General features: G+C 43.7%; 4 protein-coding genes and 2 long non-coding RNA genes across 12 annotated transcripts; 4 read left to right on the top strand and 2 right to left on the bottom strand.

Moving 5' to 3' along the window:
• Positions 1–1,367: 1,367 nt before the first annotated feature.
• On the top strand, positions 1,368–2,812 carry arl4cb (ADP-ribosylation factor-like 4Cb). Its single transcript, XM_028990979.1, has one exon. It carries the CDS (start codon positions 1,584–1,586, stop codon positions 2,160–2,162), a length of 579 nt encoding a protein of 192 aa, XP_028846812.1. The 5' UTR covers positions 1,368–1,583; the 3' UTR covers positions 2,163–2,812.
• Positions 2,813–12,594: 9,782 nt separating this feature from the next.
• Positions 12,595–13,125, top strand: LOC114796388 (uncharacterized). Its single transcript, XR_003750712.1, has 3 exons — positions 12,595–12,680; positions 12,854–12,889; positions 13,066–13,125. It is a non-coding gene; the product is annotated as an uncharacterized LOC114796388 (long non-coding RNA).
• Positions 13,126–31,325: 18,200 nt separating this feature from the next.
• Positions 31,326–66,199, top strand: arhgap15 (Rho GTPase activating protein 15). The gene is made up of 14 exons (XM_028991816.1): positions 31,326–31,526; positions 33,635–33,773; positions 35,645–35,710; positions 35,896–35,957; positions 36,386–36,470; positions 36,903–36,992; positions 47,506–47,604; positions 47,674–47,788; positions 49,397–49,519; positions 50,082–50,180; positions 51,266–51,343; positions 53,914–54,048; positions 61,202–61,307; positions 65,654–66,199. The coding sequence occupies exons 1-14, from the start codon at positions 31,513–31,515 to the stop codon at positions 65,829–65,831; spliced, it is 1,389 nt and encodes a 462-aa protein (XP_028847649.1). The 5' UTR covers positions 31,326–31,512; the 3' UTR covers positions 65,832–66,199.
• Positions 66,200–72,523: 6,324 nt separating this feature from the next.
• On the bottom strand, positions 72,524–100,086 carry gtdc1 (glycosyltransferase-like domain containing 1). 5 transcript variants are annotated; one of them, XM_028991805.1, is made up of 13 exons: positions 100,067–100,086; positions 97,796–98,033; positions 97,336–97,387; positions 95,157–95,375; positions 90,864–91,031; positions 90,156–90,329; positions 84,538–84,657; positions 84,171–84,326; positions 79,167–79,276; positions 78,243–78,387; positions 75,154–75,224; positions 74,899–74,990; positions 72,524–73,287 (listed from the first exon to the last, which is right to left on the bottom strand). In XM_028991805.1, the coding sequence occupies exons 4-13, from the start codon at positions 95,333–95,335 to the stop codon at positions 73,147–73,149; spliced, it is 1,356 nt and encodes a 451-aa protein (XP_028847638.1). In that variant the 5' UTR covers positions 95,336–95,375; positions 97,336–97,387; positions 97,796–98,033; positions 100,067–100,086; the 3' UTR covers positions 72,524–73,146. The 5 variants fall into 5 exon arrangements, with proteins under 5 accessions (XP_028847638.1, XP_028847642.1, XP_028847641.1 ...); XM_028991809.1 differs by lacking the exons at positions 97,336–97,387; positions 97,796–98,033 and having other exon boundaries at positions 95,157–95,370; positions 100,067–100,080; XM_028991808.1 differs by lacking the exons at positions 97,336–97,387; positions 97,796–98,033 and having other exon boundaries at positions 100,067–100,078.
• A 514-nt stretch (positions 100,087–100,600) lies between these two features.
• On the bottom strand, positions 100,601–134,717 carry zeb2a (zinc finger E-box binding homeobox 2a). 3 transcript variants are annotated; one of them, XM_028990453.1, is made up of 10 exons: positions 134,567–134,717; positions 133,664–133,806; positions 111,632–111,844; positions 109,644–109,712; positions 108,528–108,740; positions 108,130–108,344; positions 106,962–107,070; positions 104,677–106,526; positions 103,888–104,068; positions 100,601–102,625 (listed from the first exon to the last, which is right to left on the bottom strand). In XM_028990453.1, the coding sequence occupies exons 2-10, from the start codon at positions 133,734–133,736 to the stop codon at positions 102,069–102,071; spliced, it is 3,480 nt and encodes a 1,159-aa protein (XP_028846286.1). In that variant the 5' UTR covers positions 133,737–133,806; positions 134,567–134,717; the 3' UTR covers positions 100,601–102,068. The 3 variants fall into 3 exon arrangements, with proteins under 3 accessions (XP_028846286.1, XP_028846288.1, XP_028846287.1); XM_028990455.1 differs by having other exon boundaries at positions 103,966–104,068; XM_028990454.1 differs by lacking the exon at positions 134,567–134,717 and having other exon boundaries at positions 133,664–133,927.
• Positions 112,003–115,281, top strand: LOC114796450 (uncharacterized). Its single transcript, XR_003750733.1, has 3 exons — positions 112,003–112,777; positions 113,772–113,918; positions 114,259–115,281. It is a non-coding gene; the product is annotated as an uncharacterized LOC114796450 (long non-coding RNA).
• Positions 134,718–144,179: the final 9,462 nt, after the last annotated feature.

Raw genomic sequence — 144,179 nt, 5'->3', positions numbered from 1 at the left:
TGAGGTGCCACTGAGCAAAGCACCGTCCCCACACACTGCTCCCCGGGCGCCTGTCATGGCTGCCCACTGGTGATGGGTTAAATGCAGAGGACAAATTTCACTGTGTGCACCGTGTGCTGTGCTGCTGTGTATCACATGTGACAATCACTTCACTTTCATCTTGTAAAGATCCTGTACTTGCTCCAGTAATTGTCTGAATGTCTTTGTCTTTTAATAATTTGTTGTTGGCACTATAAAGAAGGTAAGAGATGCAGAAATTCCAGAAATATTTTAGCATATAGGAAAGGTAAAAAATTGAAAAAAAAAACTTGTTGTTCAGTTTACTCTTTGAACCTTGACTCAGTAATTTACCATGGGGATGTTTTTCAGAATATGCACAGAAAAATGAAAACTCATCCAATTCACTAAAAGAAAGATATTATGATCCTCACATGACTTTTTGTCTCTGTTATATGTTTTGTACATCTTGCAGCAGATATATATAATATAATATTTAACACATGACTTGTTTGTTGTCTGTTGTCCTAAGGAATCATTATTTTCATGTTCTTTTTAAAAAAGCAAGACTTTGAAACAACATCACAATATCAGCAATATAATTCAGACTTTTTTTGTGAATAATAAGAAGAATGCTGTAGAAGTAGCATTTGTAAAGTGCAGAAATGTGTAATTGTAATGGCCGTTGCAGGAGGTGCTCTTGTTCTCAACGTGAGTCCAGGTTGTTGCTGACAACTGTGACAACTGTTGGATAAAACGGGGACTGAAACCACATTTTCAATAAAGTGTGAAAGGGAGGCAAGACAGCAGCATAAAAGGCCAGGAAGAAACCGATAAATAATGCATGACGGGGACACACCCCACACCCCACACAGACAGGTCGGGTTGTGTATTCCAGGTCCAGGTCTTATTAACAACAGAGAAAATAAAGACTGTGGGAAGCACGTCATTGGATTATGATAAATTGCTGATTTGGTCACAGACACGTGATGTTTATTACGCTGCAGCCGTATTACACTGTTTCCTCAATTTTACGTCACATTTAAAAAGTACCGACAGATGGCGCCATTGTCCCATAAAGCGATTTTATTTAAAACCTCGTATCCTGTGCGTACGTATGCAGTTGTGAGTTACGGGTAGAAGTGTTGTATTAAACAGTTAAAAGTGTAATGAGGTAGAAACGACTGGAGTTGTTAACCGCGAGATGCTCCTCTGGCGGCGATCAAGGCTGCCGTTCTAAAGCCACGCCCGTTCGTTTGCGTATACACGTACGGGCGGGGCTTGCGCAACGCTTCCGTTACCTGGCCACGCCCACGTGCTTGCGTAGCCCCGTGTGGGCGGGGCCCGGCGCCCCCTGCTGCTCTGCAGTCTTGTGCCGCCAGACAGGACGCAGCTGCGGCGGGTGGAGCAGCGCTCGGTTCCGTCCTCCGCCCAACGCCAGCACCGCGCCTCCAACAACGGAATTCGGACCTTATTTATTATTATTCTGCTCAGAAAATGTGAGCCGCGATCTTTTATTTGTATTATTTCTTTTTTTTCCGCCGTCCTTCAGCCGACAGCCAGCGCGTAACCCCCACCTGCTGAAAATGGGGAACAGCTTCTCCAACATCTCCGCCTTCCAGTCGCTGCACATAGTGATGCTGGGCCTGGACTCGGCCGGCAAGACCACCGTGCTGTACCGCCTCAAATTCAACGAGTTCGTCAACACCGTGCCCACCATCGGCTTCAACACCGAGAAGATCCGGCTGAGCAACGGCGCGGCCAAAGGCATCAGCTGCCATTTCTGGGACGTGGGCGGCCAGGAGAAGCTGCGGCCGCTCTGGAAGTCCTACAGCCGCTGCACGGACGGCATCATCTACGTGGTGGACTCGGTGGACGTGGACCGGCTGGAGGAGGCCAAGACGGAGCTGCACAAGGTGACCAAGTTCGCGGAGAACCAGGGCACGCCGCTGCTGGTCATCGCGAACAAGCAGGACCTGCCCAGGTCCCTGCCGGTGGCGGACATCGAGAAGCAGCTGGCCCTGCACGAGCTGACGCCCGCCACCACCTACCACGTCCAGCCCGCCTGCGCCATCATCGGCGAGGGCCTGCACGAGGGCATGGACAAGCTGTACGAGATGATCCTCAAGCGGCGGAGGTCCCTCAAGCAGAAGAAGAAGCGGTGACGACCAAGCCTTCTCACCTCTTCATATTCGAGCGTCTGAGATACGGGCCATCGGAAAGCACCGGATTTGTTGTACAGATTGCCAATGGTCCTTATCTTGGAAATACAGCAAAAAAAAATCCAAAATCAGGGAAGTGCTGTAACATCTTCTCAACTGTTCCCCTGCATCGGTGGCTCTGTTTTTTTTTTTTTGGATTACATCTAAAGATCTACAGGTGGTCTGGTGGACCAGTTGAGAAACTTGAATGGACACATTTTTAAGCGGGCTGGCCTGTTATTTGCTGCTTTAATGAACCTGACTTGGTTTGTGAAAGGACACGTCTTCTGATAGTTCTGTCCCGGGAGCGGGTCAGCCATGTCCACGTGACCTGGCCGGTTGGAGGCTGTAGCCTATAAATTGCAGTTTTGCCTCAGTACCTGATCGGGGTCCGGTGCGGGTCACACTCGGACCCCAAGAAACACTGACGAACACGATGCACGGTGGACACTTGACTCTCCATTTGCCTGCAGTGTAGTCCATCACCTAGCACTTTTCATTTCGTACCAAAATCCTAGAGCTCATCACTGTATAGTACAACGGAGTCCGTTTATGAATGACAAGCAAATGATGATTACTGGAGTATTTTATTATTAAAATGATTCAAACGATTACTTCACTTGCCTTTCATCAAATTCTTGTGACCTGAGACAATTACAGCTTCCTCTTTTGCTACTGGATGCTTCTTTTAAACAGCTGGTTACACAATGAATGCACTTTTTCCCTGAATCAGAATTGCATTTATTGGTCAAGTATGTGTGTAAACAAGAAATTTGATTCCGGTCGATAAAAAACTACAATGTACAACATGGTCTGATATCTTCTATACAGAAAAATACCAAATTTACAGAAATTATACAACAAGTTTACCGAAAGTGCAGCTGCAATGTGTGTGGCAGTTCAGCTGTTTTATTAGGGAGACGGATCGTCTGTGTGGGAGGGATCTGTGGTGACTTTCCCTGCCCTTTTCCAGGTTCAGGTCCGGGATGGAGGGGTACCATCGGGACATCCGTACAGTTCGTTCCTGTGAAATTGAAGTGATTGTGATCACCCTTGGTGAGCAGTGGGCAGCCATGACAGGCGCCCGGGGAGCAGCGTGTGGGGGCGGTGCTTTGCTCAGTGGCAGCTTGGCGGTTCGAGATTCGAACCCACAACCTTCTGATTACGGGGCCGCTTCCTTAACCACTCGGCCACCGCTGCCCCACTAGTTGCGGCTCCATACCAGACCGTGACGGAGGAGCACCGGACGGACTCTGCAGTGTAGAACTGGATCAACAGGACTTCTTCAGTTGTCTCAGGAAGGACATTCTCTGTACTCTACAGAAGGTTAGGGCAGTGGTGGCCTAGCGGTTAAGAAAGTGGCCCCGTAATCAGAAGGTTGCCAGTTCGAATCCTGATCTGCCAAGGTGCCACTGAGCAAAGCACCGTCCCCACATACTGCTCCCCTGGCGCCTGTCATGGTGCCCACTGCTGGGTTAAAAGCAGAGGACACATTTCATTGTGTCACCGTGAGCTGTGTTGCAATGTATCACAATGACAATCACTTCACTTTCACTCTGCTGGGTTTTTTTTTGAGGATGTTGGTCTCCTACTTCAGGTCCTGGGAGATGATGGTATCCAGGAACTTGAAGGTCTCCACAGAAGACACTGATCTGTCTGATATAGTGAGGGGAGCGGTGTTGAAGGACGTTTCTTGAAGTCCACTTTCATTTACATTTATAGCATTTATCAGACGCCCTTATCCAGAGCGTCTTACAATCAGTAGTTACAGGGACAGTCCCCCCTGGATACACTCAGGGTTAAGTGTCTTGCTAAGGGACACAATGGTAGGTCTCCTGGTTCGTAGCGAGTGTGTTACACACTAGGCTCCATCTCTACAGTCTGGAGCGGGTTTAGCTCCAGGTTGTTCTGACAGCACCAGCCGCTCAACTTCCTGTCAGAACCTTCACCAGTGTCACCAGTGTCTTCCTCTAGCGTAGTAGGCGATGGAACCTTTAACGTCACATAAAAGAAATGAACTGTTCAGGAAGATGAAAGTACAACGAAGCCAGATGAAACCTGTACATGTTGCAAAATGTGTGGAGCTGCAGTGTGACCCTAAGAAAGAGGTTGTGCCCCTTATGTCTTCCCATATCTATGGATGTGATATTTACTCAGACAGGTTACATTATTGCCTGTGGCATCAATACTAAACAGTGACTATTGTTTATACTGTTTCACCGTATATTCTGGTATATACTGCATATACTGGGTCAGTATATTACCAACTATCTTATCCGGAGGCAAAAAAATTAACGAAATTCGGATGCTGCTGTAAGGAAACTGAAATTGTGTAGATTTTCCCTCATGAACTGCAGATTTTGGAACTTGCATCTACACAAGATGGGCTTGAATTTGGAACTGAACTAGTACATTTCTCACATGAAGGATTTAATATTTCCCAGTAAAAAAAATACAACCGGCTGTACCATGACATGCACCAGAGTGTGTAGGTGATATTTTATCAACTTCCCAAAAGTACCAAGGCTGCATGGGGGGGAATTCAGCATATTCCTTTATTTTGTTTTACAGCTGTATAATTCAGAAGAGATAATAGGAATGAGGAGTTAAAATTGGCTTTTAATTCGATTGTCTTTTCATTTGAATACACAAAGTGCTTTACTTCTCATCCCTTGTGTGTAGTTTCGGTCGGAGGGTTTCAGTTCATTGAAATGTCTTTTCACCCTTCAGAAAGGCTCCAGTTTCTCCGAGACTCAGATAGTGCTCGGTAGATTGTCCTGAGACAGAGAGCTTATTCTTTTCGGACCGCGGTGACAGCGTTGCCTAGGCCCTTCAGACCAGCCTCATGTTTCCAGCAAACAGCAGTTCATCGGACTCGATCCGTTTAGGATCTCCGGCTAGGCCCGACTTGTTTTTCGCTGCAGACGTTTAACGAAGAAACCAAATGCTATTCATGGCGACAGTTGCCAGGGAGACAAAGCGAAACCGCCACCGCAACAAAACATCTGTTAATGCAGGAATTCTAATTTAATGAGCAGAGTATAAATGTGCCATCCTTGAATCTGATACCGCTGCCTAGGAGGAACGATCTTTTTGAGAAAATAGATTGTCCCGCATTCTGTCTCGTGAAACATTAAACCTGTATGAAGATTGAATTCTAAAGCTGGTCTCAGTCTTCGGTGTCTGACTAAAAGATTCGGTTTAGCCCCTCTTACACATCTTGCTGCCTGTCGGAGATCTAGTTTTTTCAGTCGTTTTTCAGTCCTGACAGGTTCTTCATACTTCTGCAATATTCATATCCTTCTAATCATGAAGGTCCCCAGGTCAGAGGCCTTTTCATTCCCAAATTAATTTAATTTAGATTTAATGAGGGTGCTACGCAGTAGTCGAGGGGGGATGGTGCATTTTATCGTTTATCAGACATAGTACTCATGGTGGGAGATCAACTGTGTTTTATTGTCGTTTAAGCTAATACATAATTAATATATTCTACTGCCCTAAAACAGCATGCATGGTGTGGATGTTACACTTTTCTTGCAAATACCAGTGTATTGTCTCTGCTGCAGTAGACTATCTGATTCCTCCTCAATATGATGTTAATGTTGGTGGCATTTACTTACCTACCTGCCCTGAATGTCACTCGTAACGTCATCGTGATCTTGACTACAAACACCATTAGCTGTGTTGTTAATGCCACAGACTACACCTCTTGTAGAACAATGGTAGGCTTAAAGAGTGTGACCTGATATTTCTGGCTCTTGAATTACCTGAAATGGTACTTTTTGCCTTCTTAAATCCGAATTCCCTCATATCAAGATGTCCATGCTGTTTTGCCATGATGTTAAAATCATATCACATCATTGCCACCCAGGCACAGCCCTCCCAAATTTGGAGCCCTAGTCAAGATTTTAGGTGACGCCCTCAGAACGCCTCTTTTAATGCCACAATTCCTGTTGCAGGTATTGTTTTTCTTTTTTCTTCCCTTTCAGTCAATGAAGACCTAAAACACTTCATAGTATTTCAACAGTTTCATGTTCATGCCAGGCTTTGGGCCTCAGAGGTTTTTCTATTCCTGGACGTCCTAACCAGTTTCCACTCAGCTGGGGGTGTCAGACCTTGGCAAAATGTGCGTTTTTAAATTGAATGTGCCTTTCTTGACCTTCTAATCTCCCAGTTATTTATTCTTTAAATTTTCAATGAAATCACTGGACTTTCCCATAGTTTTTACATAGAAACTGCCAACTGTATCATTTACTAAATTCAATTGATCAGTCTTTATTTGTTAAGTGCTTTAAACAATGTACATTGGCACAAACATCTGATATGAGTGCTGTGCCAAAGGCAATGGTGGCAAAGAAAAAATGAGCTCAGTAAATAAAGGAAGACACCTTGAGAGAAACCAAAGTGGAAGCCATCCTCCTCTGGTCAACACTGGGTCACTCTGGATGGGGAAGTGTGAAATACATGTGTCATGCTGCAGAGAGCCCAGGGTGGCAGTTCACCGTGGTAGCACATGGAGAGCTGGTTAGGTGGATTTTAGAAAATTTTAATTCAAACTTTGAATTTAACTGTAAAAGCCCCAAATTGCCATGACATTGATGTCCATAATGAGTATATGTGAAGTTCTGAGGACAGCTGTAAACTCTGTCCTAATACTGTACTATGAACTGATGCAGTTGTTGTGCTGTCTTACAAAAGAGCAACATGTTTGGTCCCACAGGTCTGTTTGGTTAAGCTCTAGGTTTGCATACCGAGTCAGTGATGTCACAGGCACTGTCATGTGTTGCGAAAGTGTTTGGTCACTCTCAGTCCCATGCATGCATCAGGAGAGGGAGTGTGTTAACAGTTAATCATGTGCTCCTCGAGCAAACACAACTGAGCGGGCTTTAAACCCTAAAGATCAAGGGTTGAAACGAAAACACGAGAAAAAACGTTTGACAAGAATAAAAAAAAAGTTGCTGTATATTTTACACTAGCTCCATTAAGTTGATCAGTTGACAACAAAGTCTAACAATGGCATTGGGTCAGCATTCTATTCCAAAGAAACCTTTGCACACTGTTCTTTAGTTACTCCTGTCTGCATTGTGTCCCAGCAGGGCAAAATATCACACTCACTTCCTATTCATGTTCTCTTTAGGACACTGCGTTCCCAACATATTCAGTTACTGAACCCTTTACACGCCCTTCACAGCAGTTAGTCATGAGGTCAGCCACACATACAAGAAGTCTCATGATTTAACCAATCACAGTGTAGACATCCTTCAATATTTCTAAACATTTTTCTGAGCATGTGTTCATATGTATATCTGCATATGGATTGGTTACAGCAGATACCACACAGTTCCATTTCCAAAATGGTGCATGCTTCGCAGAGAACATACACATGTTATACCACCATTTTTCAAGCTGTGGAACCCGTCGATAGGGAGAATCAATTGTACATCAAAGCAATTAAACATGCTCAGAGATATGATCATTCCAAATGTGAGAATCATTCTAATTTTGAGATGATGAAGTATATTTTTTGGAAGTTTTGAAATGTCACCTTTTTAAAAATTGGTAATAAACAGGTACTGTTCATGAACAGGAAGCCTGGAGCCGGAGTTGATATGTTATTTCAGGTTATGTCTCTCTGGGGGCGGACGTCAGTCTAGCAGCCAGCTCAGCACCAGACTTGCTATTTGGATGAGTTGACTGGGAGGGTGTAGCAATGAGAAGGGTAAAAAACACAGGACTTATGGCTGGAGGCAGAAGGGAACGTGCTTCCATTTCTTCTGAAAGGGGGATGGGTGGCTCGAGAAGTGGAGAGGACGGGGGGGAGGACAGAATTTTAGCAGGAGAGGCTTGAAGGAGATTGGGAAGGCACCACAAATCCTCCAGTGTTCCCTCCAGGCGATCACGTGAAGGTATGGCTGCTGCGGCGTTTCGGAAAACACATCAACGTGAGCTCAGACGTCATCCTTTTTGGGGGGAAATCATTAGCGGGGCCATCGGTATGCGGCTTCAGGTGTTTTAGCACCTCATCGCCAACTGAAAAGGCGGAATAGAGCGAGTCCCTCTGCAGGCGCTGCAGACATTTGTCAAAATTAGCATGTGGTGGGAGTCCACATGCCCATGGTCACACAAACAGGGTGGGGGGCTGGGGTGCAGCTAAGCAAACACCCATTTATCAAAGAGTAGTGACAACGGCCTTCCGACAACTCATTTGTCCGTGACCCTTTCAGTCTCGCTGGTGTCCCACACCAGACCACTCCCCTTTTTTTTTCTCCCAGCATGCCTGGCAGCACACACAGATGCAGTGGAAAGCGCTTTTTTTATGTGCTGGAGCCGACCATGCCTTCACATGACCTGTTCTATAGTTCTATAAGTCTAAAGCAAACTCTCAGCTGTTTCCACACACGCGGGATATTCATTAGAAGAATGAAAGGTTGAAAAGTGGTTGAGAAGGCCCTCCTCTGTAACTAATGCCTGTGGGCTCAGGACATTCTGGAATATTCTATGCATTTTTTTCATATTTGCCTTATTAATCCACCAGAAGCAAGCGTCTGGTGAATATAATGACATTTAAAAAAATTACATTTCACTTTCCTTTGCCTGCCAAGCAATGTGAAGATGAATTATGCATTTAATCAGATGACAAAGGGGTTCTGTCAAAGAAAGAAAAAATAAACAGGCTTTCAGCATGGAGGGCATTGGGAATCCATCATCGACTCTGCGGAGCAAACCACAGGTCACTATGCCTGCCACCACACAGACAGGAAACTGAGCAAAAGAGAATGGGAGTGATGCCTCTGTAATGTTTCTTTAATGTCTTATCACGGCTCTATTAACTTTCATTCCCCCAAACCCAGGCCTAATCTTCTTATCAGGTCATTGTATAATGTCAGTGTTGCTTCTGCCCTGCTCTTATACAAAATGTGTGCTGTTTTTAGACAACCGACAAGGGGAAGCTTTTTGAATGTCCTACTTAATTGCTACTTTTGGCAGAAAACTCATACAGAGAAATAAGTGGGAGAAAGAAAAAGTTTTATATTGGCGCATGTTAATCAAGCCGTAACCTTCAGAGTAAGTCTGAACCACTACATTAAGTGACGTAGGTGGACATTGATTGGTTGAATGCATGCAAGAGGCATCATAATGCATAATGCAGAAATATAAAGACTCATTTTAGAAAAAGGAATTAAGATCCCAAGATCCCAAGGTCTGTGATGCAACTGTGAGCTGGGTAGTAGGGTGGTAGTAGTCTAGTGGGTAACACACTCGCCTATGAACCAGAAGACTCAGGTTCAAATCCCACTTACTACCATTGTGTCCCTGAGCAAGACACTTAACCCTAAGTTGCTCCAGGGGGACTGTCCCTGTAACTACTGATATTAAGTCGCTCTGGATAAGGGCGTCTGCTAAATGCTCTAAATGTAAATGTAAACGTGAGCTAAATAAATGGTTGTGCCCAATAGGCATATTTGTTAACAATCTGCAGAAATTGAGAAAGTTGAACGTTGAAAATGATGTATACAGAATGTTCTGCACGACATCTGTGTTCAGTAGCATCATGAGCTTTGCTCTGGCCTGGTCTCAGACAGCTTTGCTGTTAATTCACCTCTAGCCGCTATATGTTGAATAGGCTGTCCTCATCTGTGAACACAGGCCTGCCTGTCACGTGTCTCTCTGTTTAGCTCCATGCAGTCACCCTGGTGGCCTTTGAGGCTTTCTATTCAGCAGAAGACATAATTAACGAGAAACAAACCCATTTTATGCTGCTACAATAAAAACCCTAAATCATTAGTCATCAGTGTTAACATGAGCGCAGTCAAGTAAAAAAAAAGAACTTTCTAAAGCTGCTTTGAAATAGCATGAGTTTAGGGAAATAAAATACACTGTGCTGGCTTTGCTTCGCTCATGTTGTGTGGCTGATGAAGAGAACACCAATTTTGCTTCCAGTTCTCACTGCCTGGGCTGGGATCCTCCATTCAGATGGAAATTGAGCAGACCTTTTGTTGCCTTTATCCAGTTTCTCTTCTACCTCCCCCTTCACTCTTGCAGCCTACTTATTTCCTTTATGAAATCAGCAGATCTTTTCAAAAATAGATTCTTAGATTCTGTAGTCAAATCTTTTACAGTAAACAAGAAATGTCCACTCTCCATTTTCAGTCACATTTATCAGGTACTCTTCTTAATTCTCATTTTTCACTTCTAAACAAGGTTCAGAGACAGTTTTGCTTACATGCTTACATATAACCCAATATTGTCTCTTTAATTTATCCCGTTTATTTTCACCAGAACAGCCAGTGTTCAGTCAATGTCAATACAAGTTATTATCCTGAAAGTGTCCCTTATTTCAGGACAATGACAACGTTTCTTTACAGTAAACAGAGCCATTTTTATTAGTTCATTAAAGGCTCACTTCAGGGTGAAATGGGCCACTCTTTCTGAAGCAGTTTAGAAACTATATTCAGAAACTGCATCTCAAATGAAATAAAAACAGCCTTGAGGGGTATTCTGCTAGGGGCAGTGGTGACCTAGCGGGTAAGGAAATGTCCCTGTAATCGATTCCTGAACCTACAAGGTGCCACTGAGCAAAGCATCGTCCCCACACACCTGGGTTGGGTTAAATACAGAAGACATATGTTGTTGTGTCATTGTGTGCTGTGCTTGATGTGCTTAACAATGACAATCACTTCACTTTCACTTGAACAAAAGGAACCTAAGATCAGAATTTATAGCATTTGTCAACCAGAAAACTACTTTCTCAGCCTTTACTTAACCAGATTCTACAGATCCATATTGTGGTGAAAAGGCAAAGTAACATTTTCATTTATGGCATGTATCAGATGTCCTTATCCAGAGAGGCTTAGAATCAGTAGTTACAGAGACAGTTTCCCTGGGGACACTTGGGGTTAAGTGTCTTGCTCAGGGACACAATGGTAGTGGGGTTTGAACCTGGGTCTTATGGATCGTAGGTGAGTGTGTTACCCACAAGTCTACTACCAATTGGGGGAATGTGGGGATATTTTCCTCGCAATTAAAGATGTGGCCATATTTGTGTGAAATGAGGGGGCTAAGTATGTAGTGAGTATGACCAGCATTTTTTCAAAATTAAATTGCAAAGCATTTGGATGTCATACATGTCACATCATGGACTACAAGCTTAAATGACCTGGAAGACTGGACCTAAAATGTCCAAATTGTTAAAAGGAGAAGAGAACACACAAATTCCCAACTAGTTTGGGAAGCACAGAGTTTTATGATTTTTTTACATCAAATAATTTAAATGAACATGAAGCAATCATGAACTGGATATTTAAAGTGAAGTGATTGTCACATGTGATACACAGCAGCACAGCACACGGTGCACACAGTGAAATTTGTCCTCTGCATTTAACCAATCACCCTGAGTGAGCAGTGGGCAGCCATGACAGGCGCCCGGGGAGCAGTGTGTGGGGACGGTGCTTTGCTCAGTAGCAACTCAGTGGCACCTTGGCAGGACGGGATTTGAACCAGCAATCTTATGATTACAGGCACATTACAGGCATATTACATGCCATGGCACAAATAACTGTCTATCAGGGTTGAAACAGTTTTATATAAGATTTTCCATTTTGTGTGAAGATTTCTTAATTCTTCTGATATGTAGAGGGAACTCAGCCACTGGGGCCGTGTATGACAGTGACGAGTGGCGGTCCCAAGCCCGGGTAATGGAGGAAGGCGTAAAACCTTTGCCAAATCAATAATGGGGACAACCAGAGTAGCTGATCCACTGTGACGGGAGCAGACATGGGGAGACGACGACTCAGATATCATTGATTTTATTGAGTGAATAAATGGAGAAATATGACACGAATGAAAGTCGGTTTGTTCGATGATTCAGCCTTGTTGAATTGCGACCTGTTCCACTCACCTCTGATCTGTAGTGCCGGTAGTAGGGGCTTCTTAACCACCCCCAACCTGACAGCAAGACATTCCAGCACCGACTGGGGAAGCCCAGGTGTTTCTCAGATGAGCTGAACGTCCTAGGGTGCCATACAACAGGGCTCCAAACATAAAAGTATCTGACTTTTTTTACTGTTTGGTTTCATTTCAAGTGAGAGAGAATTTGAAATGCCAACATGCAAAAGTCTGCAAATGTTAAATCAACATAAAGTAATAAATTAAATCAAATGAATAAGTATGCACAGTATATTCAGTATATATGATATCCCTGATAATGATGCAAATGACACAAAGGTGTTGATGAACGTGTAGCTGTTAGAGAGTCCATGAATGAAATCATGCAAGTTCTGCGCGGATGACAATCCACATTCTGTAATGTGCTAACTTTAACCCTGCTAAATGCCACGCCTTCTTGTTCTGCTGGTGAAGGAGGAAGACAGCAGTACATTCCCACTAGGTCAGAGATCATCTGCTCACTGATCACCAGGCAGAAGGGCCAGATGAGCTATGGGACTGATAGTCTCAGACAGAGTGCACTTAGCTGTGGGGGAGGTGGGTGTTTGAGGTCAGAGGTCAGAGGTTAGAGCTCTTCATGGCCATGCATGACTGAGAAAACAAACAGGATTTTTGGCTAAACAGTTTGTTCAGGCCTGTGTATTAAAGGCCTGTATCTTTTCTGTATCTTAATCATGTGACACGACTCTTTGTACTGTTTCTTTTTCCAGAGAAGTTCATGTTCAATAATTGAGATCTAATCAAAGGTAAGTAATTTAATGAAGTTCTCTTTCTGTTTCTTCTGTGTGGTGCCAAATTTTGGATCTAAAAATGATGAATTCAGGTTTAAAGTCTGGGCAGTTAAGGCAAAATAAGTTTATTAATTCTTGAATTAAGGAATTTGTTTTACAATAACCTAATGCACAGAATCTCATATCCTCAGTATCACATCGTATTTTCTGCAACAATAACTACTGGGTACATTTACACAAAGTGAACGGACCACATGACACAGGAAGAAGGTAAATAGAATGTGGTGAGTTTTGTGGTGTCGTGTGGTGCTATGAGTAAAATTAAGTTACCCTAACACAACTGATTTAATTACAGTGAATATATTCCTGCAGCACTCATTTTCATGCTGACAGCCACTACTGTCTTGGATTAGGTTCTTAGGTTGGGGCTGATCTGATGTCCGAATTCTGATTTTAGGGAGGATTCCAGTTTAAATTGTCTACATGGAGGTCAGAACACTGAAACATTCTTCATGTCTCATCAAACAGTTGTAAAATTTTAAAAGAAACCACAACTGCAACTTGTCATTAAACATAATTTAAGTGGACTGGGAAATCGAAATTTCAATTCCTTATAGGTTTTTAAGAGACACAACATATATTTCTTATCATTTGGTTTGTGAAAGTTGTAAGTTTAGCTAAAGTTTTCAACATTTATTTATTATTCTTTTTTTCACAGTATACATAAAGGCCATTTGTGCTCTGTCTGTTTAAAAATAGCTGGAGCTTGGGTGACCTGCTTTGGTGACTCTATTTAAAGGAAGCCATGGAAGGGCTGTGAACAACCATGGGGGACTTTGTTTGTACTCACCCCATTTCTTTCTTTTTTTGAGAGGGGATAGGACGTTGGCATGGCAACCTGCCTAACTGGTCACAGTCCAGCTGTCTGTGGGTGTTGGGCATACACAGAGTTTTATCGGAAAGGATTGGATTACCAGTGAATGGGCTCCAGTGCCCCACTCTCTGTCCTGCCGTCCGATCAAAGCTACCATGTTCACAAACCACACAAAACTTGGGTTAATGAGGGAAGCAAACTATCAACCTCAACCACATAAATCCTTCACAGCTTTGATTTAAATGTAATTAGCAGTTAACTTAAGAATCACATTATGAACATTTTAAACCGTCATAAATTCAAATATGAGAAATTATGTGTTCGGACAGAAAAAATATAAATGTGCTAATTCTGGTATTTCCTAATAATAATATTAAAAACATATTAAAGTATGACTTGTAGTAATTAATGGACTGCATGGACTCAGATTTAAACTACCACATGTATTGTAATTATATGTGTTAGCATTGGATATATTAAATCAACGATAATGCTAATTCCTTCTTCTATTCTTCTATTGTATTATGGTTTGAGCACTGGAGACAGTTGCATCTGTCATTTTCATTCTGTGTCTGTGCTGTCTGATGAGTTTGTTTGTGTGGTCATGTGACTGCATGGCTACGTCTGATTGGTGAAATGGTGTCATGTGATTATTGTTAATACATTTGAATGGTGAAACAGTTATGTGTTACATCTACGGAGAGCATCTGCCTGGCAAAAATAAAGCATATTAATGGTTTTAAGCGTTGCCCAATATAGCAAAGTAAGAGTAGAGTTTCTTATTTCACAGATGTACTCAAGTAAAAGTAAAAAGTATGACATTGTAAATCTACATTTTTACAATACATAAGTAATTTTTTTACAATACGTTTTTCAATAAGTAAATGTAAAGGAGTAAATATACACCTCTAAATACTCTGGTTGTAAGACTTAGATAGTGAGAAGTTCAAACATCACTTCCTACCATTTTGTCCCTGAGTAAAACACTAAACTTTCTCCAATGTTGCTCCAGGCAAGATGCAGCATATTACCATATAGCTTTGAAAGTGGTTTCCCAAGTTGTTGTAGTTTCTCCTTTGGTTTTAAAACTGGGCAAATATAGCTAAAGCCATTGATTGAGGTTTTTTTAATCAATATAAATGCTTGGGTCAGTTCCGCAATTACTAGACACTTCCACATCTTCCACATGAAATTTTAAGAGTGAGAGTTTTTAAAATGGCTTTTGGGTCAAGGACCCATATTTTATAATATGTATAATAACCGCAGGGAAAACCTCCTTATGTTTAACAACATTATCCCTTCCAGGGAATTAAAGGAGGAGCACTGAAAAACCGAAGGCGTGATGGCCACAGTCTCCTTTTGAGATTGCTTACAATTGCTCACAACTTCTTCATGGTGGAATTGTTTAAGAAGGGCATGACGTAACAGATGAGCTGGAACAGAGGTGTTTCTGGAAAACAGTGATTCATTGCATTGCTGTATTTCAGGAAATGTCTTTTATCTCCTTTTAATCCTTGCATTTGTCACAAGCATCTGCTAATGCTGACTCAGTGTAAACTACAACGATCTTTTCTACACTGTACAGCATGGACATGGTTACGTGGATTTACGAGTGTTAATATTATGCAGTATGTTTTCCAGCTGGAAAATATTCTTGCATTTAAACATCTCTTGCAAGAGAGAACCCACAGTCAATTAAACAATTAGATCTCTTCCTGTAAGTACATAATTAATTATAATTAATCAAAATGTAATTTATTACCATTTACATTTGCATTTACAGCATTTGGTAGATGCTCTTATCCATAGCAACTCGTTAAGATGTCTGCCATTGTAATCCCTCATTTGAATCAGGGACTCAATCATTATCTTAATAACTCAGCTCCTTATTATTTACTTCATTAGTTTACTTGTTATTTTATATGTTTTAAATAAATAGCCATATTTTATCAAAGTATTTCCTAAAAGGAAAGTTTTTTAGCTTACTTTTGAAGATGTTTAGTGACTCAGCTGTTGGAACAGCTAGTGGAAACAGAGAATAGTCTAGATGAATGTTTTCCTAGTACCTTGAGAGATGTTGGTACCAGTGGAGAAATGCTGGAGAGATTGGAGAGATTGAGGTGCAGAGAGAGGATTGACGAGAGATTAAGAGGATGCTGACCTTTCCTTGACTTTGTAAGCATGCATCAGTATTTTGAAGCCAGTGGAGGGAAAGCAGCAGGGGAGTTGAAACAAGATGTGCTGCAGCGTTCTGAATCAGCTGGAGAGGTTGAATAGCCCTAAGAGGAAGACCAGCCAGGAGTGAGTTTCTGCATTGTCTAGCATTCTGTTGACAGAAACTGCAAGATGGGAAAGATATGGTGCTCAGCTAGAGAAACTTCAGTTCATTGCAGAGGTAGTGGTTTGCGACCTGTAGAGAACCCCCTGTCCCAATTTCCTTAGCAGCTCACCATCTGTTCAAATATTTCATCTGTCATTCTTTGCTGGTCTAGATACACTGAAGAAGGATGTACCTCATCAGCCCAGAATATGTGGATCAGAATAGCTCTGGTCCCAAAGGTTTTTGACAATAATGTTCCAACACTGTCCCATAAAAGCAGTGCTGTTAGGCTGAATCAAATGACAGTACACCAATTTTAACAAGAGCAGTCAAGAGTGTGGTTTGTTCCAGCTGGATTGTCCTGTTTATTATGGTGTACTCTGTTTAATCCTTCAAATGTTACACGTTTCTTTTCTCTCTGTACTGTCTAATATGTATGTAGCTGAAATGACAGTAAAGCTCTTGAACTTGAACAATTTCATGCCATAATGAAACATTGCAGCACAGCACAGGGTGCACACAACAAAATGTGTCCTCTGATTTTAACTCATCACCCTTAGTGAGCACTGGGCAGCCATGAAAGATGCCCAGGGAGCAGTGTGTGGGGATGGTGCTTTGATCAAGGAGACCTCATTTGCACCTTCACGGTTCGGGATTTGATACGGCAACTTTCTGATTACGGGTCCACTTCCTTACCCACCAGGCTACCGCTGCCCCTGCTCCTACATTGACTAAGTATATGCTTGGCAAATACAACCAACCGCTTTTCATGGCACTTGTAGAGGAAAAGGGTTGCTTCAGGTACAGGATCCCATGTGGAGTGGGGGAGAGACTGGAAGACACCGAAACTGCTGCATGGTCCACTATAGTACCCAGCGAGGAAGGGCTGTGGGAAACCTTCCTATCTGAACAATGCAATCATTGTTGCATGTCTTTTCTGAAAGCCACTCCCACCCAGGCTGAATAGGCAGTAAACCCCATGCTTTTATGTAGCTTGACCAAAGGTTCAGCGGTTGTCCAGAGAGGTTCACCAGCTGGAGAATATAAACTCTGTCAAAGTTCAAACACCTCCTCCTACTGAAACCATAAAGTTCATTTAACCCTCCATAACAGAGAGTTCATAATGTAATCAAATGTGGACTGAAATCCTGAAGGGCTGAGAAAACACAGAAAATTTGATCATTTAAAATGAAGTACTACCAGAGTCCAATTTTTGACTTTTTGAACTTTTGCTTGACCATTTTTGTTCCCACCTTTTTAGCTGTTCACATTAACAGTTAATCAGTTACAAGTCTTTTCATTCCCTACACCATAAACCATTACTATTCAGCTACGACTAATACTACTATAGTGAAAAACATCTTGTTATGTGCTGATAGGTCAGTCTCCTGTAACCAGCATGTGTGCCACCATGGCTGGACCTTTGACCTCTCTGCCCTCATGATCGATAGGTGGCCTCTTAAACATATTAACATGGTGCTGGTAGCATCATTCTTTAGGGTTTCTTTCTTATGCATGGACAATGTGTGGAATTGTTCACACAGTTGTTTAGAGGTTTTTGCCTAATGTCCAAATGCGTATCAATGAAATCAAACTCAAGTGTTAAACATATATTAGAAGACGCTGAAACAATCTCATGGTTTTTATTGTACACTACAATCAAACATTAACAAATTATGTTAAATATGACAAACTTAATGAACACAGCATTTCATTGTATTTATCAGCCATTTCCAGCTAACATAGTTCTTCACAATATGAACGATGGCTGGGCGAGTGTTTTTTTAGACCAAACAATTCTTCTTCTTCAGAGTCAAGACAGAAATGTCTGCAACTATCTTTACCTATCCCCCGAGGTAGTGGCCACAGGGGTGTTTAGGGTGGAGGGGCGACAGTGCGGGGAGTTTGTGGAGTGCAAGAAGTCATTTTAAAGGTGTTGAACTGCAATCCAGAACTACAGCTGTGAATGTGTTTTTCAGGCAGTACACACTGGCATGCTGCAGCTTGCTTTGGCAGCCACGTGTGTGGGAGGGAACAGATGTGTGACGCTACTGAACCAATCCTTGTCTTACAAGTAACTGTCAACCTCATTCCATCGGTTTGCTTCAGTACAACAGACTATGATTGATTTAACCAGAAGTGGCATAATGTAGCAGTTGAAGAATATCTGAAGCAAAGTATGGTAATTACATTCTTTGAAGGCACCTCTATCCTAATGGGTAACAATCTGGCCTATTGATCAGATTTGTATTCCACGTACCATACTAATCCAATCCAGAGTTGGTCCCAAGGGCACTGAACCTGTACTGAGTGGAAGTTGACCTCTTGTTTGCAAAATGAAGTCATTTGATGTTCCCTATTCATGGTTATACTGTTTGCTTTTCCGTGCCAACATGCGGCCCAGAGGGAACAATCAGTCATGAATAAATTTCCACATTTACTGTCATCATAATGTTTGCTTGTTAGCATTTTGCTTTAAATTAGTAGCATGATTTAATGGTCAAGAATGTTTTCATGAATGTGGATTCTTTCCCTCCACGTAGCCTGGTATGATCCACAAAATACATATTTCACTATATGTGCAAAATAATCCTTGTTATCGATAACCGCTACCAACACAGACTGAAAAGTGCAGTGTAATCAACACCATTCACACAGAAACACACAGATACACAGAGCATGAGAGTTGTTGCTCCTTCATACCTTTAAACTAGATATTAAGAATTTATTAGGACGTCTTTGGTTTTGGTAATCAGATATTGTAGTTAATTTACCAGTTTGGGGATGTAAAGACTGGAGCACACTGTGGCATTAGTACTTCAGTCTGACAAATTTAGCAGTTATGATCCATAAATATGCTTTGATTCAGATCTACACTTTGAACGGTACATAGCAGTGTTCATTACTTATAGCATGGCTGGAATATTCTCTCTGTCATGGTCTCAGTGGTCTCTGGAATGCTGCCCTCTTGATGTGCCTGTACCTGGTGTTAAAGGTTTTAGCTAATAAAAGGCTTCTTAGAGCTACTGTGTCATTGTCTCTTTCCTCCCCATCACCAGACCATCCACTACGTTGGTGTCAGAAGTGGAATGGGGAGTCTTCAAAGAGGAGACACACAGGCTTGAGGGCTCCTCAAAAAAAGCGTATTCCGTTTCAGGCGGGTGGCGGATACGTCTGGTCTGCGAAGAGCCTTTGGAGGGGCAGCGGAGTGGCAGGGAAGGCTGGCTGTCGATCAAACAGGGGCTCTGTGGCAGCAACGAGGACAAGAAGGAACGGCGAATGGGTTTGGAAGCGGTCAGGCGGGCCACTAGCCCTAGGGAAGAGGTCACTCTCCTGAAGACGTCGCTGACCGCCTAGGCAGGAAAGTTGTGTTCCTGCTTGACTGGTGAGACAGACGGCCCACTACACGACCTGCAGCGAGGATGCCAGGGTAGTTTGTCGTCTCCAGCGAGTCTTCAGGTTGGCTGCCACCTCTTCCATTGGCAGCCAGACACAGCCTAAGCCAGCCCCCTGCCTTCATGAATTCCTCCTGCCCCAGAAGGTGACGGCTGCCAACGAGATGTAAATTCAAATGTAAATGAGGCTCTGGCAGCGCGGGTTGGGAGCGAAAAGAGAAGGTGGCGGCTTCCGACGTCCTGGGCTGGAGAGCCTCTGGGTGCCAGTGTGGATGCAGCGATGGTTCGTGCAGAAAGTATGCCAGAAAAGAATGGTAAACGGAGCAATGTTATACATCCTACTATATCCATCTCAATCCCATAACCTGAACCCAGGAGAGTAGACCGGAGATAACCCTGGACCCTTGGTGGTCTGGAGAGATTTTGAAAAGAAGGATGCCTTTCTCTGTATCCTCCAACCTTAAGAGGTTTATAAAAGAATAATACAGGAACCCAAATTCAAGCAAAGCAGTGAGTGCAACAGCACTTAGGCAATGGTGGCCTAGTGGTTAAGGAAGCGGCCCCATAATCAGAAGGTTGCCGGTGCGAATCCCGAACCACCAAGGTGCCACTGAAGGCAAAGCACCGTCCCCACACACTGCTCCCTTTGCAGAGGACACATTTCCTTGTGTGCACCATATTATGTGTATTACAATGATAATCACTTCATTTTCACTTCAGTTTTTCAAATACACAAGGGAGATGACAGCAGGAAAAGGGATCAGGCTTGCTTGTAATTTGCTGAGGGAGACGAGTTGAAGAAAGAGTTGAGTCAAGCATGTGGAACATGCTTCTAAGATTGAGTGCCGAGCATTAAATGACAAGACTGGGTACACACAAGCACATAATGACCCAACCCGGACATGGCAACATGAGGCGTAATTTATACACGTACATCAGGTGCACACAATCAGGAATTATGATGACATAGACACCACATAACTGAAGGCATCTGAACCCCAGCCAAATCTGCTTGTCTCAGGGATAATAAGTTTCTTTGACTCCATGGTAGCCTTCGTAGGTCATCGAGGTCTTGCCTCCCAAATCCGCTGGTAGTCCTTATCTCTTTGAACCATAGGCCCAAAATTTGTCAGTCATAGTTTAAAACCCCAATTAAAAGGAAAATTCTATACAGGTCTGAAAACAAGAAGGCATTGCTTTCACACAGCCTCTCAATCCCTCTCAATACATCACATAATATGAAATAGCATAGCATCACCTTCCATTCTCCTGCATTTCCCTCAGGTCTCCAAGCTGATAATACCACATCCATCAAGGTCCTGCCACTGGAATCCGCCAGTACTTCTCACCACAGGTATCGCCGGGAACATGCGGGCAGCACAATAGACCCCATGGTTCCTCGACCCCATGGTACCCTTCATAGGCCATCGAACAAGAAGAGTCCAGGACAGGAGGTTGACAATCACTGTATAATGTGTTAATAGCATGCGCATAGCTTTACATTTTTGCAGTATCTGAGAACAAAAAATGCTTCTGCATATTTTTTTATTAATAGTCTTTGCACACTTACAGAATTTTTTTGCACATTGTAATTTAGCAGTGAATTCATTTTCTGTGTAATCTGACAGACAGTCATAACCCTAGTCCAGAGCACAAGTGTATGGTCTCAGAATGCAGGGTATGGTCTTACCCATTACTCCATATTCCTGGGTTAAGCCCTTTCCTTAAAATAATAGCCTTTTTCCTTCAAACATTTTTTGTCATGTTTCTCAAAAGTTTATTGTGCTTTTAATGATTTATATTGTGCCCAAATTAAAATAGAAAATGTATTAAAGAAAAAACACCTGGGATTGATCTCAAGACTATTGGACACGTCATTGTAAAAAAAAGAAGGTGATCCTTCTAAAGAAACTCAAGTGTTTTTTCCACTATATGGTTTAAGTCGAGAGATGTTTCTCTCTGAACATCACACAGGGTTTACTGTCCCATAACAAATACCCAATGGGGTCAATGAATTCATCCCCAAGTCTGATCCCTGTCAGGGCCGAATATGAACTGATGAAAGGATTTAACTGGATTAAATGCATTTCAGCATAATAACATGCAAAATATTATAACTTCCCAAGCATGCAAAAGCCATGAAGATAGACGTAAGCCAAGTCTACTGCCCATGTTCACACGTGGGATTATTTAATTTGTGTAAATGGTTGTTTTATAGTAGAAGCCTGATGGATAACACACTTGCCTTCTGAAATTCTGAAAAAAGAAGAGCCTTTCTCACAGCCTCTCTCCAGTCAACATCACACAATCTGATATAGCATAGCATTACCTTTCATTCTCCTGCACTTCCCTCAGGTCTCCAAGTTAATATATCATCAAGCATGCAGATTAATTCTGATGTCACATTTGCAAATACATCGCATATACTGTATAACATCATATGTAGCTCTGGATAAGAGTGTCACCCAATATGATTATGCTTTTTTGGTCTCTCAGGTGAAGAATTTACAATGTAAAATGTATATATATATTAGTAGTGTGCCGTTATCGGCGTTAACGTGCTGCGTTAACGTGAGACTCTTATCGGGCGATAAAAAAAATATCGCCGTTAATCTATTCACAAAGTTGGGATGGGAGCTGGGTCTATACTACGCAAGCTATTGTGCTGGAGTTAAATGGTTACACTTGATTTATAAGTATATTTCTTCTTTCTTGTGTCTTTTATTTTATTATTTTCTAAAGACTTTTATTTTGTTTTTGAGACCCGGTTCAGGTCTCTTGGACACATGGCGTGAGCTGTGAGAGGTGCATGGGGTTTGTGTGCCAAAAGTTATTTCTTTCATTTTAATTTATGTACATATTAGGAATATTTTGCATGTGTGTTATTTTGTGAATATTTTTTTTTAGGTTCTTTTAATACAGTATATTGTAGAGAGAGGTGCAGAAAGACGTGATGTTATGACGCGACCTTGCTTTTTGTACAGAATACACTTTGCACAGAAAATCTCTTGGGTGTCAGCTCATCATTTGTGGTTCAAGAAACGAAATCAAAAAGTTACACAACGCAGAAGAAGAACCGCTACACTATGATGTCTTTCACCTTGATATTTTAGCGCTGATGTATATCTAGCCAAATTGCACTGTAGGGGGCGAGAACAAGTCTTCGAACTGTGAAATTACCACATCAAACGTGACGTGGTAACATGTATGCAGCTATTTAACTGAATAAACAGTTGGTAAACACAAGTACATCTTATTGAACATAATTTATTTGCATCACCAATTATCATAGTAGAACAGCTTTCTCAAGCGGTTTGTGATGCATTTTGGAAACAGGAGATGAGCCCCTGGTCTAATGCGCCACCTGGCTTGAGAAACCCGTTCTCAAAGACTTACTTTTAGTCATTATTTGGGTAGCACACATATTCTGAATGCCTTCGGCAGAATTCAAATTCCAAGATTACAGTGAGATTAATCTAGATTAAGAAAATTAATCTATGCCCACCTCTAATATACATACATACATACACACACACACACACACACACACACACACACACACACACACACATATATATATATATATATATATATTTTTTTTTTTTGAAAAGCCACTGGCCACTGTGAAATGCTTTTCAATTTGACTCACTGACTCTTGGTATTCCACAGACCAACTGCCGAGGGACCATTGCTGACTGTGGGAGTGACAGACAGGGCTTCCCAGATGAACACTCACACAACAGATGGCTGGCTCAGCAGCCCGGCACAGGCCGTGGGAAGACAGACAAAATCACCAACAGGGACACCTGCTTCCTTCAGTCATTCACAGGAGGGCAGTTAGAACACAGAGAAAAGATGTGAAAATGCATGTCTGCATGTCTGCATGCACAGTCCATTTCAAGCCTTCACCAACGAGTCAGTTTAAGAATTACTGATAGTGTGTAAAATGTAAATATACGTCTGTAGACATCTGCATGTAAGAAATAATATGAAAAATAAGCTTGAAATAGTACTATATTTAATAAACTATTCAAGATGCAAATTATTTCTTCTGAAAAATCTTAAAAAAGCTCATGACATGCCTCAGGTATGAAATGTACATTGAGTCCTGCTGGATATGACAAGGGGAAAGTAAATGATGGTAATCTATGGTGCAACCAGAGATCCTTTTTAAGCTTTTCTGTGTTAAAAGATGGATGTTGAAGTTTTTTTTACACTGTACATTAGTCCTTGTTTGTGCATTTTATGTATTGATTATCACTGGATTAATGGATGAAGAAATCCATTCATTAATTTAATCACCTTAATTAGGTTTTTGATTGGAAGACATTCTGTAAGAAGAACTTTAGCACATGCTTACTAAATGCCAACACCACACCATAAAACCTGCATGTAATGCTCATAAAAACTATGATCATGAAAGCATTTGAATTGATGTATTGTAATTAAGGTACTCCAATTATTTCTGCACATACTGATCTCTACTTTATTGTCATGAATCAGATGCTTGTGATGCTTGATAAACTCCATTGTTCCTTTGATTATTAAGGCATGTGAAAGTGAAGTGATTGTAATTGTGATACACAGCACAGTAAACGGTGACACAACAAAATGTGTCCTCTGCTTGTAACCCATCACCCTTGGTGAGCAGTGGGCAGCCATGACAGGCGCCAGGGGAGCAGTGTGTGAGGACGGTGCTTTGCTCAGTGGCACCTCAGTGGCACTTTGGCGTTCCGGGATCCGAACCGGCAACCTTTCGATAACGGGTTTGTTTCCTTGCCTGCTAGGCCACCACTGCCCCATGTCATCCTGATATGATGTCGGCTGGCTGGACACGCTGGCCTGGACTGCATGAGAACATGGCTAATATATACTGCTGTGGTGCTGCATGCACTACCACATGTCATGATAGTTAACAGTCACACATGTCATGATAGTTAACAATTGATGAGACTGCAGACATGATTTTAGTATGAGAACTGATCAATGTGGATCGGGTGAGTCCTTCTCCATGATTAAAAACCGGTGTAATAGATCCATCTCCATGACTACTTTCGCTACTCAACCCAGATGGCCAGGCCGTCTCGTGATGGGCTGCCAATTCTACTCACCAAACGGACTGTTGGACTTTGCTAGAGGACCACATGGGTTGTTAGACGTCGATAACTGAGCAAAGATGCATTTCAGAGAGTGAGGAAATTGAGTCCCCTTTTAGAAGGATGTGCCGCTTAATCGACCTCAAAGCAAATTTAAAATGACTGATAGGGGTGAGCTCTGTGTTGCAGCACGATGACATTCACGCTTGTTTTAAACTGGATCCACTGTTTGTTGGAAACCATCATTTTTTTAATTGATATTTGAAACTATTCTTTACTTGTCTGTTTACTGTATTTCTGGGTTTGATGTATGTAATATTAACATAATTACCCTGGAATAGCCCATTTCCCACTAGTTTAGTGAGCAATCTATGAAAACCCACCAGAAATTATGCTTATCTAATTGTTTTACCAAATGCTCGTCTGCTACCATTTGCATAATTTTTTTTATTGTTGTTAAATGGCATTAGAAGCATAGCGTTTTAAGGAAGAACCTACTGTTTATGGGAATAGTAGTTTATGGGAATAGTATTTCCTTTTTTTTCATATCTTTAATTTTGGTTTTGTTGCCAAGTGGTTAGTTAATGAAAGAACAGAAACAGATCTGTAAACATGCTATGATGTTTCTCCCTCAAGCCTCACACTCCCCTGATATTACAACTCTGCCAGAATGACCTAGAAGTGACTCCCTACACCGTCCTAGTCTCTGAATCCTAGGCATGCAGCTCAACCAATCACATCAAAGGGTGTCACACACCGTGCTCGTTGCCATGCGGAAAAGAAAAACTTACGGCGTGCAGTGGGCCAACTGTGCCATGTTGTTTTTTATGTCATGGTGCATGGACTGCATGCTGAATGTTTATGCCTGGTTGTCTGTTCATGTCAAGTGCAGTTAAAATAGTCTGGGAATGTATGCAAAAAAAGGCAGTGCATGTTGAAAATCTGACTTGCTACCCCTTTGACACCTGCAGTTCTCAACTTTCCAGATGCTTGTTCCTTGGCATGGCTGGAGTGAGCTGCCCACTGCTTCTCATTAAGTACAAAAACAGTAAAGCATCCATTATTTGGTTATTGTTGCATATGGTTAGAAGTAGTTTATGTAAGTGCCATTTACTTTTGCAAACAGGACATGGAGGATTAATCACACTGGGGTTACAAAAATTTACTTTGTCTGTCCAGAACCTAAGTCATTTTTTATAGTTCTGATCTATTCTTTAGGGGGCAACTGTTCCCCAGAAGCATATCACTGAGTCTTGGGTACAGCATTAAGTTATGACATTGTGTGCCATATATTCTGGTTTCAGAAAGGAAAAAAAACATTTAATAATTAAACATTAGTAGCATTATAATTCAGTTCTTGCCTAAACACAACAGTTAAGTACACAACAAGTAATTCCCTCAAGGCAGAAACCGTCCTAACACATTAGTTAGAACATCAGGGGCATGCTGAGACAGGATCTTCTTTCCACTAAGTACAGTTGTGGCAACACCCAGTCATTGAAATTGTAGGCTACTGTGTTATTCAGAAGTTATTCCACTCTGCCCCTTGTTGCCAGGCTTGTGTTTGCTCCAGAGGGCAAATGGTGGAACTGGAGCAGAGAATATGATGGAGGATTCTGTGGGCATCATGCCATCACCTGCATATTACCACAGATAGAAAAATAGAGCATTTATTCAGTTGTTGCATGAGGGGACACACAACCTGGATGGAGGGTAGAGTTGCACTGAACAGCAATAATTAGTGGAACCACCAAACACAATGTTTACCCAAGGAATTGCCCTGTGTAGCACAATAGTAATTTAAAGTTCTGAGCTCTCCTGAGATAACCTCCTCAGTCAGTTCTGCAATTGTATGGATAGAAAAAAGTCATTTGTGTACCTGAACCTGTCAAATGGTACCATGTTCTAATTTTGTTTTGTGGGGAATGTCAGTGTTAAGGTTGTCCATGTAAGGCAGGACTCAGCAGAATACTCGACCTTAATCTTACTATAAATATTGATTAAGACAATTGAGCTTTGTTGATGACGTAGCTCCAATATCTGAAAACAATGTTAATAGAAATGTGTCAGAAAATAAAGGAAATCAGTTTATTTTGTGTATATCATGTGAATGGACATGTGCATGTGCATTGTGTACTCACACAATGCACTATGGAGAAGGAGAATGAGCAAGCCGACAGAATGAAGGGTTGTTGGAAGCCTAGTGTGTAACACACTCGACTATGAACCAGAAGACCTGGGTTCAAACCCCACTTACTACCATTGTGTCCCTGAGCAAAACACTTAACCCAGAGTGTCTCCAGGGGGACTGTGCCCATCATTACTGATTGTAAGATGCTTTGGATATGACCATCTGATAAATGCTATAAATGTAAATGATGAAGTGAAAGTGAACTTACAACATGCTTCCATGTTACCATCAATGAAGTGATCAGTTCTGGTTCACTAGGACCCCCAAATATGAATACAATCTTTTTTTTTTTCACTAGGACCCCCCCAACTATGAATACAATCACTATGTTGTAGTTTCAATACATAAGTCAGACAATAAGAAAGTTACAAGTTAATCTAAATATTCTCTAAAGAGGAAGGTCTTGAGCTGCCGTTTGAAAATACTCAGTGACTGAGCTGTTCTGACCTCGAGTGGAAGTTCATTCCACCACCAAGGGGCCAAGACAGAGTCTAGGACCAGGTGAGCAGTACTGGAGGTTCGGAGTATACGAGGTGCAGTGTGAGGTGTAATAAGGGCTGTGAGGTAGGATGGTGCTACTCCATGTTTGGCTTTGTAGGCCAGCATCAGTATTTTGAACCTGATGCGTGCAGCTATTGGGAGCCAGTGGAGGGAACGTAGCAGAGGGGCGGTGTGGGAGAATTTGGGAAGGTTGAAGATCAGTCGTGCTGCTGCATTTTGTATGAGTTGTAGAGGTCGGATGGTACATAGTGGTAGACCAGCTAGAAGGAAGTTACAGTAGTCCAGTCGTGATATTACTAAGGACTGAACCAGTAGTTGGGTGGCCGGAGGGCAGATTCGTCTGATATTGTAGAGAAGGAATCTACATGAGCGGGAAAGATTGCTGATGTGAGTCGAGAAGGAGAGGTGGTCTATTGTTACTCCAAGGTTGCGGGCTGTTGTAGAAGGAGAGAGCTGCAAGTTGTCCAGGTAAATAGCAAGATCCTGATGTGGTGAAGAATCTGCTGGAATGAATATTAGTTCAGTTTTGGTGGGATTGAGTTGGAGGTGATGGGCTGCCATCCAAGACGAGATGTCGGTTAGACATGCAGAGATTTTGGAAGCAGCATGAAGATCTGAGGGGTGAAAAGAGAAGGTGAGTTGTGTCATCAGCATAGCAGTCATAGGATCATTCACAACAGGGTACAAGGAAGGCAGAACCCAAGCAGAGCAGTGGTGGCCGTAATCACAGCACACGGCACACTGTGACACAGTTAAACGTGTCCTCTGCATTTAACCATCATCAGTGAGCAGTGGGCAGCCGTGACAGGTGCCTGGGGAGCAGTGTGTGGGCAGTGTGTGGGAACCAGCAACCTTTTGATTATGGCCACCACTGCTCTGCTTGGGTCCTGCCTTCCTTGTACCCAGAAATACGAAACATCCCTCAAGGTCTGCAGTTTTTGTGATGCCATCACCAAACACCATCCAATCATCATCATTTGGTCCAAAAAAACCCTTAGTGAGCAGTGGGCAGCCATGACAGGTGCAGTGTGTGGGGACGGTACTTTGATCAAGGGGACCTCAGTGACATTCTGAGAAAACCAAAATAATTGGATTAATTCATCAGAAGCTCATAGACGAGTGTATTACTCACAAGATAAACCATCAAACATAAATGGTACCTTTGCATTCCTCTGAGTTCAGCAAGAGATGCTCCAAAGGTTCTTGAAGTACTATGCTAAAAATAAGTAGAAACTTCTCAATTTGTCTAACCAAACAATCCCAAATTCAGTTTATGATTGTTACAACATCTCAGCATTGTGAAATGCTGCACCTTACGAACTATCTTAATGGATGGTAAAATAACCATTTACTTTTTTTATTATTTGTTTCCGCCCTTTTATCTGGCAATGTGCACTTTTTCATTGTTTTCCTTGGCCTGACTGCCTTATAAATTGTGGCACTTTATTTTCATAGTGCAGTCTACATTGCCTGTTATAAAGGATTTCTACATATTATAGTCTCTCCCACACCCCCGTGTCCTGCATTAATGTTATTTCTCATGTGCTGGGTGTTTGATCAGTGTATGTTTTTTGGCCATCCTGCCTTTTTCTTTTCATTTACTGCACCTTTGTCCCACAATGTCCCTCCCTTCTCACTCCACCATGGCATGACAAGGGTCATTTAGAAATATAATTTATTAGAAATATAATTTATTTAAAAAAAAAAAAAACATGACTTAGAAATGTTACAAAAATAATATAACAAATAATTGACAAAGTAATGAAATAATGATGCAGTCAAACCCGCATTGCTGATGATACTGATTTGTGGGAAGAAGCATATTTGTTTTACTATATGACAAATGTCTTGACAGGAGTTTTGACCCATTTGATGACTTTTTTACTCCACCAAAAAGGAAAAGAAGTTCAGTGGCTGCAGTGCTTGTAGCAATGTAGGGAACAGAAGGCCCCGGGCACAGTGCTGGTTCTGTGTTTACCATGTAATACTGTCTAGAGACACAATGTCCTCTCCATCAACCATGTGCCTCCACTGACGTTCTTGAGAACAAAAACAGTCACACAAATCCTCTGTTTCCAGCTGTAACCTATTCAGTCTCACTGAAGACACATTAGTTGCTCTATGCCAGTGAAATGCCCCAGTTGCACGACAAATCTAAAAATTCTCCCATTTAAGTCATAAACACAGAGTTTCAACCTTTATATAATTTTCCGAAAAGTAACTGTGCTTCATGTGAAATTCTACTGAAACACAGCTCAGAGCTGGAGAGAGAACAGGTTCCAGCCATGAGAACGTAGGAGTCACACACTGGTGCAGGAATGTGCTCCAGCAGCTCCAGACTTGTCTGCATGACCCCAACATATCATGCTTGGGTGTGTTCTGTTTGAGGTGGTGCGTTACCCCGTGGAACAGGGTGCAGTTTGGGTGGTTTATGTACATTGCTGCAAAAAAAGTCAGCAAATACATGGATGCGTATGTGTTTATTTAGGAAGACGTGACTATAAACGACATTAGATATTTTACTTGAATAAAAATGTCTTTTAGTCAGATAACCCAACCACAATATTTTTTGGTTCACACACTCAATCTTAACGTTTTTCTGGGTTTATACGAAATAAAATACGTATGAAACATTGCCCCCTGCTGGTGTTTAGTAAAGTTACATGAAAGAAAGCTGCAGCATTTTCCTGTAATTAAAATGATAAGGCTCCAATTAATGTATTTCTTACATTCATTTTATTTAATTTGAGCAATCAATAGTTGGTTGGGGCTGAAACATTTATGACAACAAAATATTTTTTACAATGTTTCCTCAGTATTAAGGTGATATTGAAAATGATGGTCATTGTGACACATCTAAATTGCCACCTGTCATGTGCACTGCTCCCGGGGAGCAGCCCGATGGGGTGGTACCTTTCTCAAGGGGAACGTGATGTATCCCTTCCCATCCCAGTCAAGATTCTGGACCACAGGTTGGGTGAAATGATGACAGATGTGTCCTTACCTGGCTTTGGAATAACATCTACTTTGGGGGACCTCAGGGCTTATCAATGCACATTTCTTTCTCAAAGTTTATTGCAACAGAAGAGACTACTGAACATGAAGGACCATGATGGTCATGTGGTTTCAGTGAATTCTACATATGTTAGAGCTAACAATAAGCAGGAAGACCATGACTATGTTACACACCAATTGCTATGCTCTTTCCCCAGTGCAGCACAATATGGTGGGTGTGAGTGAAAGGGGATACCAAGTTAAAGCATGAATAAAGGGTGGAATAATAAAGCATTTGCTTTTTTTCGAAGTCCTCTTTAACAAAAAAAAAGTAAAGAACAAGCCTCCAGCCTTACTTCCTGTGGAGATATGCGTCCTCTTGTGGCTGCTCAAGGGTTCTGGTTTCTTTAACACGATAGAGCAAATACTGCACAATATGCTGCTCCTCTCTTCGGCTTTATGGTCTTGTTTATTCACTAGCAGTTGATAAAAACCACTGCTACTGTGCATGACGTGCTCACACTTTAACTGCAGTAAAGACACCATCATAATGGCAAGCCACCACTGATAACGTGTCTCTACGCTTATTAAAGGGCCATTCTGATATATTGGCAGTTGGATGCAAAGTATTGATTCATCACTGTTAATTGTGGACTGAGGTACTCACCTCTGGCCTTATCATTTCCAACCTTTAAACGGTGAAAATCAGACATGGGCAGCTGTTGAAAAGACACAAAAACTAGGTTTGAACCCCAAGACCGCACAGCTTCACTGCTCCAGGCAAGCTGTTTTATTTTCCTGTTTGATGCACTAAGGAGACAATTCAAAATCTACCGTCTGACAGCAGCCAGTATCTGCAGCAACGTACTCATATTATTGGTTGCATATTAGCAACTATACAAGTTTAATAGATATGTAATAGGATCCATGCAGAAATTTGCTGAAAAGGCACAGCAATTTATTCAGAATGTTCTTCAAAGATCATGACAAGTGGCCAGCCAGGTATACTTGAATGCATGCTGAAGTGCAGCGCCTGCTGTCATAGATGCATGAACACTTCTAGACTATTTTAGCACATAGTCAGGAAGTTGCGTGGTTTCAGACTCAAACCTCTAGCGTGTCGATTGACAGTAACTCGGCGAAAGACACAGAAGTTTGAAGAGCCCACGTGATTCCTCTGAACTTCCTCCTTGATGGAAGACACTCTCTCGTCTGCTCTCTTTCACTCCGTCTGTTGCTCTCTCCTTCAGCCTCTCAGGGTGGTAAAATGGCGGGGACCAGGTAAGCTCTTTTTTTTTTTCTCTGCCCAGTCTGATGGTTAAATGTCGTTTAAATCACTTCAAATTCATTCAGCTAAATAAACAGGTTTCAATATCAATGTTTTATTCAATTTCAAGGCAAGGTTTAATAAAGCATGCATCAAGATCAGACCAATAAGAATGTCCAATAAGTAAATAAATACCTACGATTTTCTATTAAGATGAAGAAAGATTAAACGTATTTTGCGCCAGATGACCAACTGTTGACCCAAAGTTTCGATAATCTGTGCCACATGGCTCATAAACGGGAAGCAGTGTCTGGTAGAGGAAAACCATGCATAAAACAGGGAAAAGATGTAAATTCAACGTGCAAAACATTTCTGATTGTAGAAATCGGAAGACACCAGACGGATTCGTTATTTGCATGAGTTTCTGTTTCCACTGTGACATCTTTCTTTCCTGTTCACAGACTATTTTCTACCAGGCCAGAAATCTCTCTCTGTTAACCTTGTCTGCAAGTTCCTCATGTTCCGTTCCATAATCCTTCTGTTCATTATTACTTTTAGGACCGCATTCATCTCATGCCGACTACGGCACTTTAAATGAAGATGCCGAGGGTCAGTTGGTACATTTCGTGTTGCAACAACTGTAATTATGCAACAGTCAAGACACAGGAAGCTCGGTGTGACAGAATATACTGACAAGCGGTTTAAACAGCATTCATCATGGCCGAGGTGGCAGTAAGGACTTTAGTTTGATTACATGAGTGAAGCAGAAAGTCAGTCGAGGTGGATGCTTCTATGCCCGTGGTCTTTTGTTCACAGCCGAATATTTTTTATTCAGACAGAGCAGCCTGGACTGAAATAAAAAAACTGCTTTTCATCATCTTTTGCCTGAATCTTCAAACTCTGACTTTAATGACAGTTGGGCCTTTCTCCCTGGTTCCATGAGTGCTGTATGCTTTATTAAACTCTGGTGTAGGATGCTCAGTGCATTTGGCAGTTCTACTGCTTTGGACCGAGCACAAGATGCTTTCTTTGATGTTTATTAAATATACGTTTTATTGTAAATATGAATGAAATAATTCTATTTTGAACAATTAAAATATATCTGAGCTGTGGGTTTACTGAAGAGTTTCGGGTAACACATGCAGTAGAGGAACTCTAAAGTCAGCAGGAGAAGGGAACTGGCAGAAAGTGGAGCATGGCTTGACATTTAAGAATGACGGCTGTGGTGGAAGATGTGACTACACCTCAAAGTGTACCATCCATACACAACTGGTGTAAAAAGCACAAAAAGGCCTTGTTAATCTGACTCCAGTAATTACTAGCAATGTATTTAAACTCTTCTGATGATACCTGGATGTGCAATAGAAGTTACAGGAATGAACAGTTTCTAATGTATCAACACAGGGAGATTACTGTTACATGGAATGTAAAATGGTACCAATGTCAGAGAAAGACCCCAATTATAGAAAAGGAGAAAGAGATGGATGGATGGAGAAAGTGAGAGGAGCCAAACTCCAGAGGGCGGAAAGCTGAAGAAGAAGGTCTGAGCACCTGCTCCCCAAAAGGTTGCCACCGGCCAATCAGATTAACCTTTGGTGTTTGAGATTTGTCCAGAGAGAACCCCTGAAACAGGAACACATCCTCATCCAACACTACTCTCTCCTCCTGACACTTCAGGCCATTTGTTGCCCTTTTGGGCACCTGGTGACAGTCCTTGTTAGTGAGAGGAAGGTCAAAGCTTGGAGATAAAGAGGGTGACTTCAATAACACATGAAAATCGTGCATCTGGAATTTTGGAAAACCCTGGCTGGGTCAAATGGGTGAGGTGATCTGATATTGAAAGACCCGAAACCCCTGAGGACCTCAGTCACGTCACTGATGATGCATTCCAGTGCATCATGAAGATGAATCTTGAACCATTTCATGTATCTTATTTCTTCCATATACATATTCTATATTAGTTTTTATATTTTATATATTTTTAAGTATGTATAAATAAGTATGTCACTGTTATTTATGTATGTCACTGTTATAAATCTATAATGATGTAGAACATTGGCGCTCCTGTAGTTCACATTTGTTCTCTTTTCAGCAAAATCATTATATTGTTCTGATCCTACAGAATTACTAGCATGCAGAATGCTACAAAGTCCACACAGGGGGTTGTTCAGATGAGAATTAAGAGCTCCAGCAGCTCTGGGGAACGACTCAGTCAGACCAGGTCCATGGTAATCTCAGACACGGATGTCCCTGCAAAACCTGTAAGTTGATCAAAAATATACCGAGTGTGTTAATAACTAGGCCACTACTAATTGTTTTGAGCAGAGCTCTTATCACACTATCTGATTGAAAGACTCATATTACTATAGCAATACCTCAGACAAACAACAACAAATAATGTGATGATCACTAATCAGTACAGTAATATATTCATTTCATTTGAATATTTTAGTAGGCATCTTGAGTATAAGAACATAATCTGGATAAATCCAATCTACATTCAACTTCAGTCAAGACACATTCAAATGTAGACTTGATTACTGAAGTCAGTAGTGAAGTCAGTTCAGTAGTGAAATGGACCCAAAACAACTCGCAGTGCAACTGAAATCTTCCATATGCAGTGAGACTGGCAGCCTTGTTATGAGATCATTTGCATATTCCCTCCCTCATATCAAAGATTTCTACAGTATATACAGCATAAGACACAATTCACATACAAATCACATAGATTGATTGAACATGACTGCTTATTTCAACCTGACCTGTAAATTATAGAAACTATTTCTTAAAAAGTGGGGCAGTTCATTTTTTTTTTGAAGATCAGCTATTCTGATGGCAATACACATAACTTTTACTATCAATTAGTTTATTTCTAAAAGTCTTCACAACATGTTGCAATATATGTGTAAGCCAAGCCCATAAGCACTCAAACTTATTAAAAGTGATGATGAAATGAAGAGAAAGTGTAGGATGTGAATCTGTTAAGAAATAAGGGTACATATTTCACATGAAGGATGTTTAGTTTATGCTCTGCTGTCGGTTCAAGAACCAAAAATTATAGCTTGCAATAAATGGGAGTAGGCTATTATAAATTACTGTCTGTTTAATTCTATATACTGATACATTAGTTCCATATATAACTGATACATTAGTTGCATGCCTCAAGCCAGGTTTTTGAGTCTGAAGCACTAGATCTCCACCACACATTGCTGCCCTGTTGCATCATGGTGTGGGAAATGGTCAGAACTTTAGGACTTGATGATGTGAGTGTATCATTTACATTTACAGCATTTATCAGACGCCCTTATCCAGAGCGACTTACAATCAGTTACAGGGACAGTCCCCCCCCTGGAGCAACTTAGGGTTAAGTGTCTTGCTCAGGGACACAATGGTAGTAAGTGGGATTTGAACCCGGGTCTTCTGGTTCATAGGCGAGTGTGTTACCCACTAGGCTACTACCACCATTGTGTATCAAATGGTCATATGGACGGGATCTCTGTTCAAAGTTATTCACAAGTACAACCTTGCCCTTTTATTCATGGCTGACAATGAGCATCCTGGCCTGAAGGTGTCTCACTGTACCAAAACATCTGATGCAGGAACCTGATCTGGAAAAAGGACCTGGAACAGAGATGTGGTTATTTTGTTTCTGTTGACCAGCAGAGGGCAGAACAGTACTGTCGAACACTGTCAACCAGCCCAAGCACTCAAAATGCCAGTTTACTTCATGTAAACTTTCTTGGTGTTAAAGTATAACTTTAACACCAAGAGCTACCGACACATCCTAACATAATATTAAGGTGTTAATGTTCTACCATGTCTGCACTGATTGGGTTGTTGATTGATATGTTGCTGTATGCTGAGCTACAGCAACAAGTCATTTGGTGAATGAGCCATCAGCAGAGTAAGATGATTTAGATTTATTCGTTTCTAGATTTAGATTTATTTGAATTCTGATTTAGACACTTAATAAAATAAATAACTGCTTGATGCCCATTTAATTAAGGTAGTCTGAATTCTTGATATGATGCTGATAAATATTCCACTATTACAATAATAGTAATTACTATTATAATGCCAGATGTTTTTTGCAATTACTACATACATAATGACTACTTTATTTCTGCTTAAGATCTCTCGTCACAGGAGGAATCAATCTCAGCACAGCATCATTGGTCCAAGTGAATCTGATGTCACGGTGAGCAGGACCTCCTACAAGCAGTGGGGTGTGAAGCAAAACATGTGAATCCACAGCATTTTCCGTTTTGCATATTTGCCCTTTTATGTTGAATTATGATACACATGATGTGCTGCACATGTGAAGCTGACACTGGTAAAAGTCATTAATTGCCATTTGTTCACCAGTACTCTGTTTCATGACAGGTTCCTCTAAAAGGGGAATATTTAAACAAAGCCAAGATTTCTGAGGGAGGAAAGAAACTGAGGTATGGATCCCTGACATTTTCAGACCAGTTATTGTGAATTTATGAGATTGAATAGATTAATTTGCAAGCCTGACATGCACCCTGCACTTCTATATGCTGTAATTGTACATGTAATTAAAAAGGATAGTAAACTAAATCAGACTGCCGTCTGGTTGCCTGCGGCCCAGTCTAATAGAGACAAAAAATACATTCGGATTTTTGTAACGGATTTTTGTAACGGTGGTCCCAGGTCATGAGTTGGAATCCTGAACCTTTGTGTGGAGCTTCAGGTTCTCCCCTAAATAATTGCTGATTGATTTCCATGAGGGAGATTTTCCAGCTCACCCATGGAACTAATTTGGTCAAAACCTACATCAAATTTTCAGCCACTGTTGAAACTTGAGCACGACCAGGTTGACACAGAGTAACAATATTTCTTTTTATTTCAGAAAGAACTGGACTTCGACATGGGTTGTCCTTAGCAACAACAAGCTACTCTTCTACAAAGAAAGCAAACAAGAAGTCACTAATTTAGTGAGCAAATTTTTCTTTTCCGAATGTTTTTTCTTGCCTATCACTAATTAGTTAGTTAGTTAGTATTTTAGTGTGCTTTGTAATGTAATGTAAGTTTTTATCTCATTGTCCAATGAGGCCAAATTAAGTCTGGGCTTTGATCTTGGAGACTGGAACTCAGTCCCTCAAAAAGCCAGTGAGACAATATTTAGCCTCTCATGCTGAGAACATTAGTCCAGTCGGTTGCGATGAGGTCCTGACTCAGAGAGAGAGTGAGAGGAAGAAAGGGGGAAGGAATCATTCCTTATGTAAAAACTCTCTTAATATAAGAAACCTTATATCAACCTGATATCTGCATTTATAAACCTATATAAATTGGTTCTAGGGGCGCGAATCACAGACCCTGTACACTGTTTAAATGTTGCATGTGTTTTTTTTCTCCACTGCTTACAGAAGCCAGGAAATAAACCTGATGAAGTGGATCTCTGTGGGGCCACAGTGGAGTGGACATCAGACAAGTCCAGTCGGAAAAATGTCTTTCAGGTAACTGAGAATTTTGTGGGTTAATTAAGCTCAAATAACAAAATTTGTTACAAATACATTTTAAATGAAATGACATGTCATGGCTAAGCAATTAAAAATAATTCCGGGCATCTGGGTGCTCAAAGAATAGGTAGAGGGCCACTGGTGAGTAAGCAATAGGAAGCTGGTTAAAAAGTCAGATGACCAGAATGTTGCAGGTTTTTTGCCTCCTTGCCCCAGCACAGCATTCTAGGAGGACTAGACATTTATAACTAGTGACGTCCTGTGATTTTCAAACTTCAGCAGTGGCAGAATTCACATACATAACCAGCAAATATGCATTTCCAGCCAGAGGACTAATAATTCACATTATGTTTAAAGGCTGAATGTTATATTGAATGGGAAATACTTTAATGTGTTATTATACATATACACCCCTTTAATTTTAAAAGGACACCACACGTCCCCTTCAGAAAGCTACCATAAATGATTTGTGAATATTTCCACCAGTTTATTTACATGATGACACCGTGGTGTCTTTGATAAAAATGCTAATTGTATTTGTTATATGAAACGAGAAATTAGTAATTACTGAAATAAAAGCACCTAGCAGGACACCTGCTAATTGAATGGGTGGTGTTTTGATGTAATGGGGTGGACTGAATAATTGTTGTTTTAATGGCTACGATGTGACCGGTTTTGTCCTTGAGGAACACTGTGTTTTTTGGTTAAATGATGTATCCATTTTCCAAAGCAAATACACTCTACTGTGTGTGTGTGTGTGTGTGTGTGTGTGTGTGTTTATCCCTTTTGGGAAGCTTTTCTCACGACCTGCTGATTACTTCAGATAATACCTTACTTCTTTATATTAAAAGAAAAATGATAATCACCTGCTAAAGGGAAAGTTTTATTTCATTTGTTTTCGCCTTTTGTCTTTTTGTCCTTTTGTCTGATTGCGTTAGTGAAGAGGTAATACAGGGCCATCAGCTTCCATCCACTTAATTAATCTCCAGTCATTTTTTTTTAAAAGTACACAAAATATTTCTTATTGCCTGAAGAAAGATAATCCTGTGATAAGGCCTTCTGGGTACGGAAGACCACGATCAATGCATTGATGGCAGTTGAGTTTTTCCACTGATAGAAAACGGAGGAAAGAGGATAAGACCCCTGATCTCATCTCACGTTGAGGGTATTTCATCATCAGCACCACCACACATTTCACTGTCCAACGTTCTGCCCCAGGATTCTTACAGAGGGAAAGATTAGAGACGCATTAATGCCTAATCTTAAGTAATCCCAAATTGTGTGGACAGAAAAGTGCTTGTAATGATGGTGCAAAGCCATCCTGAGGTCTGGCTACAGAGTCAATCACCCACCGGATTAAAATTACATATCAAAATGTAAAAATGGTTGCTGATAGTCGCAGCTAATTCACACAGAGGGACGGAGCAAATGAAGCATGGTCATGATTAAGAAAGTGTGACTTTTCCCCATCCTTCTCCTTTTCAGCTTTGATCACCGTTTTAAGCATCTTCATCTCGGTTTCAACCCTTTTCATGCCATTTTTTTCTTCTTCTTTTAGAACCGTATAATTCTTTTTTGTTATCTCATCTGAATGTACAAGCAGACTGATTTCTAAACTACTCTGAGGATTACTCAGATGTAATTGCTCTTTTGAGGCTATTAAAATGAATAAATAGATATATACTTTTAAAAAATCTGATGAACTATGATAGATAGCTTGAAAATATGTACATACTTTCAAATATACATACATACATATACACACACACAAGCCCAGATTTACTTGGGCTTGTTGGAAAAAGTCCTGCTGAGACTGGTTAGTTCATCAATAGTTCTAGTTCAATCTCCCCAAGAATGGTCACAAACACACACCTGAGGGGGCAGGTTGTGGTAGCACTGCAGGGGACAGCAGTAACACAGCTTTGTGTTCACTAGATTAGAATCAAATAGAATCAAATAGAAAGTTGATTAGAATCTTTTTCTTACGTTAAATTAAATAAAGTGCATTCAGATATGTTCAAATAGTTCCCTGTTGGCAGAACTTCCTTCAAATGATTTCAAGGTGCTATGCTGATATATGCTGCTCAATAATGGCACAATTCACCGAAGTGTAAAGTAAATCCCACTGCGTTGTTTATTTAAAATCTGTACTCTTCCGAGTTTTGTGGTCTGAACACACACACACACACCTCATCTTGGATTTGGCATTTAATCAGTCCCTTCTCTCAGTTCCTGAATGATATGTGAATGCTGCAGAGCTGACTTCTCACGTTGCTTTTTTCTTTTTTCTTTCATGCCAATGACCAAGTTAAACAAATGTCAGTGTGTTTTGCTGATAGTGAACTCGAACTGGTTGGTAGGGACACTTTTTCCTGCTCTGAGACGTCATCATCGCCATTGTTCTCCAAACATCAGCACGCCGGTTAGAGAACATGAAACGATTCAGGCTGCTGATCAGATGAATTTGGAATCCTGACACTAATCCCAAGGTTTGCTGAAGGTCCCCGGTTGTTTTCTTTAGCAGAAGCACAAACGATGGGAAACACAGAACGTAACATGTGTGTCTAGGAACCAGAAACCAAACACTTCCTGCAGGAAGCCTTCACCTGCCCTGGAAAAATACATAATTCTCCCATTTAACGTCTGTTTCCTTTCAAATGATCCATTGAGGACCATTCATTTTCCAGATATCTTTTCAAGCACACAAATCCAGAATTAAATCGAATTTAGGGGCTTCCCATCGTGCATAAACTATTATAGAGACAAATGGAGGGAATAGGTTCAGATGGGAAATGACAGGGAGAAGATCTGCAGACTCTGACAGTGAATGAAAAGGAAATTAATTTGAACCTAAATTACTTTGGCTCTCTCAGTAGCTCAGTGTGCCAGTTTGTTCATTTTTAGTTTTAATTGCACCTAAGGGCTGATTCAGACAACGTGGCCCAAAATGCTGTGAACAACCTCACATGGTACTATGTGTGGCCTAGTGGGTAACACACCCGCCTCTGACACAGAAGAGCACAACGTTCCAAGTTCAAATCCCACTTACTGCCATTATGTCCCTGAGCAAGAAACTTATCCCCGAGTGTCTCCAGGGGGACTGTCCCTGTCACTACTGATTGTAAGGCGCTCTGGATAAGGGCGTCTGATAAATGCCAACAAAGGTAAATTTACTTCCACTTTCTGCACTCCTACAAAAAGGCACATCAAGGACACAATGCATTCCTGTTCTGGCCACGTGTTTGAATGCAGACGCTGACTGTGATGCAAAAAAAACTCTGTGATTGGTTTTATAGGTTAGACTCACACAGGAAGTAACCATAATGCAGCCGCTTTAATTCCATTTAATTAAACACAGCCCTAAAATAATTATAATGAGTGTCATAAATAACACTAGAAGAGTGGCTTTCGAGGATCAGTGTGACATTGTGAAATATTTATTATAACAAGTTTTCAGACTTTAGTCTAGGTGCATTCCAATAAATTGAAATATTCAACATGTGCTCCAAGCTTTCTGTCTTGGCCAGAGTGGCATGCAGATGAAATTGCACAGTCTTTTTCCATGCGGGGAAACAATGGGACGTTCCAGTGGAGGGGACCTTTGTGAAGCAGAATCTGGGACGGTGAGGTCATACAGGGAGTGTCATTTCTGTTTTTGACGCCCGTGTGGAAAGAATCCTGACCGGGCCCATGGGTGTTACAGTTTGCTCCCTCTTGTGTGGTGGGTTTAAATGTTGCACCGGGGGGATTAAAGAGGAACCAGTCGCGGCTGATAACATCCTGAATCAACCACAGAGATGATAAAATGACATACCATCACATACCAGCAATGAAATTAACACTGTGGCTCTGCAGATTCCACTAATGTTTAATCTAATTCACTGGGGTCACCATGGTCTGTGTGTCTAGACCCCAAGGGTTATATCTCAATTCGGGCAAAGACTATTTCTATTCATTGCACAGACTTTTTTCGATCATGGTTGTTGCAGCTAAAGAACTATCAAAATATGTTTTCTGTGAGGATATCCTATAGAGGGTATCCTCCATTGGGACAGTAACCCTGAGCACCTTAGACCAAACAATCAAGACGATGGGAATGTGATATTATGCCGGGAAAGCTCTCATAATTATATTCCAAAATCAGAAATTCTTCGTCAAGTGTTTCTGTGAGTTTTAGGTTGAGAATCTTGTTTATCAGACTCAGAAACAAAATGAGGCAAATAAAAGGAAACGATGCTGATGAAACAGCACCAGAGGCTAGAAAATAATGAGTGGATTTTTTTCCGAGCTAACTTTGACCCACTACCACCACACACAAAAACATATTTCATCTCAGTTAATCACTAGAACATTATTTGTCAAAAAAAAAAAAAAAAAAAGAAAACTTGCATAATGACCAATTGTGAAAGTGCATTCTGCTGGCAGAAGATGCTGAACTGTAGGAGTACGAAAGTCTGGGTGCATATTTTGTAGCTGAAATGATTTTTTAACATAAATTTTATACAGCGGACCATCTGCGTCATTACTCATGACAGAAGCGCCTCATGACAATCTCTAAAGTTACAGTTGTGAATACCAAGCATCCCGGGGTTAAAAGTGAAGCCAACAGACCCCAGGTAACACCCCTTCTCACCACCGAGCTGCTGTTTAGATCTAGAGAGCTGTGGGACAACAGTCTCTGTGTTCGAACCAACAGTGAAATGGGATTCGGTTTTCAGAATATATCCCAGCAAAGGCTTTAATCTTTCCCCGGGGTCCTGACCTGGACGCTTTAATGCCATCCGCATTATGCACGGGGTGCCTGATTGCTTCCTCTGTGATTAGAGCAAGTGAATTTGAGCAGCTCTGTCAAACCATGGTGGCCATATGTTGCACAGGCAGAATGCAGGGAGTCACGTCTGTCCCTCATCCCTGCTCGACTCATTGATTAAGATGCTCGTCAGGCTCACATGACACTTTCAAATGTGCCACACTGCTTTACACACGACATGCTGAGATGTCCCCTTACACAAATCAAGACCACGTTGGTATAAAGCTGCACATATTTGTGTATTTATTCTGGAATGTTGGAGAGTGTGAACATGGTAAAACATATAACACAATATACCAATAATTCCTAATATGTACAAATAACACATGTTCCTGCACAGGAAATAATACCAATTTATTGCACTCAATTTTTTAGTGGCTTGCTTACATCCCATCCACAGGAGAATGTTTTTCACCGAACGGGTGTGCTCGTTTTCTGTTTGAGATGAAAACCTTCTCATGTGGACAGGGCCTTGTTGTTTAATGTTTACTTTAATAAGAGCAGCAAAAATGGCAGAAAGTCAGGCGTTCTGCCGGTTACATAGGCAAATGTATGAAGAACTATGTTGTCATACATGCATTCATGCATAACCTTTCAATGGCTATTAATGTATCATTCAAAAATTAGCTCTGGCCCTTGAAATATCCACTGTTATTTTTCACAGAAATGTATTTGCCTCTGTTACTTCCTCCAAAAAAAGGTAGAATGTTACCCTTTTTTTTTTTACTTTTCCAGAACGACACCTAGAACAGAGAAGTAAAGAGAACAGCTTGAACATTCAGTGTAATAGGGGGTATAAATTGGACATGCTAATTGGGTTACTAATCTAAATGAGGCATGAATGAGAGTGAATCCACGTTACCTAATTATGTACAAATGTCTATTTATTAAGCTCATGCATGTATTACACCCCCGAAGAAATTTCCTGCCCTGTGTGCAGCTAATGGTGTTTGGCGTGACGCCACGATGTGGCATAATAACTTGGCCAGGCGCCGAGTCCGTGGCAAAATGCAAGAAGGCATTTTTAGGGCACACAGGCTCATGAAAAGTGCATAGGACACAGCACGCCTTCTCCCAGTCCAACAAGACCGTGCAGGGATCAGTTTCTCTCACTTCGACCACTACAAACCTTTCACAGCAGTAGCAGCAGTTGACTTTTCATACACCAAAGTCAGACCATGTTAAAGGAACAGTTAAGCTTGCCCCGGAACCGAGGTTTGAGATGATTGTTCAGAGGTGGGGGAGTGTCACATATCACATCGAGTTAAAACTGTTAAATGGAAGCAGCAGCGCGGCACTTAGCACATTGTCTCTGTCCCCGTGCTGCTGTCAGATTGCGGCCTCGCTAGCTGCACCTTGTGGGCATGTTGCTGTAGTACAGATGAGAGTGACAGTCCGCGTGACTCTTGCTAATGGGCCTCGGAGGTTTGCTAAACCTTTTGTTTCTGATAGGGCGCTATTAGATTTGCATCAGAAGCAATTAATTAATGCAATGTCTCATTCACTGATGAATGTTGCAATAGCTGTCAGGCTGTCGCGTGGGATTCCGATCTGAAGTGTCATTTAACAAAGTTGCATTAGCCATAAACAAGGAACACACTGGTCACAGTGGCATGTGCTTCTTCTGAGTCAGACCTTGTTCAGTCTATGATGGCATGTAAAGAATCTGCTTTTAATGTGAAAGCAGGGCATTCTTCTTCTGAATGCAAACAGTCAGTGTTGTTCATCCTGTCATAAAAGCACAAAACAGGTGGTTTTATGGTCAGTGCTGCAGACATAGGGTCAGGCTATGATGTGGTTGTACCATCTCCCCGTCTTCCTCCAAGTTCTCTGTTCATAGCAATCAGACATGCAGGGCACATGAACTGGTGATTTTTAGCCAACAAATGCTGTATGTATGAATGTGAGTATGTTGACCAAGCAAATGTGTGATTATTGATTATTTTCAATGATTATTTATGTCATTTTTACACTAACCAGTGAACTCTTTACAAACACTGATTGCTGGGATAGGCCACAATCTCCTATCTCGATGGAAGTGTATAAAAAAAAAAATTACAGAGAAATGTTTGGTTTGGTCACATAAAGTCTTGACCTATGGCTTATCACATAGTATCCTAGACAGTCACCTACAATAGAAATCACCCACCACACCCACATGTTCATCATTCCAGACCACTTCTACAGGCCATCATGGGCACTTTGACCAGTTTACATCTATGCAGTCCCATACACAACCAATAAGGATGCATTGTATATTCTGGCACCTTTTTATCATTAGAATCACCTATTTTGTGTGTAATTTAAGCTACAGCAGCAACTTCTCTTCATTCTGGACATGTTGCTCACCCTGTGACCATTTTTTTTCCTTCCTTGGACCATTCTGGAACAGTGCTATAACTCAGCTGTCAATTCATCACAAAAGTTGCTCAGATCTTTACATTTAGTCACTTTTTCTGCTTCAAACACATCAAATTGTGTTCACGTGCTATGATGTTATTCATTGTTATTCATGTCACCTATACATGTTGATAATGTTGTGGCTGATTGGTGCATTTTAAACCCGAATAGAATATTTCTAGTGCATTTCTATTGCTGACGTGCACTGTTAACCGCTTCATAGTAAATTCATCGTTAACATGTAGAAGTGTAGAAGATGCACACACCAAAAGTTTCTGTTGCAACACAGGCTAGCACTTCACAGGCTTTTTATGCAAATAAGAACATCAAACATGAACATAAAATAATAACTTGGGGTTGATTTGCACCCCACTCACGCAGCACACTGAAGCCCCGTCTCCATCAACTCCTTTCCTCCCATCTTTGTTTCCTTTCAACAGTCCAGAGCATTGCACTCTAAGACAGATCTGCTGGTTTGTGGCAAATTGGAAATAATTAACCCTGCAGTCTAATTGTTTCTTTAGGTTGTCCCATAATTAATGTTTAATTTAACAGCAAAATGCAAATTGTAAAGCACAAATGCTTTTCTGTTCTTTGAACCACTGTGCTCTGAAATATTAATGAATCGTCAAAATAAAGGCGAGACAGAGAGAATCCTCTTTATGGACCAATGCACTAAGTGCAAAAAAAATCCTTTTCATTGCCTTGCACAAAACAAAAATCTGCTGCACATATAATAATTTTTCTCTTTTTAAGATGGGGACAAGAACCAGATATGCACATTATACGGTTTCTGTGATACTGGCCATCTCTGCATAAGGGTCATGTGCCCTTATGCAGCAGAACAATAACTTGATAAGTCATAAACTTCTCAGTTCATTTCAGCTTCTCTGTGTATCAGGCCAGCAATGGACAGGCCGACTCAGCAACTAACATGCAAAACCAGCATTCCAGCATAAAATCCATATCAACATCACCAAACATAATCATATTCAGAGAAAAATCCACATAGTTCATTTATATATATGAGATGCTGTGAGATACAGTCTTGCTGTAGGAACATTTGACGATTGAAGAGTTAGGGTGTCATGCTCTTGTTGCAGTCAGCTGCACCATGCCTTTATCCATATAGACCGAGGCGATGTAGACTTGTTGAGCTGCTTCCTGCATGGAAAATATAGATATACACTTATGGTGTTGCCAGACCATTTTTTGTGGGAAATTTAGGGACCACAATGCACCAGTCCTTTCACTGTTGTGTCCTACAGCAGCCGTCAGGGAAGATGATACTCCACAGCAAACATGCACGGTCAGATGATCGTCACCCCAAACAGAGGAGTGCAAACAAACTTTGACAAGTTCTGTGCCTCAGACTGTCCCCCCATTTCTGCATCCGCCCCAAATGCTGCTTAACTCTTCCTGACACTTTCTTTCAAAGTCAGGAAAGTTTGTGTTGGTGTGGAAGCTTTGACATTTTATAAGGCATGGCCACCCGGCATGTAAAAACTCTTGTTTAAAGAATATTTTTCATGTCTGTTTTTGTGTAAAATTTCACTCAGTGTTTGATTCCACAGCTGTAGACAATATTGACCTTCACGCCACTGTTTAGCATGGCATTACATGCTGGGACCTTATTCTGTCTGACATTGCCAAGTGATGTTATCACTGAGTCAGAGAAGTGCGCAGCATGGCCGATAAACATGGAACATGACAATTCTCCATTTATAACAGAAGCTTCAGAATTATGTGTCATTTTTACTGTTCTTCTATCTGCTAAGTTACTACAAAAACAAATGCATAATGCATAATATAAATTTAAGAACCATCCTGCCTTTCTTTGTCCCATTGTGTCATTGTGAGCTGATATATTTGATCACTGAAATTTTCTTGTCCTTACGTTTGTTAAAATAAATCCCTGGCATAAATGAAAGTATAAAAGCAACCATAACATGGATTGTCATCACTGCAGAACGCATTGCCTTATGTAGGTCCATTTCATGTAAAAGAGCCTGCGCGAATCTCAGAGCTGAGATTGGATTGCATGCACATGGAATACTGAATTATTTTGATCTATTCACACCATGAGCCCGATAGCATGTCTGACAGGCTTTTTAAATCCAGAAATAAATTCGTTTTTGTTAAGACTGCTAAGACATACACACTTTTGTAAAAATTGTAAAACACAATTCAGTCTTCTTTCTGAAAAATGTCTCGTATGAAACCGTGAGTTGAAAGTGTTGCTATACTGTGCATCCAGAAAGTATTCACAGCATTCATCAGAAGGTTTCCGGTTCGAATCCTCATCCGCCAAGGTGCCACTGAGCAAAGCACCGTCCCCACGCACTGCTCCCCGGGTGCTGTGCTGCAGTGTTTCACAATCACTTCACTTTCAAATTACTTAAAATAAAAATCATATGTATATAAGTAATCACAGCCTTTGCTCAATACTTTGTTGATGCACCTTTGGCAGCAATTACAACCTCAAGTTCGTTTGAAAATGATGCTACAAGCTTGGCACACTGATCCTTGGCCAGTTGGCCCATCTTTGCCGCACCTCTCAAGCTCCATCATGTTGGATGGGAAGCATCTCTTCAGAGGTGTTCAATCAGATTGAAGTCTGATCTCTGGCTGGGCCACTCAAGGACATTCACTGAAGCCACTCATTTGATATCTGGTCTGTGTGCTTAGGGTCGTTGTCCTGCTGAAAGATGAACCGTCGCCTCATTCTGAGTTCAAGGGCGCTCTGAAGCAAGTTTTCATGCAGGATGTCTGTACATTGCTGCAGTCATCTTTCCCTCTATCATGACTAGTCTCCCCAGTTCCTGCAGCTGGAAAACGTTCCATGCTTCACTGTAGGGATGGTTTTGGCCTGGTGATGAGCGATACCTTGTTTTCTCCAAACGTGATGCCTGCCATTCGTACCAAAGACCACAGAATTGTGATTCGCACCTTCAGGTGTGTTTTTAGCAGACTCCAGGTGGGCTGCCATGTGCCTTTTACTAAGGAGTGGCTTCCGTCTGGTCACTCTACCATACAGCTCTTATTGGTGGACTTCTTCAGAGATGGTTGTCCATCTAGAAGGACGTTCTCCTCTGTCCACAGAGGACCTCTGGAGCTCTTGGTCACCTCCCTGACTAAGTCCCCTCTCTACTGATCAATCCTGTCTCTGAGTGATGCGCTGTGAAAACTTTCTGGATGAACTGTATGCCTTCTGAACATCATATGAGATTATTGCATATTTTGTGTGATAAGCATGCAGAAAAACAGAATTATACATTTTTATTATGCCTTTGCTTACAGATAATGACCACAACTGGCCATGAATTTCTCCTTCAATCCGACAACTACCCTTCAATCTGTAAATGGCACGATACAATTAAAATGACAGCAGACAGATTGGTAAGAATATTTTTCTTTTGAATTCAAACGTTCAACAGAAAGCCAATGAATTGTCTTGTGTTTTTAAAGTCCAGTGCAGGAAGACAGAGCTTGCAGAGGTCCAGCAGCACAGATCTCCTCTCCAGGCGACCATCAGACCTCCCCGCTGCCAAAGAGGCCAAGCCTGAAAACAGGCGTTCACTCAGTAAGTAGACGTCAGGTGCACGAACTCTGCACCTACACACGTGCATGAGAAAAGATACTGCCTTTTTCAAGCAGGGAAAACATTGACCATGGGAACATCATGCTCATGTTCCAACACCAAAGAATTTATTACACGCTAGCATACGTTACACAGCAATTAGGCTAATCTGTCAATCTCATCAATTTATGTGGAGCATTGATGGAACTGTAGGATGATCCTATTAAAATCCTAATTAGAGGCAAGGGACATGAAGGCCAAGCCCCAGTCCCATTGTATTATGTTGAATGGTTGGTCTTTTGCGGTGCTACTGGCGATATTTTCCCTGATTCGTGTACGTGGAGAAGACAGCCTTTTACACTGACTGGAGGGCACTGTAGCTCAGGATCTTAGTGAAGGGCCACTTTACCCTCATGGTTTAAAATGTATGCTCCAGTACATGTCCAGCTTGTGCAACAGGGAACTCTCTGAACAAACATGGCAGCATACAGGATTTTTGACTCACGGAGCATGATGCTCAATATTTCTTTAACTTGCAAGGCAAAATTTGTTTAAAGCTACTAACATTGTTTGCTTAACCTGTCGAGACAAACTACTCTGTCCAGCACCCTAAAGATGCACATTTAAAATGAAATGTTACTAAATACAGTGTATAACCCATTTCATCATCTTTTATTACTTTTAGATTTTGTTATTAGAATTTGTTATTCTGCAATAGGGAATTCCTCAAGGTGCTGGAAAAATGTCATTAGTAAAGAGAAAAAAGCCAGAAGAGAAGCACAAAAGCTCAGGTTCAGCTTACTGGAATTGGTTTTCTTCGTACCCTGCATCATTAAAGGGTAAAGAACACATATTCAAAATGTGACAAAGACAAGGGTGGCAAAGAGGTTGGCTCGAACGGGGAGTGACGTCTTTTTCAACTGGACACTCTGCAGACTCTGAGAATCAATAAAATGGAAATTAAATTTAAATGCGGACACATTTCAGACACATCACAAGTGCATAGTTATAGTGTTTTTGCATGCACACAGAATTTGAATAACCTGAATGGGACTTAAATCTTTACATGTCCATTTTTATGTTCTTTTGCAACTTTTCATTATCATTGTGTCAGTCCTACTTTAAAACTAAATGTAATGTTTTAAATATTGTATCATTAGCTAATCTTTTTTTTTTACTGGCTGTTAAAATATACATTACTGGGCCAGTGGTGGCCTAGGGGTTAAGAAACAGCCCTGTAAACAAAAAGGTTGCCGGTTTGAATTCCGAGCCGGAAGGTGCCACTGAGGTGCCACTGAGCAAAGCATCGTCCCCACACACTGCTCCCTGGGCGCCTGTCATGGCTGCCCACTGGTGATGGTTAAAAGCAGAGGACACATTTCATTGTGTGCACCGTGTGACAATCACTTCACTTTCACTATACAGATCTATGATAACATTCACAAAATACAAGTTTATGTTGAGTATTTATTTAAGTATTGAACCATTATTATCATACCTTTCTTTCATTCAATTATTAAGTGTTTACATCAAGACTCAAATCTGCTAAATAGTGAAAGGGGAGGACTGACTCTTCCTCATGTGTTACTTCTGATTTGTCTTCTTTACAAGTTTTCAAGCTGAATTACAGTGCATCCGACAGTGCAGATAAGAATGGAGTGAAGAGCCGGTTGAAGAAGTTCATCTCCAGACGTCCATCAATGAAAACTTTACAGGAAAAAGGCATCATCAAAGGTTAGAAGAAATCATATCATAACTGACATTTCCCCCTTTAGTTTATAGTTGATGGGGTATTGTGTGTAAAATGTGAAATAATAAAATGGAAGACTGGTAGAAACCTTCTAAAAGATGACAGACAGCTTCCATATCAGGATCGGCGGCTCAACACATTTACTTTTTATTGGCACTGAGCGCTGATTGGCTGACACAAAAGATGTAGCAAAAATTGTAACCAAGAATCTTTCATTAAGTAAGAGTAATTTAATTATACATATTTCCTCACATTTTTCCCATAATTAAATGTTGAAACTCGTTACTCATCAACACTGTTGACACATAGCTCAGTTTCTGTTTGAGTTTACACTTCACTGTGTAGTTTTGCATTATTAGAAAGGATAATGAAGCTGTTGATACAACAAAAATGATACTTCCAATAGTTCTAAATTACACACTCAGTTTCCATAACCACTTAATACTACTCTGGGCCGGTGCTGGCGGAGCCCATCCTGGGAAAAAGTTTATGAGGAATTGAGGGAATAAGATATCCAGTCAAGGCTTTTGGTCATTTTGTTTTCAGATCGTGTATTTGGATGCCATTTAGTGACCCTGTGTAATCGTGAAGGAAGTACAGTTCCCAAGTTTGTCAAGCAATGCTTTGAAGAAGTAGAAAAACGAGGTAAGTCCTGTAAAGCAATTTTATTATTGTTGTTGTTCTAAATAATACAATGTATATTATTATATTGTATGCTCGAGATTGGCATTAAAATATAAGTCTTACTTATATGCATGGTCTCTCATGGATGCTACTTGAAAAAAAAGTATGGTAATTGTGTAAAACATATTAAACTAATTGATAATAAATCTGTGTGCCATTTAGAGCTGAGCTGCACATTAAAGCTACTTTGTTGTGTGCAGGGCATGACAAGGGTTAAAAGAACGTTGTGTCATTTGAAGATGTGAAGTGGCTGTTGGTTTTCTCTGCATAAGATGGCTTTGCCTCCTTAATGGCCCATGACAGGTTGGCTCTGGATGTAGAATAACCCTCTTTGTCTTTGGACTGGAAGGAAAAGTCCCTGATTTTCACCAGGTTGCGCAGCTTAGCAGAGAACCGGGGTTTGAGGTTTGGACGGGTGATGACTGTCTTGGAGACGGTGACATCCTCAACACACTTGCCAATGAAACTGGTGACTGAGGTTGTGTAATCCTCCAAGTCTAAACATCTCCCAGTCTTTGCAGTCAAACAGTCCTGGAAGGAGAAAATGGCCCCCCCGGGGCCATGTTCTCACGTCTCTGATGGCTGGTCTGAACTGCTTGATGATGGGTCTGTAGGCTGGGGTGAGAAGTATGGAGATGTGATCTCATTGTCCGAGGAGGGGGAGGGGTGTAGCCTTGTATGCACGCTGGAATTAAAGTACAGTAATTTCCACAAATAAAAAAATGACATTAAAGTCAGAAAGGATGGGGTGGGACAGAGCAAAATGAATATGTGTGGTTTTGGCATTGGTGTCACATGTTCTTGGAAGAGCACACACATGGCAGCCTAACACTATAATTAAGACAGTCTTCTGAATTATCAGAATTAAAGTTCCTGAGCTTATACTTGGCTTGAGGACTGAAAGTGGATATAAACAACAATCCCTTTACTAATGAATCTTGCAAGATTGCCTGTCAAACGAGACCTTTGATGTTCATATTTTTGTTTGCCAGTGCCTCACATGAACTTTCCTCCCATGGCCTGGGCTTTCTCTGTCCCCTCTGTAGGGCTGGAAGCAGATGGGATATACAGGGTGAGCGGGAACCTGGCCACCATACAAAAGTTACGATTTCTGGTTGATCAAGGTGAGACCATCAGGGCACAGGTTAGTTGATTAGCTTCCACTGTGATGTAGGAGACGAGTTTAAGGGGAAAAAAAAAATTCCCCCCCAAAGACACACACACATTAACACACACATGCAGACATTTAATGGGTAATATAACTAGAATATAAAACATGTTTTCAGTTATTTCACCTTTTATTGTAAACTCCACATGTGTTCATTCATAGTTTTGATGCCTTCAGTGAGAATCTACCAATGTAAATGGTCATGAAAATAAAGAAAACACATTGAATGAGAACGCGTGTCCAAACTTTTGGCCTGTACTGTATAAAAATATACTCCATTTTTACTGTGTCTTTCCAAACTTCCAAAGGTCGCATTACATACAGGGGAAAACCTTTTGGCAGCAATTGTAGCTTCAAATATTTTTGAGTTGTCTGTTTCACCAGAACCTCCATGAGCTGTATCAATTTGGATAGATAGCATCAGTGAACAGTCACATTCAGATCTTTGCTGAAATCATGGACTTTCACAAAGTTGTCCCAAAGCCACTCCTTTGTTATCCTCACTGTGTGTTTATGGACATTGTCCTCTTGAAAGATTATCCACAGTGATCTGGAGCAGGAATTCATCCAGGATGTCTCTGTACATTGCTGCATTCCTCTTCCCCCTATCCTGACTATTCTCCCAGTTCCTACTGGCAAAAATCAGCATGAAGCTGCCACGACCATGCTTTACTGTAGGGATGTACATGGGTGGTTGATGAGCATTGCCTTTTTTTCTTCCAAACATGGTGCTTGGAATTCAGGCCAAAGAGTTAAATCTTGTTTGCTCTTTGCCTTTGGCAAACTCCAGGCAGGCTGTCATGTGTCTTACTGAAGAGTGGCTTCCATCTGGCCACTCTACTATACAGGCCTGACTGGTAGAGTGTTGCAGAAATGTTTGTCCTTCTGGAAGGTTCTCCTCTCCACAGATAAATGCTAGAGCATCCCCCACAGTGATTATTAACTCTAACTCTATTCCTAGTGGTTTGTTTAACTTGGATTTTTTGGAATTAAACAATATGTTGTTGACTATATATTTACTGTCACAATCACACTCTATATTTGATGCTTATCAATAATAATGCAGTAAGCAATGTAGAATTTTTACCTCTGAAACGTAACATTTCAGGTGACTTGTTTGCAAAAAAGGTCAAAATGTGGAGGGTGTCAATTGAAGGGTCTGTCAAAGCCCATTGAGACTTACTTTATGTGATTTGGGGGCAAATAAGATATAAATATTGTTGTTGATTCCAAACTTGTTCCATTTATGGATTATTGAGGTAACCTTGCTCATTGGCACCTTCATGCTGCTGTAATTTCATTGCTTCCTCAGATCTGTCTTTTAATACAATCCTGACAAGTCTTTGGACTTCATGGCTTGTTGTGCGCTCTGATGTGCACTGTCAACTATAGGAACTTATTTAGAAAGGTGTGTGTCTTTCCAAATCATGTCCAATCAACTGATTTACCAATCAGTGAGTACTAACGTAGATATTTTTCCAACTTCCAATAGAATATATGTAAAATTTTAAACATAAATCTATTATCTATTACATAAATCTATTATCTATTTAGATTCTCTGGTATGTAAAGGTTGTAAAAGGCCACAAACCTGATTTAGAGGCACTGGGAGAGAAATCATTCAAATGTGATTCCAATCTGAAAAGACAGCACTGCCAAAAAATAGTCACTACTGTGGACACTAATAAGAATGTAGAAGTAACATCTAGAGTTATGTTTCTCAACATCAATTATAGTGTAACATTATAGGGTTTCTTTGTGTACAAAATGTATCTAAATTGTATATAAAAGGCTGACATATTTCAACCATATTCACATATTCAAACACAAGATATACATTTACGCATACTATTTTATTTTAATTTACAATTTCCATTCAACAGCTATGCTGAAACGAGAGGTTTTGTGATATTCAAGAAAAAATTGTCAGGCTGCGCAAAGGTTCTGAAGCACTGAGCTTTTTCCAACGTGGAGGTCGACTCACATTCCTGGCCTCCCCAAGAGGCTCTTGAGTCAGATCTGAATGTGATGCCTTTAATGAGGCAACAAAGGCGGTCTGATTAGCAATTAGCTATGAAGTGCCAAATGTGCACTCTGGAGCAGTGGGCTAATTGAATGGATTCCCGCTGTTTGTCTGCAGGAGCAGGCTGGGTAAGGTCAGTCGAAATCAGGTTAGAAAAAGGTCCGTGCTCCTCCATGGTTTGCTCTCCATTAGCATTTCACACAGCTTCAGAAGGCCACTCATCACAATGGCTCATTCACCAGCGAGTACCTTGAAGTACACGGCCGCAATCCTGGGCCAAGTCTGAGCCGCAACGATGCCGCTTGTTTTCACTAGATGAAAACGTCCGTACGCGTAGCACTCTTCTGTGCGAGCGAACATCCGGCCTGAGCCGCCTTTCACCGACCGCAACCGGTGACAATGTAGGTAAACATTAGCATAATGATTAGCATTTGCTAATCCTTCCCCCCATTATTTCCCATATCACCCGGCAACCCCACTTTTTGTCTCTGCTGTTTCCCCAGAGGAGGAGCTCAACTTGGAGCAGAGCCAGTGGGAGGACATACATGTCATCACCGGGGCGGTGAAGATGTTTTTCAGAGAGCTGCCGGAGCCCCTGTTCCCCTTTCGCTTCTTTGAGCCATTTGTGGAGGCCATAAGTGAGTATTGATATTCTGACGCCATTGAACAATGAATGATGGATGAAACGGATGGAGGGGGTTTAGAAGATGATCAAACTGAAGTTTTCCTTAAAATGAAAGAGGTGAAAATTAATTTTGGTGAAAAATTAATTTTCGACTGCGACTGCTACAGACCACAGTATTGCAAATATTTCAAAGTATACAATGAACCAATAGGCAAATATTGCAAACATAACCAAATATTACACATTTATGTCTTTAACATAAAATATGTGTAACTGGTAGGGTGAAGGTGTGCAAATGAGTGACTGACAAAAGAAATGAGTGACTGTTTAAAGAAAAGACCCATTAAAAAAAAGAGCAATAAAGTAAAAAAAGTGAAAGGTGAAAATTAATCTCTTTCAGGCTGGGGAAAAGTCTCTCAGCCAAGAGGGTCGTGGTTCAGTAGATAGGAACTACTTCTCATCTTATAAAAAGCATGAGCTATGATCAATGGGAGATTTTACAGGCCCGTGGGTAAAGCTATGGCCTGCGTTCCAGACAGAACCTACACTGGGATCTCCTCTTCTTGGATCGTATTTAGGTGACCAAATGCCACCGCAGAGTTCCCACTTGCCGGTGGACTCTGTGAAAGGAACATATGCTCATGTTATCACACCTTAGGGCCCATCTGTCTCTAGCCTTAGGCAACATCACTGTGGGGGCCCAAGAAATGCTTAAGCGTATGCTGAAATCTATCGATAAGAGTAAAATTTATGCTGCGTAATTAGCCCAACCTGCATTATGTTACAATGGAATGCAAATGAAAAGTGAAAGTGAAGAGACTGTCATTGTGATACACAGCACACAACGAAATGTGACCTCTGCTTTTACATTTACAGTGTTTACCAGACGCCCTTATCCAGAGCGACTTACAATCAGTAGTTACATGGACAGTCCTCCCGGAGACACTCTTGGTTAAGTGTCTTGCTCAGGGACACAATGGTAGTAAGTGAGATTTGAACCTGGGTCTTCTGGTTCATAGGCGAGTGTGTTACCCACTAGGCTCCTACCACCCATCAGCAGAGCAGTGGGCAGTCATGACAGGCTCCCAGGGAGCAGTGTATGGGGTGGGTGGTTTGCTCAGTGGCACCTCAGTGGATTCTTGGAGATTTTGGAATTCGAACCTTCTGATTTTGGGTCCATTTTCTTTACCCGCTAGGCAACTTCAATAGAATAGAGCTGAACTGAACTTAGGGAAGAACCATACACACATTTTATAATAACCTGCATCTGTAGAACAACAATTTTGGTTGATTGACACCCATCAGTACTCCATGCATATCTTTCTGAATTAACTGCAGGTTGGTTGAGCCGACCAGCAGAAAACATTCATGGGCTTCTGTCCTCATTAGCGTCCCTTATGTGTTGCACTTTTATTGGATGAATAAGCTACTGGCCAACCATCATTAGCGATTTAGAATGCAAGTTACAGTGAGTTGTGTGTTGAAGGATCAATTTGATTATCATCACGCTATTCTGACTGCCCCTCTGAAGGGGTGGCATTAGCTAAGGGTCCTTTGGACACCTCCTTAGGGATGGAGGGGGGTGTCTCTGCATAGGGAAGAATCACATTATTGGCTGGCTACTTATACAGGGAGTGCAGAATTATTAGGCAAATGAGTATTTTGTCCACATCATCCTCTTCATGCATGTTGTCTTACTCCAAGCTGTATAGGCTCGAAAGCCTACTACCAATTAAGCATATTAGATGATGTGCTCTCTGTAATGAGAAGGGGTGTGGTCTAATGACATCAACACCCTATATCAGGTGTACATAATTATTAGGCAACTTCCTTTCCTTTGGCAAAATGGGTCAAAAGAAGGACTTGACAGGCTCAGAAAAGTAAAAAATAGTGAGATATCTTGCAGAGGGATGCAGCACTCTTAAAATTGCAAAGCTTCTGAAGCGTGATCATCGAACAATCAAGCGTTTCATTCAAAATAGTCAACAGGGTTGCAAGCGTGTAGAAAAACCAAGGCGCAAAATAACTGCCCATGAACTGAGAAAAGTCAAGCGTGCAGCTCCCAAGATGCCCCTTGCCACCAGTCTGGCCATATTTCAGAGCTGCAACATCACTGGAGTGCCCAAAAGCACAAGGTGTGCAATACTCAGAGACATGGCCAAGGTAAGAAAGGCTGAAAGACAACCACCGATGAACAAGACACACAAGCTGAAACGTCAAGACTGGGCCAAGAAATATCTCAAGACTGATTTTTCTAAGGTTTTATGGACTGATGAAATGAGAGTGAGTCTTGATGGGCCAGATGGATGGGCCCGTGGCTGGATTGGTAAAGGGCAGAGAGCTCCAGTCCGACTCAGACGCCAGCAAGGTGGAGGTGGAGTACTGGTTTGGGCTGGTCCGACTGCCAGTTTCTGGAAGACACCTTCTTCAAGCAGTGGTACAGGAAGAAGTCTGCATCCTTCAAGAAAAACATGATTTTCATGCAGGACAATGCTCCATCACACGCGTCCAAGTACTCCACAGCGTGGCTGGCAAGAAATGGTATAAAAGAAGGAAAACTAATGACATGGCCTCCTTGTTCACCTGATCTGAACCCCATTGAAAACCTGTGGTCAATCATCAAATGTGAGATTTACAAGGAGGGAAAACAGTACACCTCTCTGAACAGTGTCTGGGAGGCTGTGGTTGCTGCTGCTCGCAATGTTGATGGTGAACAGATCAAAACACTGACATAATCCAAGGATTTTGAGTGTCCTTGCAAAGAAAGGTGGCTATATTGGTCTCTGATTTGTTTTTGTTTTGTTTTTGAATGTCAGAAATGTATATTTGTGAATGTGGAGATGTTATATAGGTTTGACTGGTAAAAATAAATAATTGAAATGGGTATATATTTGTTTTTTGTTAAGTTGCCTAATAATTATGCACAGTAATAGTCACCTGCACACACAGATATCCCCCTAAAATAGCTAAAAATAAAAACAAAACTAAAAACTACTTCCAAAAACATTCAGCTTTGATATTAATGAGTTTTTTGGGTTCATTGAGAACATGGCTGTTGTTCAATAATAAAATGATTCCTCAAAAATACAACTTGCCTAATAATTCTGCACTCCCTGTATGCATGCACACGAATGCTTGTGTTTTAAAATCTGCACATCCGGAATCATGGAATAAAAATGGAGCACTTGATAGTGGCATTTACTATAGCACCCTACTGCTACATCGTTTACTCCCATTTACCCTCCATGGTATGTACGTTTAATTCCAGAGCTGGCTGGTAGGGGTTGTGGGACTGTTCTCATCCTGTGGTTGAGTTCAGGTTTTTGGAAGGTGGTGGGGTAGCAGCTGTGTTTGCCTGCCTGGACTTCTGGCTTGACTGTGCTCCAATATATTATTCATAGTGCCCTGAATAAGAGCCGGGCTCTCTGGCCACCTGTCTCGCCTGCTAGCCTGTTCACTGCAGCCGACACCTACATGCAGGAAGGGGAGATTTATTAATCCACAAGCAGTTTGTCACTTCTTTCTTGTTTCATTATTAGCACTTGAAGTGCTGGTTGTCATCATCATGATCATAATCTACATTTTATATATGCGTACTTACTTTATATTCAATAACTCTGTAGAATTGTGAGTGCAGAAGTGTGTAATGTTTCAGAACAATCATTGACATAAAAGTTAGCTGTCTGGTAAAATAGCTGTCTGAAATGCAAAAATACATTCAGTCTCTATATTCCATCAAGGAGCTTTTCACGTTCAATAAAATGCAGCTGCAACCTTCTAAGACTTGTTTTTCATGAACCAAAAGCATTGAGAGACGTTTAAGATCTTAATCATAACCTGCAGGACTATTTGCACTGTGCTAATATTTGTCTTGACTGGGCAAATACTAAGGCAGCAAACTAAGCCTGGAGATGACGTTGCGCAGCGAGCTTTACTCGAGCAAACCCGCCTAGTCTTTGAAATTGGATTTTATACGCCGCTTTTCAGGAAATTCTACTACTGTACAATACTGCAAAATAAAGCCACCAGTGCAGTCTGACAGCCAATGTCTTTTGGCTGCTTTCAAACACGATTTTTCTAATACTGCCAACCCTTCCCTGTTGTTTTATAAATTACTCTGAAATCAATAGTATCCCTTTTGTAGATTAAAAGTAAATGAGAAAATAAATTATTTCTTTCTACAATGTGTTACAGTCACTCACTAATCACACTAAGTACATTATTAATAATAATAAAGTGTAGTTTAAGACCGAGAGTGAACAGTATCATGTTCCCAACATCAATGTTCACCATGTAATATGTATATTTCTCAAGCATTTGCAAATACTGGAACATGGGTGTATTTAAGAATGAATTCGGTTTTATAGAAGCCCTACAGGGAGAAGCCAGAATGCTGTAATTATCTCTTGTCATAACAGATCATAAATCACACATTTCCCTTAGAGTTTCACAATATCCTGGCTCACATGGGAGCCTGAAATGAAAGCTTATGTGACAAATGCTTATTTCAGCTAAAAAGTGAGTAAAGTTGCTAGACATAGCAGAATAGCAGACTAGTGAGGTGCTATGACTAGGGTGCTCAAGTGTCACACTTTGTAGATTATTTGAAAGTTGAAGGTTGCACCAGTTGCACTGATGTTCCACACAGGCGTTCTACTCATCCCACATTTTGTCTTTTACATTTTACATTTAAGGCATTTGGCAGACGCCCTCATTCAGAGCAACTTACAACGTGCTTTCATGATACCATCGATGAAGAGATCAGTTCTGGTTCATTAGGACCCCCAACTATGAATACAATCTTTTTATTCACTATGTTGTAGATTCTGTACATACGTTAGACAATAAGAAAGTTACAAGTTCATCTAAATATTCTCTAAAGAGGAAGTTCTTGAGCTGTCATTTGAAAATACTCAATGACTGAGCTGTTCTGACCTCGAGGGGAAGTTCATTCCACCACCGAGGGGCCAAGACGGAGAAGAGTCTAGATGAGCGTATTCCTTTTACCTTCAGAGATGGAGGGTACAGTACTGGAGGTTCGGAGTATATGAGGTACAGTGCGAGGTGTAATAAGGATGGTGCTACTCCATGTTTGGCTTTGTAGGCCAGCATCAGTATTTTGAACCTGATGCGTGCAGCTACTGGGAGCCAGTGGAGGGAACGTAGCAGAGGGGTGGTGTGGGAGAATTTGGGAAGGTTGAAGATCAGTCGTGCTGCTGCATTTTGTATGAGTTGTAGAGGTTGGATGGTACTTAGAGGTTGACCAGCTAGAAGGGAGTTACAGTAGTCTAGTCGTGAGGTTACTAAGGACTGAACCAGTAGTTGGGTGGCCTGTGTTGACAGATAAGGGCGGATTCGTCTGATATTGTAGAGAAGGAATCTACATGAGCGGGAAAGATTGCTGATGTGAGTCGAGAAGGAGAGTTGGTTGTCTATTGTTACTCCAAGGGCTGTTGTAGAAGGAGAGAGCTGTGAGTTGTCCAGGTAAATAGCAAGATCTTGATGTGGTGAAGAATCTGCTGGAATGAATATTAGTTCAGTTTTGGTGGGATTGAGTTGGAGGTGATGGGCTGCCATCCAAGATGAAATATCAGTTAGACATGCAGAGATTTTGGAAGCAGCATGTAGATCTGAGGGAGGAAAAGAGAAGATGAGTTGTGTCGTCGGCATAGCAGTGGTAGGATAATCCATGTGAGGAAATGACCTCATCAAGTGATCTGAAAAATCATTTATTGCTTTAGTCTTAAAATATGGTAATTTTCTGGTCCCCCAAAACAAGCCGGAACTCAATCTGATGGCAGTCTGAGTATAGACTCTGTCATCTGAGGGAGGGTGTCTTCTTTGAAACAGCAAAGCTAAATATGCATGCTGAGGCCTAATACAGTAATATGATATATTAATGACACTGTCCTGGCCATCTGTCCTGAATAGAGGATGAGGGGAACATCTCCAATATGTTAGCCACCAATGGCAAAGTAATTAGCGAGTGCTGTCCTCCACGCCAGCAGTGATAACCAGATTAAATATTTTAAAGGCCGACTGCCACAGAGTTTTACAGTCTCAGGAAGAGCAAAGGCCTTTGCTTGTTTGCATAACCATGGGCTGAGATGAGCTGCTCCAGTCTGTACGAAAGATAATGACTTTTTTTTTTGTGCCATCTTGTTTTTATTAGCCAGAATAAGATTGTGCCTAATTGGCCATGATGACAGAGTAAGGAAGTGCTAACGGACCAAACCAATCAAACCAGCAGGCTTTACCTACAGCAGAAGGTCAGGGCTTGCTCCCAGAATGTGTTTGCTGTCTGTGCCCGCCTGGCAGACATGGCATGCAGTTCCGGCATCTGCTAGCCACGTTCCTCTGCCAGCTCGGTGTGTGCATGCAGACATCTGCTCCGACTGTGCCCAGGGGAAACCCTCCGTTTGTACAGCAGATTAGGATCTTTCCTGTCATTCCATGATCATGCCGCTGAACGAGTATGTGTCCACTGGATCAACTGCAAGGTTAAGAATGTCTGGTAATAATCACATTTGCTATCATAACTTTGCTCAATTCTGGCTGAAAGTTACATAAACTAATGATGCGGACAGTATGAAAAGTGTGAGTGAAAGCTGATGAATAACTTGACGCGCATCACCACTGATGGATGCAGCAACTTTCATAAGGTCAGAGGTCATAGAAGAAACCAAGGTGGGAGAGGGGTAGGTTAATCGACCATTTTCTTAAAAGTCACAGGTCATTTCATGTCCTCGGGTTTAAAGCTTCTCAGTCCTCCTGCGTCTGGGGAGACGGGGGTCATGGGGTCAGTGATTTGAGTTCAGATTACAGCATAACAGCCTCTAATGGGATCGAGCTATTAGACATCATTATGTTCTACGCCTCTCAGTTGCCTATTAAGTGTCCTGGAAGTCACAGTGGCCACAAAACATCAGTCTGACACACTCAGTTATACACACACACACATTCATATATTTCTGAAGATTTAGAGAAAGGATTGCATTAAATCTTCATTATATGCACTAAACTGTTCCCAAGACAAAGACCAAATCAAACCCTACGTTAACCTGAACCTCAGCAATACTTTTAGTTAAATATATTTTAAATAATTTTTTTGGCTGAAAATTGAATAAATCAGGCACCAAATGCTGGTGTTTCTCTTCCCGATGCAGAATCAAAGGATGCCAAGCAGAAGGTGCAGGCTGTGAAGAAACTGATTCACCAGCTCCCCAAGCCAAACCATGACACCATAAAGCTGCTCTTCAGACACTTGCAAAAGTAAGATATTATCCAAAAATTGTCCAAGAAAGATTTCGATGTGTTTCCCCAACAATACATTCAGAGTATAGCACGCTTTTTAAAAATATATTGTCCCAGTTGCGTTAATTTAAAAGCCCATTGGTCTGACTGTTCATTTTCTGCACATAACTGATGCAGCAGCTGCATAATGCTCTCAGATGTCCACTGAGGACCACCATGAGTGGGTAGCTTGTTGTGCTGGGTGGCCTGGCTAGGTGAAAATGTGCTGACGAACTTTTAACACCGTCAAAGACAGATGACTAAAAATACTGGTGACAAATGTCTACTGTGTGTATAGACAAATGGAGACGCGGATTCCCCTTTTTTACGGTCGGTTTAATGAAGTGGCCCAACCCATGGGAGTAGGATGAGGTTTCAGCCTAATCATGACATATCACAGGTTTAAAACTTGTAACTACTAATGCAGACACTCCAAAACCAAATAACCAAATTCTCACATACAGTATAGATTGAATGTAATGAGTCTCCGCCCAACCCGTCACACTATATAGAGAACACTGGTGTGTGAACACACAACACAGTCATAGCATTTCTGGCACTGTCCACTGGGCCATATGGCTAACTCCGCTTCCCAGGGGGGGTGTCTCATCCCATTTTACCCCTACGCACATTTACCACCCTGCAAACAGGGCCAGGGAACTCATTTCAGATTGATGAGCGCAGGCCAACCCCCTTCCCCTCTCCCAGTGGAACATGCCCTTTGGCTCTTGTGCTGAAGTCTGTTTGGTTTTGCATGCCAGCTTCATCACAGAGAATGGAACGTGAGCCACGCCTTTCTGCTGAAACGCCTGTTCCGACGAACAGCTGAGGAGGGAGTCATGCCTAACTTATACAAAACCTTCTTCAAATTAAGCTTCTGCTTCTTTACAGTATATTTTGAATAAAATCACAATGAAATGTGGTTTCTTGATCATGTTGAAAAGTTAGACTGGCTGTATTTTACCAGAACTATTACAGATGAAGCATGTTTTAGGTGTTCATGGGAGAGACTCCTTGGGGCGGGGCACTGTAGGAGAATGGAGAAGAAAAGGGAGGAAGGGAGATGGGGAGAGGGCTGTGAGAGCCGTCAATCATGTCTACAAGCTCCACCCCTTTTCAACTGCGTTCATAAACACACAGGACTGCGAATGTAACGACACTGCATTTTAATGGCATCCCACTTTTTATTTCTGTAAGTTCAGAAGGCATGAAGAACATGAGCCCACACTACACTTCTTCCACAGCCCTGCATGCAGCGCGCTGCCCAAGTTAGTCCAAGCGACAAAGTAAATCCAAGCTGGTTCCTTGCCTGCTTGCCATTAGAATAAGTGGGGCAATGTGAGCGTAGATCGCGGTGCCTGGATCGTGGCTTCTGGGACCACACCCCTGTAACTGATGTGGTTCCCGGTTCTTTTTTTTTCCTTTTTTTAACACATTCTGCCTCTTTCTTGACTGAGGACGCTGATTTTAACAGCCCACAAAAAGAAGGATGAGGAATCTGGAGAAGCGGGATAGATTGGGTGGGAGGGGGGTTAGAGAATGAAAAGGCGGAGGACGGCCTAGATCTGCAAAACGCAGCCATTCTACAGCTATTGCCGGTCATTGTGCGTTAGGAGAAGGTAGAGCACCAACCTGGCAATCTGGTACGCCGGGTTCCATGAACGTTTTATTTCGTTTCAAGCCTGGCTTGCACTGTGGCACTGGTGCAAATGGCTGGGGGGGTGTTTTGGATTCCTTCGGGATCCTTTCAATCTGGTTTGGTCCTGCAGGCACGGCGTAGGAGTCTGAGGGGGCTTTGTTGTGGGCTCCTTCTGGTTCTCCCTCTGCACCTTGTCCGTGTTGCCTGGATTCAATAACCGGCTGTGTACTCGCGTTGTGATGGTGTGGTCAAGGAAACCAGCGTACCGTCACACATCCAGTCTATTTCTGCCTGCTTTTGCGGGTGTTTTTGACGCCGACGCCGCAAAGTCCCCATTTACCACAGGGGGCTTTGAAGGGCCGTGGCTCTGTTTCACTCTGCCGCTAATTCACGGTCCTCATTACCACGTTTTGGAAAGTAAACTTCTCTGATTTAAAGTAAAATACAAGTCACAGGGGGGCAATCGTGTCTCTTGCTGTTAGGCTGTGGAGAAGGTAGACAAGATGAATCCGATTTTCAGTGTCATTTCCCTGTCATCTATCCGCCCTTTTATAGAACATAGCAATAAAACATTCCAGAAGCAGCTGACCCGGGCCCGCGTATTGCCACGATGAGGGCGCCACCTCAGAGCCATGCCCCCAACCGCCCCCCTCCACCACCTCCATTTATTCTCCGCCCCAATTAGCCTTTCCTGGTACGGCGCGCTAATTAATAACCATTGGCATCTCGAGCCCACACATGCCAGGAGTGTCAGGGATTGGTCGGACGCACCCGAGCATGCCTGAAACCGCTGCCGGTCATCTGCGGCCAACAGTCATGCCACACGCACAGCCCAAGATGCTGTGGCCGGCTAATTGATAATGCTCTAATGGGTCGAGTGCCTAATGAAGCAGAGCGGCCAGCTTCGCTGAGTAGGTGAACGCGGCGTGCGGGACGCCTACAGCGCTGAGCCGCCGTCACCGCCGGAAATATTAGGACAGCAGCAGGGGAGAACTGTGACGCGCAGAGCGCGGCAGGCCTTTGGACGTTTGACCTCCAGATTCGCTAATGACATAATGAGCGCGGCCTCTCCTCCAGATCTCGGCCCAGTCCCACCACGGAGGTGAACCCTCGCAACTTTCAGAATGTAATGGACCTGCTGTCTTGGAACCGGATCTGACAGGACACCTTCAGAGGATATGGTTGCAGGTGGTTTTAATGTTGTGGCTCATTGGCAAATCCGACAAATGTTAAATAAAGGTGCATTATCGACTGTGACCGGTCGCCATGGAAGTTTATATTGTTTATCCTGAACTGGAAGGTCAGTGCTGCTGTTGCCATCATTAAACACTTTAATCACCACACAATCACATTTTTGAAGGGGTAAAGAGCTTTTCCGCTTCTTTAAGGAACAGACAACTGCATTATAAAAATCTACACTAATCACCGCTGTTGAGGGTGCTCACACTCAGTCTGTCTTGGTCATTAAAATAGAATAATTTGTCATTTAAAAAAAAAAAAAAAAAAAAATCTGCAGCGGCCAGCAATGTGAAATTGCTTATAACTTACGTGCATAGGAGGCTTTTCCAAATAAAAAAAAAAAAGATTTATGGTGCAAAATAAACACTTCTGAAATTGAATCACCTTATTTTAGATCATTACAGGGCCATTAGCAAGGGCGGCAGAGATGCTTACCTCATGCAGTCCTAATTAAGTTAAAATGCTGATGGCGAGTGCACAGGGGCCGCGGCAGCACAGAAGTTAATTGCTCACATTAACGGGGAATTATGGTAAGAACTTGTTTAACGGGCTGGCCCTTGAAACCCTGTTGCGCTGATTATGTGGGTCTCGGTAACAACCCCTCCCCACCCTTAAAATAGCCTCCTAATGCTTATTAACTCAAATATATACACACATGGGTGGGATTGACTTGTGCTAATCAATGCAGTTAGTGTCACAATAACACACACACACAAACCTTTTTCATGTATGCAGGCTCTATAATGCGCCTAAATGGCTCATTAATGATGTTCTATTAAGAAACTGCCTACAATGAAACTCCCACCTGAAACCGCCTTCCGCGTCTGGAATCAGTTATCCCAAAAAAAAAAAAAAAATTCAATCCTGACAATAACGTTGTGCAACTGACCCACAAGCAGCCCCCTTTAGCAGCTATTATCTTTCTGGAAGGATGGGAGGCAGGATTCCAGCATCCTTGCAGGCCCCACCCTACGAGAGACCCCCGGAGCCGGCTCCTCCAGCGAGCGGGTTGCCCCATATTGATCGTGTCTGTACTCCCGCCAAACCTCAGGACTGCGAGGACACGTCCAAGTCCTCTCACAGAGCCTGCGGAACCCATGCACGAGTCCTCAGATACACTCTCCGTTCAGCCATTTGCAGATCACTTTCTGTCTCCCAATGTGCTAGCTTTTATAAGATGAAATTACGGGGGAAGTTTGTGTAAATCTTTCCCTGTCTCTGTGGTGGGCGTGCTCTTTAAAAATGACAAGCTGTTTTTTTTTTAAGAAGCATAACAAAGTGAAAGTTACTGCCACGGCTGAAATGCTTCTTTCTGACAAACGTGGCAGAAGTTTAGCCAGGAAGGATCGGAGTATGATGTGTTTATGCTTTTCCAAAAGTGTTCTCTTGGTTTATGACTTTCATTTAAAATGCTCAGCTGATGGATCTCTTTTTGCAATTTTTGCAGAGTTCTAGCCCACTCTCGGAAAAACCTCATGTCCACCCAAGGCATCAGCATCGTCTTTGGCCCGACTCTCATGTGGCCAGAAATGGACTCAGGAAACATGGCGGTCAATATGATGTACCAAAACCAAATCATGGAGGTCATTCTCATTGATTGTCTGGAGATTTTTGGGGGAAATTAAATGTTAAGGATCTGAAGGGACAAGTACCTTCATGAATGTCTCTTTAAGGACTGATCAGTCGAGACAATTCAGATAGTAGTACAGATATGAAAAGGAAATAAACCATGACAATCGTGTAAATATTTCCATTTGTAAATACAGGAAACTTCATTGTGGAATGTGGGAAACATGAATACCAGGTCATTGCATTTATTTTTTTTAACGTGAGATTTAGTGTGGATTTCCAAAAACTGACCACCCCTGTATATGTCTACATATAAAAAAACATAAAGAACAGGAGGTGGAGGTGAGTTGTCCTTTTACTGTAAAACTTGTGTTGTTTAGTTTGCTTTTTATTCCTTTTTGTATTAAACTGGTACCAAACCCTTTCACTTGCATTCATTTTTTCTAAATAGTATTACAATATTAAGGTGGTACACATTAGATATGAAAATACATATAATTACAGCCACTGGCGTTTTAATAGGTGAAAGTGGTTGCTGTGTATGACTGACAAAAACAAGCATAGCACACGATGACACGGTGAAATGTGTCCTCTGCATTTAACCCTGCATCACCCTTGGTGAGCAGTGGCCGCCCAGGGAGCCGTGTGTGGGGACGGTACCTTGATCAAGGAGACCTCAGTGGCACGCTTCCTTACCCGCTAGGCCACCGCCGCCCCTGGTACAACTAAGCTCTGTAAGTAGAAGGAGCTTGTTGACAGTATTTCAATTTATATAGAACTGATAGGCCTTGCATCCATGCAGAAAATGTGATGAAAGTATATTTGCATATTTTAATAATATTCACAGCTGATGAAGAGCAACACTAGTTTGCTGTAAAAATAAATGATGAAACCCGGAATCTTTCCTCCTACCTTCTTATACACAGCTCTTCAGTGCATTCTCCTGAAAAAAATCCTTCCTGCAATTTCCGTGGCTGATTGTCCTCACCAAGCACTATTTCTCCAGCAGGTTAGCCGCAGAACATGCTACAAAATCACATGAAATACAGGCAGTGCTGATGAACACGGGAATTCACCGTTTTATCCACACTGTTATCTCACACTATAAATGCTATAAATCCTCTGATTCCGGACTAAAACATGCTCGACTAGAACACGGAAGCCTGGTCACAGCGTGAAATGTCTTCAGAGGACAAACTCTGGAGTGCAGTCATATATCGATCGGCAAATGTACTTCAGAAATGATTGATAACTGTCTGATTCTACGCTGGTTTCTAACCAGAATGGCACGGAGCTTTCAAACGCTCTCTCTTCCTGAAGCTAAGACTGGGACCACTGAAGACTCTCGGGCTGAGAGATAAGAGAAAGTCTGTAATTACAGGGAGTCGTCTCTTGACATCACATTCACTAAATCAGGCGTTTCATGCCTCAGCATTGTGGCCAGTAATGAAGAGGAGGGGGGGGGGGGGGGGGGGGGGGGTGACAGACCAAATTTTGCAGATCTGTGTTTCACTAAATCTCAACCGGAAAATAAAAGGGACACAAAAATGAGATCCAGCTTTGGGTGACCTCCCTCCTGGCACAGCAAGACACGTTTCTGAGGCCGTAACGAGCCCAGCAGGCCACCAAAAGCTTTCAGCACTACATTTCATTTAGCTGTGGGGCTGCAAGCCTCAGCACACAAAAAGCAACAGACGTCGACTTTCTGCACTCGGATCGGCTGCTTTTTGTCCATTAGGAGGGGACCAAAATGCAAAATGCAAAAAAAAAAAAAAAAAAAGAACCCCCCCCCCACTCCCTTCACAGATTCAGAAATATAGTACACTAGTTATCTTCTTTAACATCAGCAGATTTCAGGCAATGGCCGTAGATCACTAATGTCTGAGGATGGGAAGGCCTGCCTCTCCCCGCGTCCCTTTTGGAAGACCCGCATGGGAAAAATGGAAGCGTAACAATGCAGCGTCCCTGCGAAACGGCTGCCATGCAGAAACCCTCAGGCCCCATTAAAGCAGTGACTGTGCTCCAGAACAACATGGCAGCATATTGATAACATATGACTGTGTCACTTGAGGACAATGCTTCCTTAATCCCTCCTCTTTTCTTCTGTTTTCCATAGCAGCAGCAGCAACATCGTGAGATCAGACAGGTCCATATGCAAGATGTGGAATTGGCAGGGCGCTCGGTGCGAATGGTGACGCCGTCAGTTCTCTCTGAACTTCTCCGGTCTCTGCAGTGTCCTTCCTGCTGTATTTTCATTCAGCATTGCTCTGTTGAGAGTATAAAACGTACAATAACTGCATAACATGGCATCATGGGGGGAAAAAACATGATTAGAAAAGGGAAGATTCCTGCTGAAAAGTTCTCCCCACGCTGCAGTGATCCTTTTAAGTCCGTTCGTCACTGCTGAAGGTGTTCTGGGTCAAGCCAGACAAGAGCAACAAAGCCGCGCTCCTCGCTGAGGCATGAAATTAACGCCACTGCACCTCGCTGATAATACCGAATTTTTCACGCCGCCCCGAACCACCATTCCCAACTTTCTAATAACACACGGCACCATTCCCCTTTCCTCTCAAGCTCTATAACCAGCAGCATCCCACGTGCCACTGACACGCTTTACTACTTCGTTACTATATGTTACTATATGCTTGATATTATTTTATATTGCATGAGAAATCGAACATCTACTCCGTAATCAGTGCTAAAATCAGAGTTTTATTGCACTGAAACCATCGGCATGTTGACTGATGGCTGGCTGGCAGTGACAGCAAGGCGCCCTCTAGCCATCCGCTCTCCCCAAAACACACGCAAACAACGTTTCGCATCACACCTCTTTAATGCACATTATGGTAAATGTCTGTATTCATAACTTTCAACATTTGCACACACTGTTAACATGCCTCAGCTGTTAAAATGCGATGAAAAGTTCCTTTCTATCTATTGCTATTTTCAGGTGTATTTTAGTACACCCCTTAAGAACCGGAGCCCCGTCGCCTGCTCTCATTGTAAAAATGCAGGTCGCAAGTCTGTGAAGGTCTGTGAGCGATCTCGGTTAACTGGGGTGAGTTTTTGAGTGTTACAGACTACGGCCATTTTTCTCTGAAGGTTAGAGAAGAAACAAAAAATCCGATTTTCATTTGGGTTGAAATACCCGTTTAATTAAAATGATACTGAGACTTTTTATTTTTTTATTGTTTGAAAAAAAGATTTTAACAAATTATGTCATTCATTAAGGCAATGATTCAGCTGGAAGGATTCTTGGCATTTTCTTGGAGTGTCCTGTTGGTGACCCGAACCCTCTGAGGACCTCTGACCAAAATCAACAGGTCACGATTGTTCCAAAGCCGTGACAGCCTCCTGCTCCAACATTAAAGTGAGTCTGATGTCTGAGGGAAGGGAAATGGAGTGAAAGATGGGACTTCATTTCATCAAAGCGCTGGAGTGAATAAGCCTGGAAGGCCTCAACATGATTATATGTTTCTAATATTTCGCTGGGAGAGACAATACAGTCAGCGGCAAACCAGCGGCACCAATGATGCACCCATCTGGAATCCCACCCGAGCTGGAACTGGAGTGCCGCACGCCTCTCTTGTTTTACTACCGGCTATAAAGGCATTAATTACTGACCAGAGTTCACCCAGCCACTGCTGATAATGAGTCCCATGCACACGCACCAAATCACCAAGCAGTACTTTCCACCAGCACCAAGCTTCTTCAGAATATTTTTACACTGCATCCCCATGCAGTGGAGGCAACTGCGCCGCGGTGCCACCGGTGACGTCCCACGGTCTTATCGGAAAGCGCAGCAGCAGAATGAAACCGGCAGTGTGCAGAATTAGACAAATGGGGACGCGGGAAACAAATAAACCAAAAAAAAAAAAAGCCCGTCGCCACAGGCAGCACTGAACTGGATGCACCCCCACCAGCGCGCACAACCAAATCCAGACTCCTTTGAAGTCCACACTTGAGATAGACACCCCGCCTCCCCATCCCTACCCCTCAACAACAGCAGTGACAGAATCGTCCCTTCACCCTCTGGCCGTCTCTTCAAGAGGAATTTGCTAAAATATGCATATCCTTTATTTCTGAGATAGCAAAAATTCTTCTTCTTCTCACATGCAAACATCAAGACGCCGAGCCTCCTGCTACACCCGCGGCGTCATGGGCAATGATGCTGATATTCAAGACAAAAACTGATCTATAATCAATATCAAAGACAAAGTCGCACAACAAAAGCATAGCGACAAAGAAAGAATGTGATGGGGTGATAACATGCGCACACACAAACTGTCTAATCTGTAGAAGCGGGCTTCTGTAAGGCTGAACTTAAAGTCGATTCTTTTGGGTTTTAATTAAACCCATATCTTTTTAGATTTAAACAAAAACACACAAAAGACAAGAGCTATGCAAATGAACAAAGCCAAGAAAAAGCTCAGCAGTTTATAGGAGGTCGCAGTTAAGTTTTTATGTTTGTGGTGACATTTTGCAGGCTACATGGCTTTGTCACAAGAGTTATGACATCATCAGGGTCTGATCTCAGATCAGCGGAGAGACCAACAGAGAACACAGTAACACAATGATGGGCAAATTGCACAAAATTGGGAATTTCTATTTTAACTGGGAGATTACTGGCAACGCTGGTTGAAATGGGTCAATAGTCTTTTAAATTTAATTTCCAAAGGTCATAGGCTAACTTGCCCTAACCATGCCGAAAGTGCATGTTCAGTCAGAGTCATTTCGCCCACATAGCTCTTCCTGTCACACAGCCCTGTGTGCTTGGACCAGGCTCGCTAGGCTTGTGAATAATAAGAATAATTTCAAATGCAAATGTGGCACAAAACATATTGCTACACAAACTCAGGCTCAGGGCAAGTGCAGAATTAGGAGTGATGTGCGCAATTTACAGTTGTCATGCAAGCTGCCAAACAACTTTTTATTCAATTTGCACAGTGACTGGGCTAAGCGCAGATTCATCATCAATATTTGTGGTTTTTAAAAGGTCAGACGCTGATGCGTATGCATAATCAAGTATTCATAAGCCCCTGTTGCACTTGGAAACCAGTAATATGTCAGGTAAAAAGAATACCGGCCGCCATTTACACAAACATGGAACCTTTGATGGGTTCTTATGGCGATCACAACAAATTATGTATAATTCACCAGGCAGCAAATTAATATTAATAAAAAAAAGAGCCTAAACACAGAGAGGAGATACGTCTTTGTTTCCTTTAGTTGCTTTACTCTATTTAGATGGTGGTGTTACATCATAAAGGTCACTAGTCAAGCCAGGTATAGATTTACAGGTTTCTTTTTACATTTACGGCATTTATCCTTAACCTGAGCACATTTCAATCAGTAGTGACAGTGACAATCCCCCTGGAGACACTCAGGGTAAAGTGTCTCATTCAGGAACACAATGGGGTTTGAACTTGTGACTTTAGGTCCATAAGGCTACTACCACCCCGGTTGACAGATTTGTTCCTATATTACCGATATAATGTAACAATATACACTGCTCAAAAAAATTGAATATAATCCTAGATCTGAATGAATGAAATATTCTTATTAAATACTTTACATAGATGAATATGCTGACAACAAAATCACACAAAAATAATCAATAGAAATCAAATTTATCAACCCATGGAAGTCTGGATTTGGAATCACACCAAAAATGAAAAAAGAAATATACACTACAGGCTGATCCAACTCTGATGTAATTGTCCTTAAAACAAGCCAAGATGAGGCTCTGTAAAGTGTGTGACCTCCACGTGCCTGTATGACCTCCCTACAACGCCTGGTCATGCTCCTGATGAGGTGTCGGATGGTCTCTTGAGGGATCTCTTTCCAGACTTGGAAGAAAGCATCCACCAACTTCTGGACAGTCTGTGGTGCAACGTGGGGCTCTGGCAGTGCTCCTCCTGTTCCTCCTTGCACACTCCCGGAGTTAGCGGTCCTGCTGCTGGGTTGTTGCCCTCCTACGGATACACAGCAGCACAGCACACGGTGCACACAGTGAAATTTGTCCTCTGCATTTAACCCATCACCCTGAGTGAGCAGTGGGCAGCCATGACCAGCGCCCGGGGAGCAGTGTGTGGGGACGGTGCTTTGCTCAGTGGCACCTCAGTGGCACCTTGGCAGATCGGGATTCGAACCGGCAACCTTCTGATTACGGGGCCGCTTCCTTAACCGCTAGGCCACCACTGTCTCCTGGTAGCACCTCCATGCTCTGGACACTACGCTGACAGACACATCAAACATTCTTTCCACAGCTCACATTGACGTGCCATCCTGGATGAGCTGGACAACCTGAGCCACTTGTGTGGGTTGTAGACTCCGTCTCATGCTACCACCAGAGTGAAAGCACCACCAGCGTTCAAAAGTGACCAAAACATCAGCCAGATAGCATAGGAACTGAGAACACCTACTGAGAACACCTACAGAACCAAACCTTTATTTCATTTGACTTCAAGCAATATATTATTATCTTAATATTTAATGACGTAATGATGACGCAATATTTAATGATGTAATTTTTTATCATTCCAGTCGACCTTCAGTTGGTTTATACTATTGCTGAAAGCCCAACATTATATTTATATTGACTATTAAGTGTTTTTTTTTCACATTTGAAAATTTGTGCACCTTGGACCGTGTTTAAACATTTTATTTAGCTGTTTGTTCTGTATAAAGAGGAATTGATTCCCATAAAAGGAGCATCTTTTACATGTGCAAATGTTCAATCAAATCATGACCAGAAAAATTATACTTTATTTAAATGACTAACAAATATTACATGCACTTAATTTATAACATAAAAAAAGATTTGAAATATGAACTCTAAAACATATGTCCCTTTCCCACACACCAAGAACACAAATGGTCTGTATTTAGGTCCAATCTTGGTCTAGAAGCATTCCTGTTCTTCAATCAACCTCACTGAAACAGTGCTCCGGGGACTCTGCCACAACCTGGCAACCCAGGTAGGGAGTCTGCCCACAGCTTTTTAAACTGCAACTTGGCTGCCATTCTGTCGGAGTGGGAACCAGAAAAAAAATCCCAAATTCCAAGCTGGAGTGCTTCAGCACGAAGGATAAAAATGGATCCGAGCGGAAATATGAGGTGGCACCGCCTATGGGAAACATGAAAGCAGCTACAGGTTTTATTTTTTTCTTCCTTTCAGCCTTTCTTTCGCACTCTCTTTCTTTTCTTCATTCTTTCTTCTCCTTTTTTTCTGTAAAACCACATGCTCAAACCACACGTCTCCTGCATGTGAAAGCTTGGGGTCGTTTGAAGCCGTCTGCCGTATGGCTGTCATTTAAAAGTGGTGAAGGTGGCGGTACCGGCGGCAGAAGGACGGGGTGTATGAACCCCTCAGAGGCCGAGGTGGATTTCGGCTGGCTCTGAAGATCTAACCTCGGCACTGTTCTGTTCTGGCATGGTTTGACAGTCAAACGCTAACAGATCCTTGAACTTCTCACCCAGCTTCTCCCAGGAAAACAGTGTTGGGTCCACCTGTAAGAAAAATTGTGGACGAGGTGGAAGAGATAAGGACCAGGAACTGGTTATCTAATCCAAAGAGGAAATCAAGTGGAGACAGACGTGATCATCACAAAGCACTTCACACAAAACAATTAAACGGCCTTGTAAAGAATAAAACACAATATTGAATCAGAGTCTATCTAAATGAATAACAAGTCCACTAAACAGTGTATTTGTACACACACACACACACACACACACACCGTGCTATTGATTTTTTTTCTTACCTTCTATATTGTAAATAAATACTAACGACCTCCATGTAAATTTATATAGAAACAACTAAAAAAAATAAGTGTTAAACAAACCAGAATATGTTTTATATTTACATTTAAATATCCTTTTCTTCGATAACTGCTTTGCACCCTCTTGGCTTTTGCTCAGTCACCCTCATGAGGTCGTTGACTGGAATGGTTTTCAGTTAACTGCTGTTCCTTTGCCTTCTTAATGTGTTTGAGACCATCAGTTGTGTTGTGAAGAGGTAGTGTTGGTATAAAGTTCTACGCAGTGAATTGCCATATCTGACTAGTGTTCTAATCCATATTATGGCAAGAACCACTCCATTAAGTAAAGAGAAACAACACTCCTTCATTGCTTTGAGACAAAATGGTCAGTCAATCTGTTAAATTTCAACACCGTATCCTAAAGTGCAGTTGAAAAGACAGTATGATCAAACGCTATGATGAAACGGAGGAACACCCCAGGAAATGAAGACCAAGAGTTACATCTGCTGTAGACCATAAGTTATCAGCATCTGAAGCCGCACATTAACGCCTAAGATTAGAGGTTCAAGTCGTAGAGACATCTCAACACCAACTGTTCAGAGGAGATTGCGTGAATCAGGCCTTCATAGTTAAATTGCTGAAAAGAAGCCACTTTGGTGGAAGAAATAAAAGAAGAGAGTTGCTTGGGCCCAGAAACACACGGAATGGACGTTAGACCAGTGGAAATCCATCCAAATTTGAGATTGTGAAGCATGGTGGAGGAGGTGTGATCTTATGGGGGTGATTTGCTGGTGACACTGTTGGTGATTTATTTTAAAACCAAGGCACACTTAACCAGCATGGCTACCACAGCATTCTGCAGCGACATGCCATCCCTTCTGGTTTGCACTTAGTGGGACCATCTGTTGTTTTTCAGCAGGACAATGATCCTAAACACATTTGACCAAGAAAGAGAGTGATGGAGTGCAGCATCAGATGATCACCTGAGCTAAACCCATGTTAGGGATGCAAAGCAGCCAACAAGTCCTCAGAACACCTTCAAGACTCCTCATGATGCTGAGAATGGCGAAAGTGTGCAAAGCTGTCATTAAAGCAAAAGGTGTCTACTTTGTAGAATCACAAATATAAAGTATATCATGATTTGTTTAACACATTTGTTTAGCATAATTCCGTATGTGTTCTTCATAGTTTGGGTGTGAGGAAAGAACATTAAATGACAAGGTGTGTCCAAGCTGGTCCACTATATATAGGGCATTCAGAAAGTATTCAAAACCCTTTCAATTTTCAAACATTCTAGGATTCTTTGATGAAATGTCTCAATACATAGCAAAACCATCTGACTACAAGTATGTGCGTGTACCTTCACCGAGTGCCGTCTGACTATGCCTGGCCTGGTGCAGAATGCCTGAAGGCGCTTACAGAGCTGCTCTGGTGTGGAGTACAGGTATTCCGCTAAGGGAGAGAAACAGGGTGTAGATGTACTGGAAATGTGCAGACAAGAAAGTCCATTTTTTTTCAATCTATGAACACGTTCACAAATTTTGACAGGTCTGTAGGCAACTATGCACGTTAGAAATGACGAGTTGCATAATACATACGAGTGTGGACTAGTTACCAGGAAATATTTCAGGATACACTAAAGCCTTTGGGCAGAGAGGATAGCAGCCACAGTGAACAGCTTCAAGCCTGAAATACAACAAGAAAGACAGATGTTCTTGATCAATTTCATTCATTTTCCACCACCGCACGCTACTGCCTCACTTCTCCAATCTCTTGTAATTACCAACATGAGTGTCAGAGAATGAATTGAGAACTGATTAGGGCAGTGGACTCGTAACTGAAGGGTTGCAGGTCCAAACCCCAAAATGCAGAGGACACTATTTGTTGTGTGCATCGTGTTCTGTGCTACATTGCTTAACAATGACAATCACTGCATTTATAATCATTTGTCCATACTAAATAATTCCATACTAAGGTTCCATACTAAATGACAGGTTTAAATCGTCTTATGCATTTTCATAACAGTGTCATCAGGTCATATACAATTAGTACCAACAAATCATTATCTTTCACAGTTGACTTTACAGGCCTTAATATCTGAATATATTTTACTCAACATCTGCAGTCACAGTAGTACAGTAAAATGTATAGCAATGTAACTCAATGAGAAATCCTCGTAATTTTAATATCACAATTTTAAAAAAAGTATGAAGTGCTGTTTTAATTGTAGCCCACTATGCCGAGCCCCACCATATAAACACCCATAAGCAGCATTTTCATGTAGTGGGCAGCACCATCACTTTGCACTTGTTAAACTTAAAGTCTTCAGGAGAATGACCGTCTGCTGAAGTATTTTGTAGAACAGATATTAAGCTTTAATGGCGCCATCCGTCTTCTAGCTCCGTCCCGCCCTCCCCTGTGCTTTTGTTGTGAATTTTTAATCTGCCTTTTGAATATTTGTGGGACATTAAGAAAAGATCTGATGCACACAGTGGTATACTTCTTATTGGACTATGGGCCAGAGCAACAAACAAACTAATAAAGGGGTGGTAGTAGCCTAGTGGGTAACACACTCGCCTATGAACCAGAAGACCCAGGTTCAAATCCCGCTTACTACCATTGTGTCCCTGAGCAAGACACTTAACCCTAAGTTGCTCCAGGGGGACTGTCCCCTGTAACTACTGGTTGTAAGTCGCTCTGGATAAGGGCGTCTGATAAATGCCTTAAATGTAAATGTAAATGTAATAAATGCTATCAAATCATGCAAAAACATTACTACAATCATACTGCAATTCGTACCAGTATGCTACATTGCACACTCTTGTACAGATTTTGTACTTCATTATCTCTATTATGCCATTTTGCAGTGAGGGGTGGTGGACAGGACCACAATCTTTTTGTATTATTGTACTAAATATGATTGTGCAATGACAATAAAGTCTTAAATGACACAAATAATCTATAAATACTTGATAACTCTGATAACTAAATGACTTGAAAGGAAACCAATTTTGAAACGTAAAAATAATCATCAAAAGTAATTAATAATGAAAATATGAACTGATCCCATGGCACGGTTAAACCCTGAGATATTTAGTGAGTGTATGTGCACTGTTCACCAAGGTGAGTGAAAGCCATCGAGATACTGAACATAATTCATTTAGACGCCTGTAAATTTGTAGATAACATTTTTTTTTATCTAAAAGTCTTAATTACACACAATCGATTGCTGATTTGTAATTGAAACCCAAGGCTATGCTCTTACTGTAGGCCGCCAGCAGCAACGTGGGTGAGACAGAAGTCAGCACCCCACCATCAGGTGGTGATGGGGAAAAGCGCTGAAGGTCAGTGCCACATCCGCTGAGGCTCCACGTGCTTATCAAGCATTTCATCTCAGATGTAATTAGCCCATCATTCTGCTTGGCTGACTTACACTTCCACTGCGGGGCATGAAACAGGCTTCTGCTGACAATTAATCAGATTAGGCTAATTTTCACAATAACCAGAGCTGAGCACATTAGTGACACCTCAGTCAGTGAGCGGACTTTTTCTTCATTTCTGCGGGGTGAAAAGGAGCTATGAACTATTCAGATGGCAAAAAGAAGTTTCATATTCATAATCGCTTCATTTTCTTGTTGCTTTAAAAGCGGTGGCATCTATGCCGTCTCTACTGCAGTGGTTATAAAACACATGCATTTCTTCTGAAGTTAATTCAAGACCTTTAATCCAATCAGCAGGCCTGTGACAGACTCCGCCTGCTCCGCCCTGCAGGTATGCCGAGCCTTGCCCGTGGCACCATCCAACGGACCTCCAGTTAAAGTGCAGGTGACTGACGTGTGCGGCGGAGGCATCTTTCACGGCGCCCTGCCCTACCAGCGCGGTAACACACACCGTCCGGCCGTCTTATCCAGCAGCTACGGGCACACTGATCTCACTACATACAGAAGGCAGAGCCCACGCTGCAAGAGAGGGGATCTCGGGATGAAGCATATTGTTGAATTAGCCTCTAGTGCTGTACTCCGGCCAAAAAAACAACTTTGGAATCTGCTTCCAGTTGGTCTCGGCATCTCCCGTAGCTTCCTTGTGGCGAACAAAATTTGAAAGGGGATGGGAGTTCGTTTTATTTTTTTTTTCCTTTTCCACTCCCATGTAGCCCAGCTATGTGTGGCACTCGCTCCTTAGTTTCCCCGGCGCGTTGTGCCCGCATCGGTTCGTATACGTTCCACATGTTCATAATGGACCCAAGGGGACGTTCACGTCGTTTGGAACGATCTGAAATCCTTCCTCTGTCTGACCATTTCCAAGAAGTGTGTAATGCTTTTCAACTGAACATTCCAGTATGGCTAGAAAGTCAGTGATGCATTATGGGGGAGGGCTGGATGAGAGGTTGACGGAATTAGAAATAAGCGTATACGAATGAACAATCTGAATAGTCTTGATTTGTCAAACTTCATATTACAATGAGCTCTCTTCTAAACCTCAGTGTCTGTGTGTCTAGTGCATTCAGAACAACGGTACATTCTGGTCTGACTGTGATGGTCCCTCTTCTCTCTGTCGTCATCTTGTTTTGTGCTTTACCTTCACCTTGAAGTCATCTCTGGAGAGAGAACGAGCGGGGTGGCATTTTGCCTGACCACCGACGCCCACACCTCCAGTGGAGCACTGCACTGCACTGGAAGCAGAATCAGAAGAGCGGGAACTCACATGGCAACTCCGAAAAACTCGTGTTTAGCCGTGGACACGACGACGTCTGCCTGGCACAGGGCGTTCAGGTAGTCCTCTTTACTGGGCAGAAAGCCCCAGTGCAGGATGTGGTCTGCCAGCCTCACCTTGGCTTCGGCAAATATATCTGAAAAGTGATGGAGAGAAGGATGTTGATCTCTGGTGTAAAAATGGCCGACGCAGAAAGTGACCATAAATGCAGCATTTCAGAATTTGTGTGCAAAGAGTGAGGTCATAACATAATATTTATAAAAAAAATAAAAGTTTTGTTGATGAGATGAGGCAATAAAACAAGGAAGTTTTAAATACAGGCTCCATCAAGGGCAAGCCAACAGCAAATGATGGCGTTTCCTGCAGCGGAGCCAAATGAAGGGCATCTCAACTTTGCACTTGAAGAAATGAGTGGTGCAAAATCAATAAGGTGATTCCACTACAAATATCAAGATGGATTAAAACCATTTTAATGTGATTGCTTTCCGAGCAATCATAACTGTAATATCCAAATATAAAAAGCAATTTATGAGTTTTTTTTTCCCACCCTTTCATTAGTTTATGCATCTTTAAAAGTTTATGCAGTGTCCTTATAATGAGATTGGGCTACCTTCACTCCTCTAGCTATGGGCAGATTAATTAACTTAACACAGTGCAGTAAATATTCAACAGTGTCCTGAAGCCCTTTATCACATCATAATCATGCGCTAATTGGACGTGTATTTTCCTGATTAAGTAATGTCTTGATCGCTTAACAAGCTGGACCCCCTTCAAACCTCCCACTCTCATCCCTGGTTATTAACGTCTGCTGAACAGAGTTCTTTTTTTATTATTATTTATAAATCACAAAATCACACTGATTTATATAATTGATAAAAAAAATATATAAAATAAGTAATAAAATGTCTCATGTACCAGGCACATCAGTGAAGGTCTCCCCCAGGACGGAGAAGTGAAAGGAGAAGCCTCGCTCCTTCAGTTTCAGCATGGTGTTGAAGAAGAGCTCAGGGTCTTTGTCATGTTCCCTGCAGAGAGGCAGCTTGCCATTAAAAAAAAAAAATCATAAAAATGCACATTTGTAATGCACCCCAGCAGCCAATTCAGTCAAATTCAAATAATCCCACAGTGCAAAAACACACACACTATGTTTTATATGTTGCATACTAAACTGCATAGAAAAGTCTTGAGCCTAGGGGTGGGTGCAGAAAATCACGTTTCAGGCGCTCACGCCACAGAGAGCAACGGGGTTGAGAGCGCAGCACTGCATTCTGCAACTGGCTTAACAGCGGACAGAAGCAAATTCAGAGATACTGTAAAAGTGAAAGCCCATGCAATTTCAGAGACATTATTTGGAGGTGGATGATGTTTTAGTTAAAATAATTATAATGGGGTCATTTTATGCAATTAAGGGGCAAATTTTGATTATTATATGCTATATATCGTGATACAGTTGGTCTGGGAAAATTATGACAGTTGATAAACAGGACATAAGGATCAAAATGAAACTTGTATAAATTAATTTCAAATAGTGTCCTAATGCGGCAAAAAAAGAGACAATGCAAACTTCGGCACACACTGTTCACTCTGTTTCCCTCTCCAACTCTCTCATTTTCTCTTATTTGGGTCTTTCAATTAAAAAAAGTAATCTACCTGGGTTAATACATTAGAAACTGTTCATTCCTGTAACTTTTATTGTGCCATGCCTCTGTTTGTCCAGGTAACATCAGAGAAATTAACATACATTGCATATAATTAATGGAGTCATATTAATAAGGTCAATGCAATCTCTGATGGCGGTCAAAGGTCAACTAATTGGATATAGTTGTTGTGCCAGCAGGCAAGCTTTTTAAAATATCATGGGTGGTACTATCTTAGTGGGTAACACACACCTATGAACCACAACTGATAATAAGTCGCTCTGGAGAAGAATATCTGCTAAATGTCCCATCCCATCCTCAAAATTGTCATTTCAGTTTCCACTGTACATGCACACACCATAATAGTGTGCAATTTCTATGGCAATGTGTTCTGTGAAACCTGATCATGTTTATTAATCTACAAATCGAGAAGTTAGCCTGTGGCTTTATTTTATTACATACCAACACTACAACAGAGCTGGCTGGGGAGAAGAATCTGGTCTTTTTTCAAAATAAAACACCCTGCATTACTTTGGCAGCTTCTTGATTTTTTTTTTTTTTAAATGACAACATATTTGATGTGACACACCCTAAAACGACGGTACTACGGATTTTACTCATGCATGATTTCCTTACTCCCCCAGATGTAGGCATGTCACAGACACGGTGCCAGCAAGGTGCCCCGTGTTTAAGTGTTGCAGCCATCTGTTGCCATTTGAAAATAATGTAAAAGTGACATGCATAGGATGTCATCTGAATCAGCCTTAGAGCTCCTGTCCATGTCCACCTTTATGTAGGATTTGTCTCTGGTTTGCTTCTGTGCCACTGGTCAGACCCACAAAGGACAAACAAAACACAGCAGCATTAATTGCATCCATTTGCATGTAAATGTTTTATACTTTAGAAGTGTAATGCAAAAACATTTTAAACATTTTCGCTACTTTGTTCAATGAAGGATGTTGGGTGAAGGTCGAAAGCATTACACAAAGCCCATAGGTATTTATGCACAGAAGCCTGCCCACCTCAGTGGAATCTCCTTAGGTGAGGGGAAAGTTTATTCATTCTCATTTCCTTCTCTTTTCTCAGCCACTCTCCCCTGTGGCATGATGCTGATTCCTTCATTAATTTCCTCGCTCCCCTTTGATGCCTCCACTGGTTGGCGGCATGGGGGGGGGGCTACCTATGGGTGGGTTGGTGGAGTGATGGGAGCACGATGAAGCTTATTAGCTGAGCCCACTGTCTGCATGCCAAACAGCTTTACTGCATCGTGGCATTTGCTTTTATCTCCGCTGACAAAAACAAAGAAGGTTAATTAATTTGTCGTGTAGGCAAATATACAGGCTGAACCTCCTGCCTCGCAGTTTATACAGTTGCACACATACTGAGAAGCATATGGGCATGTGCAGGTGGATATTTAATATCAAATATTTTTTTTTTTGTTAATAACCATCCCCGTTCCAGCAAGACGGAACTCATGAGCACTCAGATGAAATGGATACATAACCCACCTCACAGGACTGAGTTTATCAACTTGTGAACTCAGAGTGTCGTCACACTTTTTGTGGAATGAAATTAAAATCCAGTGGGAAGATGCAAAAGCCTCATTAGCAGGCCCACTTAAAGAATATGATCCTCTCATTTAGACGACTGTGATTAAATATTCCCCTTTAAGATAAACCCGAGAGGTCAATCTCAAAAATTCTAATTTATTTACAAGTGCTACATAAAATAAAACCAATCACAACCTCCCCCACAAATCTGATAATTATTAGCCAATGAGGGCTTCATCATAACCAGCACTGACCAGAAGCCAATCAAAATTATTCTTTTTCAGGACTGGTGAAGAGCAGTGTCAGGCAAGGCTGCAGAGTGAATTATTGGGATTATACCACTAAACATAATCTGAATTATTATTTTTTTTTGTTAGACCATTTATCCATTTGGTAATGGGATCAGTAATGACCCTAAAGACACTGAGATTTCACTTGTTCTCCATGGCTAAAGGACAAGATCACTGTAAAAGCATGTATATCTCACTCTCATGAGCATGATAGCTAAGGAGCAGTTCATGGGATTTGGGATTTTAAAGAATATGGTCAAGGTCAAAGGTCAAGATCACCCACACATACACATATTAGAGCAGTCATTGGGCTGGAGTAAAATTTAGCAAAATCTTTGTTCGGCCAACCAAAGCAGCACTGCATGCCTTTAAATATGATCATCTAGTCATGCCTGATTTCCATACTGAAAAAAAGATGCACAAGTGATCCTCTGAAATATGCATTATAACATGCTTTTGACAAAAAAAATTACTCAATAATTGTCAAGTGTGATTAATTAGATACATTTTAATCCACTGACTGCCCTTTTGTGAAAATGTTATATGTAGCACCAGGTTCCGGAGAAACATCTCCCCAGCTGACACCTGCCCGCAGCTGCCCTCTGGACGGCATCATCCCGACCTGATCAGTGCTGGGCACCGCTCGCAATAAAACAGCCCAGTAATCTCGGGAATCAGCCCACTATCCAGGCCACACACAGATTAACAATCTGCAACCAATGAGAGCAGGGGAGGGCGAAAAAGGGAGAAGAATGAAATGGGACACGCTGTCACAGCAGCTACACCAATCGAGGAGATAATCTCCGACGTTCTCTTACCACATATAAATCCTAATTTAACTTGGAGTTAAGCCAACATTTACCGAGGCTGCATGTTGGGAGTGATAATCCCCATGTGTTTTGCTCAGTTTTGAGGAGATTACAAAAGGGGCGCTTTTGCCAGTGATATAGGAGTAGGTGAGAGGGGTAAAATCTGATCTATGGTTATTTATTTGGCCGAGGCCTCTCTGCTACCCGGAGGAAAGAGTCGGGAGATGGAGACGAGGCAGAAATGTGAGGCTCCTTTTCCATGGCAGATGAGGAGAAGATGCGATGGTTATGGTTTTGCGAAGGCGCCAAGACTGCTCTAAAATAAAAAACGGTGGGTGGAAGGTATTCCATCTTGGACGAAAACCGCAGCTGAGCCTGGAGAGATGGCTGCAAACGATTCCTCATACCTCCCTCCCCTCAAAACAAAAGTGCGCGTTGCTAATTGTACATTCAGCAACACAGAGAGATGTTTCTTCTTCCCATCTGAAGGCTGGCAAAGAGCGTAATTGCTCTCAAACAAGCACTTTATGATTACAGACCTGCCGATGGATTGGCCACTTCATAGACGTCCTTCTCCGCTCACGTTTCTGACAACAGCGGATAGACGGGCATCGGGCCGCACGCAATAAACCGGCTCCAGAGGAATCAAATCAAGGTCGGAAGCTTTAGAAGTTTCAGCGTGCCTTTATTTATGCATCAGCATAATAATAAAAAAAAACATGCATGTTGTGCATCTTCCACGCATCACGTTTACTTTGAAACGAAGCCTCGACTGTCCGGCACAATTAGCCGCTTGCAGGATAGGGGTTGGCATTGGAGGTCTTTTCAGGTTGGACAGACTTTTGTTTTTCGGGACGTGACAAGGCGAGCAAGGTAATGCAGGACCATGTCTGAAGAGCAGTGGAGCCACTTGGTACGTGCAGATGAACCTACGCCACGGGCAAAAAATCTGCTTCTAATGGCCCTCCTCAACAAGCCTTCTACAAGAATTCAAACATCCAACAGAAACAGCTGGATGGTATAAATCCCTTCATGGAGGCTTTTAGAAAATAGATAAAAAATACTGATGAGACAGAACAAGCTGAACGAGAGTATTATAGACCATTGGTGCCCAGTCCTGGGTGAGGAAACGCCAAGGTGCCACTGAGCAAAGCACCGTCCCTCCACATACTGCTGCCCACTGCTCACTTAAAAGCAGAGGACACATTTCATTGTGTGCTGTGCTGCAGTGCTTCGCAATGACAATCCCTTCACTTTCACTTAAAAGTTCTCTTCAGTGCATTTGCAATGTTTCTTCCCTTTTTTTGTATTAAAGTAAAACATTTGTGAATATAGAGGATTAAAGTAATCCTCCTCCTATTGTTACCTTACTGTTGACTTATCTGAGTTCTGCTGTTCTGTTGTATTTTATTCTGCATCTATTGTCCAGGAGGATGAAATTTTGTCTCACTGTGTACTATGTATTTGGATAAATGGACAACTGAGTGCACAAAAAGAGCTAAATGTCCTAAATGCAAATTTCAGAGTGAAACGTGGCAGTCTCAATATACACATCCAGATAATTCAAATATTACTTAGCAGCCTTCATGCATGAATTACCTCCGTTTGTGTGTTTGTGTGTGTTTACACCTACCAGCGGTGCGGCCAGACTATACGTAGGGGACGTGCGGATGGTGGAAACTGTGCGGGTTCACACTGATGCGGCCCACCGCTCTCCTGCCTCCGGTTTACTGTAAGACTCTGGGTTCTCACGCATCCCTCTGGAGAATCAGAGGAGACTTCCGATGCACTGGAACATCACAGGAAAGCCATTATTTGACTCATTTCTGGTCATAAATTATTGACAGCAGAGATCCCCCCCCCCACACTCTCAATAGGATTCATTCCACTCTAATTGTTCTTTCAAGAAAAGTGACATGGCTCTCACGCCTAGTGCCATTCTACAGCAAACGAAGAGCAGAGTTGGAAACTTGGAAAAGATTGCAAGTAAGCATGTTCACCTCAACAAAGATCCATCTGTGCGCCGCTGGTCAACGAGGTCGTTCACTTTCTGCCGTTGTGTGATGTCATCACCCTGCGACTGTCCAGGTCTGTTTTGAAGCTTATGTTCCGGAAGGAACCTGGAAACATCACACGTGTAGAGAGTTCATACTACTAGAGCATCCAGAACTTCACCATAGAGGACAACATGATCGAACATGCAGATCAACATGCCAGTCAATCAAGGTTTGACAGGCTTGGTCAAACTTAAAGCTCAGGCTTCCGTTCTTCTCTTTAGGTAAACTAGCTGATACCCCTTTGGGAAGTAGATGCCACACAGAATGCCTGTTTCACCATTTCTACCACGTTTCTATTTGATCTAAAATGGGAGCAATTCAGGCTTTAAAAAAATCATTCAACTGTTTTCAAGACAAGTGACTGAACTCGTTTAACAATGGCCAGCTCGAGCAACTGTCCGGTCACACAAATAAACCTTCTGAATTCAACGTTCAAGGATTGTGTGGATCAAAAAAAAAAGTACAAAGAAAAGTCCGTATTCCAGTTTCTTTACTTTCTCTACTGTCTCTGTGCCCCTGCTTCAGCAGTGGGACTCCTAATTGCTGGTTGTGTGATGGACTCTGTCCAATTAGCTCTGGTCAAACACGAGATTCCTTCTCCCTTACCAACTCCCTATTATTTTTCTCACTGGAGCAGAACAGAGGGCAATGCCATAAACCAGCCTACGGTGGAGGAAAAAAAAAAACTCTGCAACCACATGCCCTGAGCAACAGTACATAAAAAAGGGGATTTCTGGATTAAAACATTATATAGATATATGAAGAAATCCAAACGCTCGTCATTGGAGAAGCCCTGCCCATTTCTTAGAGCTGATGACGACGTCGGGAATTATCTTACTTAATTCCACTAGCGGAGGACTCACACTGCACCACATGCTGTTGCCAAAAGCCCTGTGGCAGGAGTGGTGGCTGGGCACAACGGTGTGGTGCTAACGGAGTTAGAGCCCCCGTGAAAGACGTTTCTGCCACATATATAAGCTTTCTTCATTTCTGCAAAAGCCATCTAAAACGTCACGGTGGAAAAGCAGAGTATCGAAGTAACTATGGAATTTAAAGAGACAAATAAACCCATTATTTCAGGAACGGTTATGAAAAACCGTTTCTGTAAGAAATATAAGATCGGAGGTTGATGAGCCACCTCGTGTGTTCATCTAAACCGCATAAAGGACTGATAAAGCTGGCGGGGCGGGGCAGGGTCCGGATGGATATGCTTGATAACAGACGCACCGAGCCATGATGAAAAGGTGCTTGTAGGAAGGTATGAGCGATGGGCCCTGGGGGGAAATCTCATTTGGAGGGCCATTTTAAAAATGAGAGGAGGAGGTTTTGACTAGGCAATAAAAACGCTGCCGTGTCCACCGGCCCAGAGAGGTACTTAAACAGAATGCCACCAATTACCTTATTTATAAATCAGCGGCAATTTTGGCAATGACTTTACATCGGATTTGATTAAATATAAAAAGATGGGTGGAAAGTGGAGGGGGGTGGAAATCAAAGTCAAAAATCATTTGATTTAATTTCCTTTATTGGCAATAATCACAAGTGTTTCTCTTCTCCACGGCTAATGAAAAATGTCATCGATCTCAAGGCTCGCGGCTGAGGAAATGGCCTCTTAGGCGCAGAGATTCTGCATCACTGCTGCTGTAGGGCACCAGACCCCTGGCCGCCGACCCAGACAGCTACACGCACAACTGAACAAAGACACAAGGGCAAAGTTGAATATAGTTTAATGATTTACAATACTGTAATAATAAATGATTCAAATGGGTAAATGTTTTTTATTTCACGACTTTAGCAACTTTCAATGTAAACAGTTGCAGTCTGTACTAAGTAATGCATTAAGGGATATGGGAGGGGTCCCTGTGTTCTATATGTATTACTGTATACCGCTTTTTTTAATAATTATTGGTCTATATATTTGTAGTAGTAGTAGTAGTAGTATAGTAATAGTAATGCAAACTTCTGAATTAACTGGAAACAGTGATAATTAACTTGAAACACCATGAGAGAGACTGTATTATTGTTGCATATCAGTGATGATTACATTGAAACAAAACTCAGTTAGCTAATAAAAAAACAAAAGCTTTTAGTTGAAATGAAAATTGATGGAAAAAAGCAAATGAAGCTACAGAACAGATATAAGGGCTAAAAAAAGTGGAAAATAAAGTCATAAACAGCCATAACAGCCACATCTGTTGGGTGCTGCATGTTCATAACACCTCCTTATTATTATCATTATTATTATTCCTTATAATGCAAGAGAATTGCAGGACAATAAAACTTCAAAGTAGACCAGCATAACTGGTGATGATTTCTTAAAGAAAGCATTCATACATACAAACTGAACACACACAACACTTGTCAAAAAAGTCAATTAAAACCAAAGCCTATGTGCACTGATGTCATGAAACTCCGTTCCTACTATAATTACACATTTGTCAGCATTCGTCACATTCGTCAGGGGGGCAGTGGTTGCCGGTTCGAATCCCGATCCGCCAAGGTGCCACTGAGGTGCCACTGAGCAAAGCACCGCCCCCACACACTGCTCCCCCGGCGCCTGTCATGGCTGCCCACTGCTCACTCAGGGTTAAATGCAGAGGACAAATTTCACTGTGTGCACCGTGTATCACTTGTGACAATCACTTCACTTCACTTACTTACTTAGCATCACCCACCATACATCCCATAACGACAGCAACCCATCCATAAAAAAGCTAAATAAATCTTTTCTACAGAATATGATAATTATTTATCAAAAAATATTATTATAAAACCTAGCATATATCATGCATGTATATATTAGTTTCCATCTTTATGTGTACATTAGTAATAGTTCTTTTGCCTAAACATATGGTATAATTTACTTGTGAAAAATTAAAAATAAATCTGCAATCAATATATTTTCCTTAAAGCTGAAAGCTGATGATTTTCCACTGGTACAAAACTAAAGAATTCACACCGTAAAACAGATAATTGGCAGGAACTGTTCTGTTTTATTACACTGCAACCAATTGTGCATTATTTTTTCATTCAATTTTTTGCCAGAATGACATCACGCTCAAACCACGGCAGATTTCTGTTCACTAAGTCTGGGACAGGAATCACTGACACAGAGTTTGATCCTTAATTCGATCCTATTCATCATGACCAGCTTGTCCAACTTCAAAGCACCATATGGATTCAATTGTGGCCACCCCTTGGCACAGCGAAGATGGAGATCAGAGGCGTGCCATACCTTTGGTTTACTATTGAATTATTTTCACTGGGTACAGAGGAGCCCTCATGTGACGCCAGGAGGGGGATCCCTTTTCAACCCACCCCAGGACCACAGGGAGGTAAAGGAGTGCCATCAAAAAAAAAAAAAAAAAGATCAGAGGCAGGGTGTTCAAAAAGGTGCCTGCCAGATGTTGCAGAAGACTCGTTTTTTTTTTCTTTTTTAAAGCAATTTGATTAAATCTCTTGGTTTGATTAGAGGAGATGACCTCCCATTTCCCATCTTCTTCATCCACATGGTGACTCCAGAGTAATCAGAGAGATGTCTGGGGGAGAAGCTGTCAGGGTCACATAAGGATAGGAGAGTTTGGGGGGCTAAACACTGATGACACTGATCTGACCTCTGCAAGGGCAGGGAACTTCCCATGATGCTCCACGTCATCAACAGGCAACCCCACTATAACAAACCTCAGATAATGAATCTAAAACGTTGCCAGTTTTATGTAACAATGTGTGTATAGTTGCACATCGCATTGACCCTCAATTTGACACAAGATGCGAGACAATGTCCACTGCCCACTCCCACTGGAACTTATTCTAAAGCTTCTCTTCAGCAGGATATCCTGCCATCTGCTTTGGCTACAGGCTCATCCCGCCATCCCGTCATCCCGTCATCTGAAACCCAGAGAGACCAGCACTGCTTGGAGAACCATATCAACGGCTTTGAAAGGCTTTTAAAAGCGGCAAAACTCCATCCCTGAGTCTTCTCCATCCACTTTAAAGCAGCTTCAGTTGTCTGCTGCCATTTAACAAGGCTAATGAAAACCTGGCCTCCATAACCACCACAGACTCCAAATCCTCACAAACACCCACTTATTCCGATCCATTTGTTAAAAGAAAGAAGGACCGCCATCAATCTCGTCGTTGTTCAGGAGAAACATCAGGCTTTCAGTGGCTACCTGACTGGGTACTCTGCCACTCTCAAACCGGCCGCTTTGCATAAGAGAGGAGAAGCGCGGCACGCCCAACAGCGGGAGCCATTTCACCCTCGGTGCTCCGCTGGAATTGGACACCTGCAGGGTCGCGATCCGATTATCTCCTCATGTTCTGACTGAGCGAATGGAGAGAGAACATGTCGAGGGAGATTGATCAGGTGGTCACCGCAGGTTCCTGCTGGATGAAGTCAGTGACTATTAAATTACTAAAAAACCGACTGGTGGATGGTGGCTGACACCAATAACCAAACGCATATTGATGCTGAGGAAAAAAAACACACAGAAAACATCATCCTCCTATCCAGACTAAAAACGATTACTGGAAGGGGCAGAAAGAATTCCGTTCAGGATTTCTACTTTATTTGGCCCTTGGCTGAATTGATTGCTTTATTTGATTTTTTTTTAAAAGAAGAAGGGTGGATGAAGCAAGTTCTGAAAAGGACCGCCGGCATGTGGAGGGATAGTCAGCCACGCGTAAAATGGCTTCCTTACACTCTGTGAGTTTGCTCTGGATCAGGCAAATTACCGTCTGAAAATGAGCTGACAAACACTGTGGGCTAGAGGCCTGCATCATCAGCGTCAGCTCTGCACTGCTGACACACACACACACACACACGCACACGCACGCATGCATGCACAGACTCATGAGCATAAACACTCATACACATTCATGAATTCTTCTTTTTTATGTACCCAAAACTTGATCTCAGGAACCAAAAGACCACTTCTCTCATTTTGTCATCATTTTCCTTTTTAATCCACCAATAAAAAATTATAATAAATTTTACACCCCTAGCGCAAACATACACTTTTATAAAAAAAAGTCCTCTGGTTAAAATAGGGTTAATATGATTAAAAAACGGAAATCATTTAAAAGATGTAAGAAGACATTCGCCAACATTTCGGAAACAGAGCTCTGATGTCACTCTAATGTGAAGCAGGTCGGCTCGGAAGAGAATCATACTGTTACAACAGAAGAACCTGCAGAAAACTCCAGCAACAGTGCGTCCGTGCATGATGGTGCGATCAGTATGAAGGACACAGAGTGGAGTCTGTAGGAGAGAGTGTGAGTGTCTGAGAAAGTGAGCGTGTGGCTGAGTGTATTTGTAGAGAGACGCCCGTGTGTGTGTGTGTGTGTGTGTGTGTGTGTGTGTGTGTGTGTGTATGAGAGTGTCAGAAAGCTGTCTGCTGTAATCACATTCTTAAACAACGCTGCAGACTTGTCATTAAGAACACTCCTGAACGCCACCAGCCTTCTCAGTCAGATTAAGAGCAAACACACAGCTTTCTGTAATCAGAGGACTTGTGATCCCTAGAAGGCAAATTGCTGTCACTTGGGATAAGAAGACTGACCTTGTGACATTGGAAAATCGGATGGGGAAGTAGAGCACTTGGCATTTGGGCCGAATGAGCTTGTCCAAGTCTCTGGGCCGGTGGTCCGGCATGGTCTTGAAGAAAGATGGAATGGAAGACAGGAAGGATTCCATGTTGAAGCAGGAGTTGAATGCCACGGTGTCTGCAACCAAGCTGAAGAGGCAGAAGGGAAGGAAGCATGTGTTATACTAAAGCCACACTGGTGATGGCAGAGATATGTTCACCTGCTGCAGACACGAGTTGTGGTGAAAAACACCTTGTACAGTGAGGATCTGCATGATTCTCTATAAAAGTGATTGTCATTGTGATACACAACACAACACAGCACAGCACACAGTGAAATTTGTCCTTTAACAATCACCCTGAGTGAGCAGTGGGCAGCATTGACAGGCGCCCGGGGAGCAGTGTGTGGGGACGGTGCTTTGCTCAGTGGCACCTCGGTGGGTCGGGATTCGAACCGGCAACCTTCTGATTACGGGGCCTCTTCCTTAAACGCTAAGCCACCACTGCCCCAGCTTAGTAACATAGCCCGTGTGAAACCATAATCCCTCACTGACTGTGGTCATGATTGTTTTCATTGAATAAATGAATGCTTATTGTGATCAGCATACTGACCAGTTGTATAAAATGGTCAAATGCCCAAATGGTCAGTTTGATGCATAACAAAAATATAAAATGTATCTTTACCATGACAGGACCTGGTTGTAGCCATACTGGAAATCCCGTTCCTGGCTTTTTCTGACAGGATAAACCAACTGGTTTTCGTGGAAGTACAGGATTTTCTTCAGTCGTCCAAGGTCGGGGCGCAAGGCCACCAGCTCGGCCAGATTGAGAACTGAGCTGGTCAGAAGAACCCTGCAAGGCAGGAATGAGAATGGTCAAATAATTAAACATATGAACAATTAAAACAAAGAAAAAAAATCAATGATTACATTTATGGAATTTATCAGACACATCATTATTTACAGGGACAGTCCCCTTGGAGACACTCAGGGTTAAGGGTCTTGCTCAGTGTCACCCACTAGGCTACTTACATCTTTAAACACATGGAGGGAAATGTGGTTTGAACACCTTGCACTACCAAAGCGAACTGCACCCGGTCAGCTCTTCTGATGATCAGCAGTCCCTTTGATGCAGAGAACCTACAGGTTGTCCACACGACCGTGACAGCACCCCTCCCTCTGGGCCTGAACCCAATTGAGATGGTTTGGGGTGAGCTGGACCGCAGAGTGAAGATAAAGGGGCCAACAAGTGCTAAACACCTCTGGGAACTCCTTCAAGACCTTTGGAAAAGCATTTCAGGTGACGACCTCTTGAAGCTCATCGAGAGAATGCCAAGAGTGTGCAAAGCAGTAATCAGAGCAAAGGGCGACTATTTTGAAGAAACTAGAATATAAAACATGTTTTCAGTTATTTCACCTTTTTTGTTAAGTACATAACTCCACATGTGTTCATTCATAGTTTTGATGCCTTCACATTGAATGAGAAGGTGTGTCCAAACGTTTGTGCCTGTACTGTACATAACCTTGCAAACTGCTTGACTTGAAGGAGCCCTCATTTTCCTACAAAGAGTGGATTTAATTTAGAAGGTTTCTTAACAGGAGAAGGCATTGCAGCTTTTACACATCTGCTTATGTAATGACACAAAATGACATTGGTCACTTTCAACCCTAATCTGATGTGCTTTCATCTTTGTTTAACATGATACATTTGCAGACAAAATCCACAAAAAAACACAAAATCCACAATGGATGAATGTGGTTGAAAGGTTCCTCTATCTCTACAACACAATGCATCTGCAGTGTATTTCTAAAACAGGCATAAAAATCAATCAGTTTTAATAATCAGTTCAAATGTATACAACACACAGATCTGTACTGCCTGTTTTTAAAATCGGATATTATTTTATCCTGCTACTGCATAATACTGTACATTTTTCTGGTGTTTGTCATGTTTTCTCTTTTTAAGTTCAAATAATACTGACATTCTTTACCTGCTTTAGCCGTTTTGCACTCAAAACAGTACTGTTATACTGTCTTCTCACTCTGCACTCTGTGTAGTCATGTCAGCACTTACAGTTGCGGTCAGAATCTCATACACACTCAGCATGAATGTCATGGTAATTTTTGGCTTTCAGTTATTCCTTTGAACTGTGGAATTTCTAGGTTGGAATGAATACATTCGAAAAATAAGAATTTGGTGCAGAAATCTGAACCTGTTTTCAATTTTCAAACATCTGCATATGCATATAGATCCACACATTCCAGCTCAGATACTTCACATTACTGATCATGGCGGACTGCAGTATGTAGCATTGTAAAAGGGTTCGCTTGACAGCTCAACAGATTGACCAACAATCTGAACAATAGGAAATAACTCAGTGAAGACTTTCATTTGTAAAATAGCAAAGAAGGTGTCTTGTACCCATTTTGTACCCTCTCTTTTCTTTAAACATTGTAAAAAAAACTGTAACTCATTTGCACACCTTCACCCTACCAGTTACACATATTTTATGTTAAAGACGTAAAAGTGTAATACTTGATTATGTTTGCAATATTTGCATATTGGTTCATTGTTTACTTGCAACATTTGCAATACTGTGGTCTGTAGCAGTTGCAGAAAGCATTTCACTGCACATCATACCGTGTATGACTGTGTATGTGACAAAAAAAATTTGAATTTGATTTATAAACATCTGCAGATTTCATTAGATCAATTAAAAATTATTGGGAGGTCTCCCCATTTACCAAGGACTGGGGGACTCAAACTATCATCATCAGCAAAGAGGAAATTAGTAGGCACAACCCAGGGACCATCAAGGCCCAAGCCTGCCATGGATTGGAAACTGCTGGAACAACACGTTCATTGTCAAGAAAGTTTTACCTTGCAACGAACAGATATCCACAGTACATATCTCCACGTGTGCTTTGGCCTGTACTGTATAGTGTAACCTTTACTTTCCAGAAATTTCTTCAGTGCTGCTCTAAGTCTCTTGGCAGCCTCCCTGGATAGTTGACAATTTGTATTTTCATTTCATCCCCACAGTAAAGCGTGGTGGTTGCAGCATCATGCTGTGGGGATGTTTTGTTCCAGAGCGCTCTTGAACTCAGACTTGGGCAACGGTTTATCTTTCAGCAGGGCAACTACCCTAAGCACACAGCCAAGATATCAGGTTAACTCTACAAATGCCCTTGAGTGGCCCAGCCAAAGCCCAGACTTGAATTCGATAGAGGAATGGGTCAAACTGGCCAAGGATCAGTGTGCCAAGCTTGTGGCATCATATTCAAAAATACTTAATATACATGTGATTTGTCTGTTTTTTAACTTTGCCATAACCTCAAGTAAACTTTTTTCACGTTGTCATTATAAGGTGATCTGAGGGGAAAAATAATTTAATCCATTTTAAAATAAGGCTGTAACACTGGACAAAATGTGGAAAAACTAAGGAAAATCTGTGAATACTTTCTCTGTATACAAAACTCCTACAATAGTTTTTTTATTGAAAGAAGCTATATTATTTAGTTTAGTTATTGTTGAATTTTTGGATATTCACAATGGTCCACAAAGCAGCAGAAGAAGTGCTGCTAAGAAGTCTGTTTCTCATAAGCTTGTCAGTATCAGACACCAGGGTTTATGAGTGAATTTCTGATAATAAAACTTTCCTTGCTCAGCAGTTGGTGACTGGCAGTTCCAAAGAAACCCTTAGATGACAAAATCCACGTTCAGATCCATCTTCCGTAACGTGGCTGTACTTTGCACCTATTTTCCAGTAGGTTTCTGCTTTATCGATGCTAAACCAGACGTGTGTGTTCCAGAAGCGTTTGGCTGGATGGAGCGTCGTGTGGGTGGGCAAGTGTTGCACTTTGCTAAGTCAGGTTCCACACTGCTTATGAAACACTCATCCAGAAATTGACTCATCTAACTGCACTTTGGAACATCACATTGCCTGTGGCCCACTGCTGGTTCTCTGTTTTTACCCTGAATTGCAAGGGTGTCAAGGGCGGTTTTTTTTTTTTCTTTTATGCCAGTGGTAACATGGAATTACTGAATAATTTCAAAACACACAGGCAAATATTCACTTTCACAAACACCAGCTCAATTTAATGAAAGTGTTCCATTTTTTAAATAGAAATAATCAAATGTAAAGGATGGAGAGTTTATTACAGGCTCCCCACCCACCATTGCTATGTTAAAATTGATGGGTGAAAAATCACAGGCACATAACTACCTGTATGGAGGCCAATGGAGGCCATAAATTCTTTAATCAGATCTTAATGCATAAATAAAGACACACCCAAAGAACATCGCGGTCACGTTTGTTTTTAGCAGAAAGAAGGGATCTCAGAGTTCAGACAAGACCTCCAACACAAGACCGATGCATGGCCGGCAGCATCTTCGGAGTTAAAAGCAGACAGGCCAGCAGAGTCATGTGGCCGTGACTGGCCGTATCTGATGGCCGTGCATCTCTGTCATCTATATCTGAGATCTGCCGCCCTAACAGATGAAGCCAGAGGGCTGCTGGTGAGAATCTTGTAAAAACACTGAAACAATCTGCGCTTTCTTCCAGATCCACAACGCCCTCGTGGAAAGAAGTCACTACTTGTATTCAAACAAACAGGCAGATAGAAAAAAAAGAGATGAGTCAAGTTACCCCCCCCCCCCCCTTCTCTTTGCTGGATTCCCCCACCTTCGGCTGTTTGTGTGCCTACATCATGGCAGAAAAAGGTAGTGGTATAGTTTCCCAGTACAGTGCTTAAAATCAAAGGGAATCCCAAGGTGTTGCCATGACCTAACCACATTTTCAATTCACCCAATCCAAAAAAAAAAAAAAAAAAAGAAACAGGACTTTCCCTTGATACTGTACAGAAAAATTAGTCCTTGTCACCAACCAGTGAAATGATTGAGTAGGGCTGCTCGCGGACTCCTCTGCTCTGAGAGCCAGGTGCTCGTGGGAAGGTGGCGTTCGGCAGGTTGACTGACCTGTATGAGGGACTGGCTGGGATGGCCTGCATGAAGTACAGAGCGGCCGTCCGTGCTCTCCAGTGCCATTTTTTGGCGGGTAGCGTGTACGTGACGCAGTCTTCGATGTTGGCCTGGAGCAGGTCGATCAGCTGCTGGTGTGAGCCTCCATGGAAAGCCTCGAGCAGTAGCACACTCATGGAGGGGATGAACTGAGCAGAGCTTGCGTCTTGTACTGCTCTTCGATGAAGGAAAAAGCACGCATAAAGCCACGTAAATAAAGGAGACCAGAAGTAGCACTGCAGAACTGGACTCTCCATTGAACTTGGCTCAAAATGGAACTACTGCTTGTAACTGTGTGTACACACAATGGCTGCCTCACATATCATGCTTACCTATGGCCTAGGAAACATAGGAAAGTACTTTGCATTGTGATTGTATTTATCAGATGCTAATATTCAGTCAGATCATGAGCAGTGGTGGCCTAGCGGTTAAGGAAGAGGTCCCGTAATGAGGTTGCCTGTTCGAATCCCAAGCCGCCAAAACACCGACCCCACACAGTGCTCATGTAATGGCTGCACACTACACACCAAGGGTGATGGGTTAAAAGCAGAGCACACATTTTGTTGTGTGCACTGTGTGCTGTGCTGCTGTGTTTCACAATGACAATCACTTTCACTAATATCCAGACGAATATTCAACAACAGGAGACATTCAGGTGCCTCTTGTGCTTTTTACTAAGGAGTTGCTTTCATCTGGTCACTTTACCATACAGGCCTGATTGGTGGATTGTTGCAGAGATGGTTGTCCGTCTAGAAGGTTCCCCTCTGTCTACAGAGGACCTCTGACAGAGTGACCATCAGGTTCTTGTTCACCTCCCTGACTAAGACCCCTGATCGCTCAGTTTAGATGGCCGGCCAGCTCTAGTCCTGGTGGTTTTGAACCTCTTCCACATATGGATGATGGTGGCCACTGTGCTCAATTGGGACCTTCAAAGCAGCAAACATTTTTCTTTACCCTTCCCCAGATTTGTGCCTGGAGACAATCCTGTCTCAGATGTCTACAGACAATTCCTTTGACTTAATGCTTGGTTTGTGCTCTGACATGAACTGTCAACCATGGGACCTTATATAGACAGATGTGGGTCTTTCCAAATCAGGTCCTATACCCTGTTATCCACAGGTGGACTCCAACTAAGCTGCAGAAACATCTCAAGGATGATCAGGGGAAACAAGAGGCAACTGAGCTCAATTTTGAGCTGCATGGCAAAGGCTGTGAATACTTATGTACATGTACTTTCCCTTTTTTATTTTTAACAAATTTGCCAAAGCCTCAACTAAACTTTTCACATTGACATTATGGGGAGTTGTGATTAGAATTTTCAGGGAAAACATTTATTTAATAAATTTTGGAATAAGCCTGTAACATAACAAAATATGGGAAAAGTGATGCACTCAGAATACATTCCGGATGGAGTGCACATCATTTTAAAATGAAGCCAAGGTGAACAAAAATCGGATCAGAATGCCTGTGGTGTGTCCATGATGCTCCTGCATCTGGTGTGAAAACCATGCACAACCAGATAAAAATCTTTAAAAAGACCCTTTTATCTCTATGTCACAACCTCCTTCCCAATTTCTCTGCGTTTTAGTTTTAAATGTGCAGCTTAAAAAGCTTTAGTTTTATGAATCAATTGTCAAATATTAACAGTAGCTTTTTTTTGTACTTGACTAGATTGTAGAAGTCTGCCAGATGGAAAATGTCAAATGAAAAAGTCACTATTTTAGCAGGTTTGGTACAATTCTAAGTATTTTGGGAGAGAAAATTTGTCTCAGTGTCAACTCAATAGAGACGGTCTCACTGTCCAGGAAGAAATGAGCTGTGACGGTGTACAAAAAAAAAAATGTACTGCTCTGACATATTATCCATTCAAGACATTTCACCATGCACTATCAACAGCAGCTTTCACTCATTTGTAAAACTTTGCAGATTAGAAAAGCTCTTGTTTGCAGTCAAACATGACGGAAAAGTACATTTATCAAAGAGTGACCTTTTTCCGAAATGTCAAATATTATTAATTAAAAAAATGAGATGAATAAGAATGCTGAGTTTTGAGTTTGATTTAAAAAAAAAAAAAAGGGATTTTCCAGTGTACTTTAATAAAGATGTGAGTGGGCTTTAGTATGCGCACTATTCATACCTTTATACCTCCAAACAGCGGTCTCAAACAGGTAGCGTCTGAAGCGTTCGACCTCAAAACGGGGACAGGAAAGTGAGGGGTTAATGTCAGAACGCTCTCCTCCGCAGAGTGATGCGGCAGGGAAAGCCCGCCGAGGCCGGGCCGAGCCGAGCAGGCAGCGTCATCAGGCAAGTCATTTCTCAACCACAAGCTGAAGACTGAGCTCTGCACCTGTTTCGAACCCTCAGACAGCTCACCAGAACTGTTCCCTCGTTGTGTCCGCAGTGTGTGTGTGTGTGTGTGGATGCAGCTATTCTCAATTTCTGAGACTATATTCTAATTTATTCCAGTGCAGGGACGGAAGATCTGAATTTTAGACGTATGAATGAGGTTATGAAGAGTTAAAACCAAGAGCTACAGAGAGAAATACAATCCTATCACTGGAACTCCAGACAGGAGAGGAATTTTGATGGTAACCCACTTGTTATGCCTTCAAGGTTCCCTCAGAAGTGGGTGGATAAGTTAATGTTGACCGGTGGCCATGAGGGCTCAGAAGCAGGGATCATCAGAGCATGCATGCTCATGTTTGACACCTCATTTTCAGCCCCTCTGGCGATCTGCTGTGGGATGCAGCGAGTAGACGTCTCAGACATCATCCTCAACCGTGCTTTACAGCGACGCCTAAACCAAGACCATGACAGATCGGAGTAAATAGAACCCTAAAGAGAGACAGAAACTGATCAAACAAGCTTCATTCATTAGCTATATTCACAAAAGATTATTTTAGCACAAACCACAGTGAAACTTTGAAGGACTGAAAGTCATTTATGGAGCATGACATGTGCTTGTCTACCATTGAACTCTCCATGAAGCCCATCAATATAAAGCCAATGAAATGTCCCTTCTCTATTATGAACATTGCTTCAGCAAAACACAAACTGATATTAAACATTTTAGTATTAGTAATAATATAAATCACATTAGGACAGTGTGTGTGTGTGTGTATATATATAAAATCCATGCGTAACAGTTACTTCCATTCCATGAAATGTTGAGTAATGTCTCAGGAGACATCTGCGAGTAGGGTAGGTGTGAGCATTTTACGTTTGAAAGTGGCATGACACAGACTACGCTGTGTAATACTCCTCATAGGTCCATCGATCCAGAACTCCCCAAAAAAGCGGAGAAGTCGGGCTGACGTTGCAGTCATTTTTTTTATATATTAAGTGCAGAATTTATTTATTATGACTGTGAAATAGTAGGACAAACGTATTACATTGTAATACATGTAAAATGTATTACAATACATGAGATTCTGTTTGATAGGGAAGGCAAAACATTTTTTTTGAAAACCAGTGATCGTTAAATACATTTCTGGCAAACAAATCCATTACATGAGGGCTCCAGACTAACTTTTCTATTGGCTGCCTTGGTGCTACGTAATAACTGCCCGCTGGTTTACTAATCAGCCATTTTTTAACTATAGAATTTGTGGGCTCAGTCCATATTTAAAAGCCTGCAAGCTTTTGTTGTCGTGTGGTACTGAGCTAACTCCAGGTTTACCGTCTCCCACGGCAGCATGGGAATGAAGCGGACCCCCCAAAAAAAAAAAAAAAGTAAAAAAGCTGTATGCGCTTTCACGCACAGATGACTGGCTGATTCAACGTGCGCCACGTTTCACTGGGACGGTCGGGTCCACTTGTCCCCTGAGGGAAGGGTCAGATTGTCATCAGTCAATACATGTTATTGCCAGTGATGACCTTTAGCTTGATGAAACGGTTCTATCCTTCCACAGAGAACAAGCGGCCCTGAATGACGGTGGGGTGTGATTTCCGTCGTATGCAACCAATGGCGGCAACAAATGACAGTGAAGTGAAAGTGAAGTGATTGTGAGACACTGCAGCGCAGCACGCGGTGACACGGTGAAATGAGTCCTCTGTATTTAACCATCGCTCCCGGGGAGCAGTGTGTGGGCACCTCCGTGGCACGTTCGAACCGGCAACCTTCTGATTACGGGTTTTTAGGCCACCGCTACGTGTTATGAAATACTATATAACTAACGCCTGGGGGTTGGAATTAGGTGTTGTATAACATTTATGAAAAGTTTATCAAACTCAAGTTTTAAATGCAGCCAAAACTACAATGTTATTTTAGGTTCTAACAATATAACATAAGCGATTTAACGGACACATTTACTTGCTCTTAAACTGCAGAATTCTGTTTTCAGGTATTGTGAATTTCAACACAATTTTACTATATATTTTTTTTGGTTTGTTTCTTTCCACAAGCCAAGTGTGTGCTTTCTACAGATGTGTCAGCTGCACATTGCAACCATCAGAATGACCTTTAATTCCATAATCTCGCTATTTTACTCCGACTGGAAGTAGATGAGTGGTGCGTGGGACATCATTCTCTCATACTACTGAAGTTTCATCTGCAGAGAGCTGTACTGTGAATACCCGGTCTGTCCACTCTCACACACGAGCATGCGTTACAGTAAGCTGTATTCGTAGAGGGTATTCGTGATGAACCAGCTCACTTTTTAAACGTTCATGGATAATATGTTACAGTACAGCGAATACCGACTCTGATCGAACGAATGAGCTGCGGATCCGACATTAAAGCACGTTTCCACCCTGGTGGATAAAGTTCAGGTCCGACAGAAAGCTCGACGATTACCATAAACACGCGTGAAAAGCGTAAAAAGAAAAAAGAGCGATACACAAGCACCGTTTCCCCAACGTGCACTCACCTCTTCCGGGAACGTCACAGTGACGTAGTCAACGGAGCGTCCAACTGTGCGTGGTGACGTCATCGGCAGCGCCGGGGTGGCAGCTAGACAGGATGAGTGTTCGAAAACACAGACTGCCGGATCGTCATATTTAATATTCATATTTCTAACTTCTGGACTTCGCCGTGTGTCCGCAGTTCACATCCATCATCGTGATTAATAAAGCCTGATTTAGAAAGCGGTTCAAACGACTTTATCCACATTCCATCCTAAAATTATATCGAATTTAATACATAATGCAATTACTAAATCGACAAACTATTAGTTTAAGGAAGTGTGTGCTTATGCAGCCAGCTAATAAATTGTTTTGTCTTTTTTTCAATCGGATCCAATATGTTACATCATAGCATTTTAACAGGAGTGTGTACTTGAAAGGTTATATATATATATATATATATGGTGGTTCATGTATATAAAATACGTCACTGTTCTAGATTGCAGCACTTTACAATGTTACTCGTATAATAAAATATGCACAAAGATCCATACAACAGGTTCAAAATTAAATTTGGCTACATTTATTCAAGCAAGGTCATTTTCAAGAGAAATTACAAATTTAAGATTCAATTATACTTCAGCAGACATTTTAAGTATCACATTAACGACAGTCCCTCTTCATCATTTCAGCTTTAAAAGGTGGAATTTGTCCTTCAGTCAAATATACAGTGTTTTCACCACAATGTATCAAAAGTTCCCAAATTGTAGAGTCTCTTTTCACTGGAAAATTAAGGGAAAAAAGAAAGAAAACAAATATTTGCATTGTACATTTAATGGTTCCAGATACAATAAATGCTCTCTTTATGTAAAATTTGCTCCATTACTCAATGACAGGTTGCTTTTTTTACTAAAATATATCTATATATTGAGGAACTATAATACTGTACACTACAGTATGAAATAAATAAAATAAGGAAATATAAAATGAGTCACATAAATAAAATGGTATTTAAAATTACAAATGAAATTTGTACTTGAAAAAAAAAACACAAAAAGTAATACTGACAGAAATCAATGAAAAAAAAAATACAGAAAATTGCACAAACATATGTAAACTAAGGAATTGCAGTCTAGCTATACTAATACTGATATACGTACTTGAAAGGTCAGGGTGTTTATTTAATACTGAAGCCAGTGCAAAGAGAACACAAGTCAACTCTGTGTTACGTTGTACAAGGATGGCACTTTCAGATACACACAGGTGAAAGGGTTTGCATATAAGGCTTTTCTCCACTGAAATCAGACTGTGGCTCTTCAGCCTTCCACGCTCAGTCGTTAAAATCTCAGTCCTGAAGCCCCTAGTCAATTTTAAGACTTCATACGAACCATACATGTTTTTTTTTGTTTGTTTTTTTTTTAGTAAAAATTACTCCACTTAGGAATTAATACTGAGGCCCAGGATGGTTGGTCTGGTAAGAAGGGAGTGGGGACGAGGGGGGTGCAAGGACATCACAGTTAATGGTAGACAAAATATAACATTAACATACTGCTACCAAGACTGAAGTGTATATACGTTTACATTGAGGCAATATTTGTAGTGATTTCATAGACAGAGTGCAATTTCATTGTTTGTGCTATGAACATAATAAAACACAAGGGTTAAGGACATCAGCACCACACATCTTTCAGGTGTTTGGACGTTACACTTAAGAAATATTTTTGCTTTTTTCTTTTTTTTTTTTTTTTTTAACAAATCAGTACTTTAGTTTTGCATAAGACATGTTTCTGACCATTGTTCCTCCTGTCTCCCAAAAGAAAATTTGTATTGTGGCATGCTCGATTCCATCAGCCCATGCCACAGGCAAGCTGCTGAACAACCGGGACACTGCGGCGTGGGTTTTTATTCTTTTTTTATATAACCTGGCTTCAAGTTTGCAAGAGTGAAAAAAAGGATCCAAACATGGAAGTATTTATGAAGAAGCAAAGGAAAAAACGGAACACAAAAGCTTTATCCGAAATGCAGTAGTTAATCAGCATCCTCTTTGTCGTCTTCCTGCTCTGACGCGCTTTCCATTTTTTCTGCCCCTGAGCCTTTGTCTTCCAGACTCCCTGTCCCCATGATCTCTCGTTGCTCGTTCTTCGTGCCGCGCCCTTCCACCTCCCCTTTTCCTGTCAGCGCCTCCTTGTCCATTTCGTCCTCCGCCTCCCCGTATCCCCCGTCCGAGCCGTCTCTCCGGATCACGCCGGCCCGGGCGCCCTCTTCGCCCTGGTCCTCCGGGTCGGAGTAGCCCAGGGGCCCCAGGCCTTGGAGGCAGGCCCTTCTCATCAGCAGCTCGGCGGGCTCCAGGGACGAGGCCTTGCCGCGCACCTCGCGCTCTGCGGCCTCGCGCTCCTCGGCCTCGCGCTTGCAGTAGGAGTAGCGGTGGTTCATGTGCTGCGAGTAGGACCCTGAGTGGGAGAAGCGCTTGCCGCACTTGTCGCACTGGTAGGGCTTCTCGCCCGAGTGCAGGCGCGAGTGCTCGATGAGGTGGTGCTTGTGTTTGAAAGCCTTCTTGCAGATCTGACACTGGTGAGGCCGCCTCCCTGCAGAGACACAAGGGCAGAGAGGAGCACCACGCATTAGAACGGCCTCCAAAATAAACCTCACCTAACTTACGCCAATCCATCACGTAATGCATTCCAATACATCATGCTATCATATTAATTAAGCATTCATTTAGATTCTGTAGCATACGTAGTAGATGAACTGCCCATCATTAATTAAACAGTATTAATACAGCAGATTATGGTTGTAGTCCGGGCAACTTTTCAACTTTCACGAATTAGCACTCATGGGAACATTACAGACACATACATGACTCAGAACAGCCTTGGCATACTATGTGACTTGCTACAGTCTATTATCAGCACAGACCGAAGGAAATTATAATAATCATTTCAAAAGCATATGCATGGGTGACGGTCCGAAAGGCCCGTTCCGAGGCATTTAGCGCACCCCTGTCCGCGAGGTGAAACTGAGCACCCCCAGATTTAAAAAAGGCTGGCCGAGACGTAGTGACACATTTCTAGAAGAACTCAAATATGCCTGTATCTGCATATATCGAAAGCACGCCGGCAAAATGCTTCATTCCCTGGTCGGTATCAAGCGAACTGGCTGTCCCAAGCACCGAAGGTTTCTGTCCCCCAGCTAAGAAAACACAGTCTCAGCAATGTGTCACCTGGCACAGATATAAATATTAAACCCGCATAAGGCTCTTGTCACAGATGCACCCATACATGCCATGTGAAACAAATGCGTCTACTGTACTGGCACCAGAAATAGCTGGGGAATGCCTGCGACACCTTCCATCGCTGCCATGCCTGAAACGACCGCTCCCCCCATCCTCACCCCCTCATAAGTACAGAAATAGAAAAGACAGCCGATTCCTCGCTTGCATTCTCGCTCGTAGCAGCACAGGAATGTGAATGCGGGATGATGCAAGTCCGTGAAAGCGGGGAGACCCCCGGCCCCCCCCTCCCCAGACAGAGACGCACCAGTCTCACTCGTGGAATAAGTACAGAATAAATTCTGATGAATACAGAAGTTCCACACTTTCTGTAATGAATATTCTGCTCTTTTTAGGTAATGTGCATTTCGAGTTTATATTTCGAGTTGTTATTACATATGTACCTGTCAAAAAGAAAGAAACATGTTAAAGGGAACACAAACTCATAAAGTATAAGGTAGAAGAAAACTAGGCAGAAAAGGGGCAGAAGAAAAAAAAAAAGAGCAGATGGATGAAAGAATACAATAAGAAATGGGGAGGAAATGGGGGGAAAGAAGTGTCTGAACTTTATATATATACCTGTGTGCTCATATTTGTGTCTTAGGAGGGAACTGGTCTTCTGGAATGTTTTGTCGCACAAGTCACACGCGTACATACCACTTTCTGTCTTCTTAATCTTCTTCCGCGAGAGCAGTGAGTCGCTGTCTGTCAGGTCCTCCAAGCCTGACAGATAGTCTCCAGCACCATCCACTATCTCCCCCTGAGCGAAAAAGCAGTGATTTTAGTAATCCACACCTGCCACCTAGGACTATAGACACCTTCTGGTCTCCATTTGATCCCAAGTCTGGACAGAGCTTATCTCCACAACCTGTGTAAGACCCTTATCGTCAGGAGCCGTCTCAAATGGGCAACATATGGACTTTTTTTTTTATAATACAGGCCTGTTGATTTTACAAAGTGGTCCTGAATCACTTCAGCAAATTAAATAAGTGGGTGAGTTTGTGCATTTGTGACAATTGCATTTTTGCAATTAGCAAAATGTATAATATTATACAGGCCTCTGCCAAAGACACCGCCTGAATAAAAATGCTCAAAGAGGCTTTGAATGGTCAATTATTGAACATTAATGAGAGGATTAAAATTGGTTTAAGAGCTGCTCAACACATTATAAAAATCTTGAATGATAGTGATAGTGAAATTAGAGATCACTTAAATGTCCTTTCTACACACACTTTGCCATTAGAACTTTTGGTACTAAATACTCATATTGATCATAAGAAAGCCACTTATTAGTAAATCTCATCAAATAGAAATGCTTCAATTTGTTAAAGAGAAGAAAGGTCGTAAAAAAGAGCCATGTGGTCTTACCTGGAATCCCTGCTTCCGCTGATATTTTCTATGTTGCTGAATCTCAGAAAAAGTGGCTGCCCCTGCTGCATAAGTGTAAGCCATGTGTGGCAGGAAGGTCATTGGGTCCAACCCTGGGTAATGCCTCAACCCCGGGATGCTGGCCTGGGCTGGAGACATGAACGTCGGTGGTGGAAACGCCCCGTGTGGAGGAAGTGATGTGTACATGGGGCCGCCACCAAAGGGGTTAATCGCAAATATGGGACTGGAGCTTTTGTCCAGTTGGCTCTCATTGGCCATGGCACTGCCGTTGGACCCACCGTATTCCTTTTTAATGTGGGCCAAGTCCAGAGGCTCTGATCCCTGTTCCCGTTTTGGATGCTCCGTGTTTCGATCTGCGGCAAAGCCGTTTGTCTTGGGCTTCCTCTCTGCCTTTAGGTCCCTCATATGCTTTGGCAAAGATAAGTCCAATGGTTCACCAAGAGCATCTTCTGAGGCAAGACTATTTGGAGTGTAGGAACTACTGTGAGAGTTTTTTGAAGAGGTGGAAGTGAGGTTTAAAGGAGAAGGTGTGTTACTTCTCAAATGGTCCAAGGGATCTAGTGGTTTTTCGACCATCTGCCTCATGCCTGTGTACTGGTTCAACTTTGAAAGCCTGTGTCCGCCGTCACCGTGGGGTTCTTCGCCAATTTGGAGGGAGACTGGTGACTTTGGAAGTGCTGATTCTCGAGCCAAGCTGTGGCTGTTTTCTGAACCACTTCGTGACCTTTTCCTGGAGACACTGTTGAGCGACTGAGCTTTCCATTGCGCAAACCATTCCTTTACAAATTCCTGTGGCAGGCCCACAGCTATAGAGATTTTTAGCAGCTCCTCTGAGTTGGGTTCTGTATTCAGAGCAGAGTAGGCCTTCAGCACAGACACGTGGTCCTTGAAGGGGTTGTGGGGACTGGTAGCATTTCTGTCAGACATAGCAGATGACATTGTACCTGCTGGCTGTTCTGTAGAAAGTCCCCTGCGACTTGGTGGCAGAACCTCACTAGGATTGAGTACAGCCTTGATCTCTTCGTTCATCTTGCACAAGTAACGCTCATGCTGGTGCAGAGGTATTGGGCCAGAGAAGGTCTCTTTGCAGTATTGGCAAGCAAATGGTACATATTGGGCATCTATGATGTGGTTGACCTTTTCCTTCTTGATGTCTGTGATCTGTTTTTTACTTTCCTCTGTTAGATTCTGGAGACAATGTCTGGCCTCTTTTACCTTTTCTAGAGTGTATTCTATAATGCTCTTGGTAGGGCTTTTGTTGCCAACACTAGTGAATCCAACCTGAGATGAGGTCAGTCCCAGGTTCTGCTCGTCCATTTGGGATCCCAAGTCCTTCATGTAGGCCCTCAGTTTGGAAAGCTCCTCCGGGTTACCATCAAACTTTTGCCAACACACCGTGTTGTCAACAATTTGGAGGACCTTCTGCACCTCGCTCAAGTTGCTTGGGTATCCCAGTAGAGAAGAATCCAGCCCACGGCCGCTGCCATTGACAAAGGCACCTGCCCCCGCAAAGTCTTGTTGGGAAGCCATCATGAGTCGGTATTCATTGAAGTCTAGGGGCTCCGCCTTGATGTCTGTGCTGCTGGCTGGGTCCGAGATGCCCGCAGTTCGCCCGTTCTCCAGTTTGTGTCGAAGCTGGGCCAAGGCTGGACTGCCAGGCGATGATGCAGTGGAGTTTGGAGAGGAGCCAGACTTGGTGCTGACGCCATTACGAACGCGACCGTTGATGGCAATGAGACCAATACACTTCTTGCTGCTGATGTGGGAGCTGTAAGAGCCTGAGTGTGAGAAACGCTTTTTGCAGTTGGAACATTCGTATGGCTTCTCTCCTAAAACAAACAAACAAAAAAAACAATTACAAAACATTTTTTAAATTACTGTAAAATTAATCATTTTGTTTGTGAATTAATTGCATACATTTTAATTAGTTAGACGCATCGGTCAGTACTGAAGCCACTTTTCCATAACCCTGCAAGCTGTCTGCACCCTTGGATCTAGTCCCTCCATCTGCCTGCAAATCGTCTTTACCCACCAACCATTTTGCATATTTCCCAGCAAAATAATTCTGAAAAAGGTTAATCTTGTCTGTTTGACAGGGAGATTAAGACCAGGATATCTGGCTAAACAGAAAAATGTAGAAAAATGACTATTTCATATCAGTTAATGGACAGGGTGGTCACTGAATGCATGTGTTTCTGTGAAAGCGACAGAATATAATAGTTTGGCTTATTGATTGATGGATGCTAGTCAACATGACTACCCACCACTGTGAATCCGCAGGTGCTCCTTCAGATGGTGTTTGTACTTGAAGGCCTTGCCACACACTGTGCATTTGAACTTGCGGTTGCCAGCACCTTCATTCAGCAGCTGAGGCTGTGGAGAGAAGAGTCAGGGATGTTACCATGAGTGCTCTGCAGGCCTTTGCCCATCACTTTAAAACGTTTGGTTCATGAGTCCCAGTAATGAGCAGTTTCATTTAGTTATATATTATCTTATATTTTATTAAAATATTGTTTTATGATTTCTGTTGTTAATCTTTTTGTAGAAATTCATACAAAATGCATTCAATGAGTTGGAGAAAGAACATGATCCGCCTTTAAACTTGTGTGTCAAGAAAATAATGAATACAATTTTCCAATGTCAGAGTTGTAATTTAATACAAATAATATAAATCTGTCTTGGGTGGTGTTCAGTGTACACTTATTACATAAGATATTACGGAAGATAAAGGTAAGAAAAATGTGAAAATGTTTGTGCAAGCACCCATCTAATAGAACCTTTGGGGAAAGACCTCTTTAGAGCAAATAAACAAGCACTTAAACTCATTTGGGGATTAGGATACTCTAGATCACAGGAAGAAAGACCATCTGGAGATATTTAAGAATGTGTGTGTGTGTGTGTGAGTGTGTGTGGGTGTGTTTTGGGCCAACAGGTGAAAGCAAGTTATTCATTGGCTGCTTTTAGCTGTTCTGTTCTGCGATGCTGTGTTGTTTGAAGGGTTGAAATCATCCTCTAATCAAATCATGAAAAAAAGGACTTCATAAAAAGACAGTGACAGAAGCAGATCTGCACTTTTTTACAGGACAGGTCCCCCGTTTGCACCGAGCTTAAGATGGTCCCTGTGAGTGCCAAATGAAATTCATTTCCCTGCCGGTGGCCTTATTTGCATTCTTTTTGTGTCGGTTCCGTTCTGTTCACGGCTGATGTAGAAAGTCAGCTGGCCTCAGGAACTCGATGTGCTAGCACATCCCACACATGCTTCACTGTAGGCGGAAGCTCAGGGGAGGACAACAAAGTGCAGCTGTGCCTTCAGCATAAGGGGTTTGATTTTTCGAACGCCGGTGCTAAAAGATGCTGGTGGTGAACGTTCCTACATCCTGTTGATTGTAGCGAAGCCACATTTAACAGAAACGGGCCCTCTCCCTCCTGTACCTGATCTCTGGCCGGCTTGTGCACGACCATGTGCCGCTCCAGCTGTGTGCGGTAGGCAAACGTCTCGCTGCACAGGGGACACGGGAAGGACTCCTCGTTCTTCTCGTGCCGGTACTTGATGTGTTCCTTCAGCGACGTCAGGCGCTTGTATCCGCGGTCGCAGTAGGGGCAGGTCAACAGTTGGGCGAAAGCGTCAGGAGTCCTGGATGCCATTTCTTTACAGCACAGAGAGGGAGTAGAGAGAAAGTGGAGGTCAGAGGTCATATTGCAGGTTCTTTGTGGTATCCCAACTAAAATATATATGAATACTGTAAAAAAATGTACATGCCACAACCAGGACATGGCGCTGATGTTATGCTGTAATCAGCTGCCACTGTAAATATACGTGGTGCATATACCTTCGCCGTTCTCATTCTCATTGTCGACCTCATCCTGGCCATTGGTTTCGGGCGTGCCCAAACGGGTGACCTCCTCTGGGGCCTCTGGGTAAATGACGGCCGTGTCACCGCGACGCAGGTACTCCGCGATGTTGACGGCGTGGCCCTCGCTGTCCTCTAGCTTCCTTTTGCCGAAGAAGCTGTCCAGCTCCATGGGGCCATCCACGCCTTTGACTATGAGAAGGGGAAGGGTAGGAATGGAAAGTGATTAAATGGAAACTCCTTCCCACCAGCCCCTCCTTTTAAAGACCTGGCGCGACAGTCTGACAGCAGGAAACAGGCTCTTGTAGATGTGATGGAGATGACCATTAGGGTGCCACTTAAGGATGGAAGTGTGCATTTATGTTGGAGTGTAATAGCTACTATGAAGACGGACAGGAGTCAATTTGATGATCAAGCCCTGTTTAAGTATCCTCTTGCTAAAAACGCTTCCAGTCTAATTGCTAATTGAGTTATGCAGTAATTAGATTTGTTTCGGTTGCTAATTTCACTGTGTCACATACTGAAAAGCACAAATTTGATAATGACATTCAGACATGTTCTGCAAATACATGTCAAGCCAATAAGATGTCATATTTAAAAAGAACCTAACAAGCAGTTTCTCGGCGGATATGATTCCTCGTCTGTAAATCAGCCAATGACAGCAGAGCTAATCAGCATATTAATGACTTTCATTCAAGGGCCTTAACATAGGCTTGAGGAGTACAGCCCAATCTCGTGTAACAACGAGTTCACTAGAGCAGTGACGCCCACGGTTTTCTTATTGTAAACCAATTCAAAAGTACACAAACTGAACAAATCCAATTTTGGTACCAAACTCGATTTTGGAGTGAAATGAAATTTGGCATGGACTCTCGCTCAACTCGCCAGTGTTTGCGTTCCACCGTCTGCTGGCACACACATGGGAGTAATATCTCACATGCCTCTCTATGTGTCTGTGTCAGCGTGTCTCTTATTAGTCCATTTGGCTAAATGCAATATTGCCGTGACGGTGTGTCATATCCACACGTCTCCTGTGGTGTGTTGTAAGACAGTCAATCAAGTCGAAGTCATCCCAGGTTCCAAGCTCCTACTCACCTGTACCATTGCTGAGACCATGGAGGGAAGGATCGGGACTCAGTGGGTGGTATTCCTCTTTCCTCTCAACTGTACAACCATTAGAAACAAATCAGAGAAGATGAGTTCAAGTTTCACTTATTTCATGACAGATCTTTATTTCTTACATTCAGTCCAAAATTCTGTTACCATTACCCCATTCCCACACAATGTACCATTTTCGCAGTCACGTTTACATTTAAAGCATTTATCAGAGTGACTTACAATCAGTAGTGACAGGGACAGGGTTTGAACCTGTGACTTTGATATCTTACCCACTAGGCTTCTACCACAATGTTCTCACATTATTGCAATTAGTTATTTTAGAAAGTTTTATTCGTGAATGGAAATGAGAATTTTGTTAACCTCATCATACTCATCATACATCTTTGCAAAGCATTTATGTATTAAAAAAATTTAATGTTTTATTTCTATGAATTTTTATTATGTCTATGATAAAATTTAAAAAGGTAAGGATGACAACACAGAGAGAGAGTCTATTCAAACACAACCTCCACGGTCTATCCTGACAATCAAGGTATTTCCAGGCCGTATAGGAGGCTGCTAATATACTGTGGCTATTGTTCGACCGCCTACAGGATCTACTCATGTGACCTTAGTCATAAGGATCATAAGTTTCCCTTTTAAATGCAGAGGGATGGGGGTGATACCCCTGTCACCACAAGAAAAAACGATGTCACTTTGATGATTTCAGCCTATGTATTTCACCATGTATTTGCTTTCTCGAATTATACAAAAAAACACTTTTAACTTCCTTACTCCCTGATCTATCAAACCAGAGCTCTGCACGTACGCTCTGTGCCGCGGAAGTGTTTTCGGCAGTAGTCACAAATGGCCACCAGGGACCACATATTCTGCACTAAAGAGAGTTCTTTTTTTCTTTTTTTACATGATAAAGTAAAACTATATGGACCATTCAAACTAATATCTGAAGTTTTACATCACGAGCATGGGAGAAAAGTTTGAGCATTGTGTCCACCATTTTTTTGGGCTTCTTCTTGCTAGAAAGTCACATGCTTGTTTGGGCAAGTAATATTCATAGAGAGACCCCATGGCATCACCGTTTTCACATCATCTCTTTTTATCATGATGTCAAAGCATTTGAAAACCCATCACCCCCCTTACAATTTTATTTTGTGGACCAAATGTACTAAATTTCAGTGCAAATGGAGAAAAATAGAATTTTTTTAGATAAATGAAAAAAAAGACAAACCGTCATTTCATTATGTTGCCACAAATTGTGTGAGTTTTTTGTCATATTTTCTACAGATTCTCTAGAGCCGTAATTTGGAAAGGATGTGGTAAGTGTGGAGGGGGTTGAACGTTCTGGGTGGGGGCACAGCATCAATTCCTCACATGTAAGAGCAGATTCGTCCATAAACAGACATCCATCAACAGAAGTGGTCAGTGGGGAATTGTCACCGGCTGATCAGATTTACACCCGACTCCCATATGGATGGACCATTATGGTCAGGAACCATTACATGATGAGAGTGATTTAGTGCGGAGGACTCACCCTGATAACCTTATTGTGCTAATGGGACACTGATGTTCACACTGACTACAGCAAGAACCCAAAACCAAAAAAACTCAGACTTTTTCGCGCACTTTCAAAAACTCAAAGGGAACCGTGCGTATATTATGCATGTAAATTGGTGCCGTAATGCAAAAAAAAAATTCATTTAAAGATATTAATGAGCATCTCAGTAAAGTCTCTCCGATCCTAATTAAAAGTATTTGTCTTTTGAGCCTCTGCGGTTATCTTGTCACTAAAGCTGCTCACTCTTGGAACAAAAGAGGTTTTAAGGGAAGGACAGAGAGAAAATGTAACACAAAATGTGAATAAAAATGTATTATATATTTTTTCATTGGGGTTGGAGGCGCACCGATCTGACCCGACACTGACGTGGACATTCAAGATGGCTCCCAAGGTTTGGCCGGACACTCACCAGTACCGTTGACGTGATGCCAGACGTGATTTGATGGGTCGCGTCTGCCCTCGATGTCCTCGCTGCCACGACGGGAGAGCAGGGCGTGGCCCACGCGGGGCGAGGATTCTAGGCTGGGAACGCCGGCAGGGCTGCCCTCGCCTTCCGATGGCAGAAGCACGTCCTCCTCGTCCGACTCCGATCCGGCGTCCACCACATTCTCGTAGTTCAGCACTGTCCAAGAAAAACAACGGACGCGTCCACGGTTAGTGGACGCGGCGAGCCAGCGACGCCGTGGGAACCAGGGCTTTTCTGATTGATTCTGTGCGCTGGGTGCCTGATGAAGCCATATTTCTCGGGGACATCAGACCTCTAATCTCCGGAGGCAGCTGCCAGCTGGAGGAGTGGGTGGGAAGCGGCCATTTTGGAGGCGAATGGCAACGTCCTGCCACTAAATCGGACAGTGGGCCTCGCCACTTGGCGCCCGGCTGCTTCTCCATCAGCACAGCGGAGACGTTTCCCAACAGCAGGACCTGCCGCTTTCTTGCCTGCGTCCCCCCGAGGACACGAAGATTAAACTGTGCATAACCGGTCTTAATATGATCTTTGTCTGATCGGGGCCGCGCATGTGCTCCCCCCGCCGACAACTGCACAACAGGTGTAAATTAAAAAGGGGGACCATTGTGGGGGCTGCAATGTGCTGACGGTCACTGAATACCTAAGGAGGGCACGGTGGGGCCAGGGGCGTGGGACAAAAAGCCCCGGTCCTAAGAGGTGTGACCGCAGGGATTATTCGGTGGGAGGGTCTGTGGACGTGAGAACTCTCTGTGTGGTCCCCGTCCACCTTGGACACGATGCAACTCTATTTCCTCCCCAACGCACAAAGACCCTCGGTCTCTCAGAGGTCACATGGCCCTGCCAGCGTAGCAGATGCGGTTTTTAAACTGTCCTTACCTCATAACCCAAGCAGCAACCTTCACAAGGGTCAGCCTGACCTGAAAAGGCCACGAACAAAGAGACAAGTCCTCCTGCATGTGGAATCTCCAGGCAGCCACGCCCATTTGTCTCCGCAGCCATCTGCAGTCACTAAGGAGGTCATAAAGAACAGCCCCCAAAAACAAGAAGGAGGACTCCAGAAAGGTGCAGGATCTCGCTGACCCCACTCAGGTATATCACACGCGCCGCCTCGCAAACGTCTCCCACTTCGCTGCCTGTCCCCTTTTCTGGCAGTATCAGGTAATCCGGCCACCGGGGGTCTGTCCCTGTCCTGCTGTCCCCCACGTCTGCCCACATCCCTCCGTGGTCTGCACCGTATTCCATCTTTGTGTGCCAGTGGGGCGATGCAGGTTCCGTTCAGGTGGTCTGGCAGCTCCTGCGCTCCCGTCTACGGCAGGAATGAGACCAGGACTGCAGAGGTAGATGGGAAAAAAACCTCTCGCTCTCTCTCGCTCGCTCGCTCGCTCTCCTGAATGGAACGCATCACCTGAGCAACAGTAGCAGGCGGGGAGGGGGATGGGGGACTAGGTAAGGCTGCGGTTGAAAGGAGGTCGCTGCCTAGTGGCTACAGCTGGGAACTTGTCCTCCACAGCGCGGCAGCAGTTCTGCACTCTTCTTTCTACCTCGTTACTCTTATTTTCTTCACCACATGCTAATTATTCACACAGATAATATTTTGCGACTCCAGGGTCCGTTCGAATATGTGACACGACTGACTGATTAGCTCGCACTGGAGACAGCGGGCCATGTGATTGGCTGGGACGTCCGGGCAATGGGAGAGGGTCAGGAACAAAAGGCCATGAAGAGAGATGGCGCCTTTGTGAAGGGCCAGTGTTCAGTGGAGCAGACATGCTGAGTGAGAGAGGGAGAGTTTATATCCATGAGTGTGTGTGTGTGTGTGTGTGTGTGCATATGAAAGTGTTTATGTGTGTGTGTGTGTGTGTCTGGGTGCCTATGCACCTGTTGCCCGGTCTTGATTCAAATACACAACAATTTGTGTACAAGGAGATGAGCAGCAACAGGCTGGGGTGGAGAGAGGAAGACCTCAGAGGTTCCCTCATATCAGCCAGACGGCCACCTTTACCCCCACCCTTCACTCCCGCCTGTGGACCCCGCCATCTGTGCCCAGCTAATGCCCCCCCCCCCCCCCTTCTCTCTTTTTCAGGGTCCCCCAATGTCGCAAGTAAGCCCTCTGCTCCTAGCTGGGTGTGTACATTGTGGAGAGGGAGAGAGAGAGAGAGAGAGAGACTCTCTGAAGTGATTTGCAGTTTAGGCTCGACCAGGCTGGATCTCATTCACACGTCGCTTACAGGTGATCAAAACAAGCACCATTTTACAGTCACATGACATTCGGGGACCAAATCAATTGCCCCGCCCCTCCCCCTTTCTTTCTCTTGGCGGTAATGCTGGTCAATTAATATGCAAATCTCACAGCAGATGCTTTGCGCCTCAAAGCCCACAGTGTGATACTGACCTGTCAGTCTCTGGCTGTTAAACCATCTACAAAAGCAAACAAACATCAGGGTCCTTTTCACTGAAAAAGGGTCTCTAGCACTGTTACATAACGACTCGTTTCATTCATGTGGTTATAATTAAAACCTAAAGTCTAATTTGCATTTTCTTCTCTCTTTTCCTGTCTGACGCTGGCACAGCTCCGGCCTCCAGATGAACTATTGATTCCAGACAGCCAACACTATCTAGCACTAAACCAAAGTCACGCTGCGCCCTGCTCACGTTCCCTTTCTCGCTAGAGTGGCGTAGCCAAAGGTGATTTTGGGAAGACCCAGCTGGCTCTAAAGAGGGTTTTAAATGGGCTTTTGCAGCCCAGAGACAGGTTGCTCATTAAAAATTTACTTGGGGAGTGGCTGCTATATCCACTCCGGCCTCCAACCAAATATTAATGGCCAGCCAATGTGGTGTTACCCTCAGCAAATGGCCGCATGTGGCGTTCAGGAACATGGAAGAAGCCATCTTTAAACGTTTAACGTGGTCCTGCTGTCACAATTGAAACAAGGAAACCGGGACGGTTTGCGGCTCTAATTATATCCATATTCATTCTAAATGACCTGGCGTTATATAGAATACACACACACACATTTACAGATTTCAGTGGTGACAGGGTTAATGTGTGTAATGTGTGCGTAGCGACTAGTGTGGCGTCCTGTGCCATCGTAGGCTGTCAACCCCGTCACATTCGCCAGCCCCTCTGAGGTGTGTGTGTGTGTGTGTTAGGGGGTATTTAGTGCCCCCCCCCCACCTCCTGCTCGGCTAAACAGGGACATAAAAAACACGCAGGGGCGCAAAGCAACAACTGTCACCGCATCTGCTGCTCGTCTGCGGAGACCCAGCATTTCATTAGCAGCGCACCATCATCGATTACGCGGCGCAGACGGACACACACACACCTGCCTGCAGGAAACGGCCATTCAGACAGCCAGAGCCGGGGCTGATCGGGGGCATTCATGAGACGATAGCAGCCACGGCTCCATCTGACGTGGCGTAGATTCATTAGACGCCACGCTGGTTACAACTGCATTCAGCTCGTCGCCCGGGCTTTTTTATGTAGGTTGATTGAAAGCTTCATCTTAATGACTTTCCACCTCTAAAATATTTCACTTACGCTTTAATTAAACCGTTTGGAGGGCCGATAACGAGCATTATTGATGTGAAATTGCACGAGCACCATCCCCAGCAACATCTTCCAGTGTTTCAGTTGTTATTCTTATTATTGCATTATAAATGATTCATGTACTTAAAAAAAATAACAATAAACTTGTGACTCAAACAGCCCCCAAAGAACCGGCGCTTTCTTGGCAGCCTGTGTGTGTTTCCTGTGTGTGAGTGTGCAAGTGTTTGCTGAGGCGACCGAGGTGCTCAAACAGGGGTTAGATGAAAAAAAAAAAAACTCACCAGTCGCCAGCTGGCAGTGTAGGTGGGAGGTTTAGAAAGAGGTCACTCCGAGGGTGCGTGTGTGCATGTGGGCCTACAGAAAAGGAGGGACGGCCCACGGATGAGAAATAGAACCCCCCTGGATGAGGACCTTCAATCAGAGCACTTCATTCAGATGTAAATGAGGTAGTAAAACACATCTGCTCAGATTGGCCTACCACCACCTCCGGCCACGACTCTCGCATGACGTCCGAATAGCGACCCACACAGGTAAATCGTAAAAGAGAACTTCTCCATTGTGCACGCTGACCTCTTCCTACTGGGGAGGGTATGACCTGCAGTCCATCAAGGCCCCATTCACAGTCCTTTCATTATTTGTCCCAAGTGAAAGGGAAACCTGTGGTTGTAAAGTCACTTTGTGTCTTTTGTGCCCCAAAGCGACCCAGGCAGCACGTACCTGGATGTACAATTGCAGCATCAACCTGCATGTTTCACGTGCTTCAAATGAATCTTTTCTACCTGCAGCATCTGCTGCTTACGTACGCTGAAGCCAGACGAGCCAATTACTGGCCGTTGTAAATGTTTTCAGGGTCTATTGTTCTTGCCTCTTCCTGTGACACCCTTCTTTCCACTCGAGGAGACCTACAAGAGCCCAGCGTGGATCTTATTATCATCCAAAATGGAGTGGCCACATCACCGCCCTCTCAGGCCGCAGCGCTCTGAGGCTGCAGAATGCTTTTTAAAGAATGGGAAAGGCACTTGGTTAACTCTCCAAGAAGGGAACAATGGCTTCTTCCCTTGATTTGTACACCAATTAACACTTAAAAAAAGGACAATCAGTCATTTCTAAAACAATGTCATGCACATGCCAATCTCCAGGAGCAGATTTATGAAGAAACCCCTGAGAATGCTGTACTTTTTCACTATCCACCACGTAATAGAGCAGAGCACCTCTTTATTCCCACAAAAGGCATTGTTTCAGGGGTCATCGGCGGGAGAAAGGGGGCCATTCTAATACTTAGTCATGTACTATTTCTGGATGTATGTCCCAGGCACAAATAGTGTGTGAATATTTAGGCCATAATCTCCCATTCTGAATGAATTACTTGTTTGTTTATGTGATGTTATTCTTATTTCCGATTTTTTTTTTCATCCCATGACATGATGAGGTGTGTTGATCACTCTGAGAAATCCCTATCGAATCATCTTGTGACACAATAAAACATGGAAAATGGCCAAGGAATACTTTTTTTAGCCTCTCTAGGTCACACTGAAAGTCATCAGACATCTGACCCATCGTCTGAATGCCGGGGAGGCCAAGCAGCGACCGCAGCCAATCATATCTGTTTTCATAAAACCCGAGAGGCAGCGAGACGCATGTTTTCAGAAGTTTCAGTGCGGCGAGCGCTGCCAAGAAAAATAAAAGAGACCATGGTGCACTAGGTGACCAGACTGCCACGCCCGTAACGGTGGCCTTTTAATGCAGCGTCCAAGACTTAATCTCTGTTCAATCGCTTATCGCGTTGCATTTGAGCTCATCGGCACTTGAACAGTGTACACTGCAGCCGACAACGTTTCGAAAGCGCTTATCAGCGCCAACAAGCGAGGTGTGACAGTCAGTTCCGCCTTTCACGGTGACTGGCACCTCTCTTCTGAACGGGCTAATCAGGGGTTAGCACCTTGAGTTGCGTTTGGCAAAAAAGACATTTCTTACTGTTCCACCTCAACCCCCCGACAAAACCCCCCTAAAACATTCCTATTAATGCATCTTTCATTAATCCGCAAGCTGCTTCTTTACTTTGATTCAGCAACTTTTTTGAAAGCCTTGATCGAGATGATTGGGAGCGAGCTGATTTGCGCAGACTCCACCCTGTGTACCAAATAACCACTGTTGCTATGGTAATCACCAAGAGGGAACCGAAGCATCTGACCCGCTCTGTGTCACTTGATTTGAACGGGACTTCCTTAGTGCTTCCTCAAAGTCATTAGGGGACGAGGGGACGTGGCTGAGTCAACAGTGTGCTCATTTAGTGCCTATATATGTCTTCTTACACCCATCTCCTTCGCCGCTTCTCATTTTGCACACCCACAACATTACACTGCAACGTGGCAGTATGGCTGAAGTAAAGCCATCACAGCTTCAGGTCTTCAGGAACAGTATTTACACGAGAGATAAACCGGAGCCCCTGGCCTCACCTCGATGGGGTTGTAGGAGCTAATCTACCGGTTCTTGAGGGGCAGAAAGGAAAAACACTCTGGGTGTCCCTGATAAGACCTGGGCATACCGATATCGAAACGATGGTGTAAGGGTATGCGTGTGTGCCGCTCTGTACGGCAAGGATAAATAACAGAAAAAATATCAAGGGGAACCATGCGTGCAGGAAATTACAATTATATAATAAATTGAAAAGTATAAACATTGTCTAAGATTGATTTTTAGACCGGTAGCACACTGGCCTGTATCAGAAGCAGTAGCATTATGCCTGAGAGGCATCTGACTAAACTCCAGCTTAACTGAATAATGTATACACCCTTAGAAATTTTGGCAGTGATAAAGCAATTTATGCTTTAACAGCCCACAAGCTTCTCAGGGGGATGCAAGGCCTACTTCCAAAATGAATGAATTATTCATTGACCTGGGGTATTTTTCTTACTACCACTACAAAAAAAAAAAGAAAAGCTGCAAAGCGATCAGCCTAGAAACACAGAACGAAAACATTTTCTAAACAAAACTTGCCATAAAATATGAATCTTTGATCCGGCCCATGGCTGCATGCTATTTGCTCTACCTAGGACTTGATATGGCACTGCCAGGTGCTGGAGCGCAGCCGCCGGCTCCCCCGCCCACACGCAGCATATACCCTGCCTGTCCAGTGCGGTTTGTTGACCCCTGACCTCAGAGGAGCCGACTGAAGGGGATTGTTTGAAACCTCGGCATGAGCTGCATGTGTTACAATTTCCCTCTAGTCGGGCCGAATCCCCCGCAGAACACACCCTCCTCCGTCTACAACACGTTGTGTGGAGGCTAGCATCTCACTTGTTATTTCATATTACACTGTTCATAACCCCGCCGTCACATGACCACCCTCAGCTATAATGAAATGGTTAGTGAAACGTTTTGCACATTCAGTGAAATTGGCATTGTGATTATTCTGGTTTAGTATTAGATTTTAAAAATATTCTGAATAACATTTTGAAGAATGTATGACTTATTTTCCAAAAACATAACTTTTTTCTCACTTAACCCTTTATGAACGGATCCTCAGTGCTCCGGTCAAGCTCCCTCTATTACGCCGTGTGCAGTTACCATCTGAATGGGAATATCGTGATGTTTCAGGGCCTAATTAGACAAAGGGGAAGGGAGACGGGGGGGTGAGTCGGAGATTAAAGTGTGTGTTAGGGGGCTAGACTGGGGGGACATGTGATTAACCAGAGATGAGTCACGACACAGATAATACACACGGCTTTATGAATATTCGGCACTGGCCACTCCCACCGCCTGTAATTACTAATTCACGAAGACGCTGCTGGGCAAAGGCTGGGCAAGCGGTTCCTCTCATTAGTGTCAGGACCTGGGTAATTTTGGCTGTTCTCGTGTTTTGCAAGGCCATCATGTTAGTCCAACTATTGGTACATTTCCTGTGGGGCAAAAAAAGAAAAAGCAGTAGTAAAACCCGGCCAGTCAGCAAACAAGCCTGAGCAGTGTCCAGACAACAAACGGCCAAGCTGTCCTCACTCCCAGCACACATCTGACCTCTCAGAAAAGACGTGGAATGGGGAACACAAATTCTCCTGGTTTCAGACTCAACTAACCGGAGCAAATCCTGCAGGGCCGTTGGTTTCCATAGCAGCGGACGGAGTAGGAAAAGCGGACAGAATTGAAATCTAACATGACTCGGTGAACAACACTGTTCCCTGAAGCATCCGCTGCAACAGCCGCTTGACCTCTGACCCTTTCCGCGCTTCTCTTATCATCTCCGCGACCAAATGGCTCCGTCGAGTGGGCGTGAAAAGCCTAACGAGGGCCCGGCGATGTCTGCGTTAGATATGGGCGAGCTGCCGAACCACCGAGCAGCCATGGATGTCACCACTGCATTAACCACTGGCTCACGTCATGCTGGACACTTTGGTCATGGCTTCACAGACAGCCATGATTTGAGAAGACTGAATAACTCTCCACGGCATGGACTCTTTCCTGGAAGACTGAGTGGGACTGTTTATTCTTTCACTCGGGCTATTGAACATGTTAATAACTCTGATTAATATATTCAGTATTACGCACATATGAAAACACAACAAACATGGAGTCTGACCTTTGACACCTACACAATATTCACCCTGGCCAGTGACAATCCCTACATAAAAATCAAGATGCGGATGACACATTTTTGACATTAAACTGAGACACATGGCTGCATCGCCCTGGCACTCCTCTTGTGCCGCTCTCCCACAGTTGTCTCTGTAACAGTTTATAACAGCCATTTACATTTATTAGCAGTTGATAGAACTATAAAATATAGTGTATTAATTAAGCATGCCACTTGCTTTTATTTGAATATTTCATTTATTATTTAATTTCAGTGTTGTTTTCACTCCTATTCATCTTCCACTGAGGCAGGAGCAGTGAAGTGAGTCACGAGGACAGACTAACCCTAACGTCCTTCCGTCCTCTCTGTTACTGGCTGGGGAAGAACAGGGGGCCGAAGGTACGGACGGCTGTCAATTCGAATCAGTTTAGTCATCGTCGGTGACACAACTCTGTCCTGTGGTGGTACCTTCGGAGTGACAGATGTGTGTCTCTTTGCATGTGACCTGAGAAAAACGACCCCTAAAAGCCACCTGCCCCCAGGCGCGGTGTGGGTAATTTGTCGCTCGCCGCTGTCGATGGCGGTGGCTCGGTGAGGTGAGGGGAACTGACAAGCGTTCAGCCCCTCGGGCTAAACTTTCCAGTCAAGTGAAACGGCAGGCTGGAGGTAGGGAGGGGGGGGATCAAATAAATGACTTCTGAGCCGTCACTCGGCCCCACCCCCCCACCCGGCGTGCTGAGAACAGTTCTGCTGGAGCGGGGATCGTTTTAGGCAAATTTTGCAATGGCCATGCGAGTGTAAATCACATGTCACCCGTCCCGATTACGCAATGAAGCCCAGGTCTGAAAGCAAGGACCTTGACAGAAAGTGCTGATTCCAGTAATAAAAAAATGCTGCGTGAGAACTGCATGGGTCCGTCCTCCCAAGAAAAACGGAGCGTCCAAACTTTAATTACATAGCAGGGTTCGCATTCCAGTGAAATTTGAGGGTTTGGCCGAGATGGTTTAATAAGGTCTTCTCATGACCACGGCAGCTTCTCAGAAATGTTGACAAACTGACACCCCTCCCATTTCAGAAAGCCTTTGAGGACAGTCCAATCATAAACCCATATGGCCCCAATAAGCGCCTGAATGTGGGCGGTGCCGAGGTTACTCCATAGCTGCACAATGGGGCCAGTGAGGAGGAAGGTGGGCAGATAGAATGGCGGCTGATGCGTAAAGCACAATGGCCCCGGTATAGTGGAGTCACTGAGGGTGTAGACACACGTTAGATAAGTCGGATCGAGAAATGCGAGAAATGGCCAGCGAACTCAGCGTGTCCATTTTTTTTACTGATCTGGTCACCAACTCCAAGTTCTTTGCTGTAACTTTTAGGACGTACAGAAATAAACAGATAGAAACAGGAACTGACTGCCTGCTAGGGACGTATTTATCACACAAGGAAAATGGACTTGTGTAGTGCAGCGTCCATCTGTACCCTTTTCCACCAATGGATGCCTCCTGATCTCCAAGACCACCAACATGCAGGTTATCAGCACTTTAAACGTTCTGATGAATGTGACACTCCCAATGTTCCAAACCATGTTCCTAAAAGATGATTCAACTACAGGAAACGAGAACGAGCTACGATCACTGGCTCAGATCATTTCATCCAAAACATCAGTGGAAATTCTCCTGATTCATTTCCAATGGGATAAATGTAGGCCGAGCCAGCGAGGGCTGCCAAGAGCTGAACCGCAGCAGCCAACCCAGAGCCCTGTCACAGGTGCGGAATGCAGCCGCTCGCGCTCGCCGCGTTCCTGTCAACTTCCTCCTGGGCTCCCTCTGGCACGGCGGCCGGTGAGGAGGTTTCCTGTTCCTCCGCACAGCTGATTTACCTCCCTGTTGCATCTGGACCTGCTCCCATGACAGCCAGGTGAGGCTCATTTCAAGGCTGGCTTGCAGACATCTGTGCGGGGATGGGATGGGGCTGGCGAAGATCACGCTTCACTGGAAAGCTCCACGTTGTGTTTATTTTTCTTGAACAGAACGAAAGATTGCGAGTCCATCGCAGTTTTTTTTTTTTTTTTCGTGTCCTGTGGGACATCACTTCAGAAACAACGGGGGAATCACCCTAGTTAGGCTGTCCTAGTTAGGGTACCGGGACAAGTAGCATCATGACGCTGGACTACACTCTGGACTTCCCCACCTCTACAGCTATAGGACTTTTTTTTTCTTCTTCTTATGGGACAATCACAAACCCTGCACTGACACCACTTGCAGGCTCAGTCTACCCTGGAAGGGGGTCCCTCTCTGTATCACTCCTTCCCAACGTTTCTTCCTTTCTTTTTTCTCCCTCCTAGAGTTTTTCCTTGTGCACAGAAGGGTCAACTGTAGGGCCGGTCAAAGCCCATTGAGACATACTGTATGTGATTATAAAGTGAAGTGATTGTCACATGTGATACACAGCAGCACAACACACGGTGCACACAGTGAAATTTGTCCTCTGCATTTAACCCATCACCCTGAGTGAGCAGTGGGCAGCCATGACAAGCGCCCGGGGAGCAGTGTGTGGGGACGGTGCTTTGCTCAGTGGCACCTCAGTGGCACCTTGGCGGCTCAGGATTCGAACCGGCAACCTTCTGATTACGGGGCCGCTTCCTTAACCGTTAGGCCACCACTGCCCCTGGGCTAAATTTTGTTGTTGTTATGCAGGACAGTGGCGCTGAGACATGCATCAGAAGTCGACCCCAATATAAATCCAGCTTGGACCGATGAGGCAGCACCTGAGAGGTCTTACGCACCGGACAAGACCACCGATTAGGAAAAGGGGGCGGCCCAGGGCTTCCTTGGTCTCAGCGGGGTCTGGTAATAAACGTTCAGGCTTTTGTTCCCAGCACAGTTGGCTGGAGGAGAGCTAACAATGCCGTGGGCCGTAATACCAGCTCCCGCGGGACGCTAGCGCTAACACCAACTCCACGGCCGAGGTCGCGAACTGCCCGTGCGTCCATCTAAAAAAAACCCATAATAATAAAGCGCAACGCCATTGTTCCCTCCATACTCTCCAAAGACCATATACTGTGTTTGTGTTCTCTGGCGCAAACGAGAGGAAAGAGTTGTGAATACTATTCCCATTTCTACCGGATTCACAGGACCTTAAAAAGTCTTCAATGAGCTATTCAAATAAACTCATAAATGTCAGCCTGTACCATAAACAGAACCAGAAAATATGGAGCTCGTGTTTTCTCAACTTAAACTACTGGTCATTGACAAGGTTCAAGACACCGAGATACATGACAGAACGTTAATCCTAATCTGAAAAGTAGATTATTATTATATAGCTATTATTTATTTATTTATTTATTTCAAACTTTTAAAGTGTCTCCAAAGGTAAAGGTGAAGAGAAGATCAAAGCATCTGGCTCTTGCTTACTCCCGACTGACCTCACTTGTGACCTTCTCTGATTTTTCCGCATTCAGACCCCGAGGGGGTGTGCCGAAGACGGCCCATTCGCTGACCGGAGAGGTCAGAGTTGAGGGTTTATAACTTTGATATCTGTTTTATCAGCGTGGCCATGTGGTTCTGGGGTCCTGTCTCCATCACCCCCCATGTCCACGCAGTGTACCTCCGCAGGGGAGGGTGAAAGGTGGTGGTTCTGGTGGCCGGGGGGGTGCGAGTTCAGGTGTTGTTACAGCTGCAGACCCCTCACCCGTTCCCTCCTGATGCTTGGGGGGGGGGTGCTGGAGATGGTTTAGGGAAGGAAGGTTTGAAGGCGACGGAAAGCGACTGGTTGATGAAAAGCAGATGCTGCATGTAAAGGTGTTTTGTGTGTGTGTGTGTGTGTGTGTGTGTGTGTGTGTGTGTGTCCCTAGTTGCTCACTGCTGAGTGAAGAGTGGGCATCAGAAGTGATTTTAGCAGGAGGAATGAACTTCACCACCTTGCTGCCCCTACCCACCCTTCATCACGGCCTTGGGGAACTTGGGAAGATATTATTAAGGTGTCACATGGCTATTTGGGACGGAGCACGGGCGAATGAGCGCACCAGCAGCAGGGAGGGATGTGTCAGGAGGTTGGGAACAGTTTGCGGGGGTAAATAAGATAATAAATTGTTCTGTTATCACGGACCGTTCACGTCTACACCTCTCATGCCTTTCAAAAGGCGTGGCTGGCATGGACCCCACCCAGACTGGGCCACATGCCATCGGGGCATTTGTGCAGAGAAGGGGTCACCCACTGCCGGGCTTGATTTCATGATTTCGCCGATAAATGTACATTTATGGCATTTATGAGATGCCACTTACAATCGGTAGTGACAGACCCTGCAGACTCTCGGGGTCAAGGGTCCTGCTCAGGGACACAACGGTAAGTGGGCTTTTGTGGTCTTCTTAGATGATCGCCTTACCCACTAGGCTACTGCCGCCTCTGCGCCTCTACGCGTGGCGTAAAAGACGGCGGTCGACGCCTGAACACGGCCACGTAAACACACGCCGGGTGAAGACGAGCCCTGGTCTCTTGTCAGCGGGAGACTTTAACTTGTTACATTCCTCAACAGACCTCTTCTCGCGTTTCGTTCCCATCCCGTGGTGTGCATACGTCCTGCGCCGAGACAGCAGCCCCGGCGCGTTGTTTTTGTGTCGGAAACTACAGTGTAACGTCGTTCGTCTCATTGCTGAAAGACGCCTGTGCTGTTTACTGCCACGGCCATGCGAAACGTTAGAGAAAGGCCGACCTGCTGGTCCACCCACGCACGCATCGTAAATGGCGGGTTTAGCGCGGCTGCAGGGAGGATTTGAGGAGAACAAGCCGATTTGTCCCAGGGTGTCACTTTGAGACAGAAGCGCATCTCAACCTCCAGTGTGCAGCCGCCAGCTCCGAAGGAGCTCCGGCAGGACTTTAACGATGCAAAAAGAAGACAAGTTCTCTTACCTTTCGTTCACGTATCCAGTTCCAGCCGAGGAGCATCACCAAAGGGGCAGAAAGAAAGAGAGAAAAACATATTTAAAATCACAAGCGCCATCCAGGTTGCAGTTGAAATCTATATGCTCATTTGAAGACATGATCATTCATAAAAGGTGTCTACAGAAGAGGAAGTTGCACCACAGTCACAGTTCCTGCCGTGCACTTCAACTTCAATTTCATTTTGTCCCCTCAGTCAAGCTTAATAGTAATGAGAGTCATTTTCAGCATTTTCTCTACAGTCTTTATGGTGCATTTATGTATTTATTGTGTTGTTTTTTTTGCTGCCGGTGATGGGGGGGGTTAAAATAATTACTTTTCCTTCAATTGATTTGAATAGCGCTGTCGATGTAACTGGGTCTTAATGAATTACCTTCTGGTCTGGTAGACACACACACACGCACACACACACACACACACACACACACACACACGCAAGTAACATGGTAATTAGTGTCTGGTGTTTGCTTGAATCAATTTGCATTTAACCCAGTTTTGACGCCGGCACAGATTGGGGGGACTGGCCTGTTGGAGCTCTGGCTGGAATCTTCACTGTCCGCTAAACCCCCCCCATAATTCACCTTCCTTCATTTTACTCATGTATCTGCTCATCTTCCTCCTCCTCGTCCTCCTCACTAGGTCACCGCAGCTCCAGCGTCCCAGACACGAAAGGGAGAAAACAAAAGATGCCCTAAAGACGCCGGTTTAGCGGGTCACCCGGCAGGTCCCCTGTTTTTCCCACGCAGGCCGGGCCCCGGTTCATTAGGGTTCAGGTGCACGGCTCGCCGCCTCCTCCTCTCCTCCTCTCCTCCTCTTCTCCTCTCCTCCTCCCCCATTGTTCCTTTTGTTCCTCCCGACCTGCCGGCTCTGCTGCGGCGGCACGCTCTCGCCGGCGAGGAGGCTTATTTTAGCTCTCAGGTCTCAGCCGCCGGCGCCCCTCCCAGAGTTTTTGCTGGTGGACGTCAGCGGGACCTTTCTGATTCCTCGCAGAGAGGTGTAGTTATCACATAACCTCAGGAAGAGGGAGGGGCCCGACCCCGCCGCTAATTAAAAGGAACGGGGCGGCGCGGGCAGGATCTTCTTCTTTAGACGCTTCATGCCAGCGCTGACTTCCACGTACACGTTTACGGCATTTACCAGACGGCCTTATCCGGAGTCAGTAGTTACAGGGACACTGCTCAGGGACACGATGGTAGTGAGTGGGGTTCGAACCCGGGTCTTCTGGTTCGTAGGCCAGTGTGTTACCCACCAGGCTACTACCACCACAGGGACACTCCGGGTTCAGTGTCCTGCTCAGGGACACGATGGTAGTGAGTGGGGTTCGAACCCGGGTCTTCTGGTTCGTAGGCCAGTGTGTTACCCACCAGGCTACTACCACCACAGGGACACTCCGGGTTCAGTGTCCTGCTCAGGGACATGATGGTAGTGAGTGGGGTTCGAACCCGGGTCTTCTGGTTCGTAGGCCAGTGTGTTACCCACCAGGCTACTACCACCACAGGGACACTCCGGGTTCAGTGTCCTGCTCAGGGACACGATGGTAGTGAGTGGGGTTCGAACCCGGGTCTTCTGGTTCGTAGGCCAGTGTGTTACCCACCAGGCTACTACCACCACAGGGACACTCCGGGTTCAGTGTCCTGCTCAGGGACACGATGGTAGTGAGTGGGGTTCGAACCCGGGTCTTCTGGTTCGTAGGCCAGTGTGTTACCCACCAGGCTACTACCACCACAGGGACACTCCGGGTTAAGTGTCCTGCTCAGGGACACGATGGTAGTGAGTGGGGTTCGAACCCGGGTCTTCTGGTTCGTAGGCCAGTGTGTTACCCACCAGGCTACTACCACCACAGGGACACTCCGGGTTCAGTGTCCTGCTCAGGGACACGATGGTAGTGAGTGGGGTTCGAACCCGGGTCTTCTGGTTCGCAGGCCAGTGTGTTACCCACCAGGCTGGCCATGTTATCAGCCAGGAAAGCCCAGCAAGCAGAAGCTCTGCTGATGGCGTCCATTCCCGTCTCTAGCGTAAACATGGGTTTTTTGACAGCATTCACGCCTGCTCTTGTCATGCTGGCTCGGCACGACTCTACGGTGACTTCAGAATGGTTAACAAACGCGAGAACATGACGCTGTGTCCCGCTGTACACAGTTTGTATGAATTCAAACGATCTTTCATCCTGCAGAAGGACACTTCGAATGGGCCGACCCCGCTACACGGACGTGCGTGTGACGATGTGACGTAGTGTGACACACAAGTTCTAAAAACGTTTTAATCCATCCTGCCGTACAAGGTTTGTTCCTTCTCCCAACCTGTTGCTCGGTGCCGCCGCGTCGTTGTGTTATAAGTGCAAAAGTCGCAAGAAAAGGTGGAATTGCGGCCCCTCCCCCACGCGGCAACGGACCCCTTTTTCCGATTGTGCACTACTTGTTTGCCAAATTCATTTTCAAGGTGCAGCCCCCTTCCATAGTTCCCAGGGCTAATCTATTGGTTAAGAAGCGCCGGTCAGGCCGCATAATCCGGTTACCTGTGAAATGTATGCGCGCTCGGCCTATTGGCAGGTGTCCGCTGAAAGAGGGCGGAGTCTACTTTGTCCCGGCACAAAACACGGGACAACTATATCCAGAGCGGCGCTGCATTGATTTATCCCGCAGGAATCTCTCGCTCCACCCCGGGCCGTTGCCGGCGGGGAATGTTTCCACCCGGCCGCCGCTCCGTTGCCCCACGACGCGCGCGCCGTATTTTAATCAGCCGCCGGCGCGAAGGCCGGCCAGCCACAACACGTTTACGGTGAACAATCCCGTCTCACGGGGCCCCGTGACATTCTGAAGCACCTTGTCAGATGCCGCCTGACCCGCTCTCAAAACGGAGCGCCTCGGGGGGCCGAGCCCCCCACCCCGAAAAAAGGGCCAAACAATGACAGAGGGGTCGCGCGCGGCCAAGAGGACGATTCAGGAGCGGTGCTGTGGGGACAGAAATAAAGAATAGAAGCACTAGGGCCCACCGTTCAACCATACACTCCACCCCCCCTACACACACACACACACACACACACACACACCCTGCACTATTGTGCACCCAGGGGGCTCGGAGATAAATGGCCGCATGTTAACCACATTTGACGTGCTGCACAAAAGGGGACACCGCGGGTCCCATGACGCAACCTGCAACAACTAACCCCCCCACCCACCCACCCAAACACCCCCACGCGTCCTCCCCCTCTGTTACCCATCCTGAAAAAACGGGGGCGAAGGCGAAGCCTGGGCCTGTCCCGTACGTCTTCGTTTTCCTCCAGTGAATTCTAAATTACGTCGGTGGTAGTAGCCTAGTGGGTAACACACTCGCCTACAGACCAGAAGTCCCGGGTTCGAATTCCTCTTACTACCATCGTGTCCCTGAGCAAGACACCTAACCCTGAGTGTCTCCAGGGGGGGACTGTCCCTGTAACTACTGACTGTAAGTCGCTCTGGATAAGGGCGTCAGGTAAATGCTGTAAATGTAAAAGTCGGGGGGCAGGATAGGTCAGGTGGTTTCCTGGTCTGTTGGAACCGGGCTGACGCCGGCGTCCTGGTTCGGCTGTCCTCGTTCGGCCGTCCTCGTTCCCCTTCAACAAGGGTGGAGGGCGGCGGAGGTGAAGCCGGCGACGAGGGCGAGTTGGGGGAACGCAGCCAGCGTCCGTGAAAGGTGCAGCAGTTGACCCCTGAATAGAGGAGCATGGGAAGGCCTGCGACGGGCAGTCACTCCTGCACCCAACAACAGGCCCACCAAAGCCCCCTCGGAGAGGGGAGGCGGGGGCTTTTGGCGCGCCGGCGCTAACCTTTTCAGCTCCGTCACGTCTTTGATGCCTGACAGGCCGTACAAAAGCACCTGCTCCGTCCCCCGGAGAGCTCCTTTAGGGCCGCCCGAGCTACACCCCCCCCCAGCCATCCACCCTTCTCCGGCTCCTCCACCTCCTCCCTCTTTCCTGACCTCACCGGCATTCCACGCCATTGGGGGGCCTTTCCCATGGCTACGTCTCGCTCAGCTGCCTCGCGCCCCCCCCACCCCCCGTTCCCAGCCACAACCCCCACCCCACCTTCCCCTAATCCAACCGCAAACACGGCCCGGGCCGGGCAGGAGAGAGGGACGGACGCACGAGACTTCTCACCAACCCCGGCGAAAAAGGTGCTCCTCTGATAGGCCTGAATGCGTGGGAACCGCACCGAGGAGCGAGGAGGAGAGAAAGGGGGGAAGAATGGCTCATTCAAATGCAAGTGGGACTCTGCCCAAGTGCAAACCTCATGAAGTGACAAGTCATGTTCTGAGAAAAAGCTGTTGTCTAGCGCTCCAAAAAACAGACGTAAGGGCCCAAGCAGAACTTCTTCTAGACACGTTCACATAAATGCATATTCCATAACTCACCACTGTCTTCACACCAAGCCAAATGACTGAGAGGCTATTCAAACCGAAACGCCACGACCCCCCCTGATGCAAGTTAGCAAAAGTCATTTTAATACGACCACATCTGGGCATTAATAAGAATAATTCACGTTTGAATATTGCACCGGATTTGAATTGCTGAAGGCCCTTTCTTCGTAGCCGGTAATTACCGGGCCGGCCCCATTGTGAGGAGGTGAAAAGCGATAGCATTGAGACCTGCCATTTGCCAGCCTGAAAGGAAGGGCGGTGAAGAGCCACTTGGAGGGCGGCCGCAGAGCTCCTTTTCCAGCCAGAACCGATCTGGCCGCATCCACCCGCAACCCAAACCGCATTCGTTCATGGACTCAGCGCGGGGGCGTAACGCTCTACATGAAAGCCCCAGGAACTGGACGCCGGGACGGGTCGGGAACACCGGTGGCAACATCCTAATTGACCCCAGAGCTCCCATCAGTTCAGAAGCCGCAGCAACAGCGTGAAAGAGAGAGAGAGGGAGAGAGAGAGAGTGTATGTGTGGCGAGCGAGACGGGGGAGGGGCTGCCGCCGTGATGCTCCGCAGAGGAAGAGGATCGTTCAGGGGCAGGAATTTAGAGAGCAGGACATCCTTCCCTGATAAGTCGGGGGCGGCTGCGCCTTGCCCCGGGTTCGGAAGTTGGAAAGTCACCGACTTCAATAACCGCTTATTACTTTAATTGGCAGACCTCCGACCAAGACGCTGCGCCCTTTAGTCATTCACGGGGTGATGGGACGTCCCCAGATAGCTCAGAGATGCCACTCAACCGGCATGCGTCCCAGGTGTCCAGCGTCCTGAAGTGGAGCGGGGGGACTGAGGACGGAACTGGGACGGGGCGGCTTTGGGACGCAATCACCCATGTGCAGGAGGTCTGGACCCACAGATGTCATGACACCTTAATCCACCGATCCGTTATTGATTGTTCCATGTGTCTGTGACTTTGCCGGAGGTGCATCAATCAGACAAGCGGGGTCCATGTGTGACCGCGCGTGTGCCAGTGAGCGCAGAGAGAGAGAAAAAAATGTCACCAACAAGTACCACGGTCACACAAATCACGCGCAAGTAGGTAATGGTGAGGATAATCTGGCACGCTCACACACACACACACACACACCGTGATTGGAGGAGTGAGGCCGGGTCCTATTCATCATCACGGGCCCTGTTGTCACTGCAGCCTCCAGTGACGTACCTCGTTATTGACCTTGGTAAATCCCCGCTGTTTAGGCTAACGGCGACGCGGCGCCACGAAATGTCACGGCGCGGCTCCGAACTCACTCATGAAGAAAATGTGCACACGCTTCCACGGCAACAGGAGAGAGAGAGTCAGGGGACAGAATCGACAGAGGCCACGTCCGTCACCGTGAAACACGGAGAAGGAAGCAGCAGAAAGGGACACCGGGTGGATGGGGGTCCCCGGGGTGGCATCGGGAGGGCCACTCGGGGGCTTTTTGTGTCACAGATGTGCACACTCAGTATGCGCACCGCTAATGGGGGGACGCTGGCAACGCAGGACAAGACTGAGTCAGTGGTGGAATGACCTGTTAGTCACACAAGTGAAAGAAACTGGGCCCTGGGTGGCCCTCGCTGACCATCTAGGCCATCCCGGCGGAGGCGAGTGGCGGACAGCTAGTCAGGTGGGGGATGGGATATCAGAACAAAAAGCAGCCAAGTTCCCCGGTGGGGGACAGACGGGGACGAGCACCTCACAACTGGAACTCTAGAAAACGGCCGAACCCCTGCGTGTGCGGGTTGGTATGAGAGAGTGGAGGTGCGTCAGTCTGTAAAAACTTTCACATTGTTTCATTTTTATCCTCCACGGACGTCAGAAAACTTAAATAACTCCAATGTTTTAGGTCTGAGAATTGAGGAAGGCTAAATATTAATGTATGTCAGTCATTGGAGGTACACATAACCCTGCTGTAACCGGCCAGTCAAGCATTCTTTGAAACTGTACACATCTTTTTCATGTTCATTGTGAAATTTGCTTTCACACGAGCACACCCTAAAAGCCCAATTATATTCTTATACAATTCTATATATTTTTTTATGTGCCTAACAAAGGAGTGTGAAAAAGCACGGTGGGAGAAGAGAGAAGTTTAAATCACGTATGAGAACAACATGAATGAACACTTCCGAAGATGATAGAAAGTGCTGGAATTAAAAGTGGATGTATACATGTGTGTGTGTGTGTGTGTGTGTGTGTGTGTGCGTGCATCGGCGACAACTCTATCCCTTTCACAGCGAGCAGACTGCACAGATTTAACCAGGCTCCCAGGGCCACCAGCATACAGCTTAATGTAATAAAGCGCCCGGCCTTTGAAGCATTAGGCCCTCCTGCACCCCACCAGACAAAGGGTCCCCTCTTCCCAGCAAAGCTCGTCCCCTCCCACTGTCCATAGGTGTTTGCTGAAGTAAATCGGCCTAAGTCCCGCGCAGGCCCGGCGCGAGGGGAGGGGCCAGATTGAAGGTGTTCGGATTATCTGCTTTCCATTTACAAAAAGAAAGAAGCCGTATTCAGTATTCATATCTCACGGAGCATCTCTCTCTCTCTACCTCTCTCTCTCTCTCTCTCTCTGTGTATCAGTCTCTCTCTCTCTCTCTCTCTCTCACACTCTGACTTTTGCAGATTTGCATGTGAGATCTGTGACCCATTGAGGTGGAGGAGAAAGGAGAGGGGAAACCTCACACAATGGACAAAGTCTCGTACGTCAAGACAAAGACGTGGGCGCTCAGCCACCCCCCCCTCCCCTGACGATCTGTCACTGTCACCTTTTTCTGCCGCGCTGGCCGCTGGCTGTGAGTGACGCGTCTCTGGCCTCCAAAAAAAAAAAAAAAAGTTCACCCACTGCCTCGTATCAGTCTGTGGGAACCCTGCCCCCGCCCCGAAATGGAACAAAGCGGCGTGGGGCGACTCGGGCTGGATATTGGGGGTCGCGTCTGAGAGCTGGAACAGGTGGTTGGGGACGGAATCTGTTGATAGGAGCACGAAGGAGGGCAGCCTTCCAGCAGCAAGGGGAGCGTCTGACTCTCTCCTCCTCGCCTTCAGTCCCTCGCTCGCCCCGGCTTTTCATCTCCAGCACGATGGGAGAGAGAGAGAGAGAGAGAGAGAGAGGCCTGGCAGCGCCGGAGCGTCTGAATTGTGATTAAGGCAGAGGAGAGAATCTCCTTTTCTTTGTTCTGCCCTCGGGGGGTGTTTACTGAGGGGGTGTGTGGTGGAGGAGGGAGAGAGGGAGCGATGGGGAGGAGGGAGGAAGGAGCAGAAGTGACGATCGCGCCGAAGCCGGACCAGCCGGGGCCCGCGCGTGCCGCGCCGTTTTCATGGTAATATGAAGCCCTGTTAGAAGCAACCACGTTCCAGCTCTGCTGCCGGGAGCTGCTCAGCCCCACGGAGAAGGTGACCTCCGTGAGAAATGTGCCCGAAGCGGTCAGAAACGGTTCGAGGGCCCCCCCACCATCAGTCTGCAGGCACCGAACCCAGCGTCACCTTCCAAAGACACTCGAACAAAGCTGAAAAGATGCTTCTTGTTCTGCTGAAGTTTTTTTGGATGTGCCGTCCTGCTCCTGATGCGCGTGTGGTGGGACGGGCGACTGTGCAGCTTTCTGGGTGTCCAGTTACAAGCGGGGCCTAATGTGACCTCCCATTGGGCCCCGGAAAAAAGGGGAGGGGCTACTCGGCAGGAGGAGGTCAGTAACCCCTGACAGAACCCCCAAAATCTTCTCAATTCTAAAGGACCATCCCACCTCCTGCAGGAATGATTAATTAACCCGTAATGACGCCATTCCCCCAGAATGCACAGCGCATGTGGACAAATAAAACGTAGGCGAGCGTCTGGGGACCAGCGCGACACTTTCAAGATCAAAAGAGGAAGAACCGACATGTCCGATCGTACAGTAAAAAACTCTCTTTCCATCCCTTCCCTCCACTTCAGTTCTTTTACCACGTCCTTCACACACTTTACACCCCGTTTTACCTTCTTCATAACGCAGAAGGAAAAACGGCCGTGACCTTGGGGGGAAGGGGAGGGGTCGAAATATTCACGGAAAAAAAAAAATCACCAAAAAAATTACAATAATTAATAATTTTTTTTTTCTCACGGTTCTGTTTTTATATGAGTGCTTACTGCACAAAACGCAAACCAACACACACACACACACACACACACACACGGCAACTATACAGCGCACGTCCATGTTGAGGATTAAATAACTTAAAATCAAGACGGCTTAGAAATTACACTTATAAATCTAAATAACTGAAGGGAATGAAATCAATTATTGAAACTTTAACTCTGGCGAAAAAACACAAAAACTTCCCTGCAAACTTTGTTTAACTTGGTTTTAACTATTTTTTAATTTTATATTAAATATAAAGACTCCCGAGATGCTTCGTCCTCAGCACACGCGGCGGCTGGAACTTTATTTGTGGGGAGTAACGGTCCCCCCGGCCGCCCGGACAGGACCGTTATCCGCGCCGCGACTTTCCACGCCGCGACTTTCCACGCTCCTTACCGTTCTTCCTCCGGGGGTTGGCCTGCTTTCGCCTCTTGCACCGGGGACCCTCCGCCATGACCTCCTGCTTCATTGATAAGCGCGGCTGGGATCGGTCCTCGGTCCCCGCCGCATGTGCCCCGCTCCGAGTGGGGTCCCCGTCGCTGGAAGTGCAGGTGGAGAGAGGAGCCGGTTAGGATCCAGGGTGGGTTTGGAGAGGAGGGGGGACCCTGCGCGTCCGCGGTCTGATGTGTCTCTGATCGGACAGTTTCCGCGCAATGAACAGCGGCGGCTGAGGAGGGGGGGGGGGCGTGGGGAGGGAGAGGGGAGGGGGGACGGGACGGGACAGAAACACTCCACGCCGTCCTGTTCTTCTACAGCCCGGAACAGCACCAAAACATGACCCCCCACCCTCCATAAAAAAAACCCACCCGAGGTTATCACACAGTTGTTGAAGAAGTTGGTTTATGGTTTAAAATGGAACGGTTCCGTCTTCTAGAAAGTCTTTTCTACTTTTCTACTCTTTCGTTCTTTTTCTTTATTTCGTTGAACTAACGGTTCATGCGTTCCGGTGTCACCGGTAACTTCCCAAAAACCGACCACGCAGCGCCGCGTGTCTCTCCGTTTTCTCTCAATTGTTTTAAAGTTTTAACCTGGCGCGCAGTCACCGTGGAATCTTTTATCATTTTATTTTTAGAATATTTAACGAGAGCGTTAAATTTTATTTCGTTTTTTTTTTTCCCCGTTTGTATAACACGCCGTCCGGAGCGAACGACGCTGCGTGGCGACGCGAACAAATGAAGCATTTTTCCACGGAGTCTCCGTGGTTCGATGCTGCGCGTCGCGGGTTTTTTTTTTTTTTTTTTTTTTACCGCGGAGTTACCTGGCGCGCAGGTACGCAGGCGCGCAGGTGCGCAGACTCACCCGGCCGAGCGTGGAAAGCGGCGTGCCGGACTGCCGAGGCCCGTTATTCCGGGTGGAAATAACGCGCGCGCGCGCGCCCGCGCCTCCGTCCGATGACACGCGCGGCGCGCCACCTATCTCGCGGCGCGGGGATCGATGCGACCACCTCGGATCGGCTTCTGGAACATTTTTATCGGACCGTATGAATATGAATAGGGCGCCATAGAGCGTGCATAGTTAATTTTTTTTCTCTTGATGTTTTTGTAATCGATATGAATCATAAATTGCAGAAGTTATGAAAGACGCGTGAAGCGCGCGAAATACAAAGTGTTTTCATCATTTTTTACTCGTTTCGTGGATTTAAACTCGATAATAATTCAGGATCTTTTCGCCAGTGTGCTATTTTAAAAGAGGAACAATTATTATTATTATGATCTTTAATATAATTAATTTAATGTTTTATTTCTTATTGCTTATTCACGAATACTATAACATTTATGTAACACGCCAGTGGAATTTAATGTTATTACAAATAAAAAATAATGACGGCAATGGGAGAGAGAGAGATAGTAGATGATAGAGGAGATAGATAGAGAGATATATAGATAGATATATGAGATAGAGTAGATATATAATATATAGATATATATATATATATATATATATATATATATATATATATATATATATATATATATATATATATATATATATATATATATATATATATATATGTATATAATGTGCGCGTGCACGAATGTAATTATCCTGGTTATTAATTTTTACGTGCGCGTGGCCCGGGGTTTGAACGTCTTTTTCACCGAGTCCTGCTGTAACTGCAGACTACAGAGCTGGCGCCTCCAGTCACCGCCCATCGCACAAGCAGCCTGACCAATCAGGGAGAAGCAGCAACCCCAGAAGACCTAACAAAAGTTTCTCAGCACAGGCCTACAGATCTGTGCATTTCCAATCATAAAAGATTCATCAGGAGGAAAAAAAATACATCTCCATGCCATGCCCTGACCATCATATGAGCCGCTTCTCTTTCTTAGTCACATGCAAAACCACACACACACACACACACACACCCTCACACCAGCACGTAGACAGGTCGACATGGCGCAGAGCCGTGGAAAGCAGGTTCTTCCCGTGGTTCATTCTTCTAGTGAAACATGGGGAACACACAAGCAGCTTGGTCATCTTCAGCTTTCTGGAGAGTTCCTCACTCAAAGTTTCATTTCTCGGGGCTTTAGATAAAAAGAGGGGAAACTAATTCGCCTTTCTGAATGTGTGCAATTAGTTGTCTTAAACCAGGTTTTTATGAACAGTTTAAATACGGAAGCAGCCAGATGATTGACAGCTCGAGCATGATTAAAACACACGTCTCTTTTTTAAATCCTGTGGATGCTTCACCTTGTACGACCAACCTAGAAAATGAAGTGAAGCGAAAGTGTCACTGTGATACACTGATTGTGTTACACTGCAGCACGGCACACAAGGTAATGTGTCGGCTGCATTTAACCTTTTGGTGTGCTGGGAACCCACAAATTCCCTTCGCTAGGCCACAACTGTCCTTTGACAAGCATATACAAAGTGTGTTTGATGCTGTGGCGTTCAAACAAAATGAAGTTCCCTTGTTTTTCAGCTTTTTTTTATTTTTGTGAAATAGAAGCTGTCACATGACCACTGTGGCTCTGTTGCTGTTGCTGTATTGCCAAGGCAGTCGCTGGGTCTAAATTTCTGAAGAAAAGAAAAGAAGAAGAAGAAGAAGAAGAAGAAGAAGAAGCAACCCCCCCACCGCTTTAATCGTGGCCTGCATTCATAATGCATAGACAGTGCATTCATTAATGCTCTTTTTTTTCAGATAGCAGTGCATATTATCTCATAATCTATTATGAATTCACAGTGGTATTCTTGTTTGGCATTATGGGGACAGTGACGAGTGCTGGCTGACACCAACGCGCGATAGAAAAATAAAACCCAGTGCTCGTGCCTACACGCTCTCATAACCCCCCGGCCCCCGCCCGCGTGTCCTGGATAAATGACCTAATCTTTCTTCTGTTGTCAACATAAACACATTGCTAATCTGGCTCTGTCTGTCCATGTAATACTGGTGTAAATGGTGAGGAGATGAGCAAATTAAGGGGGAAGGGAGGTAGAGGCTGGGCGGGGCCATTATTGCGACTAATCCCTTACATTAAAACCAAAGCCAGGAAATATGAAAACCCGATGAAGGTTTTTAGGATGAGTGTCATGGGTGGGGCGCCACCCCCCTCAATCGGAGTGTAGCTGTTCTCCGCCCACTTTATGTGCCGTGAAAAGGGTTAACATTTGAACAGTCATTTTGGAAGCAACCAACCAAACAATCTAAGTTGAAGAGGGGATGACATCTTGATGATCTTGACGGGGCCGAGAAAAAGAAATTGCGAGTTGAGTCAGCATCTCGATTTGGTGCAGTCGACGTGGCCTCGATTTCAAGCGGAAGATCGTGTCTCCTAAGAGTACAAAGCCATGATGCTGTGGAGGTCAGAGGGCTGATGTGGCTTAAGAATGGAGTTGGTGTAAGCGGCGCTAAATCCAGATCAGAAATCCGCTCTCATGAGGAGAGGCCGTCAACCTGGATGAAAGCCGTTCGATAACCTGGTAACAATCGGCAATCTATCTGTCTAAACGGTGGAATAAAGGAATATTTAAACGTTCGGTGTCCACCGAGTAGGAGTCCAACTCTTCAACTCACTTAGACGTCTTCACCTCCAAGCTCAAGGTGCGGGAGGTTCTGTCCTTTCTCCCTGACCTCTGACCCAGGATCTTACCAAAGAAAAGAGTTGTGCTTCCCTTTTTATTATGAGTCACTGGTGTGCGATTACCTCAACGTTGTGCAATCGTTTCTTTCCTAACATTCTTTTTTTCCCTAGAGACAGATTTTACAGGCAATGCTAATCATTTCAATAATTAATTTGCAATTTAGATGTCGGTCGACAAAGATTCCTCCAAGAAGTCTGCATTATGGTTTTGATTTTCTGTGAATTATGATTCTTTATTGGGATATTCACTAAATGGAATGGTGACACTTTTAATACAAAACCCTTCACTCTGAGGCTGTATGGAGGACAGGGACAGTTGGCCATAGTCCTGTGTCATTTTCCACCTAATGGCAACTTAATGCCACTCTTTTTGGCTCAAACCGGGGCATCAGATCAAGGGCCACATAAACCCAGATGTGAGACCCCCCTGTGAGGATCGTGTGCGGAACCGCACGCTAAGCCAAATGGGAGGTTTCACGCAACAGGATCCTCGAACTGATTAGTGTAATTCCCCCCAAGCTTGGATGCTCTGGTCTCTTTCCATCCCCACCCCTCTCTTTCCCTCTCCATCTCTCTCTCTTACTCCAGATGCAGATTAAGGTAGACCAAATGTTAGCATAAGGGATTAGTATACCTAGCCAGCTGTTCAGGTCCAGAACAGCGGATTACGGAACCTCTATAAGCGTCTGTGAGTCAGCAATCAGGTCGATGGTTAATGCCAGTGTCATGTCCGGATGTCGGGGACGGGGGGACAGGCATTACATTCATACCTGAGCACATGTCACAAGCCACATGCCACCCTCTCATCGCATGCATCAGTCTAACTTGGTGGAAGTTTGTGGGTGAGCTTGAGTAAGCTTTTGTAGCTGTAACAATAACCTAAATTTACATTTACATTTGCAGCATTTAACAGACGCCCTTATCCAGGGCGACTTACAATCAGTAGTTACAGGGACAGTCCCTCCCTGGAGACACTCAGGGTTAAGTGTCTTGCTCAGGGACACAATGGTAGTAAGTGGGGTTTGAACCTGGTACTTTGTGGTCTTCTGGTTTAAAGGTGAGCGTATTACCCACTAGGCTACTAACACTGTGTAGGCCTAAATCTTAATCTTAATGCACCTTTTTTAATGTCTTGCCCTCTGAGAACAGGAACTGTTCTGAGGTGACAGTTGTTAAAGCAGAAAAGCTGTTGCTTTTATCTTGATTTTTGATCAAGATCTTAGTCCCTCTAAGAACGCTCTTATCTAAATATTTTTTTTCTTTGAGGAAGATGAACAGTTTAGACAGATTATTGAGGTTTGATCTGTATGCAGTATGCTTTTCACACCCCCCTTCATCAATCGTGGTTGATAAAGACACCACAGGAACAAACATCAACCCTGCTGGCCGTGTGAGTTTCCATTCGTTGGTCTGTGAACCCTCTTACTTGAGAAGGGGGACATAAGAAACTATCACAGGAAAAAAAAAACTACATGATGCAATAAAAAATGCATAAAAAGAAGAAAGAAAAGACTGCGAAAGAATCCAGAGACTCATGCTTAGTCATTTCTTCACCTGAATTGTTATCATGAGGGACAATCATCACTGACAATCATTCATTTCTGAAGCAGCAGCTCATTCTCTGTTTTAAATATACGAATGACACATCTCTCTGAATTAAGTCATTAAATAGATACCATTTCACCAGATTAGCCAAGTTTGCACTTGTACATTCAAACCATCGCAATATACACAAGAGGTGTGAACCTTCTCTGGTCCCATGATTCGATTTGATGATGGTTATCGCGATGCATCCCATAAATGTTCTACATTGTCACATGATGCTTTCAAATACAAGAGTTAAGGTCTCACACTCCTGTGTGGATGCTTTGATTTGCTACAATGAGCCGGAAAACAGTCGCCGTTCAGTCTGCACTCAGCTTGTTGTGGCCAGAAAATCACTAAGAAACTTCATTAACACATAATCAATTATATTTTGCATCGTGATGCAATGATCATACGATTAATTTCAGCACCCCTAATATACAATCATTCACTCACTTTCCATAATCAGGCTTGCGACTGCCGGAGCCCATCCCAGGACACTTGGTGCTGGCCGGGACACACACACCATTCGCTCACACCTACAGGCAGGTCAGAGTCGCCTAGTGTGTATTGATGGAGGAAACAAGGGAACCCAGAGGAAACCAATCAAGGGGAGAGCGTGCAAACTCCTCACGGACAAGGCCTGAGCTGGGATTCCATCTCACGTCCTTGGAGGTGTGAAGCCACATCGCTATTGGCCATGCTAACATGCACTACCATACACTACCAATCAAAAGATTGAACGCACCTCGTCTGTGTTGTTTCTAAGATGGAGCCATTTTAAAGAATCCGAAGCAAGAGACATGTTTAGTATTTGTTGAATGAGGAGAAACTGACGTGTGTTTGATGAACCTGTTTTTTCCTCTTTGTACCTCCATGGCTGCTTCACTATTGTCACTATCATCAAAGCCGCTTCATGAGATGCTCATTAACATGAGTGAATGATAAGAAAGTTCTCCCTTCGGGACTGTCCCCGTTTGTCCAAATTTAGGTGGTTGAGAAAAGCGAAGAGTGTGAAATGCTGCCATCACAGCAATAGCTCCCGGCTTTGAAGAGACACAGATGTTTAACTTATTGTTCATTACGTAACCTCACGTGTGTTATTTCATGGTCCTGTTCTATAATGTAAAAACGTTACCGTGTATTTCTTGGTGCCAAGCCCGGGTAAATGGGGAGGGTTGCGTCAGGAAGGGCATCCGGTGTAAAACGTTTTGCCAGTTCAGCTGTGAGGACGGCCAGACCGGCTGATCCGCTGCGGCGACGCCTGACGCGAGCCGATGAAGAGAGATGACGAATGTAAAGTTAACAATAGCAAAAAACTACTATACAGAATATCCAGGAGAGGATTTAAAGGACCTGGTCCATAAACATTGCCGGTACAACCACCTGACCTGTGCTTTCCACAAAACCACTCACTGCATCTTAATCAACAGGGAGCAGCACAGAGCAGTTCGCTGCTGCCAGACAAGCAGAGCGACGAGCTGTCAGGTTGGAGCTAAATTTACTCCTGGGGTGATCACTAACACTTCCTCACGTCAAGCAGACTGGCCTTAGCTTCGCTGATAAAGGAGGCCGGATACTGACATTCCATGACGAGCACATTGTCTGTTTGAGTGTGTGTGTGTGTGTGTGTGTGTGTACATGCATGGCGGAGTGTGTGTGGAAGGTGTCTGCAGTCAGTTAATGAGCATGTGAGCATGTTAATCACCGTGATTGGTTTTAAATATTAAAAATAAATGAATGATGTTAGTGCAGCTGTGTTTTGCTTACTTCCTGGAGACAGAGAGTTCGATGGATCATTTTTTTTGTGAATTGTTGAATTGTTTTCAAATGGAGACATCTTAAACATGCGAGTTCCAAGCTTGCAGTGTGTTAAGTGATGCACATGCATCTGGACGCACAGAGGACAGAAATCGGGTGTGACCAGATGAAAATGTTCACATTGCCATGTGATATGGGAAATTTTGGGTGTGTCATTGGGGTCAGGCCATCATTAAGAATGACAAAATGTGACATATTGATTTGTTGAAAAAAACGTGAATATAAATTTTATTTAATGCCAGAATTGGAAGGGAGTTTTATTTAAAGTCCAGACCATCTCCCTGTCATCCACCCCATTTAAAATTCTTCCCCACACTCCCCATCCATGTAATAGTTAAATAGCATGTTTCAAGATATCTAACATTTCTAATTTAGAAATTTATAATTTATTAAAACGTATTTGATATTAAATAAATACAACAGGGATGTGCACATATTGTCAATTTAGCATGTCATGGGTGGTATTAGCCTAGTGGGGTAGCACACTCGCCTATGAACCAATAGAACACATGTTCAAACCCCACTTACTACCATTGTCTCCCTGAGCAAGACACTTAAACCTGAGTGTCTCCAGGGGGACTGTCCATGTCAATACTGATTTTAAGGCGCTCTGGACAAGGGTATCTGATCAATGCCATAAATGTAAATGTCATGGATAGTCCATCACATCATAATGGGGTCATTTTACATATGAACTTTACAGTGTCATTTTTTTCTATTGGTCTCTTTTGTCGTCTTTGGTGAATTGATGTAGGTTGCTTTAATGGGACATTCATGTTTGTTAGAATGTAGGTTCACTTTCTGCTCAGAGGTGGTTTATGTCCACTTAAAGAGAGGGGTATGACAGTGAAGTGGGACAGAGAACATAGCTTACACTGCTAATCCTTTTCACACACGCATTACTAAAATTACATTTTTTTCCCCCAAGTGTGGGTCACCAAGGAGAATATTTCCCAATCCCCAACCCTTGGGTCTGTCAGTGAAGCTAGAGCCAAAGAGCAGGGAGCACAGGTCAACAATACAGCCTCTCCCATCAGACAAATATTCCAAATGCAGTCTGGGACAGTTACTTTAGAAAAGCAGAACAAGTTTCCGAATGTGGCGTTTAGACACGTTAACTGGCGAGCGGTTGTTAGTGCTGTGTGGAGGTGATAACTTGGTGTGTAATCGTGAGACTGGTGTTGCCCAAACTGGGCTATTCAGGATGCTGAGGGACCTAATCTGCAGGAGGAAGCCCTGAGGTGAGCCGATGTCCTCCGGGGGGAAGTCACTAACATGTGACTTGCCTGTGATTACCACACACACGCACTCACACTCACGCTAGCCCCATCAACGCTTCCCTGGTTGTCTGTGTGTGTGTGTGTGTGTGTGTGTGTGTGTGTGTGTGTGTGTTTGTGTTCTTTTTTACTGGTAGGCATGTGTGCAACAATGGGTGTGTTTAAGCTTTTGTGCGACTCTTCCAGCACATGTCTGCACACTCTTAGGTACACAGCAAGTCATTATCGGACGACTTCCCCGGCCGGAACTGCCTGGAAGGCGTGATAGTCTGACAAAGTGGCCGATGTCAATGGGCATTAGACTGCTGGAATGTCCGAGTCAACCAAACCACCATGACACAGAGACATCATGAATAATCATTATAATGATTACAATATAACTATATTTCAGTTCAAACGGGGTTGCGTTTAACTGATCTTCATGAAAAAACCTTATGTTACTTGGTAGTGTCACAGAAGTTGATAAAAAAGAAAGATTTGTCATGGGAGGAAACAGAACTTGATCGTAATTTGGACAACACCTTGTAGTGTTTAGGCCGAAGTGAAAATGGTGCGGGGGACATGAATAGTCCAGCACCCCTAACACACCAGGGATGTGTGTTTCATTCTGCCCCCTGCCACACACACAGCACGGGGATCTGCTGCCACTCGTGTTCTGTCTGTCAGGTAGATTATAAAACTGTAGGGAAGAAGAATAATTGTTAATTTGCTCTTTAAGCTCAGCCAGCAGATTCCCTGTTTCGTGACATCACCACCGTATCCGCTGCCAGTCAGGCTGTGTATGTATGAGTTGTCCTCGTCGCAGTGAAAAGAAATCAGAAAGACCAGTTTATGGGATCTGAAACCCATCCAGAAGGAGGGATCCAACATTCCTCTGAAGATTGAGGATGTTAAAGTGGGTTTTAATCAGTGACAAAGACATTCAGGCACGTGAACATTTCTGTCCTTCACGAGACAATGGTGACAAGAGACAAACAAAGTCCCACGCAGAGCTGCAGCCGTCATCCTAATTTATGACGGTCCTGAGGTGGAGGTGGGGGAGCGCATCTAGAGTTCTGTTACTGGAGACCCCAGGTGCTGGCATGTGTTGTCATGGTGGGAGGACCGAGCCAAAGTCAACTCGGGCTGCAGCAGGCGGTCGCCAGTGTGGCTTCACGGGGAGGGTCTGGCGGGCAGGGGAGTCATTACGGCTTTGTTTTTCTTGATCCATATTACTTACCTTTAAAAAGCCAGCGCCTCTCCACCGGAGAAGCATACAAATTGCAGTCAAAGCGCGACAGCTATAGTTTTAGCACACGATCAAAGCCCGAGCGTCTTTAAATTTCAATGCAAACACACCGAGAAAGTCTTTATGTTGCTTCGCGGTGCTAATCGAGGCGAGCCGCAGGACGCTATATTTATCAAGGTTACTAAAAGGCTAGCCATGTCATTACGCATTAAGCGAAATGCCATTTGGACAAAACTGCTGTGATGTCATCATTACGGTCACTGGCTGGAGTGTGGTGGAAAATGAAATGAAAAACGTGGCCTTGTTCAGCCATTTATTGACCTTTTATTATCACATTTTGGAGTTTTATTGGAGCTTTCAATATTTATGAAGTGAGATTTAAGGTAGTTAAGCCACGACTGATGCAAGGAGGCAAACCCTTTCCAAAATTAAACAATATGTAACCAAAAGGATCCAATTGACATACATGAAGAGTTGCGAAGCAGACCACTCGCAGGTAGCTTGCTTGTTGGCGTTGAGGTGGGTGCAAAAGTGATGCTAAAGGACATTTATCGGGCAGTTGCAAAAGTAGAATTCCATGATTGAGACCCAGAGCAGATTTTTATATGTGTGTGTGTGTGTGTGTGTGTGTGTGTGTGTGTGTATATATATATATATACATTTTTTTTGCTGGACATTTTCCTTAGACAACATTGAAGGCATTTTCCACAGCAGCCAGCAGCCAGCCCCAACGTGGTGGTCTGTTTGTGTTAATGTAGAAAGTGCAGGAGTCTCTCACTCTCTGACACGTCGGTGAATTCAAATCGCTTTTCGTGTTACGGTATTTTAGTGCCAGCTTCCTCCAAAAACTCACTGGCTCGGGTTGCAGTAACACAAAACACTGCTCCATTAGTTCTGCGCACCAAGAACATTCCTCCACG

The sequence above is a fragment of the Denticeps clupeoides genome, chromosome 9, assembly GCF_900700375.1.
Source record: "Denticeps clupeoides chromosome 9, fDenClu1.1, whole genome shotgun sequence".
NCBI classification, from domain to species: domain Eukaryota; kingdom Metazoa; phylum Chordata; class Actinopteri; order Clupeiformes; family Denticipitidae; genus Denticeps; species Denticeps clupeoides.
This window is presented reverse-complemented; position numbering and strand designations above follow the sequence as displayed.

Excerpts from the sequence above, each read along its gene's own strand:
- arl4cb (XM_028990979.1), top strand. The coding sequence starts at position 1,584 with ATGGGGAACAGCTTCTCCAACATCTCCGCCTTCCAGTCGCTGCACATA.
- arhgap15 (XM_028991816.1), top strand. Across the intron at positions 36,471-36,902 it reads AACAAGAAGTCACTAATTTA|AAGCCAGGAAATAAACCTGA; the intron begins GTGAGCAAATTT and ends CACTGCTTACAG. Across the intron at positions 51,344-53,913 it reads ACGATTTCTGGTTGATCAAG|AGGAGGAGCTCAACTTGGAG; the intron begins GTGAGACCATCA and ends CTGTTTCCCCAG.
- gtdc1 (XM_028991805.1), bottom strand. The coding sequence starts at position 95,335 with ATGAGTGTGCTACTGCTCGAGGCTTTCCATGGAGGCTCACACCAGCAG. Across the intron at positions 90,330-90,863 it reads TACAACCAGGTCCTGTCATG|CTTGGTTGCAGACACCGTGG; the intron begins GTAAAGATACAT and ends CTGCCTCTTCAG. Across the intron at positions 79,277-84,170 it reads ATAGTCTGGCCGCACCGCTG|GGAACATGACAAAGACCCTG; the intron begins GTAGGTGTAAAC and ends GCCTCTCTGCAG.
- zeb2a (XM_028990453.1), bottom strand. The coding sequence starts at position 133,736 with ATGAAGCAGGAGGTCATGGCGGAGGGTCCCCGGTGCAAGAGGCGAAAG. Across the intron at positions 111,845-133,663 it reads CAACCCCCGGAGGAAGAACG|TGCTGAACTACGAGAATGTG; the intron begins GTAAGGAGCGTG and ends TTTCTTGGACAG. Across the intron at positions 104,069-104,676 it reads AGCGGAAGCAGGGATTCCAG|GGGGAGATAGTGGATGGTGC; the intron begins GTAAGACCACAT and ends TTTTTCGCTCAG.